General features: G+C 41.1%; 1 protein-coding gene across 1 annotated transcript; it reads left to right on the top strand.

Annotated features, from left to right (window-relative positions):
- Nucleotides 1–1,057: 1,057 nt before the first annotated feature.
- Nucleotides 1,058–78,998, top strand: LRCH2 (leucine rich repeats and calponin homology domain containing 2). Its single transcript, XM_065410790.1, has 22 exons — nucleotides 1,058–1,289; nucleotides 33,241–33,385; nucleotides 35,618–35,744; nucleotides 41,371–41,476; nucleotides 41,564–41,700; nucleotides 43,336–43,469; nucleotides 44,812–44,899; nucleotides 45,830–45,941; nucleotides 46,267–46,364; nucleotides 46,453–46,520; nucleotides 46,729–46,833; nucleotides 49,626–49,703; nucleotides 53,248–53,316; nucleotides 59,605–59,653; nucleotides 60,986–61,102; nucleotides 68,915–68,959; nucleotides 71,900–71,950; nucleotides 73,417–73,474; nucleotides 75,358–75,470; nucleotides 76,963–77,100; nucleotides 77,417–77,494; nucleotides 78,879–78,998. Exons 1-22 carry the CDS (start codon nucleotides 1,058–1,060, stop codon nucleotides 78,996–78,998), a joined length of 2,268 nt encoding a protein of 755 aa, XP_065266862.1.
- Nucleotides 78,999–113,272: the final 34,274 nt, after the last annotated feature.

Here is a 113,272-nt window from a genome sequence, read left to right as displayed (position 1 = left end):
TAAAAAAGCAGTTCTCCAATCAGATGGTTTCCCACTTCATATCACATCATCATGATTTCCAAGACTTCTCATACTGTGCCCTCTAAGGGCATTAGGATGTCTGTCTGCTACACCGAGCAGCTGAACCCAGACTTATTGCTTGCCTGAGTTCCCATCAATTTGTGTATTAAATGATAGATTTATCTTCAGTCGATTCTTTATCACTTTCCAGGTGTTCATCTTTTGACTCTGGCTTTTTTACATTGTGAAATTCTTATACTACAATGTTGATATTGCTCATTCAGTCTCATAAACTTGCCTCCTCACTCACAAGTGGCAAGTCACATTCTCACACACCGATCATAGCCACCGTGGAGCTGCTGGCTTGGGGTGTTTTCACCTTGATCTTTATTCTTCTTGCAGTTCGCACCTCTGCAGAGACTGACAATGGGCAGTAGCCAATACACAGCCTGCGACCACCACGGCCGAGAGGGCGATCCGAGCCTGGCCGGAGTTACCCCAGGACAAGGTAGTTCCTCCAGGGCTCTCCGCGCTTTACAAACCAGCCTCCCGCGGGGACGAGCCCGGGGCCAGGGGCGTGCGGCCGGCAGGCAGACAGACAAGGGCAGCGCTGACCAGCCCCTCGCGAGCCCAGCCCGGCCTTGTCTCACAGGCAGGACTTGGCCCGAGCGAGTCTCACTGCGGGGCCGGCCGGCCGGTGGGTCCGCGCGGTGTGAGGAGCGGCCGCTGGCTAAGAATTGTTACGTGGCCAGAGTGAGGACAAGGTGCCCCCCCCCCCTGCCCGCTGGGGGGGGTCCTGCTCGCCCCCCCGTCTCCACACAGCGCCCGGCCCCGACCCCGCTGGCAGGGGGCGCTGAGGAGACACGCGGGGCGCGCCCCCGCCCCAGCCCCGCGCCCGCTGCGCCCCAGCCCCGCGCTCGCTGCCCCGCGCCGGGCGCGCCCCCGACCCAGCCCCGCGCTCGCTGCCCCGCGCCAGGCGCGCCCCCTCCCCCTGGCCGGCGGCGCCTGCGCGCCGCGCCGCTGTTTGTTGTGGGGCCGGCCTGTCTCCGGCACTAACATGGCGGCCGGGCAGGGAGGCGGCGGCGGGCTCGGGCTCCCCGCTCACCTCACCCTGTCCTACCCCACCGGGCCCTACTGGGGCGCGGCCCCGCTGCCCCAGCCCCACACGGGGCGCAGCCTGGACCGGGCCCTGGAGGAGGCGGCCAGCTCGGGCATCCTCTGCCTCAGCGGCAGGAAGCTCCGCGACTTCCCCGGCGGCGGCTACGACCTGAGCGACACCACGCAAGCAGGTGCGGGGCCCGGCCCGGGGCGGGGCGCGGCGCCCTGGGGAGATGCCCGGTCGGTGGGGGGCTGGGGGCTGAGCGTGTGTAGGGGGGAGATGGGCTGGGGGAGATGTGAAGGGTGTGTCCATGGGGAGGGGGTTGGACTGGGGGTGAGTGGGTGTAGGGGGGGAGATATGAACGGTGTGTCCCTGGGGGAGGTTGGGGGCTCGGGGGTTGTGTGTGTAGGGGGAGATGGGTGGGGTGGGGGTTGGGGCACATAAGAAGGGTATGTCCAAGGGGGGGGGTTGGACTTTGGGGGGGGGGTTGTGTGTGTGTAGGGGGGAGATGGGCTCGGGGGAGATATGAAGGGTATGTCCATGGGGGAGGTTGGGTGCTGGGGGGTTGTGTGTGTACGGGGGAGATGGGCGGGGGTGGGGGACAGAGGAAGGGTATGTTCCTGGGGGTGGGGCAGGGGGTTGAATGTGTGTAGTGGGGAGATGGGCGGGGGTGGGAGGAGATGGGGTGGGGGTTGGGGCACATAAGGGTATGTCCAAGGGGGGGGGTTGGACTTTGGGGGGGGTTGTGTGTGTGTGTAGGGGGGAGATGGGCTTGGGGGAGATATGAAGGGTATGTCCATGGGGGAGGTTGGGTGCTGGGGGGTTGTGTGTGTACGGGGGAGATGGGCGGGGGTGGGAGGAGATGGGGTGGGGGTTGGGGCACATAAGGGTATGTCCAAGGGGGGGGTTGGACTTTGGGGGGGGGTTGTGTGTGTGTGTAGGGGGGAGATGGGCTTGGGGGAGATATGAAGGGTATGTCCATGGGGGAGGTTGGGTGCTGGGGGGTTGTGTGTGTACGGGGGAGATGGGCGGGGGTGGGGGACAGAGGAAGGGTATGTCCCTGGGGGTGGGGCAGGGGGTTGAATGTGTGTAGTGGGGAGATGGGCGGGGGTGGGTGCTGGGGGGAGATGTGTGTGTAGGGGAGAGATGGGGTGGGGGCTGGGGGACAGAGTAAGGGTATGTCCTTGGGGGAGATGGGGTGGGATTGCGCTTTGGGTAGGACACAGGCAGTCGCTTATTTTGCTATCTCAATAATCAGCGCTGAGTGTTGTGGCTCATTTGTCCCGTTTTGGGGGCTCTGGCCCCATCAGGGTGTCACGTCTCTCGTGATGCAGCATTGTTGCTTGGGATTTTCCAAAACGCCTCTTTCCCATTACGAGTAAGGGGCATGGTGTGCACACATCGCAGCCTGTCTGTAACTACAAACAGTGTGCAGATCAGGACTGAATGTATGCACCATGTTACTAAATACAGATGTGGGAAACTAGACCACTGAATTTATCTAGACTCTCTTAAAATGTGAGGTGAATTGGAGGTATTTGCTTCTGTATAGTCTCTAGACAACCTGGTTTCTATTTATAAGTGATGGGGGAGGGGGGAGGGTTTATTGTGTATTTTTACACTCTTAATTTTGAATTTATTTGCTACTGGACTGGTCACTGAACATGAGTTAATTAGGGTAGAATGGTAAAATGAAATATATTAACTGAGGTCTGATGTATTTTGTTCAAAAGTAGTAAGGGTTTTTTACATATATTAGTAGGAAAGGGAAAGTGATATTTGTTTCTTTTCTTCATGGGGTTGTGGGTAATTGGCTTATCATTTTGAAAGAGAGTCTGCCCATTGTAGTGCTTTCATCCATCTGTGACAATTCTGTGCTCCTATGGTTCATCAAATACTTATTCTTTGTTAGTCTTTGTTGTGAACTGCATTTTGTGTGTTGGGTTATCGGCAATCGTGTTCAATAAGATCACAATATCTTTTTTTTTTTTTAAATGATTTGTGAAGGCCTGCTAAGAAACTGGATATTTGGAGTATCCAGCAGTAGGTCTGTTAATGGTTTTATTCTCTGGCACATGTGGTATATTTGCATGTGCTATGCAGAATGTGGACAGGCAAGAGTGCTTTAATTGTCTTACAATGGATGCACAAGATTAATTTAAAAATGGGTTATGGAGTGATAGCTCTACATTTTTCTATTAAAAAAAAAAAGGAGGGGAGGTATAAAATGTGCTCGTCAACACACTAAGCATTTCTATGTGTAAATACTCAACAATGAAAATATAAATGAGGAAATGGATATAGTGAATCTTAATAAAAGATTTCTTCTGTCTTGCATTCTGTTCATCATGGGTCCATACATTTAATGGGTATACATTGATCATAAGATACCACTGAAACTGTTTTGAATGTATACAGTAATTAAAATACAAAGTCAACACAATTTTGTGTAAATTAATAACTATCTGACTCTTTTGTCAGAATGCCAACATGACCTGAGTGATTTATATTACTGTAGTGCCTACAGTCCCTAATGGTAATTGAAGCTTCATCATGTAAGATATTGTGCAAACACATACAAAGAGGTCCCTTCCACAAAGAGATGTATGTGCTTTTATGGCATCAAGAAATTTGTTCAAATAATTAGTAATATTGGCAAATGGCACCTTGAGTCTTCTGCTATTTGTATATAGTGGAACTGGTTTAATGCAGGACCTACTAAAGAATTAATCCTCAAACCATATAGGTTGTAGTTCAACTCCTATACAGATCTTTCTAAAAGTTGTTTATAAACAAGAACTTTGTAGTTTTGTTGTGTTGATTTGGTTTTTGGAGTTATCTAATCTGGTTCTTTTGACTGGTGAGTGAATTTTTAGTATTCTGTGAGTGCATCAAAAGTTGTTACTTACAGATTTTCTCTAAAGAAGCATTAGATTCTTGGATCAGATTTGCATTATTGTTACACTATTTGTATTTATTTACAGGCACTTCTATGGCACTTAACACTATTAATAAATTAGCTTCACATCACAACATGCCTGTGAAGCAGGGAAGCATTAATCCCCATCTTGTACATATGTAATTTGAGGCACAGTGGTTCTGGTTAAGATTGCTCACTGTTTTGTTGCCTCAGTTCTTAGTTATTCATCTTGAGACATTCTTCCAGCAGTGCTGAGCACCCACAGGTCCTGTAAAAGTCAGTGGTAGTTGCCTGTGCTCAACATGTTGAAAATCAGACCCAAAGTGTTTCAAGATGGGCATGCAAAATAAATGCTGTTTTTGAAAATTTGGCTGTAAGTGACCGACATGCACCAGGTTTGTGGTGGAGCTGAAAACAGGACCCTAGAACTACTACTATAGCTTCAGGGTTATGTGCCTTAACCACAACAACATCCTTCCTCCCTAGAGACCAATGTCTGTTTACTGAGTTGGAAGTACTTCTGGTTCACATTTCATAAAACGTCTATTGAATTAAGTGTAAATCAATTGTGACACACAGTTGCTCATTTAAACTTGAACTGAATTGTCCTATCCAGAAAGGGGATGTGGGTGAGAGGATGGGTGTGGGAGTGTTTCCCAGTTTGAACACTTCCCTTCCTCCAGTTTATTTGTGTGGTCTCCTGCGTATGCTGAAGTTTTAAATGCCTTACTAAACCATGAGTTGCAAGTGTTGTAGCAAAGGCCTGTGGCATCTTATCGCATCTCATTATATTATGTGGCAAAACTTATTTCCGGCAATAATCTTGCAGCAACAGTAATCTGGCCCTTTAACTCTGATTATGCATCTGTCAAATCCTTTAAACTGGAGAATCTATGTAAATTGGAGAATATCCAATAGGAAATGCTCTGAGACCAAACTAACTACAGTCTTGAGGCCCACATCCTCTCATTGTGTGGGCACTGTTAAGTCTGATGGGAATTAAGCATACAGGTCTATTACATCACTGATGTCTTGATTTGGCCAAGAAATGAGGTTTTTTTTCTTTTTTTTTCTTTTTTTTAAATCTATCATCAGATTGACACACAGGCAGTGTGTCTTACGTTTTTGTTTTTTAACTTTTGTGATCTTAGTCATTTAAAAAAATCATGTGAATTTGATGCTTGTGAAAGGTGCCATGTTGACAGCCCTTGAAACTAACGTTCTCTATACACAGAACAGGGACCACATAGGAAGCAGATTTGCAAGCATCCTGACATTGCCCCACCAAACTTCAGCCCTAATTTATTTTTTCTTCAGATATTAAAAATATGCCTATAAGCACCTATCCAGTGCTATGGATGCTCATCCTGTAGACAGAGGACTAACCACAAGTTTATTCACCTCAACTGCTACCCTCCTCCACAGCCTTAACGAAGAGACAGGTAAATGATGGGCTTTGTAGTGTGCCTTCCTCAAAAGTGTCTCTGATATGGAGAGGTTGTCGTACGATGTAACAGGGAGGGTGAAACATCCTATCTTCTGATTCCTTGATGTCTCTGCTGAGACTCTCAACAAGCATACCTAATTTTGAAGGGTGTATCATTGTCTGATGCTCCTGACATTATTTGACCCAGTTTATTTCATGTTTATCTGGCCCCTTTTAGATGGATCAATTGACGTTCTCTCACATAATGCAGATAAGTTTACACCCAAAGAGAGTTGTTGTGGGGATGTTAGTTTGATGATTTACATCATAGTCATCTAACCAAATTGTACCTTCTTGAATGAAATAGAAGTGTGGTTTGTTTTTTTTTGATGGTACTGACATTGATAAGAATGGTGGCAGGTAACTGACTGGCTGCCAGATACTAAGAACTCAAAGAATCTGTTATTTTAGAACCAGAAACTGTTCCGTAATTTGTTGAGTCTAGATTTTATTGTAGAAATTGAGTGAGGTGCATCTGAAGTAGAGAATATGTGATTGCAAACTGAAGAACATCCGTGTCTTCAGTAAGAATCTGCAGATCATAATACATGTAAATTAACCTTACAAAGCTGAAGCATATTATGTTGGTGCATTTCTTGCTCGTGAAAGGTGCAGGACTAAAAGTTCTGAAAAAAGTAGAATAGTTACAGCATAAACAAGAATGGAAGCTTCTCTACAATGCCTGCCTGCCAGTGTCTCTCCTACCCCTATTTTGGGGACTACTCTGAGGTAATTACTCATTCATTCTATCCAGTCAATCCTGGGCTTATCTAAAAGATGGCCACTGAGGTTGCCAACTGCAATGCTTCTTGGAGTGATATGGACCTCCGTCCTTTAGGAATTGGACTGAAACCTTCAACTAGGCTTCTCTTAGATGTAGTCTGTGTTTATACCAGTGACCTAGAGCAGTGTTTTTCAACCTTTTTTTGGGCAAAGGCACACTTGTTTCATGAAAAAAATCATGAGGCACACCACCATTAGAAAATGTTAAAAAATTTAACTCTGTGCCTATATTGACTATATATAAAGTAATTCTCTTGAATAGGAATCAAATAAACACAAAGAAAGTATTTTATAATTACTTTATTATGAAATAGTAAGTAAACAGAAATATGAAAAATTATAAAATACTTTATTCAGTGCGCAACCTGGGCCTGTTTGGCTGAACACAAAGCTGATATTCTGGCTGGAATCGAAGAAAGACACACACGTAGCTCTTCGTCAACAGCTCTCAGTCTCTCTCTGTATTTAGTTTTTATAGCAATCATGCTTGAAAAGCTCATCTCACACAGATATGTAGTGGAAAATGGGAGCAATGTCAAAATAGCTTTGTTTGCCAGAAGGGGGAACTCCTTGGCAGTATCCAACCAAAAACTGTCCAAAGGTAGATCAGCAAATCTTAGCTTGAAAGATTTCCCACGGCACACCAGGCAACATCTCGCGGCACACTAGTGTGCCGCGGAACAGTGGTTGAAAAACACTGACCTAGAGACAAAAGATTTAGTTCTGATCTATTCCTTTTACCTAACTTAAAATTTATATTTCCTTGACTTGCCCTACCAAATGGACTATCAGTTTTTTAGAGCAGCATTCCAAGATGGTATTTTATTAGTACGCTTTAAAAAGCTCATTTTATAAAATTCCCCAAATTTCCTCAGTTAAATATTATAAGTGTACCCTATTGGAAACATGAAACAAATTCCAGTGTTTTGTCCATATTCATTTCCTATTATCCTAGAACAGAATCTCTTTACCTCATGTTTTCAGAGTTAATGCATGTGTAGATAACTTAAAATATATACTAAAAACTTCTTTAGCAGTAACTTGCAGATAGGAATAAAGGTATTGCTATCCTGGATCAGACTCTAGAGATAGTCCAGTATGCTGTCTGTCAGTGGCCAGCAACAGCTGCTTCACAGGAAGGTGTAGAACCCTGCAAATGTGGGTTAATCTGGCACCCATATTAGATATTGCCTTGCTTTCTAATAGTTAGAAATTGTCTTAAGTCCTAAAGAATAAGGTTTAATATCCCTTCCAAAATTTTTGTTATAATTATGACAACTCTGGATATTCTTCTTGTCCATGTACATTTCTAGTCCCTCTTTGAATCTTGCTAAGTTCATGGCTTCAATGACTTCATCTGGCAGTGAGTTCCACAGTTTTATTGCACATGTGAAAAAGTATTGCCTTTCCTTGGTTTTGAATTTTCCACACTTTTAATTTGATTGAAAGTGCGCCCCTTGTTCTTGTGTTGCTAGATGGAAAGAAGAGATGTCTATTTTCTGTAGCTTTGATTTTTATTTTATATACTTTTATCATGTCCTTTATGTATTTTTTTCTAATGTAAACAACCTTTCTTCATAGAAGAATTTGTCCATGTCTTTGATCATTCGTGTTATCTTTCTGCAATATCCGTCTTGAGATGGGCTGACCAGTACTGCTCAGAGTATTCCAAATTAGGCTGCAACCCTGATTTATAGAAAAGCATAATAATATTTTCTGTATTATTCAGCTTTCTGTTGCTTATGCAGCCTACCATCTTGCTAGCTGTTTTAACTGCAGCTGCATAATGAGCAGTGGTCTTCATTGAGCTGTCCACAGTGATGCCTAGGTCTCTTTACTGAATGGATACAACCAATGTAGAACCCAGGATGGTGTAGAAGTACTTTAAATTTTTGCCTACAGTGTGCATTACTTTACATTTGTCAACACTGAATTTAATTTGCCATCATGTTGCCCATACACCTAGCTTGTTTAGGTCTCTCCAAATTCTTTGCAATCCTTTCTGGTTCTGACTAAGCTAAAGAATGCTGTCAAATGCAAATTTTGCTACCTCATTACTCACTCCTATTTCAGATAGTTAATATATATAAAACATCATAAGACCCAGGTGAGAACCTTGAGGCCCCTGCTGCTAACCTTACGTCTTGATGAAAACTGACCATTCTGTTGTCTTTACTTTGTCTCTTTGATCCATGAGGACTTAGCTGCTTGTGAAGAATTTTGTCAAATGCCTTCTGAAAGCCTGAGTAAATTGTCAACCAGTTCTTTTTATCCATAAATTTATTGACACGTTCAAAGAATTCCAAGAGATTAGTGAGATACTATTTCCCTTGGCAGAAGCTGTGCTGGTTAGACCATGATCTTCCAGGTGTTTTAAGTTTATTTTTTCAGTTGTTCCATATATAGATGTAAGGCTTACTGGTCTGTAATTCCATGATTCACCTCTATCCTTTTTAAAAATATAGGTACATCATCTGCTACTTTCCAGTCCTTTGGAACAGTAGCTGCTCTCGGTTAGAGGTTACATATTTTTCTTAGCCATTCAGTCACTTCATACTTTTGGATTCATGCTGGGCCTGGTGACTTGTTGCTTTTTAAATGATCAGATTGCTTCAGTACATCATCTTCTGGCACTGCAGTCTTTGATAGTACCTCACCTCTATTACAAGAAAATTACAGGTCTGGGGTAGGTATCTCCTCAACATCCTTTGAAGACTGATGCGAAGAAGTCGTGTAGCTTCTCAGCAATGTCCTTACTTTCCTTACTTGCTCCCTTTAACCCTGGGTGATCCAGCTGACCACCCAGTATGATACTGATAATTCCAAATCTCTAATTTTTTTTCTCTGTTTGATGTAGAAAACTTGTTTGTTTTGGACAGTGCCTGCCATGTTGGAGTTTGTAATGGGACTTTGGGAGGAGAGGTCCACACTAGCAGATCCCAATTAAGAATCAGATCTTTATTCGAACAAAGTCAGTGTTGATATCTCATCACCTGCCCAGTGCAGTTGCTTAAAATGAAGTTGCATATTGAAATAGCTGGAACCCAACACTCCACACACCTTTATTTAAATATCTTAGTGCACATTGATTTTTAGAAGGAGGAAAGCCCATGTTCTGCTGCGTATGTTTCACTCTCATTGAAGGCACATGTCAGAGAAACAGGTGTAAGTGACTGAAGAGAATTGGAGGATTAAACATGTGAATAACTGGTTCAGAAATACTGATGTGTGTGTGGGGGGGAAATAATGGCAGTGGACATTGGAAGAAAAATAATTTTGATTATTATAACACCTAAATACTTCTGCTACAAAGCCTGTCCTAATGCATTAGCACATTTAAACAAAAGTTTAGAGAAAAATGTAATAGGACCAATATTAGGTGGAGGTTCAAAGCAGGAAGAAATTTCAGTGAACACTATAATAAAATATTGTTAAGTGACGTGTTCTTGTCAGCGTTCTAATATTTAGCACAACAGTGTGTGCAGGCCTCCAAATCTGACTGTGGCAGTTTTACAATATGACTGGATTATCCCCTTGTACCCAGACCGGTTCAGGGGAGATTTTCTCCCCAGCGCTTTGGGGAAAGTAGAACCTAAGAGGTGCCTCCGGCCTTGGTGGGGGGGGGGGGGGGGAAACTGCAGAAGGAACCAGGCTGAGACTTCAGCTTGTGGAAGCAGCTGAAGTAGCAGCCAAAGCCAGGGACCTTTGGATATTCAGAGAAATTAGACACCCAACTTCCACTGACCATCATTAGGCGTTGGGAACTTACTGCTCATCTGTGCCTTTGAAAGTCTCATACTTAGTTCTTGACTATGTTAAGTGTTGTTTAACTTATGTGCCTACCTGAAAAGTCTTATATAAATTTGGTTAGTGCTGTGTTAACTGTGTGAGGCAAAGTCTCAACTTTATTTGTCATAACGCTAAAATAGGTTAAATTTTAATTGTTTTCTTAACTCGGGCAAAACTTAGGAAGGATGTAGAGCTCTCTTCTTTCTTGGCACCCATCCCCAATATTATTTAACTATTGTGTTTATTTAGTTTTAACCTTAAAATGATACTGTCAGAGCTCAAAACCTAACAAAAGCAATGTTAGATACTATATTGCCTCACTCCCCCTCTGCCCCCCTCCCCCATCTCCAAGTTCTGTTTTCTAATTTGTTTTGGAGGTTTCCTTTGTCTTTCTCTCCTGCTGCTTTGTTACCAGCACATATGACAGGGAAACACGCATGCCTCTCAGAGGCTACTGGTGAATATATGCAGGAGCAGAGTGTGTCTCTGTTGTGCATGTCACCACGGCCTGACTGAAGATAAACTTAGGAATTCCCCCTTTCTCCAATTCATCTTAGTTTTTTCTTTCCAGTTCCCTCACTGCAGGCAGGCGTTCTGCAGGGGAGTACCTAACTGTCCATTTTCTCTGCTCTTCCTCTGGGTCCATGCAGAAGTTGTGTAGTGGGGGAGGGAAGAGACCTATCCTCCTAGTCACCCTTCTTTCTTCCTTGCTCATTTGCAGGCATTTGGGAGAGACATGCATCAGTTTTCTCTGATTCTTGTAGGGCATACAGAATCTCCATGACAATCTTATTTTAAATGTAGAGATTTGTGAATTAAAGATTTCCCTCCCTTCCTCCCCCCCCCAAATAAAGTTACACATCCAGATAAATGCTGTAATTTCAGCAGCTTCACTTCTGCCGAAATACTAGTTAAACACACGCTTACAGGGCCCGGGGGAAGTATGTGCAAGTGAACTTCCCCATAGAGGAAGCTTAGGAGTAATATCGATATGATGGTTGAGACAAGGAACTGAAACTGATCAGTAACACAAGTGAAAATTGCTCTACATGAACTGCTGTCATATGTGCAAACTGAATAGAAAAACTATTTTTCTTTGATAAGCTTTAAATTTTATTAATCAGGAATGTTACTCTTATATTAGTACATGGAATGAAGAAAAAGTTAAGATAATGTAATTTTGGTTGACTGGCTGGACTTCTACTCCTTTGTTGCTTAGGCACTTGTAAAACTGTCTCCTGTGTTCTTTTTAATTGGACGGATCAAACTGATTTACTACGGTGTCATGAAAAATTTTTCTGTAAGTTTGAAAGTTTTTCTTTGTTTGGGAACTATTCTGTGTAGGCTAACAAGCAGAAATACTAAGTGTAACTACAGTAGATTGCATTGCAATGACAAATTTGGAATTTAATGTGCTTTAGGTTCATTCTAATTACCCCTTTATATTCATATCTGAATCAGTGCTGACGGACTGACCTTTCTTTTAAAAACAAAGCAAAAACCCTTTATGTGAAGTGCTTATGCACAGCCCTACAACAACCATCTACTTTATGAAAACAAAGTGTTCTCATTATACAACTTCTTCCTATTTGTGGACAGTAGCATGAAATTTCTCAGTCCAGCTGTCCTACCTACTGTTACAGAGAATGAATATAATTATTTTTTCTTCCCAAAGCATGTTTGTTTCTGTTCCAGGTAATTTTATTCCATTTTAAAAGCAATATTGAACTAACATAAACTGAATACTAAAAGAGGGTAGAGAAAGCAAACTGTACTTCTGTTACATTCAATTCCATTTCGTAAAAGTTATGTGTACCCTTAGATAAAAAGCATTTCAAATACTCTCAGATAGAACACTTAACAGAAAACAAATCACAGTATTATTGGTTCTGAACTCTGATCCCGAAGGCTGTGTACTGGCAAATGAAGCTCCCCTTTCAGCAGACTTGTGCCTGCACTGAGTGGCCAATAGGTGTTGCCTTACATCAGTTTTTTCTCATAGAACATCAAAACTGAGACCAAAGAATCTCAGACTTTTCCAAAGTGCCCATCACTATAGTATCTAAGCAGTGGGATACAGAAAAACACATCCAAGCACAATGGAAAACAGCTTTGCAGTGACTATATTCTGTGTATTTGGGCTCAGACAAAAGGATCAATGCAGTGTCATTCTCAATAATATGTTACTGTGTGAAAAAATATTTATATAGTTGTTTGGAGGCAGAGGATAATGGAAAAACAAGTTTTAAAATCTTGAAGGGATCCTTCCCTCCCCACCATCCCTTTGGGAGTCTATCTGGTATGCTAGTATGAATTTCTGAGTTAAGGGAAAACTTATTCTGAAATTTCAGTCTGCTCGGGTGTTCTCTGAAGAAATGTCATAATACTCTACTTTTTGAGCTTTCTGTGGTTTACTTGTCTTTTTGTATTTTAATTCAGCCAACTTTCATAGCTGGCTCTCAATTTGGGCAGATACTGCACTTTATAAAATACACCCAAGGATGATTTAACAGATGTACTAGCCTTTTTCCTAACTAGTAGTTCAGAACACCCATTGTCCTGGATGCTGTACGAACATGTACAAAGATTTGATTCCTTCCCCCATGATTTTACAGTCTGGCCTGACTATTGAAGATCTGCCGAATGTAAGCACTATGGATTTCAGAAAGATACCTTTTCATTTCAGTTATTTTATGAAAGCAGTGAGCATCTCCGAGTCCAGCATAACACTTGCTCATCAGTGATCATAAGATCACTGAAGCCTTCTGATCAAACAAAGGTTTTTCAGGTTACGCACCACAAAAAGATAGTTGAAAATTTTGGATTTTCATTTATACTCTGCTACCAAATCTTCTTAAAGCATGCGCAGTCCCAGATGACTGTGTGATTCTGATTGTGCTTAAAATCATATTAGCATAATTCATGTTAATATAAAATAATAAATTTACAGAAATAAAACTAGGTCTTTTGAAATACAACAGACAAATTAGTCTGTTTTCTGAAGCTCACCATTCCAAGCAGCATCAGGAACAGCCTGCTAGTACAAAATTTGAAGTCTGGAAAAATGAGAGAGTAAATTTTTAATTTTTTAATGCAATGTTGAATTAAGTCAAAACAAAGATGAACTAAATTAAATTTATGAAAGATTGAAACGTGAAAGTAAGATGATTATTATGAACCTGTTTTGATAAATTCTTGACTTAAACATTTATCAGAAAACACACATCCTTGGCTATAGTAACTGGGGTATTGTAGAAACTTAAACTGAATAAAAGATGGGCCTAATGTCTGAAAAATCAGATGTACCCAGTACCCCTCATTAAAATTGGGCAAAAGAAAATCTGAAAAGAGCTCTTGCCTCCCAAACAGATAACTAAAAGTGGAAGGGAAGCTACTTCTGAACGCTACTAGAAAAGTTGGATGTTTTTTCTCTGTATATTACCAATGCATTGAATCAGAGCTTGAAAAATCCACTTGCTACCAGTGACTAGGCAGCTTGCAGTGGCAAATATGAGGACCTACAACAAATTCTGTCAAGTGTAAGCTCTTTCCTTACCAAAGTATTCTTTGTCCTTAAAGTTGTGGAAGAAACCTTCCAAATATGAACAAATGCAGAAGTATCTCCCGCAGCTTCTAAATAGCTCCACGGTCTCTGCAGGTTTTTGTTTTTGTTTTAAGCAGCAATAGAATGAAATTTAACAACTTTGTCCAGTTTTTCCATTACTGTTCAGAACTGTGACCATTAATGAAATTGACCAGTGTCATGCTAGTGTTTTCTGCTGCTGTTTGGGACAAAGATGAGTGGAGTAATTCCAACACTTGCCCCAAGACAGCTAGAGGGAGATAGAACAGCATAGGCCATCACCTCACTTACAGCAGCCCTGAGACTCTGGGGTTGGTGAGAGAAAGTGGTCAGTCTTCCCTTCTAGCAGCCAAATGACGTGTTTGAGGAAAAAGGGGTTCAAATTTGAGACCTTAGCAGATGCTTTTCCAAAAGATAGCACCTACTCTTCCTGGCATCTGGGGCTCGGTCTTTGTCTAAAAGCATTGCCCAATGAGATCGCAGTTGAAGTCACTTATCTGTGCAAAATGAGTGATTGGTAAAATTTTAAAGCCTCCTCATATTAAATGTACTTTGACTAACATTAATATGTTTTAATATCAACTGAACTTATAATAGGTTGTTTTTATTTAAGAAATAATTGAAGAAGGCACCATTAACAAACTCAAAAGCATTTAGTTCCAGTAGAAAGTCTAACCTAAGTTGACATCTCATGTAAATTATCTCACGTAGTTGTGCAATATTATTGTAGCTGTGAGACCTTCCTTCCTATAATCCTGTCTCTTCATTAGTAAAGTTAAAATTTCACCAGTGAAATCTTTTATTCTCCGGAATTTGTAAAATTTAATGTGGGCAGAGCATTAGACATTTGTCTCAGTAGTAAAGTTTCTATGAATTGGCAGTTGAACAGTTCTTATTTTCTTTCTTTCCCTGTTTTATGATTGAAGATAGACATTTCCTGAAAAAAGCCAGTTTGGTTGGATAAAGGTGAAAATGCAATGTCAGTCTTTCATTAACGGTCTTCTGTAGAAGACTAGAAATAAAATGTGTTCTTCAAATCTTCCTTTATTACAATGCCTGATAAATAACTCAACATGAACAGATTGGGCACGGTATAAATTGTAGAAGTGTTTGAATAGCCTCCAGATTGCACAGGTAAGAGTAAAAGTTGCTTCTTCTCACCTGCTAGTTGCATTGATTCCTTAGGATTTTGCTTCAGTGGCCTATTCCAACAAATCTCAATTCAATATTCAAGCCTTATTAAAAATTTTTTTTCAAATACTTGAGATTATCAGGGCAAGTCAAAGTGATATCACTGCATCATTTTTTAAAAAATACTATCAAAGCCCCACCAGCTGATGCTTTTCAAATGCTGTTTTACATGTATTAGTGTAGTAATCATACCCTGTATATTTTAATTCAGCACAAATGTGCCAGTTAGTAATTTACATACCACAAGGTATTTTATGAACTGACAGTATCTTTTGTTCTTTTAGAACAAATGATTTATTTAGGGAGCCTGTAAACAATGAATTTTAAAGGCCTTTCACATATAACTAGTTTTTCCAGACGGTACCTGTCAAATTACCTTTTTATTATTTTTTTTCAATTTAAATTTGGATAGTGTTCTGTTTAAATGTATTCATCTAAAGAGCGGCAAAGCTGTTTTTTGGAGACACTAAGAATGAAGTCCTGTTCACATTAGTTACATGGTTTCCAGTTTCAAAATGAGCACTTACGTTTAAATTTTTGAAAACAGTCGATGAAGGTAGCGGAAATAATTTAGCATCCCTAAATATCAAACTGAAAGGAAAATTTACTGTGAGATGAAGTTATTTGACAGCCTGGCTTCAGAGAAGTTAGCGCTCTGTAGGCATTGTGCATTTGAGCAAGTCTTTAAGGCTTCCTGGCCTCTTGGAAGCAGCCTACCAGAAAACAAGGGTTTACAGCCTTTAGTTGAAAAGGCTTATGCTGTAGGCCCATGTGGAACGTTTTGCCTGCCGTACACATTGCTTAACTGCTTTCATCTCACTTAGATTAACTCCATCTGGGGCCATATGGCAGGTATTTCTAGTTGTTATGAATGAATAGAAGGTTGACCAATGTGTCTGGTTTATTCAGGACCTGACACTGTGAATTTAGGAAGCTCCCCATGTTGAGGAATATCAGTGTGGTCTTGACAAAGAAAATGGTGGCTCATCTTAGCCACTCAGTACCTCTGACATCAAATTCCTTATGTGGAAGAATATTTTCCTTGACGGTGTGACTTAATTTCATAGAGTAACTGAAATTCAGGCACTAATATCTGATCAACTTTATACCACATGCTGTAAGGATAAAGTGGTGCAGTGTACTCATCTGAGTTCTGCCTTAATAAGAGTATTGCATTGGCAACAGTTTTCCCCATAACTGCATACCCATCTTGAGAAGGCCTTTTCCCATATACTTGATGTCAAAAGGCCCTCACAGGTCTCCTTGGAGAGGACTAACTCTTAAATTCCACTTGGCTTTGTATCATTTAACTGCAGTTCCTCAGGCAGTGCAGTCACTAGGTGACTGCATTTTGCATTGTGATGACCTTAAAAGCTGTGTCACGGCTCATTCAATCTGAGGTAGAGTTATTGTTTCTATTGCAGTCCTACGTAAAACAGCTGCATAGTTATGTGGTATGTTTGTAGAGCACTATTGCTTGGATTTGGCCCCTGGTTTTTCAGTCCTGTCGAACCTGTTTCTGAAGTGGAGGGGTGGGGGCACAATTTGAACTTGCAGTTCAGTTGTTTTGGCATGGTGAAATATTTGAAAATTTTGGATCGTTAGAATGCACTGTACAGGCTGTTGTACTTTAAATAGTTTTGCACTCGCTTTAAAATTATTTTTACATAATGTAGTGTTAATGGAACAATGTCAGTTTAGTCAGGGATTATGAGTATATATATTAAGCGACAAAGAGTCCTGTGGCACCTTATAGACTAACAGAAGTATTGGAGCATAAGTTTTCGTGGGTGAATACCCACTTCGTCAGATGCACGTGAGTATATATTTTATATAATAGCTCTTGTATAGTGCTTTTCATGAGTATCTCAAAGGAGAGCAGTATCATTATCCTCAATTTACAGATGGATAAACGGAGGCATAGAGAGGCGAAGTGACTTAGCCACTGGCCTGCTAGGCAACCTTGGGTAAGCCAGCAATAGAACCCTGGTCTCCTGGGTCTCAGTCCAGTGGCCTTTCCACTAGACCACACTGCCTTCTCAAATCTTGAAATAAAGGGATAGATCAGGGGTCGGCAACCTTTCAGAAGTGGTGTGCCGAGTCTTCATTTATTCATTCTAATCTAAGGTTTCATGTGCCAGTAATACAGTTTAACGTTTTTGGTGGTCTCTTTCTATAAGTCTATCATATATAACTAAACTATTGTATGTAAAGTAAATAAGGTTTTAAAAATGTTTAAGATGCTTCATTTAAAATTAAATTAAAATGCAGAGTCCCTGAGACCTGTGGCCAGGACCCGGGCAGTGTTGAGTGCCACTGAAAATCAGCTTGTGTACCGCCTTTGGCACGCGTGCCGCAGGTTGCCTACCCCTGGAATAGATGAAAATTTAAGCATCCTATCCAGTAAAACCTGATTATCTTAGTTTGTGATAACCTCTGTATATCTGGTTGTTGTGTGGGGTTGAATGGATGAGAAAGGAAGAATGCAGCTGCAAATACAGTAGTTGATGTTTGGGCTATCTGCTGTGCATTTAGTGATTAAATAAGCTATGATGTTGATGGCTCTACAGTAGGTATAAATAGAGAAGCACTGAGTAACTAAAACATCCTTACCTACCTTTAAATATTCATTGTACTTATTTCACATTTAATGGAAAAAACAGCTTCTGAAATACCTGTGCACCTTCAAGAAATAAGTGTCATTAGCTAGCTCATGTCTTGCCGTTGGTTATGAGGATTAATTGTATTCTGTGAAATCATGTTATTCCTTAGATGGGTTTTTTGTACCTGCCGATCAGCCAGACTCATATTGGTGGGGCTGATGACATTAATTTAAAGCTAATAATCTTAATTGAACCTGGAGCAAATGTTCAGTTTTTAAAAGTGTATTACTAAGAACTAAATTGGCAAGTCTGTTGATATAATCATCTGATTATTCTAGAATTGTTGGTTGTTGCTGCTATTTTATCATGTTATGGTGGTGGTTGGGGTCGAATGGGATTCATTGTGCTAGGCACTGTACAAACACAAGCGTAAGACAGTTCCTGCCCCAAAGATCTTCCAATCCAAATAGACAAGACAGACAAAGGAGAGGAGAAAAGAATAGAACATGCATTGTTCACTACCCTTGTAAGAGCAGTAAATGTCATGTTAGTTAGTTCTGACTTACTAACATGACATTAGTCTGTAGTCTTTACATCTACCTAAAGCCACTAGGAAAAACAAAGGAAGGGAAGCGGCAAGAGCAAACACTTTCACAGTGGAATCTGTTAGCCTAAATACAGGAGTCTTTGCCAGCTCCCCTTAGAATACAGTTTTAAAGTAGCAACATATTATGTGTTGTCTTTTGTTATTTTAAAACCTTCTTTCACTTACTAGCTTCTCTCTACTCTATACTTCTTTCTTGTAATAGATCCTGATGCAGCTGTAAAGTACTTTTTTAAAAAAGTGTGTAATGGGATGGGGTTTATTTCCATTTTGGTAAGCTGATGACAGACTAATCTGTGAACTCCTTTTAGCTAAAGTCATTGAGCTGTTTTCTACCATTAATCTGTGAACTACTTTTAGCTAAAGTCATTGAACTGTTTTTTACCACTAATCTTCTGTATTGGTTTTATAAATACTTGTTTGATTAATGCTACAATATAAATTCATAAAGACCTCTAATGATTCTTCTTAAGGCAGATGTACCCATGGACATGTCTTGCTATTCTAAATGCATACTTATAGATATATCTATATCTGTATATGACTTATGGACTGATTCAGTTTAAGGACAATAGATTGAGTCTTGTCTTTAAATGTCTGCTGACCTCTCATCAACCACATTTTTTCCCTTGGAGAATGGTGGTATTATTCACAATTTACTTATCATTCCTTTAAAAAAAAAAAAAGACAATTGCATAAAAACAGGGCCTCTATTCCTCAGTGACAAGAAAAGATCTACTTCCTCTTTCCAAATTGAAATCATATCCTCTGACACTGAAGTTGGTTACTGTGGAAATGATTGACGTCACAAAAAGATGATTACGGCTTCAGTTTGGGAATGAGCAGCAGAAATGGATCTCTTCTGCAGAAACAACTATCCTGGTTTGGAGTAGACTGTGTTTGTTATTTCCCTGGTTTACTATTACAGAGTATTACACAGTCAGTTTCTAAAGAAATGTTGTTCAGAGGCCTAAAAGATGTGTTAATAGCACTTTAAATTCTTCAGAAACTTGGCACTTTTCTGAGTGGTATGGGCACGGCTCTTTTTCTATTATTATTACTAATCATACTAAAGAATGATGTTAGATACAAACTACATGTTGCTATTGATGCAGGTGTTTTTCCCCCCCCCTCCTCCCCCGTTGCTCTAGCTGACCAGCACTTCTGAGATTTATCCTCCTTTCTTTTTACAGGGCATAATAATAGGGGGGAAATAACTGACAGTGGGAGTCTCTGGATATCTGGCAAGGGTTATATAGGTATTTGTACCTCTTTTACAACAGCCGAAATAATGGAATAAAAGCTTAGAAAAAGTCCTGGATAACCCTGCCGAGGAACCTTTAGTCTGCAATGATTGGATGCTGAGCTATGAGAGAGAGGATTCTCATTTTTATTTTAATTCTTCATCCCTCTACTTAGAAGAATCACAGCTTCTTACAGAGCTTGATCTTGCACGGTGTGATGCTATCTAGCATGGAAGACATGTGGACTACTCACGTGGTTAAAGCTATGCATGTGCTTAAGTGCTTTGCTGGATCATGCTAGTATGCTAAGCACCTTGCAGAATTGAGCCCATAGAGACAGTTGTCTTAAAAACTGAGCTTTCATTGGACATTCCCCTTTCCTTATAGATTGTGGAATTCTCGGCAGGGCTTTGATCTGGAACATGATTGTGTGTGTGTGTGTCTTTTTCTGTTTCAGATGCACATCTTTGTTTTTTCTTTTTAAATAAGAATCTGGGGATTGATATATCAAATATTTTAAATCATTTTCCATTGATTGTCACAAGTGTCTTTCTCTTACTCCTGTACTCTATGCTAAATGAAATATCGTGAAATTTTTGTATACAGTGAAAGCTTCATTGCAAATCATTAGGCGGTTGTAAGTCTGAAGACAGTTTGTCTGTATGTCGAGTAGAAGGAGTAGGTTTTAACTGATCGACTATTTTTTTAAGTTGTTCCCAACATTAAATTTAAATGGTACTGATCAAGCAGCTGCAATAAGTTGCAGAGAAACTTATTTTCTAATTATTGTTGAAAAGATTCTCTTGCTTTTTAATATTTTTTAGACTTTGATATAGTGCCATCTATCCAAAAATATCAAAGCTGTTTACACACACTAATAAATTAAGCTTCACATCCCAGTGAAGTAGAGAACTATCTCCACTGGTACAACAATTGCTTAGTAAATTTAAATTTCATTTTAACTTTGTCTTTGGCCACTGATGTGGTCATAGGAATCCAAGGATCTTTACCCTGATATAAAAAGTGCCTGTTTTATATTGGAATGACTAAAATTTAGTATTAATAGATGTTTAAATGGCATCAAATTTTTTCCGTATCCAAGCTTAAATTAGTGCACACTCCAGTGGTGGTAGATATCGGAGCCTTGGGGCTTTTTTTCCCCCCTGTGCCTTCTGTGGCTTACCGTTCATCTTGAGACAGAGTCAAGGATCATAATTTCCCCTGCTCTGACAAGAAGTCTTAGTGCTGAGGTTTACTTTTCTCAAAAACAAACAAACAAAAAACTATTTTAGTTTGTGATTTCATTCTTCCACTTTCCCCTTCTATCTGGGAAAGGGGCTATGTTTGTGTTGGATAAACTTATGAAAAACTGTTCTAAGATTAAATTTAAATACAGTTGTCCAGTCCATTGAGTATCAAAATTGGGAGCAAAAAGGAGCAGGTGCTAGATAGGAAATCTGAGTGGTAACGTTTCCTTCCTTCTCTGGCTAATGGCTAACTTAATTTGATCATTAATGATTCAATTTAAATATATTCAGATGTGTAACTCAGATACTGGTGTATGACTTGTAAAACAAGGCATCCGTTGTGGGTCCCATATTTTCTAGTCCTGCACAGATTAATCATCGCCATGTAAACCTGTTCATGAGGAAAGGATCCTGCTATCTCTAAATGGTAAATTTGGCTTGTTTTTATGATGCATCAGTAATAGGCTAGGGAAAATATTTAATTATCCATCCAATGGAATGATCTGGAGAAAACTAGAATGAACTCTTCTGGTCTTGTCTGCACAGAGGCTTTCTTTGAAATACCCCTGCCTCTTTTTACTTTAGCATGGTTGAACTGGCTTTCAGTGGTATATTGCATGGTCCTGCCTTGTGCTGACTGAGGGTTAGCCAACTGTAATAAAAACTCCAACAGCTGGTTTACACTAGTGCTCCCACAATTACTAGTTCTGGTCGAGTGTCACCGGTGCTAGAAGAATGGTGGGAGAAGTTCACAAAAAACAACAGTGTAGGTGAAATCATAGAGCTAGCTGCTTAGTCCCAGTGTGGGCTTACCACATAGGCGACCATATGCCTCATGGTTTGGCTCTATTCACACTTGTCAGGGAAAAACAAAGATCTTCAAATGTGGTTCCCAACCCTAAATGGGTGGAGCCCAAACTACGGGCAATCCCACCTCCTAAATTAATTGTTCAAACCCCTTGCCACCACCCATAGAACTGTAGTAACATTTCATTCAAATAAAATATGGCGCTTTAAACTGTGATTAGTTTACATTAATCTTTATAAAACAATGTTAATATTAAAACAATTTTGTAAGCCATAATTCTACCCTGGGTTTACTGGAAAGATGGCAGTGGGAAACTGAAATTGACACAACAGGAATTTAGGGTTAAAATACGGTATATTTTCGCAGCATTGTATACTTTAAGTATCCAAGATAAGTAGAATTTTTTCTTCACCCTCAACCTCCCCTATTGGTGACTCTGTCCTCATCAAAGCTGACAGACAGGTGTCATCAGGAGTGACACAAACATTGGGCGCCATTGTGAAACTGGAAGACTAATAATTGAATCCAGATGCTTGCCAAGAATTTCCATTTACTTCAGGTTGGTTTCAAGTGTGCCAGCACTTATGAGGGAGAAGATGACTTTTAAGAGGATGACTCTTCATTTTGATGTCAGCAAAACATAAATAACACTATGAAGCGTGTTCCCCCTGAATATTTGCAAGTTGCTTGAAAGCCTTAACTCCCATGTGAGTTTGATAAATATTATTATACCACTTAGTGCCTCTGTTTCCCTGCCTGTGAAGTGACTTGCTCAAGTGAGTCAGTGGCAGAGGTGGAGATAAAGCCTAGCTTTCCAGACCTACAACTTGCTGTACTGGAGCAGACAAGTTGTCCATCTAGAATTGCATCCAATTTCTGACACCAACATATGCTTCAGAGTACAGTGCAAGAATCCCTATATTGGGAAGCTATTTAATAACCTGCTCTTAAGAAGAAATATTTCATGTATGAAATCCCACTCTGTTTTCTGCTTATACATTTATTAAAATTTGATGAATTCCAGGAACAGTGGGATTGATCATATTATTAGATGATTTTTTGAATGACTGATTACTGGGGTCCAGCAGAAAAGACCTATGGTGGGGATCTGATGTGCAAGTTAACTGTAGCCTGCATAGTAGGGGCCCGTCTCAAGTACAGGACCAGACCATTGTTCCCATGTTTACCTCAAGGCAAGATATGCTGTTTCCGTAAAATGGGAAGATGAAACTGTGGTTGAGGTGTGGTGCTTCTGGAGTGAGAGTGGGATGTCTGTAAAATGGGAATAATACATGTTTCATGGTGTTGATCCTTGGTTGGAAAATTAATCAACAATGTGTAACTAGCACACTTTGAGATGGTGTTTAAGTAGCACCTCACTTAGTCATATGACTTGTTCCAGATGATTGTGTATATTAAAGTACACAACAAATCTGAAAGGAATTCTTTCCAGTTAAAGTAATATAATTAAAGAAACTTAAACTGAGATTCTTCGTAAGGAAATCCAGTAATTTTTTTTATTATTATTAATTTTTTACAAAAGTGTGTTTGGACTTAAATCCACCTATTGCAATCTTGATTTCCTTCAACCCCTACATATTCCGCTTTCATTTACATGGTTTTCAAAAACTATCCCTTGTGATTTGTAGGTTGGGAACCAAGAAGGGAACCATGAAAAGCTTGAATTCTCCTGCTTGGATTGAGAATTCTCAAGAGCTTAAGAAGTAGGAGAGCTTCTGTGAGATAAGCACTCCTATTTTGCATATGTCAGGAGACCAAAAATCTCTTTAAACTATAACGGCTCATCTCACTGACATGCTGTAATTATTCCACCATTTTAGCTATAGAACATTGTACTATAGGACTACGCTTGCTAATAAAATCAAAGCCTTAAATACACTCACTTGCCACACTGCACAAAAAACAAAATTCAAACACTTTACCCACAAGAATTGTACAGTAACAAATTGGTGATGGTCGCAGCAATCTTGTGTCTGTGTTCACTTCTGCATTCGTGGATGGGGGGGCAATGCTGCAGCCCTTCCATGAATGGGAATCCCTTTGGGTATGTCTACACTACAGGATTAATCCGAATTTATATAATTCGAATTTAGGAAACCGATTTTATAAATTCGAATGTATTCGGCCACACTAGGCACCATTAATTCGGTGGTGTGCGTCCAAGCTACCGTAGTAGCATCGATTTCCAGAGCGTTGCATTGTGGGTAGCCAATAACATTGAATTGCCAATAACTTCGAATTGCGGCCACACTAACCTTAATTCGGATTAACAATACCGATTTTGACGCTACTCCTCTCGTCGAGGAGGAGTACAGAAATCGAATTAAAGGGCTCTTTAATTCGAATTAAATGGCTTCGTTGTGTGGACGGGTCAAGCGTTAATTCGAATTAAAGCAGCTAAATCCGAATTAAAGTCGTAGTGTAGACCAGCCCTTTGAATTTAGTGGGTGTTGACACACACGCAGAGCAGCTGCTGCATCAGTCCATATAACAGAAAGATAATAGTGGAACAGTCTTTATTTATTTATTTTATTTTTTTTGCATTAGCATATGGCCTATAGGTGACCCTGACACTTAATAGCAGTAGAGGTTTTTCAAGTTACTGGGTCCACATTAGCATCCTCTGAATACGAGGCCTTCATGCTTAAGCTTTGTCTGTTATTTTTGAGGATGCTCTCTGACAAAAGAAGCTCTCTTGTTGATGGCTCAAATGCACTTGGTTTCCAACAATATGTTGTCTGGTTAAATGTCTATCATGGTGATAGCAGGTGTTGCAGTGTTTCAGCCTTTGTGGCTCCTGAGGGAAGTGTGTGTGTAGATGTATATATGGGGAGGAATGTTGCTCTGAAACACTAGACATTTTTCTGTGCTGTGCACATACATGCTGTGCAGTCTCCCGTGCTTTGTCTACACAGGCTAGAGTGGGACACATCCACTGTTGGCTGTAAAGGTGAAAGCTGCAGTGTAGCTCAGGCATGGTTATCTGTAGGGCTAAATGACACAGCTGTCAAAGTGCCTGAGCCATGTCTACATTATGGATTCCACCATTGCTTCCGCTATTGCAGCTCTGTCAAGGAAGATGCAGAGCTTGAGTTTATTAAGGTCTTTCGCGCCCCCCCCCACCCCCTTTGTGATTTTTCCTCATGACACTTGCCCTAGTGTTTGAAAAGAGGAAAAGGGAGTGACTGGATATTTGCCTTTATATGAGACAGGAATAATAGGTTGAGCATGTAATTACATTTATGTATTTGGAGTGTTATATTTAATGAGCCTAACATTTGCCTGCATGTAGTTGATTCAACACCATTGCTCTGTCTAGTGATTGCATATGCACTGTGTGAAGGGTAATTAGATTGTGATATCTTATTATTCCACGTATAAGGTGTCCCTCTCAGTACTTGGAGAAAATTACCTGTACACTGAGATGGCCGTATGCATTGTGTGGTCAGACCTGAACTGCAAGTGGAAGGTTTTGGAATCGCTCTGTAGTGTCTCTCCAAAGTTTGAGATCTTATGTGTATTAATGATGATATTCTTCCAGAACCTTATAGAAGTATTATTTAGTTTGGAAGGGGAGGAAACAGAAGTGCTTTGCTATGTATTCAGAGTGAAATGTGTAGCATATTTGGTAGAATATAAATATAAATTGAAGAGATGCCAGATTACTACTTATCTATTTACATTAAAAGTTCTATTTTACTCTCATTCTTTTTCTATTGACATAACTAGTAGTAGTCCAAGGATTAATAATAAACTAATCTAATCTAACACATTACCATGCCAGAGACTTTTGATTGTATCACATAATGCAGGTTTGCAAAACTACCTGAAAGTTTACCAGGAACAGCACAAAATATAATCTCTCACCCTTTAGCATGATGACAAGGATATATGCTATGGAAAAATATATTAGTTTTCTCACTCCTCAAAAAAGTGACTGACCTGGGTGATTAGAATTTTGCAAGTCTGGAATGACGCCTGCCCAGGTAGGGAAACATTGTACTGTGTAAGCACCAGTTGTAAAGTCAGCTGAGGGAGCACAAAATTAATGTTTCTATGTCACATATAATTTTCCTTTGCTAATGGAGTCGTTTTTTTCTTTTATACAATGTGTACCATAGAACTTTTCCCATTGATTATAATTATCTTTATGCATTACAATTCAGTGTCTGTCCTTAACAGCTGGCTAGGTACCAAAAGAATTAAACATACTTAGAAAAAAATCACTGCCTTTAAAGTATTAAACTATATAGATTGCACTGAAAATGCCCTTTCTCAAAGGGCCTGTGTATATGGTAATTTATAGTGGAATATATGTGGGGATTTTAGTGCCTTTATTTCCCTTTTGCATGATATGACTTCACCAAAACACATTTTCTCTGCTGATTGTCAATGAGGCAGATAACATTTGTGTTTATATGGAGAGATACCTATCTCGTAGAGCTGGAAGGGACCCCGAAAGGTCATCGAGTCCAGCCCCCTGCCTTCACTAGCAGGACCAAGTACTGATTTTTGCCCCAGATCCCTAAGTGGCCCCCTCAAGGATTGAACTCACAACCCTGTGTTTAGCAGGCCAATGCTCAAACCACTCAGCTCTTGCACTGCCCAGGTTTTGGACAGCTACAGATTTTCTAGTGAAGTAATAATAAATGGTATATTTCAAACAGGGAAGGAAACGTGGGTTTGGACAGTATTAACCAGTGTTAATCTGCTTTTGTTTGAAACCATCCTTAGTGTTAAATCATGTTTGAGCATATAAATCTGTTTTCAGATTCTTTATTTGAGACATGAAATTTCTTAAACTACAAGATACAATATATATGGCAATAAAGGTCTACAAAGTGTATGAAAAGCATTCTGAGAACTGCACATAGTTGAGCTTATTTCCACATGCAATACTGCATTTTGGCACATAACCTCCTTTTGACAATTATCACAAGTGTACCTGTCTGAACATCAGTGGTGGCAAAATGTATTTATATGCCTGCATGCCTGTAACAGTTGCACTGTAATTTTATACTGCAGTTTTCTGCATTTAATTCATTTAATATGCCTCGGATTAGTCAGTAGCTGTGGTGTAAAAGTGTCTGGATTAAACCTTAACCTTGTTTTAAACAATATTTTATTTCCCTTGATTTGTCTGCAACAGTTCATGGGGATGGGTACGGGGCATGGAAAAGCGGGAGGAGATGTTCCAGAAGCTGGAATTAAAGAAGGGGAAAGAAGCCTTAAAAATCTAGAAACTGGGGAGGATGGAAGGCAGATGAATGGGGGTGAAAGAGGAGGACAAATGAGACAGAAGGGATTTGGAAGGAAGTTCAGTGTGTGGAGGGGGAAATTGGTTTGGAAGGTAATGATCTTCTGGAGGGCAGGGGGATGTGACAGGATCAGGAAACAGAGAATGTAAATAATCCATCTCACTTTTATTATTATTATTTATATATTCTCACTCTCACTTTTTCTTCTGAATGGCCCTACCGACTTCTGTTTTCTAGCACTTCCTCTCTCTCTCAATAACATAGGGGTGCTCAGAAGATCCTCATGTACTGGGGCTTTGAAGGGCCACAACACTTTTCCCTTCCAACCTAGGGAAACTCCCATGAACCATCCTATGCTAGATGCCTGTGTGGGGATGAGTTGCCACAGTTCTCAGCATTCCATTTTCCTCATATCTCTCCATGGGCTTGATGCTGAAAGATATTAAACTTTTGTAAACCCCTCACCGACTTCAATGGGAATTGAGTGCCCAACACCTCTTGGGATCAGCCCTAGAAGAAGGAAAAGTTCTTCCTTTGTAGGCTCTCCAAAACATAGGCTCTCAGTCACAAAAGGATGGGGGTTTCAGGCAGTAATGAACACTTTCTGAAGAAGATTTACTCTGGATTCTGATCAGGATTCCTGGGCCCTGTCCACTCCTGCATTATTTTCCGACCCAGATACTAAAGATAATTCAAGGTTGAAGTTTATTTCATAAGTATATAGTAGAGCCTCAGAGTTATGAACACCCCTTGGGAATAGATGTTTGTAACTCTGAACAAAACGTTATGGTTGTTCATTCAAAAGTTTACAACTAAACATTGACAAAATACAGCTTTGAAACTTTACTATGCAGAAGACAAATACTGCTTATAGCCATCTTAATTTAAATGACAGAAACAATTTCCTTATCTTGTCAAATATTTTTTTAAAACTTTTCCTACTTTTTTTTAGTAATTTACGTTTAACACAGTACTGTACTGTTTAGCTTTTTTTTTTGGTCTCTGCAGCTGCCTGATTGCGTACTTCCAGTTCCAAATGAGGTGTGTGGTTGACTGGTCAATTTGTAACTCTGGTGTTCGTAACTCTGAGGTTCTCCTGCATGTAAAAAAGCTAAGGAAGAATCCAATTTGAAGCACAATATGCAGCATATACAGGGATTATAGTTGGCTGGGGAATAAAATTTTTGTAATCCAGTGACTGGGTCACTGTCTTCTATATTTGAATAGACCAGTGATTTTCTTTCTACTAGACTTTCAATAGCTTTGCTACAGAAACCCAGTTTCAAGTAGGGAGAATCTTCCATTTTCTGCTGGTTTTTAAAAATCAAAGCATCTTGGAAGCAGAAAATTTTGTTAATTAGGGTTATGGTGACAAGATGCATTCTTTCTTAATTATATAGATTTAGTTTTAATTCCATTAAATTACAATAATAAACCACTTTAAATTGCAATTCTTTTATCTAAAAGATTTTGCTTGCAAAAGCAAGTCTTTATCGAGGGTAAGTTCGAAATGCAGTTTTAACTGTTCTCTTTGAGACCTTTCTACACTTATTTTGAATAAAGGAACAAATCTGGGTCTCTAATACATGCACATAAAATTTCCCTTGAAGTCACTAGAAGCTAAGTGTTTCTGAAAGGAGAACATGCCCAAAATATTCAAATTAATCTACAAAAACTGTCATGAATATAAGACATAATACATAATAAGCTGTGGGTGCACATTATCGCAAGATAGATTTACAGCATATCAACAGCATTTAATTATTAGAATTATTCGTGCAAGTGATTGAACTACCTATCATGCAGCCACATAGTGGTACCTAGCAAAAAATCACAGCAATTCACTGTGAGGCAGAAAAATAAGTGTTCCTCTTATCCCTCTGAAATACGGTCTTAGGCTTTGTCTATGACTGGCAAGTGAACGACACAACTTTTGTCATTCAGAAATGTTTAAAAAAAAAAAAAACCCACATACACCCCAAGACAAAAGTTTTGTCAAGGAAAAGCGCCAGTGTAAACAGTGCTTTGTTGGCAGGAGAGCTTTCTCTTGCTGACAAACAGCGGCTACACTGCGCGCCTTTTAGCAGCATGGCTGTAGCGGCACGGCTGTGTCATTAAAAGCTGTGTAGTATTGATGTAGCTTTAGGCCTTGTCTACACTAAAAAGTTTTGTTGGCAAAAGGCAGCTTCTTCCGACAAAACGGGGAAGGTATACACACTACAAACCTACTTTTGGTGGCAAAACTGCTGTTTTGGTGACAAAATAAAACCACCTCAGTGAGAGGCATAAAACCTTTTGCGGCAAAGTTTAAAGCGACAGAGCGTCAGTGTAGACACTGCTGTTTGTTTTGTTGACAGAACTGGCTTCCGCCAGCATCCCACAATGCCTGCTCTGACTGCTCTGCTCACTGTTTTGATCTCTGCTGCTCTGCAAGCATGCGCCCTTCCCCTTTCAAAGCCCCTGGAGGTATCTGACAGCTGAGAGTGCTGCTGTGTTTGGGGAACAAAGAGCAAATCATTGGAATGCTCCTGTTCAGCCCTGCACTAGGAACCCAGCGGCAGGCAGGCAGACTGCTGCTGCAAGGGGGGGGGGGGGGGGGGCGGGGGGGGAGGGAAGGCTGTGCTGCGCTGCTTTGACATTCCTCAGCGCAGAGAGCTACAGAACCATAAGCAGACAGGCAGAGCGGGCAGCTTGGGGCGAGACTGCTGTGCCGAGCAGAGCCAGGGGTTAAGTGTGTGGGGGGGTGTCCCTCTCCCCATGCCTCAGGATAGGTCAGTCAGCCTGCTGTCTTCCCCACCCCAGACACACCATCTCCTCTCCCTCCCCACCACACGCTTCAGTTGAAAAAGCAGTGGACAACCTACTAGGTGCCCTGGAACAATGGGATTGAGAAACCTGCATCATGTGACGCTGTACCTGCCCCATGAGGCATTGCAAACTGTAACCCTTCCCAAAGCACCTTGTGGCCAGTTGCACAGTGGGATAGCTACCACAGTGCACTGCTCTGTCGATGCAAGAGCTGTTAGAGTGGATGCACTCTGCCGACACAAGAAACTAGTGTGGACATGCAATAGCGGTTTTAATTAAAGTGGCATAACTTTTGCCAACAAAACTTTGTAGAGTAAGCAAGGCCTTAAGGCCTGCTCCTATTTAGGTGCATAAATACTTGTAACTTTACTTACCTGAATTTCCCCATTGATTTCAATAGTACTAATGGTGTAAGTTAAGTTGCTCACACGCATAAGTGTTGTAGCCTCAGAACCTTCTAAAGTATTACCACAAAGACTGAAAAAAGTAAATGCTTACCTGTTAGCACATTGATTTTCCTTGTAGTTTAGTTCAGAATTCTATGTAGAAATTAATTTAGATATAATCTCAAATGTACATATTTTTATGGAAACTATGTAACTTCAAAATATTAGAATTTAGATTCTCAGATTTTTCTCAAAATTTTATATTTGCAGTACATAACACCCAAATGATAGTATTGAACGGTACTGGTTAACATTTGCATCTCTAAAAAAACAACGAGGAGTCCGGTGGCACCTTAAAGACTAACCGATTTATTTGGGCATAAGCTTTCATGGGTTTTTTACCCACGAAAGCTTATGCCCGAAGTGGGTTTTTTACCCACGAAAGCTTATGCCCAAATAAATCTGTTAGTCTTTAAGGTGCCACCGGACTCCTCGTTGTTTTTGTGGATACAGACTAACACAGCTACCCCCTGATATTTGCATCTCTGTAGTCTATCTAGATTGTGTGCCCTTAATCTCTATTTTATTCAATATAAGTAGCCTTGGCAGAACTAGATTTTATTTTATTTTATTTTATAATTTTGACTATCTGTTTGTTTTTAAGGATTTTTGTGTGTGTTTTATCCACATGATGAAAGGGGTGCATAACCAATGGAAAATCTTTCATTGACCTGTTCAACAGCAAGAGGAAAAATCTAACTTATGTGATGATAACGCTGAAGAATGATAGTGCTGTAATACTACTTATAATTATTTAATGGTCATAGATCTAGAGATTTAAAAAGTTAAAACACAAATTGTCAACATCATATGTCAAAATATAAAAATAAATATCCTTAAATTAAACTCAATGTTCTCAAGCAGCATTTTTCTTACTTTTGCCTTACTTTATCATCAGTGGAAATATTTTTTTTGTCTGTTGTGTGGGTGAAATGATCTTTACCAGTTTAAAAATCTAATTCTTCCAAGCCTAAATATAATTAACAAATGAATTAATCCCATAAGTAAATTTACTGTTCATTGTAACGGATTATTTTGGGAGAAGAAGCTGTTAACCTCATCTTGTCAGCTTAGGTAAAGAACAGTCTTCAACCACTCCCTGAAGAAAAAGCCTTACACAAATGTATAAAGAAATACATAAACCTGACTCTTCCCCAGTCTTCCCGTTTTCTTAAAGAAAAAAATTATTCATGAATGAAAAATCTGTACTGGAAAAGATAGGTACAGTAGTTACTTTTTTAACACTTAAAATTTTATGCAAAGGTTGTCACCGCTCGTTTAAACCCTAATGTTCGGGGATCTATTTTGTTCTAAAAATGTGGGCTGAGATCTTGGCCATTGAAGTCAGTGGGGCCAGGATTTTACTTTGATCTTTACTGAAAATTGGCATTAAAAGCCAAATGTTCTTAGGGCTTGTCTATACTTACCGCGCTGGTTCAGCGGCAGTCAATCGAACTTCTGGGTTCGATTTATCACGTCTTGTCTGGACGCGATAAATCGAACCCAGAAGTGCTCGCCGTCGACTCCGGTAATCCTGCTCGGCGCGAGGAGTACGTGGAGTCGACGGGGGAGCCTGCCTGCCGCGTCTGGACCGCGGTAAGTTCGAACTAAGGTACGTCGACTTCAGCTACGTTATTCACGTAGCTGAAGTTGTGTACCTTAGTTCGAATTGGGGGGTTAGTGTAGACCAGGCCTTAGAGAGTGGCAAGGTCCTTACGTTGATGTCTACTTCTAATGTGATGTTACTGCTGCTTGGTACACAAATCATGCATTTATGCATGCAGTTAAGTTTGTTTAGTCTGGGAAAGAGAAGACTGGAATGTGATAGTTTTTATGTATGTAAAAGATTGTTATAAAGAAGTGTTAAATGGTTCTCCTCATCCACTGAGAACAGCGCAAGAAGTAATGGTCTTAAATTGCAGCAAAGGAGATTTAGGTTAGACATTAGGAAAAACTTTGTAATTGAAAGTGTAGCTAAGCACTGAAACAAATTTCCTAGGGAGGTTGTGGAATCTCTGTTGTTGGAGGTTATGAAGAACAGGTTAGACAAATACCTGTCAGGGATAGCCTAGAATAATATTTAGACTTGACTCAGTGCCAGGGACTGGATTAAGCGACCTATTGAGGTCCGTTCCAGTCTCCCATTTCTGTGCTTCTGTGTGGATATTTGCCCACCCACTCACTGTCCTGTCATGACTTAATTAGCTGAATGGGTTTTGCTCAGATATTAAATCACTCAGTTGGTAGTGAGACTGGACTCAAAGGGGGTTACTGATCTATCCAAATGAAGTCACTTGTCTTTATTATATATACTATTGTGCTATGGATCTTGACATCTTTTTTAAAAACTTTTGGTGGTTAACTGATCAGTAAGGCTAAGATTTTTGTCACGGATATTTTTAGTAACAGTCACCGACAGGTCACGAGCAATAATAAAAAATTCATGGAAGCTGTGACCTGTCCCTGACTTTTACTAAAAATATCCATAACAAAATGGGGAGCCTGGGCATCTGCCGTGGGTTGGGAACTCCAGGGGCCCCCTCCGCTGGTGGCTGCAGGCAGCAGGGCCCCCCCTTGCTGCCCGGGATGGCCGGGAGCGGCAGGGGTCCTTCCCCCCCCTTCCCACCTGGGAGCGGCGGGTACCCCGCAGTTCTATGCCTCCACAGGTGACAGGGGACCCTGCAGCTCCCAGCCGGCGCTGGAATCCGTGACTTCCCTGCCCTCCATGACTAAATGGCAGCCTTATTGATACCTCTGGAATTCAGGGTTCATATCACACTTTTAAATTGATGTGTATTAAAACTACCCAGTGTACTCACCTGTCAAAGATGACGACATGAACTGATTCTGTCACTTGATTTGAGAACCTAGACTTGATGAAGTCATTGTTGCAACTTTTTATTGGTATGGGAGCTTTTTTCGTATAGTCTGTAGTATTCAAATTTGTTCCAACCACTTAGTTCCAAATGATGGCTTGCATTTTGAAACCTATCACCATTGCGACTTGAATGTGGTGGAAACTACACCCCTCTTCTGCCCACCAAAATAATCCTAGCATTAGTTTGTCTGGATTTTATTCTGTTTTGAACTGTTTGATTAGTACTTCTTAAATGGAAGACATGACAGTTGTGTTTTCTTGAGATGAAAGGCATGATAAATCTGCTAAAATAATGCTGTTTAACAGGGTGAATGGATAAGTTGTTTCTCAGCAACATCTAGTAAAACCAAAATACTTATAAACATCAAACACCTAATCTTGCAGCAACATGGCAAGGACAGCAGTTATCTTGTGCATCTCTTCAATTTTGGTTAAATTTTTGACTTTTTAGAAAACCATCTTTTCCTTTCAGATCTTTCAAAGAACAGATTTACTGAAATTCCTCCAGATGTCTGGCTGTTTGCACCACTTGAGACTTTAAATTTGTATCACAACTGCATCAAATCCATTCCTGAAACCATCAAAAATCTGCAGATGTTAACATATCTTAATATTAGGTGAGTAACTCTTTTTTCCTGTTGATGTCTAGGGATTATATATAGACCATCAGGAAACATGGCATTCATCCTCCTCAGGACCTTGATTAGTTTAGTTCCCTGCTTTTTCTCAGCTTGTTAAACGTTGTTCTATAGTTTGTCTTTGGTTGTAGGTCAAGTAGCTCCTTCTTCCTTCATGGGAAGGAGTTGACTGTATTACCATATTCCAAACAGTAATTTGCAGAAGCTAACTATGTGGGAAGCTAATGGAAGTTTCCTCTCTTTCTGGTGCTATACAGGTAAGTGTCTATGAAGGTTGGAAATAGGCTATAGAACCTGGATTATTCAGTTCAGAAGGCTCTATTGACTTAGCACACACATGAGTAGTGAGAGAGGTGACTGCATTACTGAAAACAAATAGTAGGATCTTGTGAGACAAAGGAAAAGAAATAAACACCAGCTTTACAGGAAGACTTATTTATAAAGTGTTATCGGTATACATAAATATTGTATGGGGCATTATGGAAAACTGTAACCTTCCCATGCGCAGCTGAGACTTGTTTTCTACAATATGCCCAAATTTTGGTCCCTGATCACCTAAAATCTTCTGGAATAATCTCTTCCACTATACATTTTGCATATGGGATTTGTGACCATTGGTCATTTTGTTCTTGCCAAGTTTGAGGTGACTTGACTGAAGAGAGGAAGGATTCAGGAACAATAATTGTTAATCATGTCTTGAAAGCTCCAATGCTTCACTTCCTCCCCCCCCCCCCAATGTCCTGTCTCTTTTTTTTTTTTTTTTTTTTAACTCATAATTTCAAGTGAAGTTTAGTCAGAAGCTTATGGAGATGTAGTATACAGGACCAAATTTGAAACAGGAAGGAATATTTAGGAAGTTATGCACTGGCAAATTTGCAGAGTAAGAATGGTCTGCTTTGTGGAGGATTTAAAGAGCACTAGTGACATCTGAGAGACCTATGCTGTTTTTCTTTTCCTGTGCAAAGGGCTGCAAAGCACAATCCTTTTCTGCTTCTCGGGATAAAAGATGCAGGAAAAAACCTCCTTAAACAAGACTAGAACAAATGCACATTTAAGTAGGGGGTTTTATTTCTGCATTGAAGCAGGTTCTTGGGGTATTTGGGTGGCCTGTTCCATGATGTGCTTTACTTCTCTGGGGGAGTATCCTTGCTTGGTGAAGAGAAGGAAGGACTCACCTGCTTTCAGACACTCCTGCAGGCTCTGTCTCTGTCTGTGGTTACCCAAAACAGCTCCCTCAACTCTCCCTCTGTGTTGCTAGTCAAAATCACTGTATAGCTTGAGTGTTTCACAGTGTGGTGGATCATTCTCTTGAGCTAGGCTAGCTGGAGTGGAGTAACTAGACTCTACTGTTGGAATGAAGACAAGCCCTAACACTAGCAAATTAGATCAATCCAGCTACGTTGCTCAGGGGTGAGAAAAATTCACCCCCCCAGAGCGACATAATTTAAGCCAATCTAAATTCACTTGTAAACAGTCTTCCATCAATCTTGGTACTGCCTCTTGGGGAGAGGAGTTACCTACACTGACAGGAGAACCTCTGCCATCAGCCTAGGTCAGTGGGTCTCAAACTTTTTTACTGGCGACCCCTTTCACAGAGCAAGCCTCTGAGTGTGACCCCCCAATAAATTAAACACACTTTTTAATATATTTAACACCATTGTAAATGCTGGAGGCAAGCAGCATTTAGGATGGAGGTTGACAACTCGCGACTCCCCCATGTAATAACCTCGCGAGCACCCGCAGTTTGAGAACCCCTGGCCTAGATAATATCTACTCTAAAGTGCAGCTGTTCTGCTGTAGCTTTTCAAGTGTAGACAAGCCCAGAGATTCAATTTACAAGTCAATGGGTTTGCTTATTTTGTCTTGTTTATCTTTAGTCCATTTCACTTGACATTACTTGTACAGGCTGGTCTGCCAAGACGTTGAAATGTTTTTATAATTGCATCTTGTTCCCTAGATTTACATCATATTATTGGAAGACTAAATTATTACACTAGAGCGCTATTGTATTCAAATTGAATGGGGACATGGAATTTATTTGGCTAAGGCAGGCTTTTTTCATGTAAGTGATTCACACTGGGGGACAGCTAAACTTTGAATGAGGGGTATTGCTGTGTACTTTAATACCTGTTGGAACAGAGAGAATGTTTTCTTGGAATTCACACAAGCTTCAAGAGACTATCTCAGTGTAATCTTTTTTTCCCTTTTTAGTCGAAATCTTTTAGCAACATTGCCAAAATACCTGTTTGACCTGCCACTTAAAGTTTTGGTTGTCAGTAATAATAAGCTGGTATCCCTTCCAGAAGAAATTGGAAAGTTAAGAGACCTGATGGAGTTGGTGAGTATAATTGTGTACACCAGTGTTCAGTGTATTTACAGTATAGATACTTTTTTACCGCACTAATCAGTTATCATTTGATATTACTACCACTACTAGTAGTTTATGATGGTAGTGCAAAGGGCTGACTAAGAGTGGGGCCCCGTAGTGCTAAGCACTGTACAGAGTAGAAGGCAGTCCCTGCTGTAAAGAGCTTACAGCATAAAGACACCCATCTGGTCAGGGAAGGGGATATAAGACAAAAGCAGAGTGAACAATATGACGGCAGCAAACGTCATGTTGTTGCCTGTATTTTTTTGGTGGGGGTGGAGGGAGGGAATTACGTAGGAGATAAGCTAACAGGGAAGGGGGAAGTGAGGGGGATGGAGAGGATTGGCGCTAACAGCTGATTGGCACAGGGCAAAGAAAGACAAGTCAAAACTGTGCGAAGTTCTCTGACGGTATGTTTACACAGTGCTTTGAAGCCAGGGGAGCAAGTCTCCCAGCCCAGGTTGACAGACTTGAGCTAGCAGGGCTAGTGCTAGCATTCTAAAAACAGCTGTGTATACCGCTCTTTGAAGTTGTGGCTTGGGTTGGAGCTTGGGGCCTGAAGCCTCGGGGAGGGGGTGATCTGTTTACTTGGGCTGGGAGGCTTGGTCTTGTGGGTTTCCAAAACTCTGTGTAGATCTACCCGAAATGTCCAGAGCTCCCTACTTTGGCTCCTTGTGCTCCTACTGGCTGGAGTCCGACTGGTTCCCCACTGTAGTTTTTCCCAAAGGCCATGTGGCAGGGACAAGCTAAGGAACCTCCTGGATCCTAATCCCTCCAGGTTATGGGGAGTCTCTCCTATACAGTTCTGGGTCCACATTGATGCAGAATGCCAACTTAATTATTGCATGGTCAGTGTCTGATAGCATGTTACAAAAGTACAGTATATTGCAGAACTCAAAGTACATTTACCGAGTTATTAACAATTTAGAATAACTAAACATTGAAATATGTAAGTAATCAAACTTTCTCTTAATACATTGACATGAAAGACAGATCTGGGAAACCTCTATTTATTGAATATGGTTTCTCAGTTTAATATGTAGTAACAAGTAAATTATGAAGGAATGTAGCCTCACTTACTATAAAATGAAATTGGGTCTTTTAACTTAATTTTCGCTGTAGTTCACCTGTAACAGATATGCTTAGTTTTGTGATAAGTCTAGAACATTGCACTCACACCTGTAATGAAACATGAGCATATTCCAGGTCCCAGTTTTTTCATTTGAAAAGTCAGAAATAAAGATTTAACTCAGTTTCCTTTGTGAAATATGTTAGTGAAATGAATGCCCATTATTTATCCTGTTCCTTTCTCTTGTGGGTCTGTACTATACCTTCTGTGTGGGTAAAGAAACATTTTTTGGGGGTGGGGAGGGGAGGAGAGAAGAATACTAAATTTTGATCAGCTAGTCAATGTATTTGAAAGTACCTTATCAAGGTATCTTTCATATGTTTAAAATGTGTTTACTCACTGTTTAAAGCCCCTTGAATCTGACATCTTTACCATTTGAAAATGGGATAAATGTTTTTACTATTGGGTATTTTACAGGGGTTTCATAAAGTTCATCTTCAAAAGCCAAGTAAGAATTAATTGCCAAGTAATAATTAATGTGAGGAGGCAATCTGGTATTAAGCAAGGATTAGTTTTTTGCAGTCTGTCTACAATTGCACCCAGAATGGAGTCTGAGTGTACTAATGGCTGTATAATAACTTGATAGAACAATGAGGACCTAGGCTAGATCTGGTGACTTGTCAGTGTTGAGGTGCACTATTATCTCACTGCACATTGTAAACACCTGCCCCCCATTTCTGTAGAAATTCAGACTCAGTGCCTTTGGTAATATAATTGTGTATGCTCTTCTTGTCACTTCTGCAACATTTAAAATGTTCTTTCTTATACTGTATATATGTAGAACTTGAACATTCTGGCTTTTTAAAATTACAGATCCATGGGATCACTCACTGACAGAAATCTAGACCTGCAGTGCTCTGTATATGTGCATGTAAAATATTGCCAGAAATAAAAAATCCACCACAAGGTGTAAAATGAGATCTTGAATATTAAATATAGCTCCTGTATGTAGGTTTGTGCTCTGCTGCCTTTACTGTAGTGGTTTTCAAGCACACTGCCAGCTGTACACAACATGAAGGTGTTTTTAATCCTGGTGCTTAAATACCCTTTCATGTCCATTTCCACTATTGTTTGATATCTGCATTAGAGATAACATCTCTAGCCCGTCAAGTAGGCATGCTGTCTTTATTCTAAAGACTCAAAGCAACAGTTGCCAACCAAGAATATTGAGATGAGTATTTTTAAAAATATTAACCATTCCAGCTCTATTTTTGTCCCTTAAAAAAAATATTTTCACTTTAATTAATTAATAAATAAATTAAAAAATAAATAAATGTGTACGTCACCACTCTGCATTATAATTATCAAGAAAATTCAACAGATTAAAAAGCATTTGTTGCCACAAATAAAACTGAAGTGTAAATTTTTAATGTTTTTATCACCCTTCCTTATTTACTTCATGGACTTGGAATAGAAAACTCTGTTAAACTATTATTTAAGTGTACTGAAAACTGGTTAACAATCCACGTTGAACATTTAAGACTGGTAGGCAACCCAGGTAGTCAAATGGACTCTGGAGAGAGATGTTGGGAAGGAATTCTGTCCTAAAGTAGGAAGGCGGAAGAGAGAGAATGGGCACACGTACGCAGGAGTGGAGTCACTTGTCCCACCGCCTGAGCAGGGGAGCTGCACAGGAGAAAAGCTGGATTTATGTCTCGGGACCTACCCTTTAAAATGAACATCCAGTTTTCATCTGCAGAATTGGGTAGTTAGACATGTAAGTGTTATCATTGCACACATGAATCACACCTGGAAAACTGGAGCTAGAGGTCTCTCTTGTTGAACCAGTGTTCAGCCAGGTTAGAAATAAGTTTTTAGGTCTTCTCCATATTTTATTAAAGCTTATGCTAAAATTATCTAAAACACTGGTTAATAAAGAAGTTTCTATTCATCAGAGTATAATGTTAAATTGTCCAAAAGTAGCAAGTTTGATTTAAAAAGTCATAAAATGAATATAATACATAATCTGCAATATCTCAAATTAGGGTTAATAAATTTAGCAGTACATTTTAAATATCAGTATCCAAATACTCAGATACATCACTCATGGAAAGTTATACTAAGAGTAGCTTGTGGAAAATATAATGAGTGTAGATTGTCCCTCAATAATTGAAAATGTAAAGTAGGTTGTCCATGAATAAATACGGTCCACCAGAGAAGAATTTCAGCTACTCTCCTGTCTTTGCTTCTCATTGGCACTGTAGCTCATTTCTCCTGGTATTACCAATGTCTGGTGATATGTTCTAGTCTAAATAAATGTCTCTTGATCACCTGATGGTGTCTGATGCTGTGAGTTACTGCTTTAGCCGGGCACTGAGCTGACTGATTCCACATTCTAGTAGCACTCGCTTGTTTACAGGATCCCGGGTGCCCCAGGCTCCCACAATCAGTCCATGTGTTTGAACCTTGTAACCCCTGGCCCTCAAAGCATCAGCCGGGGGGTGTATTTCTCCAGCTTTCGAGCTCTGGCACCACAGAAGGTCAGGGTTCTGTTCTCAAAAGGAACTGTCATCCACCATGACGACCACCTTCTGTTCCTCATTAGTAATGACTATGTCCAGTCGCAGTTGATTCTCTGTTCCAAGGACGGTGGAGTTCACAGCAACCTTTGCCACGGTTGGTAGAATGGCCTTGATTAGGTGGTCTTGGATAGTGGTGTGGCGCAGCTGGCAGGCTTTGAAGTTGGGTTTGCAGCTGCACAAGATGTGGGGTAATGTCTCGTTAGCACAGTCAAACTTTCTGCATTGATTGTCCCAATGACTCCGTTCAGCAGGATGCAATTGAGCCAAGCCCTGTTGATGAATTTCCAGTCGGCAAATCAGGTGAAGCTGTCCCTGGGGAGGAAGTGGTTGCTGGCATCCCACTTGCTTGTCACCTCAAAAGCCTTGACCTGGTCCAACTTCCATCTCAGGTTTTCCACTTACTGTCAACGGATGGCATCGTTCAGTGTCCTCTTGAGTATGGTCCTTGCTGTCGGAGTAATGACTGTGTGCTCGATGTTCTTGACCTGTGGCCCCAAGACTCCCAGCTCCTGATGTTCCTCATACCATGTCCAGAGGCAGCCAATAAGCTGCTGCAGCCATCGTGTAGCATTGTGGGTATAAGTCCAAAGTGAAGCAGTGTCTCCCCAGTCTGTTCCAAATTCGCCTTCCAGGGAGCCACTCAAGTACGTGGCGACGTCTTGGCTGGAAGGGGCCCTAGCTATTCGCTTCCTGCTGACATCACGCACAGCACTGGCTGCAGTGCTCCTCACCATAGTGTCCTGGTATGTCAAAAGACAGAATGTGCAAGTGATCACCACAGTGTTGCCTAGATCACCATTCAAAGGATGTTGACACTACCCTGCCTATGCAAGATGTCCACCAGTTCATTATTGGCCCTCTGGGGAAGGTACATCCACTTCTTCACCACCTGCCTTATGGTGTTGTCCGCCTTGTTGAGAGTTACCTTCCCACGCTTACATGAATGCCTAAACAAACATTAATTTAGTCTTGCAACACCTGTGAGAAGTAGGTGTAAACTCTGCTTATTCACTGTGACTGAACCACAGAGGTTTAATGAGTCTGCAGCAGCCTTTGTGAGACCAGAATGATATTTTTTTTCTGAGGCAGTAGAGCAGCAGGTTCCCAAACTTTTTGCTAGCACAACCCTATCTTAATGAAGTATTTCCTGCTGGGACCACAGACAGCATGGAGGATGCCATTTTATAGAGCAAAATGGCATCTTCTGCACAGCGTGACCTCGCACGCTCCGTATGTGTGAAGTCATGCCGCATGGAGGATGCTCTACAAAATGGCACCCTCTGCAAAGTGTGACCTTGTATGTCTGGTGCGTGTGAGGTCACACTATGCAGAGGATGCCATTTTGTAGAGTGAAATGGTGTACTCCATGCATCGTGACCTTGCACTCGCTGTACATGCAAGGTTATGCTGTGTGGCACAAAATGGCATTTTCCACACACTAGGGATTGCCGTCATCCCCTCTGCTGATGGTGTGACCCCATTTGGTGTTGCAACCCACAGTTTCGGAACCGCTACAGTAGAGGCTCATCATTTTAGATCCAGTGGTCTCAGGTGATTGTGTAACATAGGGAAGAAGAAAAATTATTATCCCCATTTTGCAGAGGTACAGAATGTAAGTGAGCTGTCTGCAGTTACACAAAAGACAGATGGGAATCAAATCCAGATCTCCTGATTGGGTCCAGTGCAAATCTCAAGGTGGCCTTTCCTTGTCCATTGGATTAGACTCCTTGATTGGACTCCCACACTACCAAATGTTGCTGCAGATTGGGAAAGACTCTCCTGAGAGCTGGGTTATAGCAGCTCTCAATTTGGTAAGAAAAGGGGGAAAAAGAAATGAGGATATCGTTCTTTAAAACGTGTTTTTGTAATAGCTTTCACTGAAATTTTTCCTTTGTTTAATTTCAATCGAGCTATTCAGCTCATTGACTCATTATCTTTTACTTAGGATATCAGCTGCAATGAGATTCAGGTCCTTCCCCAGCAAATAGGAAAACTCCAGTCACTTAGAGAATTAAACATTAGAAGAAATAATCTCCAGGTGTTGCCAGATGGTAAGCTGCTCACCATCCTCGTGTTGAAATAGGTCAATTACACAAAACATTAGGGTGTCTGATTTTGTTTTCTTTCCCCCTTAACAGAATTGGGAGACCTTCCCTTGGTAAAGCTGGATTTTTCTTGTAATAAAATTACAGAGATCCCAATTTGTTACAGGAAATTACGTCATTTACAAGTAATAATTTTAGATAACAATCCAATGCAGATACCACCGGCACAGGTTAGTATAAAAAACTTCCATTTTCTCAACTTTTCCAGGATTTTAAGAAAGAGTGAGATGTGTTAGGTTAATTACCAACCAACTGGCAGTGGCACAAGGAAATATCATAAGGGCATTTCTTGACCCATAATCCTTTGCTCAAAACATTATTTTGTAGTTTAGTCATTCATCCCACCTTTTACATTAGTTAATCTGGAGGCCAGACTAGATAATTGTAATAGTCCATTCTATCCTTTAATTAAAAAATAAATAAAACAACCTATGAATAAACCTCTGAAAATCAGGCTAATGCTGATTATATTATGGGGTAGTCTGATAAATTGTCATGAACATCCAAAGATTTAACCCAGGAGAAAAATTGTAGGTGTGAATGTTAGGGTCAGTCGTCTTTCTCCCACACACAGCCATCTTCCTTTCTCTGCATCCATGTTTCTGCTTGTTCTTTCCACCTGCTTTCTGTTACTGATCTTTTCCTCAACCCAGCTCTATAGAGACATAATGAGCAAGGTCCACCCCCAAAATGTCTTAAAAATCAGTTTAATCTAATCTGAAACTACAAACAATATCCTGCACTAGTCATAATTGCATGGTAATTGTATTAGTTATTGAATAACGTCATTACAGGGTGGATTAAAGGCACCCAAACAGCGGTATCTTTGCATTTCCATACCTTAACATCTTTGGATTTCTTTCAAGTTTAATTCTAATATTCCTGGGCTTGTGATGCTTGTTTTGGAGATAATTGCTACATCCCTGTAACTTTTTTTTTTACCGTTAAATTACTGATACGTACACAACCTTGACTCCAGGTCAGCTTAGTTTTTATCTGGGTATTACATAGTACTTGTTTTTTCCCTTACTGACATTTGAAAATAATCATAAAATTTACTTTAATACAGTTGTATGAGTTGTACTTATTAGAAACATCTTTGACATAAGAAAATTAATGTTGGAGTTTAATTTTGTTTGTTTATAACCCGTATACTGGCTTAGTTTGATATGTATTATGAGTTTCATACAGCATGTATCAGAAATGTCCAAACTCAGCTCCTTTCCTCCCTGATCCCTGAGATGTCTTATTTACCTTTGTTGCGGCTTCAGCCACCCTGATACCTTTCCCTCTGATTGGTATTCAGATGCTTCTGTGTCTGATGTATGCAGTGTTGTTGTAGCCATGTTGCTCCCAGAATATTAGTGACAAGGTGGTTGAGGTAATACCTCTTACTGGACCAGCTTCTGTTGGTGAGAGAGACAAGCTTTCGAGCTTACACAGCTCAAAAGTTTGTCTCTCACCAAGAGAAGTTGGTCCAATAAGACATATCACGTCACCCACCTTGTCTCTGTGCCTGATGTCATTCAGACCACGGGCAGCCTTCTCTGCTGACCTTACTCTGCAGGCAGGCAGCCAGCCCTGGCACTTTTATGTACCCAAAGAGCAGGTCTGCTTGTCTTGGGCTTCTGGACAATTAGATTTTTTTTCCACCCCGACTGCTAAACTACTAAAGCTCCATTTTTTTTTTCATTTGAATAGTAGAAAGTAAATGAAAATAACTCTTAAATGTAGAAAGTGTCTGATGTATGATCTTATAAATATGCCATGCATCTAAATTAATTTTTTCATGTGTTTCTTAACAGATATGTTTAAAGGGCAAAGTTCACATATTTAAATTCCTCAGTATTCAAGAATGCCTCAGAATAGATAAAAAACCAGATTCCTTAGATCTTCCATCACTGGGTAAAAGAATCCCATCCCAGCCACTCACAGACAGGTATTACCTTTCTTCTTTAGAACTACTTAATGTTTGCTATGAAATAAATGTTTAGGATAATGGAGAACTACTCTCACAATAAGGTCATATAATTTTAATAGTTATATTTACTTTTAAGGCATCATTATTACAAGTTAATTGATTAACTGATTTAAAGAAGAATTATATCAATTACATTATCTCTCTTCATTCTTTTCATCTTTTGCTACAAAGCAAATAGTAATTGTACTTTTTCAAATTTTCAGTAGTAGAGTACATCAGAAATTAGAATAAAGATGGATTTTGAATGTGTGTTTTGAAATGGGCAGCTTTTCTTTTTCATACTACTACAGTACAGTCTAGTATTGAAGTTGTATTCCGCTGAGCTTGCTCAAAATAGAACTGTATTGCTAGATGGAAAGCCTGCCTTCCAATGCTGATCCAGCTGTATAAATTTATAAGGAATTATAAAATGAGCAATACCTTACAAAGTTTCAGAAAAACAAGAGAAATCAAACTGAAAAGTTCAAATGAAGTAAAAAGTGCAATGTATTTTGCTGGACTTTCTCAATTAAGATACTTCTATTAACTGCTTCAGAACTATCTGATATCAACAGTCTTTAACCAGTCTTGTTTTAGGAAACTGTATTACCTACAGAACAAGACTTTACCCTTGCCAATATACTTAAAATTTCATCCACACCCTGTGCCAGTATTTGTTGACTTGGTGCTGAATAAAAGAGAAAAGCTGTTTGCTGTGACAGGGATCTCTGGAACATTCAACCTCTGCGAGAGAAGAACGAGTTAGTTATCCAAGGGGCTTAACAAAGCATAATGGGATGAAAATGTACAAATGTGAATGTAGGCTGTATACCAGACACAATACCACACCTAAGGGCTTGTCTACACTGGGAAATAGCTGTTTTAAACTAGCTCCCAATGTGGACACTCTTATTCTGCACTGAGAGTGGATTAGCTAAACTGCGAGAAGGAACTCTTAGTGCAGAATGAGTGTCCCTGTGGGGGGGTTAGTGCAGAATATTGCACTTGAAATTCACACAGCGCCTGAATGTACTTCGGGAAACAATCCTGAATTTTTTGGGAAGTTGGACGAGATAACCCAATTGATCTTCTCAACCTTAAATTTCTATCCGATATCCTTCTTTAAAATAGCCTCTCAGCACACTAACATTTCTATAGTGGGTCTTGTGTCACAGATAGGTGTAAAAGAAAGCAATAAACCCTTTGTCCCAGCAACCATACAGATATGGGGGGAAACAGCTTGAAAATGGTGGCTTCCTTTCACTTACCATTTAGAAAAGCGATATCTTGTCTTACCTGCAATGCCTTCTCTTTGTTATAGTATGGAAGACTTTTATCCCAATAAAAATCATGGTCCTGACTCTGGCATTGGCAGTGATAATGGGGATAAAAGATTGTCTACAACTGAAGTGAGTGGTTTTTTTACTATTCACTGTATATTTTTATTTTTCTGTGTTGATAGAAGAGGGTTGAAAGGACAGTACTTTTCTTCATTTACAGAGGCAGTTTATTGTTTAGCTTGTGCATAATTTTGCTGCACTAAATTGCTTATTTCTTTGTCATTCAGATGTGCTTTGTAGAACTTGAGAAAGCTTAAATGTAATGCATATTGCAGTTAAATGAACTCAGTAAAATGTGCGACAAACTTACTGTAAACAGTGTAGTTGTAGCTGTGTTGGTCCCAGAATATTAGACAGACAGGGTGGGTGAGGTAATATCTTTTATTGGACCAATTTCTGATGGTGAAACTTGCTGTCAAGCATAGAATGATGATACTAAATATTAAAATTATTTATATGTCCCTCTGAATATTTAGCCCTAATTAGTTGCATGGTGCTCTGTCACCCTACTCCAAGTTTTTTTAAAATTGAACTCTGAACCAAATCAGTGGTGGCTTGTTTGGTCATTTTCAGATAGAAAATGCAAGATCATTTTTTAAAACAGGGAACAATTAATTTGAGAGTTGCTTTTGTTTTTCTAATCATTTCTGTTTTAATATAAGTTGAGGTATAATGTATTTTTCTTTGCATTGGCTGTTGTTTATTAATGGGGACTATTGATTGACATATTAGCCATATTATCAACAACATTTAAAAACTATAAGGGAATTGGGGTTTTTATCCTATTTTTCCAATAGCTTGCTTATGTAGCTGTATGAATCTTTGTGTAATCAACTACAGTTTGAGTAACAGCAGTACTAAAATTGAATATGGTAAAATTATAAAACTGGGACTAAGGGAAGATTTAAGTCTAGGCTAAAAAATGTACTTGCAAATTCATCTGAAGCATAATTAGATTGTTCGTAGGAAACATGTTTTAATTCTGATTATTCTTTGCAGCCATCTGATGATGACACAATCAGCCTTCACTCTCAGGTATCAGAATCGACGAGGGAACAGATGTTAAGGAATGACAATCATTTAATAGGAAGTAAATTTGACTCACATAAAGGTAATGCCTAATCTTTTTAGTACACAGAAACACTCTATTGTTTAAGGTGCAGATAATTTTCGTTAAGCACTGCACAAGATTATGTGATGGTGTATTAGATCTGTGCATTTACACTCAAGCAACATGGTAATAAAATTATAAATATAAGATCAACAAACATACAACAAAGAAAAAGCCATCTCTTGAAAATCTGGTCTAGATATATAGCAAGAGCTCACTGTATTAGTTATATTTGACTTTGTCACAAGTACCTCTTAGGAATAACGTTAGGTTGAGAGAACTGTTTAACATTTTCTTTTTTTCAAACTCGATCAATCATCCCTAGACCAGGAGGTGTATGATTACATTGACCCTAACACAGAAGATGCAGCTATTCCTGAACAAGGAGATGTACAAATGGGACCGTTTGTCTCTTATGTTAAGGTAACGTAACTTAATAAGTGGAAAACATTAGATGACACATCTTGATCATTAATGTCTAAACTCTTAATTTTTTTTCATTCTGTATAAGGAACGAGGAAAACCCCCTGAGAAATCGCAGCAAATAGAAGGGAATGATGAGTGGGGAGATGAAAAAAGGTAGGCCTTATAAACATCTCTTGAGAAGTCAATATTTCCAAAGCAGAGTTCTGCGATAGTGGGTACAAGCACCTGCGGTTGGGCAGAAGATCAACTTTTAGGAAGAGTTTTTTGCTGTCAAGTAACACGATCATTTGCTTAAAAAAACAAGTCCCCAAACATGCCTGCCTTTCCCTAACCTGCTGAACAGAAAACGTTCATCTTTCAGGCTTCAGAGAGAGCCGCTCGTGGCAGAGGAAGATGATGAATTGAAAGAAGTGACTGACTTGAGAAGAATAGCAGCTCAGCTACTGCAACAAGAGCAGAAAAACAGGTCAGACGAAATCCCAATACAGTAAATGTGGCTCCCAACTTGTCTGACCGGTTTGGTTTCCATTTCAGTTGTCGGGTTAAAACTCTTGTTTGTTTGTTTGATAGCTTTGAGGATAGACTTGTGCAACTAAAGACATTAAACAGCCAAACAAATTCATACCAAATGTTTAGGGGGGGGTGTCTCATGCCTGTTTTCATAAAATTGCTAGACAGAGAAGCAACAGTGTCCAGCTGTAACCTGTATATTGTGATAGATAGCAATTCATGATGATTTTTTTCATTGCTCATCTAGTGGAACGGAGAGCAGGAAATCCATTTGATGTGAACATTTTATGTTTCATAATGTTAAGCTAGTCATTGATTATCTGATCAGGTGTTTAACACTGGCACTTTTCAAAGTGAGACACTCATGTAAAAATGATGGAAATTAGTAATGACAAATTCTTGGCATTATTGCTGATGTGCTAAAATGCTCTAAGCGTAGATTATAAATGACCATTTAGCACCATGTACTGCTTCTGTGTGGTTGGTTATTTTTACAGAATATGAAGTTTTCAGTGAATGCAGGATACCAGATTTTAGAGGGTAACCCCTCCATTCAGACTACCAAGATATAACATTTTGCTAAAGGATGAGGAGAGAGGACCCTTGCTCAAGCATGTGTCTTTCAAATGATAAAATACACAAACAAGTTGAATAGCAGTAGTCCATCCTGGCCATCTAGCTAGCTGGCAGTTTCCAATGGGCATTGCAGAGGAAGGGGCTCTTGAGGAGGGATTTGGAGTGGGAAAGGAGAGTGGCTTTATGGACTAGTTTGGGCAGGGTATTCTATCTATATGTGTAACAAGGAAGAAAATAAAAAGGTGCTCGTGGAAGTGGAAAAACGGGTGATGGAGTGAGAAGGGGAAAGAAGGCAATATGAGAAGATACAAGAGAGGATAAGTAGGGAAGGGCTAAGTTGTTGTTGATAAGGACCAGAAGCTTGTATTTGATGTTGGGGAGAATGGAATAGAACCAGTGCAATCCTGAATGGAAGGGCTCGGAGAGGATTACTTGGGAGAGTCAATGGCACATTGGCAGATGGATTTCTGGATGTGGCATTCAGTGATGGTGAAGAAGTGGTGTTCTATAAGGAACATGGCAGAACTAAGAGGGGTTAAAGAGTATTTGTAGTAGGGGAATCTGCATGGTCCTAGGATTTCCCGCCAATGTGCTCAGCTGTGCAGGAGCAAGACTGAAGGGAAGCAGAGAGAGTGTGGCAGCAATCTAGCAAGATGACACATTCCATAATCAAATGAAGACAGTTTTCATTAGTGTCTTAGGCCTGGTCTACACTTACCCCCCAAGTCGAAGTAAGGTACGCAAATTCAGCTACGTGAATAACGTAGCTGAATTCGACATACCTTACTTCGAATTTACCGCGGTCCACACGCGGCAGGCAGGCTCCCCCGTCGACTTCGCGGTACTCCTCTCGCCGAGCTGGAGTACCGCAGTCGACGGGGATCACTTCCTGGTTCGATTTATCGCGTCCACACCAGACGCGATAAATCGAACTCGGAACTTCGATCCGCAGCCGTCGAACTACCGGGTAAGTGTAGACTAGCCCTTAAATTTCAGCATAGCAATGAGATGCTGGGGATGCTACGCATCTGTTTGTCTTAAAACATTGTGAAAGATATTAAACCCTAAAATATCCTGATATTGCAGCTGCATAGTGTCAAGCTTTAGAAATTGGCCAGACTTTATCCCCATTGAGTACTTCTTATATCACAACTAATGAATTGGTGTTAGCTGAGTTTAATATTAACTGTGTGAAAAGATAATATGAATGTTTCTATAGCTTTAATTACTTGTAATTCTATTTAAAGTATTTAGGAATGTGGACGTGTCCATAGGGAAGGGAAATATAATTAAGAAAGAGAGATAAGTAGGAAACAGTAATGTTTAGTCCTGGTTAGCTGGCAACTGGCAAAAAAAAATTAGAAAAGAAAATATTTTGAATTCTTTCTGTACTATAAAATATAAACAATATTTAAAAATTATAGTAAACATTGTTTCAATACAGTCATGTTAGTGTTTTTTTAAATGGTGATAATTATATTGGAAAAACATGTTGTAAATCTCCTTATGTCATAATTTGTTACACCAAACGTTTCCTCTGTGACCAGACTTCTAACCTAGTGCTGCTTTAAATTACTTTTGTTAAGCATAGCCGTTACTGTGCTGTATTTAGTAATTGAGTTCAGAACTCTACATTCTGCTTTGGTTGGCATTGCAATGGTTATACTTGCATGAACCTATTGATTTGCTAAGCTTTACTGCTATATCTGTGACACTTGTATTTAATATTTGTGTACATTTTTTAAAATGTGGAGACAAATTCAGCACTGATTTAAACTATACGCAGTCAGCAAAATATAGCAAGATGTAAGTTGGCCCTGATTTTTGCTCATAATTTTTTGTGACTGTATAATTCCTTGTAGTGACAGCAATAAGAATTGGAATTAGAGATTAACAGTTGAAATATTTCTGGTTTTGAATCTACAACTTTGTAAACATTTAGATCGTGCAATTTTGACCTGATCACATAGACTCCTCTAAAATTTGTGCAATCTAATAATTTCTTATTAACCTTAACTCTGATCATTTAGCATGTTTTCTTTTACTCCTGTGAAATCTATCCTCTTTTTCTTTTCTGCTTGCTATACTAATGACTTCCCTGTCCTCTCCCATCAACTTCTCCTGCTTCCTTCTTCCATCTCTGGGTTTGGTGTACATGAAATGTGAATACAGACGGAGACCATTAACCTATAGAACTTCATTCAGTGAAAAACTCTTCCAGAGGACGAGGGCTGCAGGACGTGCATCCAGGTATCTAGTGTTTGTGGAGCTTAAAACTCTGAAGATCGCATGTTAGACAAAAGCAATATTATCAAGACTTGGCTTATGCAAAATAGAACAAAGTAACTGAGTGAATTAGTATAGGATATTTAATGGCCAAAAAACTGATCACAAACTAAATTGTTATGAACACATTCAATATTGTCCAAGAGGAAGTGTGTTTGTATTTCAGAACATTAGGTAGTTTAACATTAGCTATTCAGAGGTAACTTCCAATTGTAAGCTTGACTTTTTTTTTTTCAGTCCCCACCACTGACTTCACCAGACATAAGCAACCAGCCTGAAATTTCAAATATTATATCTTGCCCTAGATAACAATTTTCTGCAAAGTTCAAGATGGAGGGAGTGGGCAACCAGTAAAAGCCACATGGGGTACAAAAAGTTCAGTATTGGGATATGAAAGGAAGAGCCATATGTAAAGATGGGATACTGCCTTGAAAGGGTCCTTCTGCCTATTGATTTTAGACTCCATCTGAATTCCTTACCCCACTTGCAAGACTCATCAAGGTCCTGTACACCTGGCATATTCTGCAGGGACTCCTGTCACTGAGCAATTGTTGATTATTTTAATCTAAGGGGACTTCCAGGTAAAAATCTTTTAACGTCCAGTTAAGGTGTCATGACACAATTTTTCACTTGACTTGGAAAATTCTTGAGAACAATGTAGTGTATTCAGGAAACACAAACATTAGAGCCTACTAATGCCAAGTGAAGATTCCACATTATTTAAAAACAAAACAACCTATTAAACTTTGGAAATTAAGCACAGGTAAGGTCAGCCCCCCATCATCTCTTCTAATCTGAAGTTTGGAGAAAATGCTGTACTTGTAATGTCTGTCAATGGAAGACTGAAAATCTGAGTGATTTTCATTTACCATGCAAAAATTAAACTTCATGACGTTGGTCAGGTGGAGATTGTATACACTAGTTTGGTGTACAACAAAATTTGTATAATTGTCAGGACATGGAATCTTTTTAAACAGGAGAAAAACGACGGTACTCATGCTATATGTCTTGCAAAGAAATACGGAAGTACTCTTCTAGTGATAAATAAGGCCAGACTCCCTTCAACTACTGATTGTCATGTACTATAAAGAGTGAGGGTTGAGTGTGAAGAGATGTGATGTGGATGGAAATGGTAGAATCTGTCCTGGTAGCATCACTCTGAGAATAACTTGAGTTAAGAATTTGTGAGCGACTTGACACATTCATTTTGCATTAGACCCTTCAGTTTGTTGACTTTTTTTTATAAAATGGAATCTTAGTTTTGGAGTTACAAAGCTTTCTAATGTCTGGTGGTTGGTTTGTTTTTTGAGAAAAGTATAATGTTCTCAGGGGGTGGGGCAATGTTTGGAATGAACGAATGAGTCTTTTTCCAGTTCAGAGAATTTTACCTTGAACTGTTGGGCTTGGAAACTTAGTAAATACAGATTAATTAACTTCCATGCAGTTTTATAAACAGGTTGTAGACAACATTTTCCTAACGAACCTGCAAAAATCCATTTAGCTCTGTCATTCAGTCTCACAGGAAATTCGAAAAGCCCTGACTAGTCAAACATCCAACCACTAACCTGACAGATACTGAATTTGCTGTTACTTACTAGTGCATTTACTCTAAGAGTTAATTTTTGAGTATACCATTCCAGACTGTTTTCAATACTGGAAAAAAAGATCTGAATTTATTTTTACGAAGTACAGTATTTAAAATATATTTGAACACCCATATAAATGCCTTGGTTTTTAATGATTGGAAGCATCAATGACTTGTATCATTAATGAAAATAGCTTCAACCAGCAAAAATGCACACATCATTAGTATTTAATGTGTCAAACGGCTTATTTCTAAAACTGCATGTCTGTCTTACATGAAATCATTTTATCTACACTGACAGTTTCAGTTGTGACATCAAAGTTAAGTGATTCAAATTATTCCATTTTTTAATCTTCAATTTTATTCCAAGGGTCTTATTTTGCCATCAGTATCCTCTAAATTGTCCACTGACTTCAGTGGAAATATTTCCTGAAAACTAATGATCCTAAAATGGTTTCATTATATTACAGTATTTGCTATATCACAAAGCACAAACATTGTAGTCTTATGTAAGTATTTGTTCTGGATAATTAGAATTTTTTTTCCTATGTCAAAACACCCCGAAATATTCAGTCCTTAAAGACTGAATATAGGAAATGTGGACTGAAGGGAGTATATTTTCCAGTTTCAGAGTTTAATCTGCATGATTTTATTGCGTTAAATGAGATTTGTACAGTCACAACACCATACAACACTTACCCTGTCATTGAAAAGTGTTTATAGTACCATTAAGCTGAGCCACCTATGATGAGGTTGAATGAAAGCCTGTGATACAAGTCCGCAGTTAAAATTAATTCACTGCTACTAAAGACAGTTGTAAGAGAGTGATTAATCTGTGACTTAAAATGTAGGTGTCTATTTCACTTTCCCAATTTTACTTTTTATCCTTCTAGTACATATTTGTTTTTATTATCATTATAATCATCATCAATCATCATTATTATTACTGAATTCTAGGTTTTTGTGTAATTTAAGAGTACACTTTGATTTCACAGTGAGCAGGACTGAGAACAATGGAGTATTACAGTGCAACATTTTCTGTCCTAAGAATTCAAAAATCCTGAGTCCAACCCCAAAATAGCATGAGACTTGCTTGAAAATGTTCAGTTAAAAAAATTGCTCTGTTTATTGGTTTGCCTTCTGTCTTTTTAATCCTTTAAGGGGGCAGCCCCATCTCTTTCTACACTGTGTGTGATTGTTTCAGGGTAATAATCCACCCCTAAATGCACACACAAGCATAGGCCACCAGCTGTTTTGAGGGTGACTTCAGTTGCCCATTCCAGGGTCGAGGAGGGTAATTGCCATTTTATTCAGCACCATTCTCCCCATCATTGTTCTGACTCCCTCCCAATTCTCTCAGCCTTTCCCGCAGTCTCCTGCTCAAAACCCCACTGCCAGTCTCCTGTTTATTTTACATTTCTCCTGCTCCCTATGCTGTGCCCCACTAGCCACCTGTACATTCTTCCTGACTGCTCTCACTCTGCATTCCCATGTCCCACTGTCTCCTGTCTTTGTGTAAATACTGACTGGGCCTCTAAGCTGAAGGCTGGTTGGCTTTAAACCCAATGAGAACAGTTGATGTGGTGGCCTCTTGTGTAAAAAATGAGGAAGGAGACCTAGCTTTTTCTGAGATTGTAACGAGTTGTGTTTTGGTTTGGTTTGGTTTTTTTAAAGAAATACCTACTATTGCAAGACTTGAGAAAGCATAAAAGTTGGAAACTCTGCTATTGACTTCAGTGGAAGCAGGACTGGGCTCTGTTGGGTTTTCTTTATATAAGCACATTCAGATTCTATGTAAAATATATGCCACTTAAATATTCAGAGTGTTTATTTTGTAGGAAGCATTTAATGGAGAAGGTGCTGTATACTTTACAGAGATTGCTAACTAGAGAGCTGTCAGATAAATGTGTGTTTTCTTTGTAGGCTTCTTAATCATTCGACCTCAGTAAGCACAAGAAACAGGCCAAAGCAGACCGTGGAATCTGAAAAAAGGTATTAAGAAATTTTTAGCGCTTTCTTTCATAGTACTGAAATAAGATTTTTTTTGTGGTGAACATTTTATACAGAATAGAGAAGGAACACTGAACAATGAGGACTGAATTCTTCCCTTGAATGTTCGTGAATAACTCTTATTGACTTTTGTGGGCGCCTCACACTCCTTCCAGTGACAAAATTTGGATGTGAAATACAGCTGTTGGAATAATAATACCAGAGCACTTTTTAGCTGTTCTGGGGTTGTGGTGGTGGTCTCCTTCAAGAAATTATTTTTTGTTTAATTCTGGTATAATATGATCATTAAGACATTTTACAGCAATGTATTTTTCTGTAGATCAGTTTTTTTCACACCATGAAACATGATATCAGAAAGTTCTTATTCTTTCAGCCATGAGTTCATAAAATGATTAGTATTCCAGACCGCTACGTACCCTTTACTGTATTGCTACTCTGCTGGGTGACCTTATCTGCCTTTTGTGATGAGAGACCCAAACTTTACTTATACCAGTCTTGATAAAGGGGTATGGTTTTTTTAGGAAACAAAGGCCAGAGTTGCTTGGTGTCTGCTAACACCACCCTCTGACTCACGGTCCCCAGCAGCAGAAAACCAATCTGAGGGAGGTGAGGGATTCAGCAGAGTAAGGTTCTTACAGCTGTGAGTCTGGTTGAGGAGATGATTCAATGGAAAACTTGGGGGTTCAGCAGCTAGCAGGGAGGCCAGCTCTTCCCAGGCTCGATTTTTCTTTCCACTTGGTCCCTGGTGGGCACAGTGAGGTGCAGTTTGCACTTCCCTGCACCACTGGGGCTGAATTGATTTCTAGTATCTTACCTAAGTATCTAACATTCGTGTGGTTTGGGTTGCTCAGATTCCATGGCTGAAGTTCAGTTATAAATTGAAGAATTTTGTTCTATAACACTAAAAGCTTACACCAGTTCCTCTGATAATGCATGTTTGAAATACTTGGGAATGAATTGCATAGTTCCCTTTCACTTATTTCTTTCTGTGAATGATATGTGCCTACTATATGTTGTAGTAACATCCAAGATTATTCTGACAGAAGGCAGTGAAAATATTTTTATTTTTCATTTTGTTTACTTGGCGCATTTGGCAGGTTGTGTGTAGAATCAGTTTCACTGTTTGCCCTCTTTAGTCAGTTTGTCTGTTTCTTTCTAGTTGAAAAGAACAGATAAAAGGTAAAAATTTTATAACGCATTTTAAGGAAAAAACTCAGAATGCTCTCTTTAAAACAAATTCTTTTGACAGGGCACCCTTTCAGTTTGCCAATTTTAAAAGAAATGCAAGTTGATCGTGTCCCTTAAATGTCAGTTTTGTTTAATTTTGGCATGTCCCTAATGTGAAAAGCTCTCTCGGCCATTGAGTTTAATTTACCAGTTTTATTCTTTGAAATATAGTCAGGTTAGTTTCTTATCTATATTAGGAATAACTTGGGGGTAGGTGTGGAATTTCTCACTTTGAACATTTAAGTAGAACTTGAAAAAATTAGTTTTGGTGTTTAACTTAAACTGTTAGTAATTTGAAAAACACTTCTATATGGTGTAAACAGTGCATTTCCAAGTTATTTAGGCATTAAAATTGAGCAGTAAACTGAAAGCAAACTTTTTTTAATCCTAAATTTTGGTTTTTTTCTAGGGATACTGTTGGTTTGCTAGAGTTCTTTAATGGAGGTTTTTGCTGTTTGCGGCTGCTAATAAACATTTCCCAACTGTAAATAGTCAGAAGCATCAGGAGTGGAAAAGCTACTCTGCAAATCATATCAGTGAATAATGCCAAATCCTAAACCCAGCTAGGGGAGAGCACAATTACAATTACTTGGTATATTCAGGAGCGATCATGAGGGGGAAGGCCCTCTTCATAAGTAGATTTTAACTAGCATCTTTTTGTTTGTGTTTGAACCAGTCCTAGGTAGAGGACCAATAGATATAGATATTTTATTTCTAAGAAACAAATTTGTCAGATACAAACTTCCCTTTTAATGTCAGAGGGAACCGTTTTGAACAGTAAAATTAGAGCCCCCGAGTCCTAATCCTTTGTCTGTGACAACATAATCCTCTCCTCAGCAGCCTAGTCTGTAACTAACAGGATTTACTTCAAGTAAGGAATAATCAACGCAAGTAGATGGAACTTAAAAACAGGATCTTTGTTTCCTATTAAATACTTGCAGTAATAAATGGAAAGGCAGAAAGGAAATAGATATACAAATAACATTGTCTCTAAATATAATTGTTTTTCAATGCTTTCTATTCAGATTGGATTTCCTTGGTGAATAGGTCTATAAATGATAAATAATTTTTAAATCACTTAAATATGTGTGTATGATGTCTCTCACACAGGACTGGTTCCAAGCATCTTAACGTATATTGTACCTTTTTCAAAAGGCACATTATCCATGTCTAAACCAAAAATGAGTTCTTACAGGGTTCACTCACTGCTGGCAGCGCCACCTGCTTGCATCCTGGGGATTAGGTCCGGCCAGGCCTTGTGCCCTCCCCTGGTGGTGTCTCTTCCTTTGTCCTCTCGCCCTGCGGACCCCTCTCACTCCAGGAACCCCAGCCTCCTCTTCATGACTCGGCCCCTCTGGCCAGGTCACCATACTTGTTTCCTGCCCGCCCCTCCCCTCCCCCCCCAGGTTATCAAAGTCCTTCTTGAAAAATGGGTTCAGGCAGTTTTCTTACTCACTGCCCCACTGGTGCCATTTCATCAGTGGCTGGTAGGGGGACCTGGATATGCCCTCTACTCTGGGTCCCGGCTCAGGGGCCCTGTCATCGGCAGCCAAGGTTTGACCTATCCCATACCTCGCTGCTTTCCCCCTGAGCCTTGTCCTACTTTCCTAGCTTCCCCCCTCTCGGGTTTGCCAGCCTCCCAATTCCCTCTTCCCAGGGAGTGACTTTGGACTATCCTCTATAGCAGTGATTCTCAAACTAGGGCCGCCGCTTGTTCAGGGAAAGCCCCTGGCGGGCCAGGCCAGTTTGTTTACCTGCCACATCCGCAGGTTCGGCCGATCGCGGCTCCTACTGGCCGCGGTTTGCTGCTTCAGGCCAATGGGGGCTGCGGGAAGGGCGGCCAGTACGTCCCTCGGCCCGCGCCGCTTCCTGCAGCCCCCATTGGCCTGGAGCGGCGAACCGCAGCCAGTGGGAGCTGCAATAGGCCGAACCTGCAGATGCGGCAGGTAAACAAACTGGCCCGGCCCGCCAGGGGCTTTCCCTGAACAAGCGGCGGCCCTAGTTTGAGAACCACTGCCTATAGTCCGAACCACACCTCCCTTCACCCAGACTACTTCTGACTACAGACTACTTCCATGCAGTCCCCTCTGTTGCCAGCTTCCTGGATTATATAGGCCCCACCTGTTCCTGCCCATCTGAGCTCCCTGTCTCCTCCAGGTGCAGCCTGGGCAGTTAATTGGCTCACTTAGCCATCTTAACCCTTCCAGGCCTTTCATTGGGTGAACGCTCCATCCCAGGATCGCTTCTGGTTCATTGGTTATGTGCATTGCTGTTTTTCCTCCTCAGATTTTCTAATGCAATTAAAATTAGGAGTTTAACCAAACCTATAATGGCCCTCAGTAGAAATTTTGCAGCCTGTTTCCCAAACTGCAGCTTGTGACATTTATAGTTTTGCTCCCCAGAACAGTATTGTAGAAAGATCATATATCTCATGCCTATTTTTAAATCTACCTGCTAAAAGTCTTGGCAGAGTATTAAGCGACTTTGTAGCTGCTGCAGTTACCTTAGAAATAGCACCTTGTCATCAGAAATGATTTGCTGCTTTTTTATCCTTCACTTTCTATTGTGTTGTATGCAGTGATGTCATATTGCATGATGCAACATCATAATCCAGTTGCCCACTTCTGAGCCACACTACGGCCCCTGAGAATTTATGTACCAGCCTGTTTCAGGCCTAAGGCCTTGTGTGGCTGTGCTGAACATCTTACAGGCCTGAGTCACTACATAAATTAATACTTATATTTAGGGTATAGAGGGGAATTATACTTGATATCTTTTATTCTTGGTTACATCTGTAAGGCAACAACTTTGAGTAATCTACTGACCTTTGTCAAACACTGTGTCTTGTGTAAGATGCCAGGTTCAGGAGGGCAGTACTAGAATAGCTGTTTAACTTGTGCAGCTGAAATCCTTCTTCCCGCAATCCTGAGGGAGTGCTGCTTACCAGTCACCACAGAGGAATCCGCATACTCAGGGAACAGTTACATACTCTACAACAACTGGTTCTTATCAATGTGTATCCCACAACGCATACTCCGTTCCCGTTTTCCAGAGTCCCCAGCTTCCACAGGCTTTGAATTGCAAGGGAAATGAGAGAAGGCTGCAGCCGCTCTGCCCTTTATGTCACCGCTCAGGAGCCCAAGGTGGCAAAGGGTGCATGCGTTGCCCCAACAGATGCTGCTATCTAACCCAATCTTGCGTTCATGAGGCACATGCACATCTGCTATGGGATCCACACTGACTGCAACTCCTTGAAGAACCTGTTAACTTAGGGCAGGTAACAGATTATTGTTGTTTATTTGTATTGCAGTAACATCTAGGAGCCCCAGCCATAAACCAGGAACCTATTGTGCTAGGCGTGGTAAAAACACAGAACAAAAAGACTGTCCCTGCCCTGAAGACTTTACTGTGCTGTAGCCATGTGGGTTCCTGGATACTAGAGAGACAAGGTGGGTGAGGTGATATCTCTTCTTGGACCAGCTTCTGTTGGTGAAAACGAGAGGCTTTCGAGTTTACCAGGAGGTCTTTTTCTGGTCTGTGTAAGCTCAAAAGCTTCTCTCTTTCACGAACAGAAGTTGGTCCAATAAAAGGTATCCCCTCACCTGCCTTGTGTTTCTGAAGAATTTAAGCAGGCAAAACCTTCATTGTGGTCAGATCTGACTATGTAAGAGCTGCAGGATTGATTACTTACATTGTAGTAGCATCTAGAGGGCTCAGCCAAATTGGTCCCCAATGTAACATGTTCCATTCAAACATAGAGAAAATAGTCCCTAACCCCCCAAATGCTTACAGTCTAAAAAATAAGGCCTGTCAGGAAAATGAGAGAAATAAGGAGAGTGAGCTTGAGGAAGACAGAAACAAAATAACAGGATATGCACAGTTCTTACACAGTAGGAGCAGAAATCACAAGTTGCTACCTGTCTAACTGTTACCAGGCTGTAGATGACTCTAAATGTAACCCACTGTTTGGTGAGTGCTATGTATCCCTCCCTGTGCAAAGTCCTCAGAAGGGAGGATCTCTTGCAGCCCACAGCTACTGCATCTGGTTCTTCAGCTCATGATGGGACTCATGCTTTCAGCTTTGGAGGTCCCTGGTTCGGTCCCCAGTGTCAGCCAAGATGGTTGCTGGTAAGCATTACTGAAGCAGTGAGTTTTAAGTAGGAACTTTGAAGAAGGATTTTGTTCAAAGAACTTAAACTTTTTAAGCTCATTTTTTGAATTGAATAATACAAGTAGTTTCAAGTACTATATCTACCCGTTAGTCCCCCTGTGAACTTTTGAGGTTCTACAATTTAATTTTCCTCTCTTCTAAAACATTTCTCTGCCCTATTGCTGTGTGAAGGACCCCCACACACAAAAACTGACCGTACAGGGCAAACAGTGAAACTGACTATATACGGGGCTGTTGCAGTCACAAAGTAAAAACTCTGGAAATGATAGAGAAATTGTTACGCTGAACTTCCAGTTGTAGTAATCTTATATGTTCTTAATATTCAGTTTAAAAAAAAAAAAAAAAAAAAGCGTGTCCGCTTAAACTGAAAGTACCCTTTTAAAATTGCATTAGAACAGACTTTAGTTTTACTGTTAAATTTGAATAAAGTGTGTTTCTGGTTCTTGAAGAAAGGAAGTAACTGAATTCCACAAGTAATAATTTAAAGATTAATGTTATCCAGTTGTAGTATGTATTGACAATAAGCTTGGAAAATGGTAAGCATAGTATGCTAAAACTATAAAGGAGCTTGAAATGGATCTGGATGCAAAAATCTCAAATTTCATTACATTTTAATCAAATGCTCATAAAATTACTTTTGACAGTATTGGTTATAAAATTGTTGGGCAACACACAAGACATCAAAACAGAGTTCATAACAATATGTATTTTTAACACTGATTCAGACCTCAAAAAATCTGCTTAAAATATCAGATTTCTATATTAGGCTAAAATATTTTGGAAGTCTTGCTATTAGTGTGTAAAAAGTAACAACATAGTTAATAAAACCAAGAAAATACATATTCAAATAGTTTTTCTGTTTTTTTTTAAAGTGTCTCAACAGATGAAACAAATTCTCCAGTGTCTCCTTACAGATGGCAGGTAAATATGTGCATGTAAAACTATATCACCTTTATTAGCCCTTGATAATCATTTCATCCATGGATGTGCTACTGGTGTAGCATAACTTGCATAGTGTTTGTGTTCACAGATGTATTTGTTCGCAGGTACCAATAAATGTATGTACATAATTGTGGTTGCAAATGTAAAGGTAATCTAAAAATGTCCCTCTTCATTTTGTATTGCATCTTTAATACAGGCTTCATTTTTTTTTCTTTCAAATAATGCTTATATGAATTTAAGATCTATGTACTACTTCTAAAGCATTATGGGTCTTAATTTCGCCCTACTTTATTCTTGTATAATTTCTTTGTCTTGTGCGTAACAGATTTTTCTGTGTTCTCAGTTTTTAAATAGTCCTTATATTGTAGATCTCTTGTTTTGCTTTTTATTCCTGGGTAGGAAACACATCAAAGTGCTGTGAAATGTTTGTGATCAAACTCAAAATGTTTGGTTGTAGATTTCAATTCAGTGTTTGTTTTATGTTCATTTTATGGTGCCCTTAGGTGGTAATACAAAGACAGCTTTAGAAATGTAGATTGATTTATATGCATTGTCCTTGTAGGTAAATATTTCCTTTTGAATCATCTTTCTTTATATTTAGTGGATATGAGAACATTTAATTATTTAAATTCACTGATCTTTTATGAATAAGCCTTTTATTGTCTCCTTCAAATTATTATATTAATTTACATGTTGTAAAGATGGATATTTAGATAGTGCCATCTATTGCATACATTTCATTGTAGGTGGGAGTCACAAGAAAATGCTTTTTAAAAAAAGAATATCAGTGGATAACTGACCTGATGTGTAAAATTATGCACACCTCAATTTGCATGCACAGTGACTTGCTGCGTGCTCAAATAGGGTAATTACACATGAATAGCTGGTCACAAATCTACCTTTCCATTTGCATGCCTATTAGTGGTAAGTGTATACAATTTCAGTACATGCTAATTTGTGAAAATCAGGCCCAGCATGGATAATGAAGAAAGCTGTGGTTTAAAAAAAAAATTAACAATTTAAGGCCATCATTAAACTTATACTCTCCCCCATATATAACTTATTTTAGAGTCTTGAAATGTAAGAAGTGCTGTCTGTAGAAGTGACCTGTATCAGAGATTGGTGGAATTACAATGCTGCAAAACTGAAGCGTAACAGAGGCAAATAAGGCCCAAGATAAATAGTATTTCTAGTTAAACCAACTTTTCTGTTCAAATTTACCTCTGTAATATAATTTCAGTGTCCTCATAATCCATGCTAATGTTTAATGTTTAAATACTTGCTGTCTAAAAACGTTGTTGAACTTTGCAGCCACTAGAAAACCAAAAGGATCTGACAGATGAGCAGCACTGGCCAGAAACACAGCCTGTTATCTGGCAGAATGAAGAGAGGAGGAGGAGCAAACAAGTTAGAAAGGAATATTTCAAGGTATTGTATACTTATTTTTTCATTTGCTGCCTCTTTTCCCTCTTTGAAGAACTAATGTTTCTAGTTACAACTTGAGCACCTTTTCTGTATCCTAAAGGAAGACAATGTATTTAGCTTAATTATCACCAGACTAGTATGATACAAACTGATACATTTATCTTCTGGTTCACTCTCTGCTGCAATTTGTAGAAGTAAGTGGGTGTATATCATCTAATCAAATACATATTAACAAACAATATTTTGAAATACTGTGTTTTAGGCATGAATCATTAAAATACTATGGGCTTTATTTCTCTTTTGTAAGATACACAGGTGGGTTTTCTTGGGTAACTAAATGAAGGGGCCTGATGGGATAGCATTCTCTTCTAACTTGCACGTGAGTTATATTCTGCGTTGGTTCAATCCGGTTAGATTAATACATATGCTTCCAGGGCAATTTGAGAGTGCAGGAAAACTGGAAACATTTAGCTGAGTGAGGAAATGCTTCTTATTTCTCTTATCTTCAATAGCAAATGTAAACTTAAAGCTGTGTTCTGAAGGCAGAGAATAAAACCTAACCTAGAAACCTTCCAAACATCCATCATTTCTTCTCTTCTTCCCCCCACCTCAGGATTAAAACCACAAAAAAAAATGCAAAACTATTTTAAACGAATATTGATGCTCAATTTGGTATTTTTGCAGTCTAAGAAAGATATACAGTACATCTTAAATCAGTTGCCATATCCTAGTACAGTATGCTAATATCACCCTTACATGTTTGATTTAGTAACTATCTTACTGCATTAACTTGAGGGTGAGAGAGAGGAAATACTCTGAAATTATTTCCGTTTGTTTGCAATGTGTGCTAATGGTCACAAGATGTCAGTGTCCGCATGATGCAAAATAGGCACAAGATCACAGGCAACAGAGCAGAAGTCAATTTTTTTTCCAACTTCTGTAGATAATTGTGGTGTTTTGTGACAAGCTTCAGATTAGGCCTTCTATCTATAAAGATATGACAGCTTTAACAGTGTTACAGAAGATCTAAATAAACTGAATCCAATAGCAAATTTCTTTGAGTGCAGGTGCCTCTGTATATTCAACTGAATACATATTTGCTCCATCCTCCTGAAACTGGAAAATTATTGCAAATAGTGTCAGTTAGTCCACACCTGTGCCCCTATTCTCCTCATGCTCCACACTGAGGAGATAAGGGGTGGGGCTGACCGACCGCCTCTTCAGCTCTTTCTTAGCACCGCATGGCCTGAGTCAGAATCCTCCAATGTCCAGAGCTGATACTTTGATATAATTTTTTCATTTTATTTATTGTTATTTGGTGTTCACTAGTTAGTGTTGGATTCCCCAACGTGAGATTCTTTCCAGTCTCCCAGCATGGGACTTAGATTATGCCTAGGATACCAGGTTTCAAAAACCACGTCTCCTCCCGTTGCTCCTTTTGGGCCAGTGACGATAACCATACTGCCTTGGAGAAGCTCATATCTCCATTAAATGCAATATCTGCTGTGCTTTTCTGCGAGAACTTTGGCTTCGGAAGCACCTTATGGAATGCAGCAAGGCTCCAGTCAGGCCCAGGCTGGGGAGACCTCCCTGTACATCATCCAGAACTGGCAAGGAGTGTGTCCCCTAGTACTATATGTGACTCTGGAGCAAAGAGGGGGAAAGGGAAGGACTCTTTACATAAACTATCCGGTTTGGCCAATATACATGGCAGAGGGGCATTGCTGGCACATGATGGCATATATCACATTAGTAGATGTGCAGGTGAATGAGTCCCTGATGGTGTGGCTCATGCCCAACAAGGAAAATAACAGAACACCACTGGCCATTACGTACAGCCCCCAGCTAAAACCTCTCCAGTACATCAACGATTTACAACCTATCCTGGAAAACGATCCCTCACTCTCACAGACCTTGGGAGACAGGCCAGTCCTCGCTTACAGACAGCCCCCCAACCTGAAGCAAATACTCACCAGCAACTACACACCACACCACAGAAACACTAACCCAGGAACCAATTCCTGTAACAAACCTCATTGCCTACTCTGTCCCCATATCTACTCTAGCGACACCATCAGAGGACCCAACCACATGAGCCACACCATTGGCCAAAACAGTCTCTATGTAAAAGAATAAATGGACACAAATTGGACATCAGGAATGGTAACATACAAAAGCTAGTAGGAGAACACTTCAGTCTCCCTTGACATTCTACTACAGATTTAAAAGTAGCCATACTTCAACAAAAAAACTTCAAAAACAAACTTCAGAGAGAAACTGTTACCTGAGTAGAGCCTCGTAGTGCTTCGGTTTACATCAGTGAATATGTGAATGTGCTTTCCGTCATATGTCTCATATGAGATCTCATGTTGGCGTTACTGTCAAGTGAAAAGGGCTTTTCTCTTTCTCCCTGCAACACATCCTGGCTATTAATTACATTTCTGTATTTCATAACTAACAATCACATTGTCATTCTGGATATAATTCTTTGCATGGTTAAATCAGTGGCCTCTTCAGAAAAGATTACTTGCTCAACCGCTATGGTGTCATCTGTAAAGTGACTGTGAAAACTTCTATGCCTGTAGTATTATATGGCTACTGAACACCATTTCTGAGAAGATGGTGTTGTGGAGATGACATAGCTCATTGATCTTACTCATCTTCTTTCTGTGTGGTCCACTACCTATGTGAATGGAGTCTGGCTTTCTCAAAGCACTAGTTGCACAGAGTACTTCCTAGTTTGGTGGTATGCAATTTAGGATTATATCTTCTTAATGTGCTCTTTTTTGCTTTCCATTCACATTTGCTTTATGGCCAGTGTAACTGTTTGTATGGCCCTTAGCTGAAATGACCATCAAAATTGCAAAAATTGTACTGAGAAAAACTTTTAATAGACTAAAACATACAGTGAATGGGTAGTCAATATTTCTTTTTGTTTTGTGCATTCATTGTGGCCCCAGATCTCATTTAATGTACACCATTCAAACCAGGTCTAAATACAAAATTATTAATTTTCTCATCGGTGTTTCCTGTGATGCTATCATCATAGTATCTGAGTGTTTCTCAAACTTTAATGAATTCAGCTTCACAATATGCCTGTGAGATTAGGTGATGTTGTTATTCCAATTTTACAGTTGGGGGATTTAAGCATAGAGAGATCAAAGCTAAAATTGTCTCCTCTAATTTTGGATGCCCAACTTAAAACACCTAGGTTCTGATTTTTCAGTATACTTGGTATTTTGATAGGACTGTGTATGCTCAAAGTACAGTTCACGTTGACTTCAGTTGCAGCTGTGTGTGCAGAGCACTTCTGCACATTAGAACCATTTATAGCTGAAATTAATATAGTATATATCAGACTGAGATAGACGCCTAACATGGGAAAACTTCAGCTCAAATTGATATACCTCTTGGGTGGGGCTGGAAGCACTACCTATTATTAAGGTTGCTCTATCATTGCTATTATAAGATCCTGTTTTCAGTAGCTTAGAACTTGGGCCAAATTTTTAAGTCAGGTTGTAATTTTCCATGCCAGGTGTCTTCCGTAAGCTGATTTTTTTTTTAAAAAAAAAATTGTAGCTAAAATGTTTGTCATTTCAAAGAATGTTGCTTTGCCCATGTTATAAAATTCTGGTGACCCTTTCTGTAAAAAATCTCTAGGGCTGCTGCTTTGGAATAGGTACTTGAAATTTTACAGGATGGTGGCCTTTGTGTCCAGGATGTGCCTTTTGCTGTCCCCATGAAAATCTGCCCAAATTTGGGCAAATTATAAGCCTTTGAAAAATTGCAGTTCACACTTGCTCAGTAGAGACATCTTCAGTTTTAGCAGCTAGAAGCTCCAAAGGTGATCTCTGCACTGAGCATGCTCCAGCCCAGAGCTGAGCAGGTCTGAGGTCTGAGTGCCTGAACTAAGAACAGGGATGCTGTCTTCTGTTTCCTCATAGAACCCATTCCTCATTCAGTGCATAGGATGGACCCTGTGGGGATGAACCAGGGTTGTCTAGTAAAGGAAGCGATTGTCTGTAGGTCCCAGGCTTCATTTGTTCCAGAAGTTTAGAGGTGTGTAGTGAATGAGGCAGAAGATTGCAGAAAGAATGGTCTCATAATTAAGGCAGTTGAATTCTGCCATTAAGAATTTAATGGTTTTCGGCCTTTGACCTACAGGACGCCTTGTTTCATATAGTGATACATCCCATACACAGGAAATACCTGCACTCTGGTATCATGGGCCAGGATCATTTTCAATATCTAGTACTTCCCTTTGACCTCCCTTCAGCCCCAAAGGGGTTCTTAAAGCTTGTGGTGGTGGTGTCAGATGTTGGCTGCGTGAGTCTGTTCTTACAGTGCTGTCCTAGCTCTGCGCAGATGGCAGACACAGCAGACCTAGATAGAACTGCCCAATAAGACCACAAGACTTGGTTTAGTAGCGAAGGCACCCGGCCAGGTTTAGTGCCGACGAAGCATGGTCCTAGCTCCCCGGATCAGTGTCTACAGTTACACTAGCACATGTATGCCCATGACAATGGACCAGCTCAATCAGTGGTGGGACGTTCCGCTGACCCCTAGGCCAGACAAAGACACTCTCTCTAAGATCCATCTTTATACACCAGTACAAACAAGTTGCGTGTTGCCCCTCAGACGTAGTTAGTTACTGCTCAATGACGTGGTTTGTTACCACCCATTACCTTGTATATGTTGATTCAATCAAAACATCTCTGTCCATCACACTGTCATCCTGACCTTATCTCTAAGAGGGGGTCAGTGTATCCTTGTATCATCTTCGGGGAGTGTGTTCATACTATACTTGGTGTCGGGATGTTCTAGTACCACCCTTCTGGAATGTGCTTGCGTGAGTGTCCTGTACCTAGCACTTGGGAGTGTGCATGTTTCTGCAATACCAGCCCTGTTCTTGCCAGGTTCTGTGAGCCTGCACACAGGCAGAGCCTGACTTTTGCTAACTTTGCTTTATATTAGCAAGGCTTGACCACTACTTTGTTCAAGTCTTAGGCCTCATAATGGGCTTCTGATACAAGGCCTCTTGTCTCAGGCTCTCTTTCTACTACAAGTGGGGCTGGCTGCTTATCTTCAGCAAGAAGCAATTTTAGTCTTCCTGTATCTGAAAAGTCAAGGCCCAGTCTTACAAAGCAGTGCTGATTTCCACCCAGACAGCTCTCTCCCTCTTCCAGAATTGGGTCTCCAGCTAAATGTAAAGAACTCCAAATTATCCCACTTCAGTTCTGACACCTTATCAAGGGTAAATCAATCCGAATCACTTACAGATAATGTGGCTCGCATGTTCTATATCAGTAAACAGGAAGGCGCAAGATCCCCTTCCCTGTACACCGAAGCTATACAATTATGGAACTGCTGTATAGTCCATCAGCTTCAGATATTAGCTGGTTTCCTGGAGTCCAAAATGTCAAAGCTTGTTGCTCAGCAGGCGCTCCTCCCAGGACTACGAATGGGAGTTGAACTCTCACATCCTTCATGGAATATTCCAGAGGTGGGGACTTCCACAGATGGACCTATTCACCACATCCCACAACAGGAAGTTCCTCTTATTCTACTGAAGAGGAGGTCTAAGTCGCCTCTCTTTGGGAGACACCTCTCTGCTTCCTTGGACAGAGGACCTGCTCTACACATTCACTCCAACACTACTAATGCTAAGAATGATGAACAAGATCAGGCAAAACAAGACCAGGGTTATCCTTGTAGTGCTGACCTGGCCGACACAAGCTTGATATCTTTACCTGCTTCACCTGTGTATCCAACTGTCGCTCAAGCTTCCAACGGTCCCTCATCTCCTCTCTCAGGATGCAGGTCATGTGCTTCACCCCCAACCTAGAAGTCCTCCATCTCTAGGCATGGCTCCTAGATGGCTCATGGGATTAAAATCCACCTGCTCGACAGGATTACAAATATTACTAAACAGTAAAAGGGAGTTAACTCTAATTATTTACCTTCAGAAACTGAAGAGGTTCAACCGCTGGTATCACCATCACCGCCTTGTGCCCGAATCATCTCCTCCATCAGCCATATTCAGTTATCTGCTGGATTTAAAAAATCAGGTGTATCTATTCGCTCTATTAAAGTTCATTTCACTGCAATATCAGCTTTTAATTCCTCTCTAGAGGGGTTTTCTATTTTTGTGCACTTAATGTCATCGAGATTTATTAAGGTCTGGGTAATCTTCATCCACATGTTAAGGATCCTGCTCAGACTTGAAATCTCAACTGGGTACTTGGATACCTTATGGGACCTCTGTTTTAATCGATAGCGACCTGCTCCTTGCTTCACTTATCTATGAAGATGGCCTTTCTAGTAGCTGCTATGTCAGCCCTCAGGGTTGGAGAAATTGGAGACTTGATGGTAGACCCCCACACGATATTTTTCAAGGACAAGGTCTCTCTGTGACTGCACCCAAAGTTCTTACCTGAGGTGCTGTCCAATTTCCATTTAAACCATCTTAACCAGTGTTTTTTCCTAAACCACATAAATCTCAGCAGGAGATTTCCCTTCAGACATTAGTTGTATGATGGGCATTGGTCTTTTATATGGATAAGACTAAATAATTTCAGAAATCACCTAGACTCTCTGTCTCCATTGCTGAAAGGTCAAAGAAGCGCATGATCTCTTCACGGAGACTGTAGAGATGGATCTCTGGCTGTATTAGTGCTTGGTATGATGCAGCTGGTGCTTTGCCTCCCCAAAGGACTGTAGCACACACTACAAGAGCACAAGCAACTTCCACAGCATTACTCAAAAATATTCCAGCATCTGAGATATGCAGAGGTGCTACATGGGCTTCAGTGCATACCTTTCTCAACCCTATGCATTAGTTCACGCCATCAGATCTGATGCAGCACTTGGTTCTGCTGTACTGTCTTCGATCTTGGACTTGATTCCGAAGCTCACTCCCTCCCAGTGAGTACACTGCTCAGGAGTCACCTGAAGTGGAGCACCCATAAGGACACTACTCAAAGTAGTAGTTACACAGTAACTTTGGTTCTTCGAGATGTGCGTCCCTATGGGTGCTTCACTACTGCCCTCCTTCCCCTCTGCTTCAGACTGTTCTTGTTGGGCATTCAGATACAGAAGAATTGAGGGCAGTTTGCCCGTGTAGCCCTATATGCCCTCAGAGTGTGGCATGAGGTTGTATAGAGCAGTGGTCTCCAAAGTGGGGTGCACAAGAGGATCCTTGGGGGTGCGCAGCAGGAGGAGCGTTCCCCCCCCCTCTTCGTCAGGCGGGAGTCCAAGCGGCTCTTTTATTTTTATTATTTTTTTGCTTTGGCAAAAATGGTAGAGTCGGCGCGGCAGGGGGTGCACGCTCAAAAATTTTTTACTGATAGGGTGCGCGATCAAAAAAGTTTGGAGACCACTGGTATAGAGGGCATGAGCAGGCCAAATGGACACTGCTAATGGAAAATCTCTGATCAAGGGCTTGAGAGGTGCATGCGCACCTTATGTGGAGCACCCATAGTGGTTCTTTGAGATGCGTGTCCCTGTTACTGCACAAGGTGAGTAACCTTTTGTTTTTACTTCTGCAGCACTGCTAGCTTGTCAGCAGCCCTGTGACATAGGTAAGTAATGTGGATGGACAAATGTAAGTAACGTGACCTGCTCGGGATCATGTTAGGAGTTAGTGGCAGTCAGGACTAGAAACTGCTAACTCTCAGCCCCAAGTTCTTCACCATTTAAAAACGTTTACTGAATGATGCCCATCTGTCTCGCAATTTGACTGACAGAGATTCCATTTGGTACAAATGAAACCCATGTTTCCTGTTTAAAAAAACAAAACTTGTTTCTGTTTTGCAGTACAAGACTTCCAGAAAGAGTTCAAGTGGAAATGAAAATGATGAGGTGAGCATGATAGTGGTAAAAAATACTTCAGAAAATTCATTATTTATTTGTATTAGTGTAGCACCTAGTCGTGGACCAGGATCATGCTGGGCTAGGTGCTGTACAGACATCACACAAAGACTGTCCATGGCCCAGAGATCTTACAATCGAAGTATAAAACAAGAGACAACAGTTGCATACAGACAGATGGGAACACAAGGAAACAATGAGACAATGAAGCATGTGGGGATTTTTACACTTTAGTACCAGTATAGTACCGAACTAGTAATAGTTCAGATATTCATCTGAACAAAGGCAATGTATACACTGCTATATAAATACTATACACAATATTAGGTATTTCGGATGAAGTGACTCTTCCACAAAAAGCCTGTTAATATTTCCTTATGCTTTTTGCACCATATTATTTCCATAGCAGCCATCAGCATGAAATACTAATACTAGGACTGGCAAGAGATTAAAAAAATTAATCGTGATAGATTGCACGATTAATTGCATGGTTAAACAATAATAGAATGCCATTTATTTAAATATTTTTGGATGTTTTCTACATTTTCAAATATATTGATTTCAATTAAAACACGGAATACAAAATGTACAGTGCTCACTTTATAATTTTTACAAATATTTGCACTGTAAAAAACAAGAAATAATATTTTTCAATTCACCTACTACAAGACTGTAGGGCAATCTCTTTATCATGAAAGTTGAACTTACTTATGTAGAATTATGTACCAAAAAAACTGCATTCAAAAATAAAACAATTGAAAATTTTAGAGCCTACAAGTCCACTCAGTCCTACTTCTTGTTCAGCCAATCGCTCAGACAAGTTTATTTATCTTTGCAGATAATGCTGCCTGCTTCTTGTTTACAATGTCACCTGAAAGTGAGAACAGGCGTACGCATGGCACTGTTGTAGCCTGCGTTGCAAGATATTTACGTGCCAGATGCACTAAAGATTCAGATGTCCCTTCATGCTTCAACCACCCTTCCAGAGGACATGCATCCATGCTGATGACAGGTTCTGCTCAATAATGATCCAAAGCAGTGCAGACCAATTCATGTCCATTTTAATTATCTGAGTCAGATGCCACCAGCAGAAGGTTGATTTTCTTTTTTGGTGGTTCGGGTTCTGTAGTTTCTGCATCAGAGTGTTGCTCTTTTAAGACTTCTGAAAGTATACTTCACATCTCGTCCCTCTCAGATTTTGGAAGGCACTTCAGATTCTTAAACCTTGGGTCGAGTGCTGTAGCTATCTTTAGAAATCTCACATCGGTACCTTCTTTGCGTTTTGTCAAATCTGCTGTGAAAGTGTTCTTAAAACAAACAACGTGCTGGGTCATCATCCAAGACTGCTATAACATGAAATATATGGCAGAATGCAGGTAAAACAGAGCAGGAGATGTACAATTCTCCCTCAAGGAGTCCAGTCACAAATTGAATGAATGCATTATTTTTTTTAACGAGCATCAGCAGCATGGAAGCATGTTCTCTGGAATGGTGGCTGAAGCATGAAGGGGGGTATGAATGTTTAGCATATCTGGCACATAGATACCTTGCAGTGTCAGCTACAAAAGCGCCATGCAAACACCTGTTCTCACTTCCAGGTGACATTGTAAATAAGAAGCGGGCAGCATTATCTCCTGTAAATTTTAAAAAAATTGTTTGTCTTAGCAATTGGCTGAACAAGAAGAAGGACTGAGTGAACTTGTGGGCTCTAAAGTTTTACATTGTTTTGTTTTTGAGTGCAGTTATGTAACAAAAAAAATCTACATTTGTAAATTGTACTTTCACAATAAAGAGACTGCACTACAGTACTTGTATGAGGTGAATTGAAAAATACTGTTTTGTTTATCATTTTTACAGTGCAAATATTTGTAATAATATGAAGTGAGCACTGTATACCTTGTATTCTGTGTTGTAATAGAAATCAATATATTGGAATATGTAGAAAAATATCCAAAAATATTTAATACATTGGTATTCTATTGTTTAACAGTGTGATTAAAACTGCGATTAATCACCATTACTTTTTTTTAACTTAATCGCGTGAGTTAACTGCCATTTAATTGACAGCCCTAGCTAATATCAAATGCACTCAGGCCTCGCATTTGAAAGTCTGGAGTATAGTAAGTAAAGAGTTAGTGTTACTTTTGAAATTCATTTTTTTGCCCTCCTTTTTCATCTTGTCTTTCATTTCTTGTTGGAAATATTTAAAGCGAAACCACTGGCAAACCATAATGTTGTCAGTTACCTTTCCAATTGCAAGGTCAGGGTTGCTGAAATATTCTTCCTTTACCTTTTTTGTCTTTTAACAATATGGAAACACACAAAGCAATCCTTTGGATTATTATAGCAGTTACCAGTTCAACTGCTATAGTTACTCAAGTGTGAATTAATAGATGCATCTAAAGTTAAAATCTGGGGGAAAATTGTTCTGTAGTGTAGAAAAAGCTGGATCTCAAAGAAAGATCCAGTGACAACTTACATTCTATTTTTGTGACCATCTTTAAAGGAAAACCGCAGTAACTAGTTCCGATCTTTTCCAAAATAATATTTATAGATAAAGGTGTGCTCTGTGACTTAAACATTTTACAACTAAATGAAAGGACTATATTTTAAAATAACATTAGCTTCAAAATGAAATATATCAAATTGAAATGTATTTACTGAATAATAGACTTACGCATTTTCCCATGTATTGAGGTGTTCAAGTTAAAGATGTTTTACAACAGGAAAAACCCTTTGTCAAATTATGGCTGTTGTACGTGTGTGTTTAGTTGATTTGCAATTTTTTTAATTTAGTCACTACCACTTTGCCCAACACTTGAGGAAAAAATGTTGCATGTGTCTTTTGTATGCATTTTCATAATTTCATATTATACCTATTCAAAACCATAATTTTCATTTTATAATTTCATCTCTTTGATTTCTTTTTAGCAAGACAGTGATAATACTAATGTGTCCCCACAGTCTCCTGTATCATCTGAGGTACAAGTTTGTGGTTTTTTTTTTTTTTTTTTTTTCTTTCTTTCAGTGAACATTTTCTGTGTGCGCTAATTTGTTTTCATTGTGGTTCACTGTGCAAAAACATGTAACTCTTGGACAGGTCAGAAAATGTTAATAGGCTTTGCTTTGAAAGAGGAATTGAATTGAAATATTATGCACTTGTGCAATAATTTAAAAGCAGAAATAAGTAGGAATCAAGGACAGATTCCTTGTTAACTTCCTTAACTTGTCCTGCCTCCACTAGCATCAAATCTCTCGCTCCCTCTGATTGTTTTTAAAGGTTGGTGTATTAGAAAGCAGCATTTGTTTTCTGCCTCTTACTCTAGCTGATGAAAATAGCTACCGAGAAGGGAGAAATCATAGCTGCCATATTGAACAGAGACAGAGTGCAGGCTACCTACATGTGTAGCATTTTAGAGAGTTTTAAAAACAAGTTATGGTTTGGACCTCAGCGAGTCCATAGAGGAGCCAGAATTGCAAAAGGCCCCCCTCTAATTTAAGGGGATTCATCCCCACAGTCGTGACTGCCTTATGCATCTTTTACCCGGGCAGTGTGGTTCTCTGGTTGTTTGAGGGTTAGGAAGGAAAATGCTTTGTGGCCTGACCATGATGTTTCCCTGGCAGTCAGCTGCATTCCAGTACTGACCCAGGAAGAAAAGACACCCAATGAAGCTGAAGGTTTCCACCCATTGCCAGATAGGGATCATGAGGTAGGAGGCTGCGAGAAGATTCCAAGCACATCAGGGGACTGAAGAGTTGGAATTTCCCTTGCCACCTTTTGGGATGGGAGAGGCCACTGTCCCAGCTGTTGAAAGTAATTTCTTCTTGAAAACAGATAATCCCTCCTGGGTCTGTTTTCCCTCCATTTGAGCTGCAAAAGGGTGTCCACACCAGATCTTGATCTGTATTGTCACAGCAGGGGAGAGACAGACTTGGATTAGTGGCTGTCTACCTGCAAGCTGCTCATTCCACGATTACCTACCCATGCTGTCATTTCCCATTGTTCTGTAAGTGGTTCTGGCCTTGCTTGCACATGCAAGTGGCACCAAGTTAACTAGCATTGGCTTTTATATAGATTTAGTTAAATTGATCCCATCTTGTGTGTGGATTCCCTTAGTGTTCACAGCTAGCTTATAAATGTGTCCACGCAGAGACTTGCACTAGTTTAAATTGATTTAAAAACAGATTTGAGTTAAACTTGTGCCACTTTTGTGCCTAGAAGAGGCTTATGTCTTTCTCTCATCTGTGGATGGTGAGTCTTCATTCGCTGCTTTCTTATTAAAATGTCTTCCCCCTCATTATAGCTTTTCAACTAAGTTAAAGCAGGTTCTCTTGTTGTCGTCATGGAAACAAAAGTTTAGGGTGTGAAAACTATTTTTTTTTTTTAATTTTTCATCAAAAATTGGAGAAAATTGCAGAAAACTTGATATATCATCTCTCTTTAACAGGATTATGAAAGGACAGACAGTAACTCTCATGGTCCATTTGGTCTCAAACCTAGGTCAGGTAAGGTGGTGCTATCTAATACAGTATGCCACAGCAAATCTTGCTTCCCACATTGGAGCTGAAGATAAGGGCAGCAGAAATGTGAGACTGGGACTTTTTGGAACCAATAGCAGGGGAGAGGCCACTGCACAGTACAGTGCCCACGGGTCACTTATGGCAAGTGTACAGTTGGAAGAGACATGACTAGCTGCTCTGACAAGCTCATATCTGCACTGTCTCTAAATTGCAGTTATTTGCTACATTGATTTCTAGAGCCCTGCGCGGATACAAAATGTGTATCTGCATCGGATCTGCAAAAATGGTCCGAATATCCACAGATGCAGATATCCGTGGATATAAAGCAAATATTTGCAGGGCTCTGTTGATTTCTTTTGTGTCTTTCGCCGTCCTCTGTAGGGGGGAAAACAATGCAGAACTGCCTTTGGCAATCAATGGCTGGCAGGCTATTGTCCACTGAAATAATATGTGGGGTTTCAGAGTTTGCCAAAAATCATTAGGCTCAGCACATTTAGGCTGCCATGCCCTTGCCATTTCCAGACAGCTGCTAACTCCTCTTATTTAAAGCAGATCTTAATTTTCTGAAGACTAGGAAGCAAGGCTACAAATATTTTTAGTTAGTGCTATCTTCTGACATTTGCATCAGTCATATGCATGTTATATATTAACCATTTAAAGTATAGTTGAGAAATGCCGCCTTGGCCAAACAGTGAAGAATTTCACATGAACATCTGGGAGTTTCTGAGCTCATTAGGAAAAGCTTGCCTTACTTCTTTACAATATGCATTCAGGTCAATCTTTTGCTGTCTTAACAAATTTGTTCTTTGTTAATACTAGCTGGTAAGCACTCAGTATCAAAATGCATTCTGCAGTTGGTCATTTATTGTCTCTGTGGACAGTTCACTCTCTAATGTACAGTGTATTATAAAAAAGAGTTCCACCTTTTAAGAAGTTTATGCTTTGGGTATTTCCATAGACTCGGTGGTTAAGATGAGAATACACATCTTTTATGTGTAGCATGCGTGTCATAAAATGTACAGGACCAGTGTTGGCATTAGGAACAAGTTACATAAAATGCTCATTATTGGGGATGTCTAGATTCTTTCCTGCTAAGATAACCCCCCCCAAAAAAAAATTAGAACCTCTTTCAATGCGTTTTCACAAGAATTAAATTTAAAAGTGTAATAAGTTACAATATTTCTAAATATTATGGAAATTCTTCCAAGTTTAATACTGCAAAGATATTGGTATTTGCAAGTATGAGGATAATCAAATAATAAAATAGTCACCTGCAAGGTTTTTTTTTGATAGTGGAGAGTGATCAATCAAATGCAAACTAGAATGCTTAACCTTGTCCTTTCCATTGCAGCCGTGCAGCATTCTGAAGCTTTGGTCAATAAGAAAATTCATACTCGTAACTTGTGGTTTCATAAACTTTCTCCTGTGACCTAGTTTTAAATATTTATTTTAATTATTATTGGTTATAAATAAATACAGGGAGTTCCTTCCACAACAGTTTTATGCTGGGCTACAGTAAAAAGCTGTAAGAATAGATATTTTCAAAAACCAGTATGGTCTACCCTGTCAAAAATGAAAGCATAGTTATGTACCCAGACAGATTTGCTACCTACCTAATTTCCAGGCACAAATGCAGACATTGGAAGGGAGAGCCTATGTGCTTCCCCTTGAAAATTTAACATCTAAAGACTACATGTAGCTGCTAGCCCATTGAGCCTGAAGTTATTGTAGTCACTGTATAGCATTGGACCATACTTGTTGCGCTTAACATTTCAATAACTGTGATTTTTCTCTCTTACTTTACTGGTGGATTTTTTTTTCCATAGCGGGGGTGTTCCAAATATTGACAACTGTCTGTTTTATAACAGCTTTCAGCCGTTCCTCTCGCCAGGACTCTGGAGTTGTGGACCCTGGATTTACAATGAGGAGGAAAATGGAGCATTTAAGGGAAGAAAGGGAACAAATAAGACATCTTCGCAATGTACGTTCCCATGACTTGCTGTTTAGGCTCAAGCTGGGGGGGCCACACCCTTGCGTGCAGTGCGCTTACTTTTCTTTGCACCACCAGCATGTACTTGCTGTAAAACCTGTCTACATGGCCCAGGCAGTGCAAGGGTGATAACTGCAGTATTGTAACTCCATCTTTGGAGTTTGTATGCAACACATCTCTCCTACCAGGTTAGGAAAGGGAGTGCAGTTGGGATGCCCCTACACCATGTCAATCTGGGCCATACGTTTGGCCCTTGAGAGCCAAATGCTGCTGTAACATGGCACAAGGAGAATGGTGCCCACCTCTTGACTGTGCATTCTGGCATGTACCTGAAGAGTTGGTCCCGGATTTCGAATCATCATCCCTGAATCATCAGACATGCTTTGGTGGGAAGGACCTTAGCTGAAAAGAGTGTGAATAATGCCATGTTGGATCTAAATTTCAGTGTTTTGAATAAATGTTTTCCTATATGGCTCTATTCTGAAAATCATTTTGTAAGTTACATTCTTAATTATTAAAAAAAGTGTAACTCTTTTTTTATGCAGCTACTAAATAATGGTTAGATAAAACAGAAACTTAGAACAGTCATTTCTTCTTGATGTTGTGTTAGTTATATTTTTAATTCATCCTCAGATTCCCAGCTGCATGTCATCAGAGGCTGCACACGTCTAAAGGGCACATAATGTACAGAGATTTCAGTTAAACACGGAATCTATATTCTAGATAATACCATGATAGCAGCTCCAGCTCCTGCTGTAGCAGCAATTTGCTCAAGTCCAGTTAAGCTGTTTAGGAGAAGCACTGCTCCTAAGGTGATTGATCGAGTGTGCTTCCTGCCCCTTTCTCCATGAAGGCTTGTAATTTGTGTGGTGAAAAGCACTTCCTCCTTCCCCCAACTCTCTTGCTACACAAGTGTAGGTACTTCCACCCCTCACCACTCAATTATCACTTGTCGGGCGGGTGACACCCCAACCCCCAAAATATGCTTCCACTCCAACTATCTGTGTGTCTCTCTCTCTCTGTGGGTGTGACCCCAGAGTAGAAGAAAAAAGAAGTTGCCTCCCATGAATAGCATGTATCAAACCCATAAGCCTCCATATCTTCACCAGCAGCTGATGCTGCTTTTGAGCCTGACATTTCAACTACAGATCCTTCACCTTCAGAGAATGAATGTGCAAGCTGTCGGTTATATGGGCTTTGATAGGAGCAGTAGGTTTGTTTTCATAGCCGATGTGCACAGAGCACCATGGTAGCAGCTGCATGAGCTGCTACCTCGATATACCTGTGAACGTAGTCACATCATTAAAAACTGAGCTGAGGAAAAGCAGATTAATTATACAGAGAATATTTGTACCCAGTAGCATAACAGTTTAGGCTTAGTGTTGCCATTTTTAAATTTATGGGATTACTGGATTTTAAATTAAACCAAAATTTCCTTGACAGTGATACTGTCGTGACTCTGGACGCCTCTTCTATTTTACAGAATCTTGAATCGAGGTTAAAAGTCATTTTGCCAGATGACATTGGAGCAGCATTGATGGATGGGGTTGTTCTTTGCCATTTAGCCAATCACATAAGGCCACGTTCTGTTGCAAGTATTCATGTACCATCACCAGCAGTGGTGAGTCATCTGCATCATTTTTATTCTATCTGAAGTGAAAGCAAACTGTTGGAATTCAGCACTAGAAAATTGTGAATTATCTTCACTGTTTTAAATGGTTATATTATCAATTTTCATTTTATTTCAGGATGCAATAAGCAAGTATTTGGTATTACATTAAGGCTCAAGGGTTTAGCAGTCTGTTATGTACTAAGTCCTTAAAAAATTAGTTTTGTAACTTCGCTTGTTTTCTAATACAACTGTTATTGAATTTGCATCATAATTATAAAGTCCTTTTATAAATGCGTAACAAAGATCTAACATCCTATCTTTACAGCCTAAACTCAGTATGGCAAAGTGCAGAAGAAATGTTGAAAACTTTCTTGATGCTTGTAAAAAATTGGGCGTGCCACAGGTATACTAATCACTTTATTGATTAATATACTTATTAATAATCACAGACAAGATGTGTCAGCATTTACTCTTCTGGGTTATCTAGAAAGCCTAGTAGTTAGAGCAGTGAAATGGGAGTTGGGAGACCTGTGATCCATTCCTGGCTCTGCCACTGGCTTGCTGGGTGATCTTGGCCAAGTCACTTCCCTGTGCCTCAGTTTCAGGGGATAATGATAGTGACCTTCTGTATAAAGTGCTTTGAGATCTACTGGTGAAAAGTGCTATAGACGAGCTGGGTGTGTGTGTTTATCAGAAACCCTTTGTTTATTGGCACATTGTGGCATGAATGGGAATATCTGCCTAGGAAAGATCTTGGACTAGAATGAAAGGGATTTTGCAGATCACAAGGTGCATTGACAGAGCTACATAGAAGAAGCTTGCATGGCTCTTAACTGTACTAGCTCATCTCTAGTTCTTGTTACTATTCCCTCACTTTCATTTTACCCATGCTCATTCTTCCACCTCCTCCATGAAGGGAAAAATTAAGGGCCAAATTTTCTTCTGTGCATTAGGGGACAGGAAACTCCATGAGTTTGTATTTGCAGTAGCCACATGACTGTTCTGACAGTGGCTGTTGAACTCCACCTCAGTAGGACAGGAAGGTGGCTTAACCCCGAAAACCATAGTTCCTAAGCTATAGCCCTGTGCTTCTGCTCCTGCCCTCCATATCCGCACAACTCCTGCACAAGTCATGTTTCCAATGACTCCCTTACTGGCTGCTACCAATGACTCCACTTTGATAGAGAAAAGGGGTTCATGTTGAATGTAATGCTTATAAGAGAATTCCTATGGGTTTGGGTGGGAGATGATTCATTCTTGAGTTCCAGCAAATTGTAGTCCTCCCTACAGACAACTTGTAGTGGAGCTTCTGCAAGGACAAGGAAGGAAGAAGTCTGCCACTGACCAGCACTACCCCACCCTCACTCCATTTTGCTCCCTCTGTTTATGAAAACAGATGGGGGAGTCTGGCCCTAAATCTTCAATAAACTATCAGAGGCTTTTAAGAAATAGTGTTTATTTCTTCTTAGTTTAACATTTTAATGAAACACTCTTTAGTTTTTGTTTTGCTCTAAGTTACTAATTTATATTTGTGTGTGTAATTTTTTCACACTGCAATTATCAGATCTTATGTGAGATATAATTAACTTCTGAGCACCTTGTCACACTTAAAATTTTGCTGTAGAGATAGATGCATATGCAAACTTATTGACCAGAGAAGATTTCTACATGGATCTCTAATTAGTCATAGTGAGGTATCTGAGTGTTGAAGTCTTCTAAAAGTACACTTTTTACCCAAGCTGTGCAGAATGATTGAAACATGATGCATGTACCATTTTATTTTTCAGGAAAGGCTTTGCCTGCCTCATCACATTTTGGAGGAAAGGGGTCTAGTGAAAGTTGGTCTTACAGTTCAGGCTCTGCTTGAACTACCTTCATCTAAAGCATCCCAGCTTTCCTCTGTGTAACGTGACTTTTGGAAACCAGACAACTTATCATGGATCTATTGATTTAGATTGCTGCCAAGCAATTCAGCTTCCTCAATGGGAACATCCAAGCCATCAGAAGTAGTTTCTGCCCAGACACTTTAGACAGAGCCTTATTTTGGAGGGACATGTAAAACTTTGATTTCAAACTGACTGTTACCTGAATATACAGTTATACTGATGTTTTAAAACTTGGATGCACAAGAGATTTTAACAACATCAGATTCTCTGTCCAGGTAATACAAGTTCCAAGTTTCCCATTAATGTTTCATGATATTATTTTTAAAAGCTGGATTTTTTTACTACATTGAAAATGTTGTTGTTTAGTTTTGTTTTATAAAGGATAACACACACACACACCAAACAAAGCCCTACTATAAAAAGTTTGTCAATCATTTGGATTAAATGTAAAGATAAAACAAAAACCAGCTACAGTATGATAGTGAAAATCTGAGTGACAGATCATATTTAATCCATTTTTGTTTCATATAGCTCTATATTTGAGTTTTTTATTTCTTGCACTTCTGACTGTAATTTATATACTTCTAACATCTCCAGTATTTAGTTGGATGTATGGTAATTACACAAAACATTATATAGGAAAAAGGTGTTTTTTTTCCAATCTTCTAAGTTTGTGCCAAACTATTTTTTCAGTTGTACGGTAGATTGTTTACATGTGAAGTGCCTGTGTAATTGATGACTCTTAATAGTCTTAAACGTTTTTGCAATTTCTTTGTCTGAAATAGATACAATGGGAATTTTAAAATATTTTAATAGTTTTTCGTAAGGTCAGTAATATGTGAAGATTTAAATAATGCTTCACATTTTTGGTGTTAGGTGTTTTAAGTTGCACAATTTAATTGATTATGTTGTCTAATGATTGGAAAAATAATGTAAATACATTTTATTTATGCTATTTAATTTGATAATACCCAATCACTTCTGTTTTAATGTATTGTTAACAAAAATTGTCACTTTGAGTTATTTTCCTTGTTTGAGACAAACCATGATGTCCATAGTTAAATAAGAAATATATGGACTAGTGACGCATACATAATAATCATTAAGGATGTTTTGATAAAGCTGCCAAAATCTCAGGTTTATGCTGTGACTTTCAGTATTTTACATCATGTTGTCCCTGATTTTGCATTAGTTTTTTTTACAATAACATCACCACAAGTTAGATTAAAAAAAATTCAAGCTAGGAATCTTTATATTTTTCAGTGTTTACACGTTTGTTGAGAGGGACTTATTTTGGAAATAACCACCTGCATGACATACCGCATCATCACTTTGCACCAATGCTTCTCATTTGCACCAGTATCACCAATTATCAACAGTTAAGTCTGTGCTGAGAATATCAAAGTCTCGGGGACAAATGTAAAAAAAAAATTAAATCCCCGCAACAGAAGCTTTGTCGAACTTCTGGGTTTAAGTACTTGTTCGATTCTACAACTTTTCTGACTGATATTTTTCCCACAGTGTTCTGAGAACTTTCAGAATGATGCACAGTTGACTCCCTTTCTTTCTGTCTCTCTTTCCCTACCTCCCAAACAAAAAAGTTTACCTTCTTAGTAAATATGTGACTTAATCAAAAATGTTGGGCTCTGGGTATGTCTCAGATGTATTTTTAGACTTACTTTAGACCAAGGGTAAAACCTTGTGTGCCAGATGATGTAAAAAAATTAAGTTGTACTCTTTTGCCAATTGACCTAAAGCTGTTTCATTTCATTTGGCAAAGGAATGGGGAAGAAAATATTTTTATTTCTTCCTTACTCTCTTTAATTGAAGCATTAAAGCCAGTTGAGAAGAAAATTAAAATCCTGATGGCTAAAAGATTTAGAAGATAAAATTATTTTAATGTTCTTTAACTAAAATCCATTGAAATAAAAGTAATTCATGGGCTCTTGTTAGCATACTCTATTGTTTTTAGAGTGCATTCTCAAATACAGCTCATTTAAAAAAAAAAAAAAAAAGCAAAGCCCTCCTTTACAAAATCATATACATAAAAATATAATTTAAACAGGTACTCATGCAGAAACTGTAATTGGCTCAATATAATCGGCCATTAAAATAAGTAGTTTCATTTATCTTTCCTCTGAATTATCCTTTTTTATTGTTTATCTTAATTCATATTCATAGGAGAGGTCCATTCTAAAAAAAGAATGGGTAAATGTATTCTCATTTCACATAAATGCAATATCAGGGGGGGAAAATAAATTTAGTTGAGATTACAATGAACAAGCACATTTAGTTCAGTAAGCAGATTTTTGGTGGTTACTTTTGCTGTATTTTAATAGCTGAAGAATTACCTGATCATTCAAAAAGAGGAAAAATGTTCCATATTAAGAACTGTACTGTCTTGCAGTTTTTTATACATACCCTCTTGACCTCAAAAATAGCAATTCCTGTTCCAGTAGTGTTAACCATAGACTTGCTGGTGGCAAAGACATTAACTTTTAGATTTTTGTAACCATAGTCTAAGTTGGATAATGCAAGTGTTCGTTGGACTGTTTAAATACGTTCACCAATCCTGAACAACGCTTCAGTTTTCCTGATGGAATTAAGTTTCCTCTGTAAAGTTAGTTGAATACAGTGCAATCCTCACTTAAGACCACTTCTAGTCACTTAGTTTTTGTTTATCCCTTGTGGTGTATTGCAATATGTCAAGAGAAGATTACATTCTGACTTAAAATTTTAACACTAAGAAGTCTAGCTGTCAGTGTAGTACACTAGTTTCACTTAAAAATAAATAAATAAAAGTTAGCACAGTTTTCCCTAAATAGCTTTAAAATAGTTTGACAGATTTATTTGGGCATAAGCTTTCATGGGTAAAAAAAATCCACTTCTTCAGATGCATGACTCCATGCATCTGAAGAAGTGGTTTTTTTACCCACGAAAGCTCCTCCTTCTGCGCAGGGATCCAGAGCTGAAAACAGCCTGAGGCCGGGTCCCAGGCTTGTATGGAGTTTGCTGTATGCCATCTTCTTCCTTTAGGGCATGCTGGGAACCACAGCTGCCCAGAACCCTCGTTCTCCCCCCAGCAGTGTATTTGCAAGCTGGAGAGCTGGACTTTGCTGGCCCCTAGTGGCAGCCAGCAGCTTTGCAGTGCCAATTCTGCAGGGAAAAAAGAAATTCTGCCCAGAACATGAATTCTGCACAAATTCTGCATTGCGCAATGGTGTAGAATTCCCCCAGGAGTAGTAGCAGCTGCAGAAGAGCCTGAAAAAGGAGTTAATATGGCTCCATGTTTTAAGGGATGAAGAAACAATACCTCCAATCTGAAAATGGGGGAGGCATTGCTGTCTACAACACATTTTTCCCCCACCTCAGAATTCAAAATAAACCCCACAACTGCAGCTTTGGAGGGTAAGGGAAGGGCAAGGTTCCTTAGGTCAATATTGAATTAATATTAGATTTCCATGCAGAAATCAGGGTTCAGAGCAGGATGCAGTGTGGCAGGGCCTGACCATTCCCTTGTGTTAGGCCAGCCCACTCAGTGGAAGTAAGAGTCTCTCCCTCCTTCCACGTACAGACAAGGGGAGAGCAGCCCATAGAAGGATGCTCTTAGCTGGTGCAATTAACTAATATTGCATGTTTAGAGTGTTGTTTCTAAATGTCTTTAATCATAAGAAGCCATCATCAATCCTTCTATTTATTAACTATTTCTATTGCTAACCGCATCTGCTTACAGACCCACTAACTTCACCCTCTCATGCTCCCAGGAGCCTGTCTTCCCTCTTACTTTTCCATGTGGGAAACTGCCTCACAGCTCTGCACTGGGGCATCAAATGGAGTGAAGAGATCCCAACATCCTGCACATTTGAAACACTGTGTTTCCATTTTGTGTAGGACCTTCTTTGGCTACTCAGATTGGGCCCTTTTTGGTAGGGGCTTCAGAGAAACTCAGCATTGGCTTGACTTGAATAGGAATAGACTTATGCCAACAGTAAGAGCTTTAGGAAATCTCACTCATTGCCTTTTGATGATTTAACTATCATCGGAGTTATTCACGTGCTGATTATTGAGCATTCAAAGCAGAGTTACCTCAAGATAATATAAAACTATAAGATGCATTTTTAATTATTATGTGTCTGAACATATCAATATGTTTTCTTTGGCCCCATATGTTTCTTCTCTTCCCCCAAGGATTGGCAGGATATTTGGATGGCTCCAATGTCTCATGTAAGAATGTTTTGTCCTTTAAGGAATAAGGTATTTCACCTAAGGCATTTCTAGGTGATTCATGCCACTACTTAAAACATGCTATAAAGTGCTTAGTTCAAGGTGGCTGAATGACTTCAAACTGTCTCAGAAATACGCGTACTAAAGTGTCTCAGTTTTTTACATATAAATAATTAAAGGCTGGACTGATTAGATCTGTGACTTTGATTGGCATGGCACACAGGAGTGCAAGTCATTGACAGACAATCAAAAAGCCTCAGTTGTGTCCAGATTTCTAAAGCCCTTCCATAACATAAGCAGGGCCCTAAATAATGTACTATATAAAGGAGCAAATTAAGGAAGGAAATAGTAATAATTTTTTAACTGAGACATGAATTGTAAGGATTCTGAGTAAAATCCTGGCTCCATTGAAGTCATTGGGAGTTTTGCTAGTGACTTCAATGGGACCAAGATTTCACCATCTGATCTTATGGAAACCAAAAGCCTACAGTATTTTGAAAAGAATTCCTCAGGAGCACAACTTTTATACCACAAGAAGCTAAATAGTTCCCACCTCCCCAATTGAGGCTATCAGCAGTTGTTTCACGATAGTGAAAACTGCATTTTTTTTTTTAAATGTTTGGTGACTTGGAGGCAATTCTCTTCCAAAATAAAAAACATTGGCATTAAAATCCATGGCCAGATTCAAACCATGCTAAGATGTGATGCATTCCATAAATATTTTCAATTTTGATCATTTTTTGACAAGATGGTGATTGTCTTCACTAAACCTCAGAAGTTCCATGTTTCTCCCCAGTATTTCAGGAAATGATAGTTTTAAAATATATTTTCAAAACTACTGGTGTTCACAGGCAGAGCGTGTGAAAATGAAGTAAAGGATCACGTAAGCTCTGACGTTTCCTTTTGATATTTTCTTAAATCCCAAAACATAATATAGGGCTGCATTTTAATCTGGCTTTTTCAAAATAAGTCTGCATTCCAACACCGAGACAATGATAAAACATTTATTTGGTAAGCAAAGTCTTGAAAAGAAATATCTTTACCAAATTCCAACTTCCCCAACATGTTTTTCATAATTTGGAAAATGACAAAATGTCAAGCCTTCACTTGCATTAAAAAGCCTACTTTTACCATGATACAATCTAATTAACTTTTGTCTCAGTGTAGTAGGTTCTAGTTTATATTTTCACTGGTAATTCTTACAAGATTTTTAGCACTTCTTCCTGTTAAAAATAATTCTGCACCGGTTAGGCATTCTGCTTCTTCGAGTGATGGTCCATGTGTGCACCATGCCTCTGAGTCTGGAGATTTTTAGTAAGCAGTGTCTGTTGATCCACATACACAGTTACTCTTCTCAAGCTCTGAACCAAGGACATATGAGGCAGTGTGGACCGATGCCTCTCCAATTCCTTCCACATTGCCTGAGGGTGGAATCTTCTGCATCCACAGCTTCTTCGATGGTTTTCTTCAATCAATCAATCAATCTGTGTGTGTGTGTGTGTGTGTGTATAGATAGTGCAAATACTAAAAACTATACTTTTGAGTTGTAGTATTTGTATAGTGTAGTTTAGTTAGTTTTTTTTCCCCACGTTGGAGAAATTCTCCTCCAAGGGTGAGGACTATTCCCACAGTCCCAGGGTTTAAGAACTGTTTCCTGCCCCCCACTCCTCCTCAGTGAGTGACTAACACCAATGCTGACTTTACTGTCTTGGCAAGGCTCACATCCCTGCTACGTGCAGCATCCGCCACTCTTTCCCCAAATTCATGAGGGTTGAGCACTCAGACTGAGAGAGAACCTCATGGGGAAAAAAATCATGAGACCCCAGTTGCATCCAGACTGGGGAGACCCCCTCTGTACACAAGTCGCAATCAACAGGCAGCATCCCTCTGAGCACAAACTCCGGAGCTGAGGCTACAACCTGCAAGGCTAAAGAATCAAAGGGTTCTCATGAGAGTATGGGGCACTCTCACAAGCGCAGGGGCAAAGATCCTCTTCAAAATCTTACCTGAAGAGATCCCTCCCCAACTCCATCCAAGTCGGGTGAGTCCTTGCACACAGATCCTAAGGACTTAGGCCCAGGTAAACCACCTCTGCAGGAGAATGTGGCATGCAGGAGTATAGATCTGTTGATACCAATCTTGGTGCCGACATAGAAACCAAAAGACAGGCATCCACTACCTTCAGCATCCAGATCAGACTCTGCACCAACAAAGTCTCAGAAAAATCAGATGTCCACTGTAACCAGGGAAGTGTTGGATCCAGTGGCCCTGACCACCAAAACACCCTATACTATGTGGTGGTCTGAGACCTATGTCTCCCTGGGGGATATTTTCACTCTTGTGTCCTCAGTCCCCTCCCCTCTCGGGTCCAACCTTATTTAGAGAGATCGTCATACCAGAGGAAGAAACCATCTTGAGGGCACAGAGTTAACCTCTCTCATACACGAACCTGAGTACCCGTCCATCGGTATCAACGCTTCCAATGGTTGATCAGGAACCAAACTTCACATCAGATTAGTGAGAGGCTACATATGAACCTCTGCATCTACAAAGGGAGGCAAGTATGGACAGAATTTCCAGGAAAACAGGGTTCAGTCCTCTGTCAAAGTATGACTTTCCAAGGGACCGATGGTTCCTAATGCCATGGGTCCACCCCCCAACCAGTTGACCTCTCGCAATGGCATTACTGGGGCCCTAGGAGACTTACTCTTGGCACCCTGATCCATGCATGAACCTTATCTACTCTCTCCTACCCAACACCAAACAGCTCCATTGGAGTGTGAGGGGGAGGAAGTTGAGCCAGATCTGACCGTTCTAGTGGTTCCGGTGGCCATCTCGCATCATCCTACCTAGATTAAGCAGTCACCCCATCTGCTGATGATCATAGGCAATATCAGGAACTCTCACAAAAAGTGGTGTCTTAGTGCCAGATGCATCTCAAGCAGGTTCAGGAGTCTCAGCACAGCTATTGGATATCTTGCAACCCTCAGGTCCAAGTCAAGAGGCCCTCCCAGTCAACAGTCATTATGGATCCAGCCAGGGTAGTGTAGCACATTCCTGCCTTATGCACTCCCACTCCCCCCAAAAAAGGCTGAGAAGCACTACTTCATTCCACTTAAAGGAGCAGGTTTTGTTCTCACATTCAGCACCCAACTTCAGCAGCCACACCCCAAGAGGACACCTTTGGACAAGGGTGCCAAATGCCTCAATCTCCTAGGGGGAGAAGTTTTCTCTTCAAGCTTTCAATTGCAAATTGCTGACTACCTGGCCCTCTTAGCAAAATATAATTTCACCAATTAAGGGAAATTTTTTGACTTCAAGGACAAACTCCCTCAGCAGGATAGAGCCCAATTCCAGAACCTAATTGATGAGGGTAAACTTTGGCCAAAACATTTCTTCAGGCTGCAGTAGATGCTGCTGATATTGATTCCAGAAAGATGGCTACTTCAGTTGTTGTGAGGAGAGAATCCTGGTTACAGTCCTCAGGTTTTTCTTGGGAGGTGCAAAGTACCATTGAAGATCTGCCCTTTGATGAAGTTCTTATTTAATGAAAAGACTGATGAGTCTCTTCACTCTGTTGAGGACTTGAGAACAACACTTGGCTCTCTGGACATCTATACCCTTGTCCCACAGGAAGCACCGCAAACAAGTGTACAAGCCAAGACGGCCCCCTCACAAACCACCACACGAGGGACAGAGGGAACAGAGACCAAGGTACACAGCTTGCTCAAGATCTAACACAGCTGATTCCAACCTCCTGCCCAAGAGTTTCTTTTGACAAGACATGCAAGGTCCGCATTGCTGTGTTGATGCCTCATTATTCTGACCCTGTCCTCAAGTATTTGGTGGCCACTTTATTCATTGCATCCCCAATTGGAGGGCAATAACAGACAAGTGGGTGCTGGAAACTGTTCACTCAGGCTATACGATTGAGTTTGTTACCTCCTACCCACAAACCCACTTCTCAGCCCCTTTTCAGGGACCGAGTTCATGAGACAATCCTATATCAGGAGGTGGACTATCTTCTCCAGCAAGGAGCCGTAGAACGAGTGCCAACTCAACATCAAGGGAAGGGATTCTACTGCCCAGTTTTCTTAGTTCCCCAAAAGAACAGAGAATAGAGACTAATTCTTGACCTACCCCAACTAAATGTCTTCATCTGAAAGTTAAAATTCAGCATGGTCACATTGGCATCAATAATCCCCTCTCAGGAAGAGGGCAACATACTTCACAGATCTTGACATGAAATATGCTTGCTTTCACTTAGGCATTCACACGTACCACATAAAATTTCTCAGGTTCTTCCTTGGGCAAGATTTTTATCACTTCAGAGTCCTCCTGTTCACAATAGATACAGAGTAATGGTGGCCCAGATGAGAAGGAATGGCTTTACAGTCTTTCCATGTCTCGAAAACTGGCTGCTGATGGGCAGATCTGGCAGGGAAGTCCAGTCAGCGACCTTATTCCTACTCCACCTCTTCTCTTACCTGGGAGTCTGCATCAACAAACAAAAATTCACTTTGATTCCCACAAGGACCATAAATTTCATAACAGCAACTCTGGACTCAGCAAGAACCTACCTTCTGATAGAGAGATTCTACACCATGAGTAATTTGATAAAACAGGTCACCCTCAGACTACAGACAGGGTCTGCCTTTCCTGTCTAAGCAACATGGCCTCAGGCACCCACATAACACTGTTTACCGGGCTCCACCTCCGCTGCCTATAAAGCTGGTTTCAGTCCATCTGCTCACCAGACAAAGACAACATCAATGCTGAATAACAGTCCTGGCCAAGATCCCGGCTTCTGTTGCCTGGTGGGGGAACCCAGAAAAAGTTGGTGTGGGAGTTCCTTTTCTCACGCTCGAGGGTTGGGGAGCCCATGTGGACAATCACACTGCACTAGGCACCTGGACCCCTTGAGAGGTCATCCTCATCACACCCAACTGGCCGGAGACAGTTCTGGATCTTGGATTTCCTGAAGATCTCAGCCCATCCTCCCAGCACTAGTTATCTCCAGAATCCTTTGGCATTCCTGTCATTTTAGACTATTCTAGTCACCTTTTAGACCAGTGGTTCTCAAACTATTGTACTGGTGACCCCTTTCACATAGCAAGCCTCTGAGTGCGACCCTCCCCTTATAAATTAAAAACAGTTGTTTATATATTTAACACCATTATAAATGCTGGAGGCAAAGCAGGGTTTGGGGTGGAGGCTGACAGCTCGTGCCCCCCTCCCATGTAATAACCTTGCTACCCCCTGAGGGGTCCCGACCCCCAGTTTGAGAACCCCTGTTTTAGACATCAGGTCCATCTTGTAGCAATCAGTGCCTTTCATCCTCCAGTCCTCCAATCGAGTACCATACTATCTTCAGTCATCCAGCAACTCATCCTGAAAGGGACTCGTTAGAACCTTCTCACCAGTGGTGAAATTAACACCAGAATGGGATCTCAATCTTGTCCTGTCAGTACTTAACAGACCTCCTTTTGGACCAATAGCCACCTGTTCCGTGTCCCACCTGGCGATGAAAGTTGTCTTCCTAGGCGCCATCCCATCAATCAGAAGTGTGGGCGAGCTGGGGGAGCTCAAGGCTAACCACAACTAGCAAACAGCAGCAAATGAAAGTTTTGCAAGGGTGTTCTGAGATGAGAGGCAAGACTGTGTGATCCTTGGGGTGAGTTTGTCTGTTGTGTGCTTGCTTGACTGAAGATTATAGTGTGGTCGATTTGGGGGGCTGTGTGCTGAGCCAAGCAGCCAGCTAGGCTGGGCTGGGAGCTTACTAACGAGGCTCAAGCCTGCTATCCTTTAATGCTAACCCCCTTTGGACTCCGTTGACAAGGGAGCAGGACTAGGGGAGAATAGGTTTAAAACTCTAGCTCCTAAGCAACCAGAGGAGCTAGCGAGTGGGAGCAGTAAACAGAGTTTTGAGGGAGTATGAGGCAGATATACCAAACAAACCTACTCTAAACTTAGACCAATAACCATCACCTCTCCCATCCCCACCTCCCAAGAAGGCCATTCAAGAGTCAAAAGTCCAGCAGCAGAGTGGGGCTGTCCAGTTTATTGCTCTGAAGGTGCTATGTGTGCATACTGTGCAAGCAGCTCGTGGCCCTCAGACCCGGTGCAGGCTCTTGACACGAGAGTGGCTGAACTGGAGGAGCTAAAGGAGGCAGGTATACAGACAAGACTTTCAGGGACACAGCAGAACGGTCCCATCCCCAGTCTGACAGCCTCTGTGCCGTTAAGGAGGATGAAAGTCTCGTGGAAGGAGAACATCCCAAATCCCATATTTGGGACCCTCCTTCCAGATGATGTCTCTTGCACTGAGGATACCCAACTGGGGGAGGCAACTCCAGTTATTGGGACAAACCAGATAATAATGTGGGATCAGATTATTAGAAATATAGGTAGTTAAGATTGTGGGGACCAGGAGAATATTATGGTAAATTGCCTGCCAGGTGTGAAGACTGTGGATTTCACAAGACATCTAGACAGTGTGTTTTATGTTGCTGTGCTGGGGAGGAGTCAGTGGTTGTGGTACATGTAGGTGTCAGTGACATAGGGAAAGGTAGGAGAAAGGTCCTGAGGGCCAATTTTGGCTGTTAAGTCAGAGATTAATGTTGAGGATCTCCATTGTAACATTCTTTGAAATGCTTCAAGTTCCACACACATTGCCAGGAAGACAGAAAGAACTGCAGGGTCTCAGTGTGTGGACAAGAAGAGTGTAGGGAGCAGAGGTTTTAGGTTTATTAGGAGCTGGGGAACGTTTGGGGAAAGGAAGGATGGGCTCCACCCAAAATGGAACCAGATTGCTGGCATGTAAAATTCAAAAAGTTGTAGAATTTTTTTTTTTAAACTAAGGGCTGGGGGAAAGCCAACAGGTGCAGAGGAGCACGTGGTTTGGACCGAGACGTCCCATAGGGTTGAATTTATTAAGGGGGATATTCTATATCCTAATAGGATAGGAAAAAGTTAGTAAAGTACAGATTGGAGCTAGTGAGGAACAGTAAAACATAAGAATCCCATTTAAATAGAACACATGAAAGCAAGCAACTGAATGTTGACACATGTGGTAAGTGCTTATATAAAAATGCTAAGAGTCTAAATACCAACGTGGGTGAACTAAATTGCCTGGTGTTAAATGAGGATATTGATGTAGCAGGCGCCTTGGAAACTTGGTGAGATGAAGATAATTAATGGGACACAAAAATACCAGAATACAAAATGATTAAGTGTAAATTAGCTGTTACCGCTCAAGAAAGACATCTTGGAGTACTCGTTGATAGATCTCTGAAAACATCTGCTCAATGTGCAGTGGCAGCCAAAAAGCTAACAAAGTTAGAAACCATTAGGAAAGGGATACATAAGACAGAAAATATCATAATGTTACTCTATAAATCCATTATATGCCTCCACCTGGAATACTGATGCCATTCTGGTCACTCCATCTAAAAAAAAGATACATTAGCACTGGAAAAGGTGCAGAGAAGGACAACAAAAATAATTAGGGGTGTGGAACAGCTTCCATAGGAGGAGAGATGTAAAAAGACTGGGACTGATCAGCTTAAAAAAGAGATGACTAAATGGGGGTGTGATGGAGGTCTATAAAATCATGACTGGTGTGGAGAAAGTGAATAGGGAAGTGTTCTTTACCCCTTCACATAACACAAGAACCAGGGTCACACTATGAAATTAATAGGCAGCAGATTTAAAACAAAAGTAAGTACTTCACACAATGCACAGTAAACCTGTGGAACTTGTTGCCAGAGAATGTTGTGAAGGCCAAAAGTATCTAGTTCTTTTTTGAGCCTAGATATAAATTCATGGAGGATAGGGCCATCAATGGCTATTAGCCAGGATGATCGGAGCAGCCCCATGCTCTGGGTGTCCCTAAAGCTCCAGCTGCCAGAAGGTGGATGGGATGGATCACTCAAAATTGCCCTGTTCTGTTCATTTTCTCTGAAGCATCTGGCACTGGCCACTGTCAGACAGCATATTGGGCTAGATGGCCCGTATGGCCACTCTTATGTTCAAGGCAAATCCTCATTATACCACTTTTCATAAAGAGACCTCTCTGCTTATACCTGGAATTCATCCCTAAAATAATTTGAGTTTCACATAAAACAAACCATCCAGTTATTGGCATCTTTCCCCCCAAAACCTCAACGCTTCTGATGCGGAGAGTAGGCTTCGCTCTCTAGATGTCCGACGGGCATTGGTGTTCTATGTGGAGAGAATGAAAGCAAATCGGAAACCACTGAGACCATTTAGCACCTTAGCAGAGCAATCAATGACTCAAGCATTCTCTGTGCACAGACTCTCTAAAAGGATCTCGAGCTGAATCTTTGCTACCAACTAGCATGTCTCTCACATCCTGAAGGGATGAGAGCCTGCTCCACTAGAGCCAAAACAACCTCTCTAGCATCTCTGAGATGTACTCTGCTAGATACAAGCAGGGCGGCTACCTGGAGCTCTAGCAGTACCTTCAGACGTTGGTCCGTACCTGTGCTGCAAATATAACTGTGGGAACAGCCATACTACAGACATGCATACCATTTTCATCCTTGCTCCCACCTCCTGTTTGACTACTGCTTACTAATTTTCCATGTGTGGAATAGACCTGGGAACCATCACTCAAAGAAGAAATGGAGGTAGGTTACCTGTTACTGGAGGTTCTTTGAGATGTATGGTCCCTAGCTGTATTTACTACCCACTCTCCATCCCCTCTGTGGTGGCTGATGACTGGATTCATGGTAAGAGAACAAACTGAAGAGACATCAGTCTGCACTGCTCCTCATACCCTCAGTTCAGAGCATGAGGAGAGCAACTGCGCACATGTGGACCAACGGACATTGCTTACTAAAAATCTCTGGACTCGTGCGTGGTGCATATGCTTACCCAAGTGTGGAACACAGAAAGGGACCACACATCTCGAAGAACCTCTAGTTACAGGTAAGCAACCTCTTTTACCATTTTCTGCACCAGGTTATACCAAGGGGTGCATCCTTTTTTTGAAATGAGCATTTTGAAACACTCGTTTGTCATTTCCAACAACTTCCAGCTGAAAATGAAATGCCTGACGTTTAAAAAAAGTCACATGTAAATAAAGGAACACCACTCTGATCTGAAATTGTAAAGGCAAATTCTAATGGTCCATATACAAGAGAATATGTGCAATTTTTGTGTGGCATAGAATTTCCAGTGGGGCGTATGCTGGGTGCATCCCAGACCAGATTATTCAGAAGACAGGTTAGCCTGGTGAAGCGAATTGGGGGAAGAAAGCAGATGGTTTGGAATTGCAGTATAGTTTTAGGGTTGAAAGGTTCAGCTCCTAGTTCTGGATCCACATCTCTCTGTACAGGCTATAGTAGGTATAGAATTGGTTTTCTCAGTTTCCAATAATTTTCACTCAAAAAAATACTGGCATATTGGACTCATGGAAGGAATGCTTGTTAGGGGAGTGTTGCAGTGCTGCAAACGAAGAAATTTCCCTGGAGTTAAGATTGCTTCTTGACTCCAGTTTGTGAGCTACTATATAGTAGTTGTAATCGTATGAAAAGAAATAATATTAACACTCTTGGCTATTACATGTGCAACACACAGTTAAGCATAATATACATACAATGCATTTATAGAGGTCTCTACACACCTGTGGGGAAAATATGTATATAAAATGCACAGATTTTTTTTTAAAAAAGCACAATACGTTTTATGTACAGTTATTTTGATGATCTAAATGTGAAAAGAAAACATTACACTTTTATTTCTAATGTGGACATTGTTTTCTCTACATTGTCCCTGTGATTAAACTGAGAAGGGAGCTTCTCTATTTTAATTCCAGACAATGGTTTTAATTTTTATTTCATAGAATAGAGCTTTGTATTGATTGATTTTTTAAAAGATACTGTCTATAGGGCATTTCTGTTAAGTCTTAAATTGTAGTTTTACACTACACTATGTTTCGCTGTCATTTTCTATATTTCTTATCATTTTTTTTAAAACGTGCTTTAGTTTATAAAGCCACCTAAAGGTCATTTTTAAGCCTGGCAGGAGAAAACAGTGACAACCATGATGGCATCAGTCACTCTGAATGAAGTCGAATTGCTTTTAAAGTAAATGAAAATTAATCTTTTTTTAAACAAGGGTTCTTTAAGTAAACTTCCTTCTGTTCCACGCATCAGAATGCCAGTCCTTGATAAGCTTTACAAAACTTCTCCCTCACTTTTCTAACAAGTCTTAAAATAGAGGAATTGATTAAACCGAATACAAATTAATTCCCGATGGGTGAGATTCTAGCCCCATTGAAATCAATGAGAAAACTCTCCTTGACTTCAGGGAAACTAGGCTTTCCCCTGTGTTTATAACTGAGCTACATAGCAACCCATTTAAAACAATCTGTTGGCACTTAAGACAAAGTTAAGTCTTCCCCCCCCCCAGTGGAAGTGTAGTACTTTCATAAAGCCAGACAGATCAAATATGTGGAGGTAACCACAAAAGTGTGGGGTTTTTTTTTTTTCTTTTTCTTTTAAATCAGTAAAGTCTGCCCAGAATGGCAGTTCTTATTTTGGGCCTGACCATGTTGCTCCCCACGTGGAATTAACATTGAACATTGGGAGTTCTGTTGGTAGAGCACATGCAGGAGCAAGCCTTTATTTGTAAGTATTAGTACAGTTTTGTTTGCTGAACCCATGTACTGTAGTAAGCATTGATAGGGCATTACCACAACAGTGGGAATTTCCAAGTTGCCGCTGTTCTGTGTTGCATCTACAGTATATGCATATGTTAGTCCTGTTTGTGTAGTGCGCACACAAACATTGTAAAGGGATTGTTTGGTGAATAGTGTGGGATTAATGTGAATTAACTTTTAACTATTGTGTAATCTGTAGAACCAAGAAAATGTGATTGCTTAAAAACCATGTTAAATTATCACTTGGTCCGTGTTCAGATATTTTGTTTTGTACCTTTTTTGGTGATTACAAAACTCAGAAAACACAATGTAACCAAATCAGCAACATGTAAATGTATGCAAAATTTACAAAGTAATTCTGAGACAGATATCTGGAAAGTGATCATATACGTAGCAGCAAATGCTTAAATTGTGTAAATAGTTATAATACAACTATTTGATATTGCATTTTAATTCGTTCTGCATTTCATGTTTTGTAAACCCTTTCTCTCATTTTTAAGTTCACCTATGTGTACAATACTGTATCTTACGTCTCTTTTTTCAGGAATTCCATTATTGCTAGAGCTTCCAACATGTACATGTTTCTTTGAAAAACAATCCTACTGTTATTTTTTGTAAATAGTTTTGTATTGAATTTGCATGGATAAAACCCACATGGCCAATACCAGTGTACATATTCTATGTATAAAATACAAACTGTTTCATAACTTCTATGTAGTCAAGTTATTCATTTTAATCTTTTATAGCGTATGGTATATAACTTATCGAATTCTGATTTACCTATTGTTTAGTCATAGCTTCTTTTAAAGGCCAGTACTCATGTTTAAGAGGCAACAATGAAGACTTTTTGCATCACAGCTTTTGTTCTCTTAACAATAATATACCTTTTTCTGCCCCAATACTTTGTGTATTGAAAGACCTTCTTATGGGTAGGGGAGATTGTGATGACATGTTTGACCAACAGTTCATAACCTGTGAAGAAAGTGAGGACTTTCTGATGTGGAATCATTCCTAATTTATATTACGTAAGACCAACAAACATCCTGTCGGTTGTATATTTGAGGGCCAACTCATCTGTGTGTTTACTGAATCCTTCTAATGTTTAGTTGTCATGATACAAAATCATAATCTAAGATACAAGACTTCAGTGCTGATGGCACTCTCTTCTCTGCCTGTTTTTAGGTTTTAGTTTATTTTTTTTAAACTGAGATTTTCTTGGCTGTAGCATTTCTGAATACTAAAAGCGTGAAAGTTTCCCTTTGCATAGGGTTTTTTTGGCATTTTTTTTGTAGCAAAAATTCAAGGTTTTAAGGTTTAAACATAGAATGTTCTTTGGTTAAGTCTGATACTCAGTTTCCACACAGTCATGGAGACAGGTCTGTACTGCATAAAGAAGATTTAATAATCTAACAATCTGCAATCTCCATGTGGAGGTGTTTCTAGAGAAACTGAGCATCCAGGGGGCTCTTGAGAGAGGTGTGGGGAGAGGGTTAACTTATTAGGCCAAGGGGACCCAAGAAAAATGGTCCCTATTATTCCTGCTTTTAGGATGCCACCTGCTGGCTACGTAGTTCAGACAAGGGCAGTACTTACTGTTTTCTCTATTTACCACCTCTGTTAATGGCAATGCAAAAGGCAGACACTCTTGCCAATACTATTGATGACGAGAAGGGAAGAGGATTTTATAGCACTGAGTACCTTTTCTAGGGAATCTTTATTGCAATACCTTTTTCCTCTTAGCTGGTAATTCAACCATCATTTATGAACTTATGCAACTTTCTGTTCACATCTCACTAGCTTGGGCAGTGACACAGGAATCTTTGTTTTCATGTGGTTCTTGTGCAATACCTCAGTCTGTTTTTCTTCCATGTGAACTATGACACTCCATGTACAATTCCTTTGTCACACCTGGTTGATTGTTGCAAGGGAAAGCTTCTCTCTCCATTTGTGTTTTGAAGTCGCCAGTGCTTCTCAAGGTGGACTTTTAACTAGTCATGCAATACACGTTCTCATTCACCTACAAGTCTGGTTTTTAAAATCTTTCTTCAGTGGCCACATGACAAGCAGCTGAAGTCTCCCAATTTCCAACCGTCATTCTGTGATTTTTTTTTTTTTGATTGAGATTCATTATTCTGACCTTAGCATTTGAAAATTTCCCCCCTCTAAATGTGTGTAGGAGCAAGAGTTTGTGGAAGCTGCAGAAAGAGGATTTTTGTGCACTCGGTTGAGAATATTATTCATACAACAATCCCTATTTAAACTGCAACATTCCAGTACATTTTGCTTGTGGAATCACCATAAAATATTTAAAAAAAAAAAAAAAAAAAAAAAAAAACCTTCAAAATATATTTGTGGGACTATATTAAATTGAAATAGCGATCAAGGTATTATAATTACAAATGTAGCATTTCAGATGCGATTAAAAAGTTTGAAGTGATTTCTGTAAATCGTAAGAGTTCTTTTTTTAAAAGGTTGCATGTTATTTCAGCATGTCAAAGTTATTCCCAAAACACACACGTAATAATTTGTTTGCTTTGTTTCCAAACGAGGGCTCTGTCAGGATGGAAATCTCATAGTAATAAATGTTCTGATCAGACAGCTTTATATCCTAATTTAAAAAGTCATTTCAACTCATTTGCCTTTGTAACTGAATGACAAACATCTCTGTAGGGGAACACAACAATAACTTGCAGGTAATAACGGACAGTGTAAAAAGAATTAGAAAATGTTAATTACCTGTGAACTTCAGAAATATGTTAAAGATTTAAATGTGTATCATTATAAACTCATTTGTATTTTAATAGGAAAATGTTACAGTTACCAGCCTGTATGTAGTAATTCCTTAAACTTTTTAACTAATATTTTAAAATGTGATGAATTTATAAAATGATTTGAATATTTGTATTTTTCAGCTGCTTTCAACCTGAATTGGTCCTTCTCTGGCAACAAGAAGGGCTGGAAATGAGCAGAAGCCATTTCTGGGTGAAGCTGTGGCGGGGAGGAAGGATTTCCTCTGTCTTAATCCAAGAAACCCAGCCTGGACAGTGGCCAATCTGTGACTACAGGACTGTTGTTCTCGGCCAGTGTTTCTCAAACTGGAGTATAGGGAAAGCCCCTGGCGGGCCGGGCCGGTTTGTTTACCTGCCGCATCCGCAGGTCCGCAGGTCCGGCCGATTGCGGCTCCCACTGGCCGCGGTTCACCACTGCAGGCCAATGGGAGCTGCTGGAAGCGGTGACCAGTAAGTCCCTCGGCCTGCACCACTTCCCGCAGCCCCCATTGGCCTGGAGCAGCAAACCGCGGCCAGTGGGAGCCATGATCGGCTGGACCTGCGGACGGGGCAGGTAAACAAACCGGCCCGGCCCACCAGGGGCTTTCCCTACACAAGCGGTGACCCCAGTTTGAGAAACACTGTTCTAGGCTATGGAATGTAAAGCCCAGGTGACTATCTTGAGTTAAATATTAGTTGATTGCTGTAAAATTAAGGCAGCTCACTTCACGAGACACTCCACTGACTCAGGCAAACCTGTGGTAACAGGTTCTGGAAGTGGGAAACCTACTAAGATTTCTGACACACGAGCAGGCCTGGGCTGAAACCTTTCGGCTGTTCCTGGAGGAGCAAAGGAGAGGCCTAGTGGGCGGCAGGCTGTATCTTTTGAGCTGGTTCAACAGCGGCAACACCACCAACAGCAAGAGTGTCCGTTTCAAGAGGTGGCACTCCAGTGGATTGTCACTTCATCTGTCTGTGGAGCACAAGGTTCTGGTCTGGCCCTTTCCAAGATGGAGCCAGCTGATGACCCAGAGGCATATCTGCTGAGGTTTGGGTGGGTAGCTGTACAGCACAGTTGGCTAAGGAAACCCAGACCGCACAGCTTGTACCTTTCCTGTCCAAGGAAGCCCAGGCAATTTACAGGGCCTTACACAATGAGGCGGCCAAAGCCTATGACAGTCTAAAGACTGCTATCCTTGAGGTGGCAGAGGTATGTCAAGAGGCCCATCGCAACCAATTCTGGATGGAGCCTTTTGCTCCCAGGTCACACCACAGGCTGTTGCCCAATGTCTGAAGAATTCTGTCCTGCAATGTGAATGACATTCTATTCTATGGTATTAGAACAGTAGCTGGGCATACTTTAGCTGGTATTCAGATTGGGTTCAACAACCTAACTTGACAAAGTTAGGTTGACAAAGCCCTTTTGACAAAGCACTGGCTGGGATGATTTAGTTGGGAATTGGTCCTGCTTTGAGCAGGGGGTTGGACTAGATGACCTCCTGAGGTCCCTTCCAACCCGGATATTCTATGATTCTATGATTCTAACCCCAGCTCCCTGGTGGCTGCGATCCAAACAAGCGGTCAGAGAACTCTGTTGCCTCTGATCCCAGAGCTGACAGCTGTTACCAGGCATACATAGCTCAGTAAAACTCAGGGGAAAACATTGTAGGAGTTCGTGGATTCTGGGTGTTTTCACACGCTAGCCGTGGCAAGCCTACTGGACCCCATAGTCCTTCACTGTGATGATCCAGTGCATGTTACTGGCATCCATGGGGATGTCCACCCCTGTCCTACCTCCCGGGTACTGCTGAGTAGGGGAGGACCCAGATTAGCAGGCGTGAAGAGTTTGCTTACCCTGGAAAGTGATAACTGAGATGGACTGGCAACATTTCCCCTCTCTACTGCCTCCTCGCTCAGGCCTTCTGTGTAGCCCTGAGTCCGTACCCAACCAATTGGGCGACCTCTTTCCAATTGCAAACTTTGCTTCTGGCTTTTCTAGGTCAAGAGCCCTTCCCAAGAGTACAATGATGGGAACCCAGGAAGGTTGGTTACATGGAGGTCTTGCAGAAAAGATTGAATCTGAGGAACGCTCTCACACCCCAGATGAGTTTCCCCCAACACCCTGGCCAAGATAACCCACCATTCAACCTGGACAGCCATAGACAGAGGGAGGGAGACACCCTGGGAAAGCCCTGTGCCCAGGTGGTGGTAATCAATGGTACCATCACCCACAGGCCTCCCAGTTTCCCCACTTTGAGATACAAAATGGCTTGCTGCATGGAGTCAAACAGGACTGACAAACAGGGGAGGTGCACCTCCAGCTCTTGGTCCCATGAGGAGCTAAAAGAGAAGTCCTACGACTGGCTCACTCACAGGGCCGGCTCGAGGGTTTTGGCCGCCCCAAGCAGCCAAAAAAAAAAAAAAAAAAAAAGCCGCGATCGTGATCTGCGGCAGCAATTCGGCGGGAGGTCCTTCACTCCGAGCGGGAGTGAGGGACCGTCCGCCGAATTGCCGCCGAATAGCTGGACCGAACGCCCCTCTCTTGAGCGTCCGCCCCAAGCACCTGCTTGGCAAGCTGGTGCCTGGAGCCGGCCCTGCTCACTCAGTACCCTCCTCCAGCCACCTGGAAAAGGACAAAACCCTAAGATTGCTGGACAGGTATCCATAAAGAGACAGATAACTGTTGTGCTTCCTGCCCCAAATGCAAGCAAGTAGTACCCAAAGAGGCCGCCCAGGCCCCTCTGGTACCCTGGGAAAAAAGTTCAAGGGAAAACTAGTATGTCCTAGTTGTGATAGACTGTGCCACCCGCTACCCAGAGACTATTTCTTTATGCCCCAGGACAGCCCAAATGATTGCAAAGAAACTAGTACAGGCCTTTTCCCGGGTAGATTTGCCCACCGAGGTCTTCAGTGACCAAGGAAACAAATTCATTGCCTATTTACTACAGGAGATCTGGCAACTCCTTGAGAGTCAAATCTCAGTCTATTGCCCCCAGACAGATGGGTTTGTGGAAAGATTTAACCAGACCCTAAAGAACACATTAACCTTTTTTGTAAATCAGACCCCAAAGCTTGGGACCAGCTTCTATCATTAATTCTCTCTGCAGTCCAGGAGGTGCCACAAGCATTGACAAAGGTCCCACCCTTTGAATAATTGTATAGCTGACCATGCCAGAGAATCCTTGATCTCTTTAAGGAGGCCTGGGAAGAACAACAGTCCTGCTCCCAAAATGTACTACCCTACGTCCCGCAGATGTGGGAACTTGTGGGACAATTTGTCTGAGAAAATGTTCTACAAGCCCAGCAGACCAAGGCCTGATGCTTTGTACCTCAGGGGAATACCCTGCACCCCTATGTTCATCCTTATAATATGATTGTGGGGTATCCAATGCAAAGTTTGCCATGTCGGGTGTCTTCGAAAGGCTCATGATGCACTGAGCATTGTTGTTATAGTGATGTTATAGGTTGTACTTTCATGTATATACTTAGGAGGCTGAAAATGTGTCCTCATGGCTTAAAACCAGCCCAGGCAAAAACTCTCCAGGAGCAGAGGGGCAGTTCACACCTCATCAGGGCATGTATGGGACAAACCCAGCCCAGCCTCACAGGAACAAAGGACGGTGGCCTAGGCAGCAACAAAGGATCTGTTGGACTCTCGAGTGAGTCACTCCCCTTCCTTGGCTCAGTTTGGGACTGCGATGAGGTAATGCTCACCTGACCCGGGGGGAGAGAGGGGCAAAGCCAAGAGGGAAGAAAGAACATGATAAAAGGGAGAGACGTTTGCTATGCTCTTCCTCTCTCTCCCACCTCCATCTACAGACATCACCACCAAGCGACTGAAGCGCTGATCAAAGGGGAGAGCCGGCTGAAGGGCAACCAGCCAGCCTGAGGTGAGAAGTATCTACATTTGTAAGGGTATTGAAAGTGTTAAAATCAGCTTAGAATGCGTTTTGCTTTTATTTCATTTGACCAAATCCGACTTCTTGTGCTTTGACTTATAATCACTTAAAATCTATCTTTGTAGTAAATAAATCTGTTGGTTTGTTCTACCTGAAGCAGTGCGTTTGGTCTGAAGCGTGTCAGAGGCTCTCCTTGGGATAACAAGCCGGTTACATATCAATTTCTTTGTTAAATTGACGAACTCTTACAAGCTTGCAGCGTCCAGCGGGCATAACTGGGCGCTGCAAGACGGAGGTTCCTAGGGTTGTGTCTGGGATCGGAAATATTGGCTAGGGTCATTTGGTTGCACAATCGAAGCAGCGGCTGGCCAAAAGTGCTCACTCGCATAGCTGGGAGCAGTTTACATGCAAGAGGCTGTGCGTGAACAGCCCGGGAGTGGGGGTTCTCACAGCGCAGCAGGGTAAGGCTGGCTCCCCGAGTCAGATTGGAGTGACCTAGCAGATCACCAGTCCAGATAACATCAGAAGGGAACGTCACAGCTACCACAAAGGGGTTAGGAAGACAGCATATCAGCCCGGGATTGTGGACTGCTACTGATCCCTGGCACACAAAGCAAACTCTGGGCCAAATGACAGGGCCCAGATGAAGTCATCTGGTGAGCTGGGCAGATGGATTATGAGATCCTCTATTCAGGAAAGAGAAAAGGGCAGGTACCTCATGGAAATCCATTTTAGAGCAGTGGTGAGTCCAGACTGGTGGTCACATTATGTCCATGTGGCTTCCGTCCTACAATTGCTGGGGGAGGCAGGGCTCACAGTAAACCCCCAGAAATGCAAGTTTGGCATGCAAGAAACAAGATATCTCGGGCGTCTCTTGGGAAACAGCTAAATCCAGCCCCTTCAGGACAAGACAGAGGCCCTTAAAAAAGCTCTGATCCCCAAGGCCAAAGAGGAAGTGTGGGCGTTGCTTGGGTTAGCAAATTATTACTCTTGCTTCATAGCTTCCTTTGCAACCTTGGGGGCATCTTTGACAGACATCTCAAAGGCATCAGCACCGAACATGGTCTGGGAGTGTGAGGAAGCCTTTGATAAGATAAAGAACATTCTGTGTCAGTAAACAGGGCTCTGGTGCCCAGACTTTTTGCTACTCTTTGTTGTGCATCAGAATTTGGCCTGGGGCCTGTGACAGAACTGAAACAGCAAATTAACTTTGTGCTTTCCCCACAGGCAAAATATTTGTCCAGTGATGCAATAGAAGTGACACTGCCAATAACTGCTCGGTCTATGACTTTGGGTCACGTAATCTAAACACTTAATTTCCAAGGAATATCCCTTGAATCGTGGTTATTGCATTTATGGTCATATAATCCATGACTGTGTATTTTTCTATAATATCCAGGTGTTGATTCCATCCAACTCAGTTAATAATATTCTGCTGACCTGTATTCTCTCTACAGTTTCATTTAGATGGACATACAAGAATTTTGATGATAATGCAGACCAGTTGTCCATGTAGTCGAGTATCCTTTTTCTTTCAAACAGTGGATAGTGTTTGCCTTAACTTCTTAAAAGGGTTTATACCGTATCCTTAACAAATAATAATCCTATCTAATGTAACTATAAATATTCCTATTAAGAACATTTGCTTTTTTGTTGTATATGTCTAAGTTTTTGGCCTCAATTATACCATGTGACAATGAATGCCACAGGTTAATTAGACATTGTGCAAAACTGAATTGTATCAGTTTTTTTTAATCAGTTTTTGTCTACACCATGGTGAATGAAGTGGTTCACCTGATAGTTGTCATATATGTTTCTCTGTACAGCAGAGAAGGATCTTTTCGAATGAAAGACGGTGTATAAAAATGCAAGATGTTACTTTTTAAGCATTCGTTTTACAGTTTTATAGCTGCATTTCAGGTTATAACCAACCCAAAATACGGAATTTTAGACTAAGTATTTTGGAAAAGTTGAATGTACTGTTTTGCTGTCTTCTGGAAAGCAAGCCGACATCACACATAAACAAGGGGTGGCTAGGCCCTTCCTCAAAAAATCTCTGGAAGCCAACAAACTCACCAGTTCTCCTCCTGTCTGAAAGCTCCCTGTCTATTGAAGGCAACTGGAAAGGTGGAAAACAATATCCAGCTAATCTGGAATTTTACACTTTATTGGTCAGGTTCAGACCTGGGTCTGCACTGATACCTTTGGTGGTTGACATAGCAGTGGACACAGGTAAGGTGCCCATCGCGTTTCATTTCACCTCTCAGCAGCTTTTGGTGCCATTACCTATCTGGTATTGGTAGTTCACCCACTGGATCTTGTAGGAATGGACAAAGTGGGGCCCTTCGGTGGCTTTGCTGCTACATTCCTATATCAGAGGCTGTTGGTGGGAGATTATGTGTCTCCCTCCTTTGTGGGACCCTGCAGGTTTCCATCCTGTCGCAGCTCCTACTCAGTGTTAATGGGCAGCGTGTGAGACTGAGCCCAGAACCATTCTGCAGCTCCTGCTCGGTTCCTCAAAGCCAGGTCCTGCAGCCCCATTCTTCTTTCAGTGTCTGACACAGCTGGATTAACCTTTTGTGGGCCCGGCGCCTAACAATATTTGTGGGCCCCCATGGGGGCAATGGAGCATGGTGCGGTGTGTGTGGGGGGGTGTTGGTCCCCAGAGCGAGGGGCCGGCCAGGGGCATGACATGGTCCGCCCAGCCCAGTGTGAGGGCACTAGTTACAAACTGGCAGTTGCCAGATACACAATGGGCCATGCCACACCACACATCCCCCGCCCAACACTGGAACACCCCCCCAATTCCCTATGGTCAGACCCCCCCGAACCCGCTATCCCCAGTGCCCCCCCCAACCCTCCCACAAATGCACAGCGCCCTGCACAACACTACCCATGCCCAGCATCCCCCTGCCCACAGCTCCACCACAACTGCCCAGCACCCCACACCGAACCCCCACTCCCTAGTGCCCCAACACACAGAGATCTTCCCCACTCCCTCGCAGCCTAGCACCCCCCCAACACCCCACAGACCCACTCCCCCATTCCCTGCCTCCCGGCCGCACTCACCTGCCCTGCTGGGAGGTGACTGTGTCTGCCAGGCTGAGCTGCCAGGGCTGGTCCCAGGACGGGGAATCGCTCCAGCCCCTCGGGAGTGGTGCGATCAGCCAGGCCAGGGCCTGCCCCGGCCAGGCTCCCTCAGGACCTACTTGCCTGGAGGGGCCCAGCCAAGCCCCCTCCCTCTGTTTCTCCCCCCCCCCCCCAAACTGGCTGAGACTGGCCAGGCTTCTGCAGCAGTCCCAGGCGGCTCAGTTCGGGGGAGAGACAGGCGGCGACTGCCCGGAGCCGGAGGTGCACTGGGGTCTGGCCAGGGGGCAGAGAGAAGCCGGCGGGTGGGGCTGGGGCGCGGAGAGGAGCCGGCAGCTGGCTGAAAGGAGCAAGTGGTGGGCAGGGCGGGAGCCGGCAGAGTGGTGGGATCTCAGGGCACAGTGCAAACAGAGCAGGCTGGGGCCCCTTCTGAGCCTGGGCCCGGCTCCATGGTGCCATTGTAAACCCGGCACTGGTGTCTGACCGGTCAGGAGCCACCTGGATGAGACCAAACTGGTCGAGATTCATCCTGGGACAGACTGAAATGATGCTTGTGGCCTGGGGAAGCAGTTAGAAAAATGGGCAGAGGTGCCGTCTCCATCCCTAAATGGTTTGCAACCTATTACGGTTCCTGGATTCCACAGTAGCAGTGCCTGCTACGTTATGGTCTACACGTGGCCAGGAGCTTACAGACACTTGCGTCTAATGTGAACTTTACAAGGGTGAATCACGCCACTGTCTCCTCCATGCTTGATTTAACTACAACAGATCTGACTGTGGCCGGCTCCAGTAAGTGCGGAACGCAGCTGCTAGTCTCTTCAGTGGCTTCCCCTTCACTCTGAGGTGCAATTGAAGATATTTAAGGGCCTGACGGGTCTAGGAGCTGGGTGTGTGATCAGGAAAGAGGCAGTTTCTGACGGCAGTGAGGACCACGTGGAAGGTGCCTGCTGGCACCTTCTGAGGATGAACATTCCATGGGAGAGGCAGGATTTTCTCAGCTGAGATTTGGCATTAGGGGTCCCTCTGCCTGGAAGAGCTGGAGCGTAGCAGTATGGGGCAGCAAGCACAGGATAGTCTGGTTTGTTTGGGGTTTGATTGAATGTCCCTGCTCTGCGTGTTTCATTTTGGCCACCGAAGCACCCAGCCGCCATCAGCTGCCAAGAAAACCAGTAAAATAAATCCATTAACTGGATACGTTAGATGCACAGTTTTGAGTTGCAATTCTTGGATTTCAGAGCGATGAGGGCTTGTTACCAGCTGGGGCCATCTCGCAGCCAGGAGTGGCTGAAAGGAACTGAGGGTCAGTTGGTCATTCCACCCTTTTGATACCCTTCAAGGGGGCAGGTGCAAGCAGCAGACCCTGCTAGCTAAAGTGCCCATCTCCAGTGATGGGGTAAGTGCACACCCCAGGTGGAGCCCATGTAAATAATGCATCTCCAAGAACTCTGCTTACAATGGGACGTAACCTTCCTTTACCTTCCCACAGGCACTTGGTCCTTTGCATCATCAGTTCCTCAGCATCACTACTGATGGGTGGGAATTTCCACTGTGAAATACCTTGGACAATGGTTCTAGACTCCTGTCACATATATAGAAGGAAAAATATTTGTTTATCTTTCTTGTAGCCTTTGCCCTGGGGCTGACTTGTGTTCTCTGATAGTGTTCCTGGAAGCAAGCTCTAGGCAGCCAAGTTTCATGAGCCCTGAAAAAAACTTCCAGTGTAAACTTGGTTGCTCTTCATGAATTTAAACTTTTTATAATACTTCATTTCTCTGAATCTTTTGGGACTAGCTAAGGCAGTATCCTGCAACAGGAAGCTAATAGTAAGCAGAACTTCTATGTGTTTGGTGTGCGTGCGTCTAATTCTTAATGGCCTGGTTTTGAAATCCCATGACTCATATTAAAATCTAAGTTAGTTTACCCCTAATGAAGCATGTTGCAACATAGATGTAGGCTGTGTCTGTACACTGTAGGTTTCCATCTTGAGGAATTTAGTGGGAATTAGCCTAATTCAGAAAGTGCTTTAGTGTGTACATGTGTGTACATGTGTGTACATGTGTGTACATTCTGCACATACACACAGGCTTGCTAGGAAATAGTTTGTGACGGACGGAGGCATTTCTGAAGGAGGAGGCGGCATTCACATGTATTACACTACTTTTAATATAAACTTAACATTACAGACACCTTCCAACCAGGGCATAAGGAACAACCAAACATCCATCACACTCTTAGTATGTTATAAATCGCATGTTTGCAGGAATTTGGGTTACTGCATCTTTAACTTTACAGAGGGGGATTTGCAAAAAGAGGCAGTCTCTCAAGTTTAAAAAAGCAGGTTTTTTTCTTCCCCCAAATTAAGGCAAGATAATTGTGACACTCCGGACCTCAGAGTGGCACCCCAGCACCCTCTTATTCACCACGGTCATGTAATTATGTTTTGTACAAAGTCTGCCTTGTGAGGTATCATTTTAAAAGTCTTGATCTGTTGAACATTGTATGTGCTATCATTGTATGGGAAGTTATGAAGTTTTGCTGTGTGTGTTACTGAAATATGTTGTGAGGTTGGGAACACCCACAACCAGCCTTTCAGATACAACAATGGAGGAGCCAGACGTGCTGATGACCCATTAAAGGGAATATACTTTCCCAATAGCCATCCCAGAGACTTCTCAGAGAGAGGGTGTATAAAATGGGGACTACCTGACCAATGGGGACTGCCTGATCCCCACATCAGAAGATCTTTCCAGCAGGCTGGAAGAAACTATAAAAGAGGGGAAGTGACATAATCACTTGGCTTCAACCTCCCCCTCCCCACACACACAACTCAAAACCTGGAAACATATCTAGACAACCAAGACTTTGAACTGGGGAGGGTGGTCCCAGGCTGGAGGAGAATTCCAGCCTATGTACGGAAGATCTGTGACCTATTTATACCATCTATCAGGGTGGGACACGGCTTGATTTAAATCCTGTTTAGTTTGTAGAACTCAGATTGTGAATTTATTTCTATTTCTTAAGTAACCAACTTTGATCTCTATGCCTGCTACTTATAATCACATACAATCTATCTTTCTGTTGTTAATAAATCTGTTTTATATTTTACCTAAAACAGTGGGAAATCTTGGGAAATCTCAGCTCAGGTGACAAAGGCTAGTGTGTGTCCTCTCCACATTGAGGGAGGGGCAGACTGGGTAATGCGTTTACACTGGCCAGGCTTCTGACCAGTGTGAGATGGTTCAGTTCTGAGGTACAAGGTTGGGGCGCTGGGGGCAATTGGCTGGAGCCTCCCTATTGATGGTTCATGAGTGGCTGGGAGATCATTCCTGTGTCCCTGACTGGGGATGTCTATGCCAGAGGTTTGTGGCTTGATATCGACATCACAGTGTGAGAGGCAACCCAGGTTGGAGGGACAGAGGGCTCAGAGGTTCTACACTCCAGGTTGCTCCCCAGGGACACTGTCGCAATAACCCAAACCAGCTGTGAGCTATAAAAATCTCTCCAGCCACGGACAGCTAATTACCACAGTGACAAATTACAAGTTGTTTATTTTATGATTAAAAGCAAGTTGAAATCCTTGCCTTGCATTACTTCACTCAGACTATATGTAAGTGCTGCGGCTTGAATACAGCACTTACCAGACCAGATGTCAGACACAAACCACCCAGGATCTCAAATCTCCCGGTAATATAACACAGATATTAGAGGAAAGAGCTTCTTTCGGAGCCCATGTGTCTAATAGTTTACTATTGACGCTGAGTGAGTGTCTTCTAATTGTTACCGATTTTGAAATTTTGACAGAAGTGAAAAAACGTAAACTAAATTGGGATTTTTTTCTGTTCCTTTTTTCAGATGGGTTTACAGAACATTATCCCCCAGAGCTAGTTAATTATAAAGGCAATTCTTTCCACTGGAGAGTGTGCTTATTTATTTACATGCCCTGTCAGATAAAGCTTGGGCCACATGCTGAGCATGTACTGACACGGTGATGTAATGTCTAATCATTGCAACACACCGCAACAGGCTGGTGCCCAGACTTTGTCCCGAAGGGCACAATGTAGAATGAAAGCAAACTAGCCGGGTCTGGAGAGCAGGTGAACCCCAGCCAAAGCCCTGGATGCAAACCCTGAACTTCAGTGTGTTGCAAAAAAGAGTCAGACCAAGTGTGACTTGGTCTCTAGTTCAGTTTGGGACACTTGAGCGTACCTGGGTTTGGCATATATCCAAGTGCTCCATTTCCCCAGTTCTCAACCAGAGTGAGAAATACAGGGGGAGGCATTTAAGGGAGAGTCCCCTGAACAGACTGCTTCAGGACAGCCTGCGTCACCTGCAGAGTCCCAGCCTCAGAAATACAAGGCTGATTTCTTCACCCTCTGATCTGAAAAGTCAAGCCCAAGGAGAGGGTTCTCGAGCAGGGCCAGTCCCAGATGTTCAGGGGCGTTTGAGTGGGGATGAGTGTGTTTCTTTGGCTAGCAGACCTTCACAGTAGTGCCGCGGAAAAGAACCAAAGAAATGAATTATTACGTTGCTCTCAGATGGAATCTAAGTTTATCCTCCCATTCAGTTGGCAACTAGGCCTCATTCATGACAGTGGCATTCGGCTCTGGGGCACTTCCTTTTTCCTTTAAATTCATTCTCATTTCATCTGCAGCAAATTGTTTTAGGCAAAGGGGTTTTTACTTTATTTGACCCTTTGGCTCCAAGGCGGGCATCCTACAGAGGATGGCTGTGCAGGGCCCACGTCTGCTGTTCTGTCGAGGGATCGCTTGTGCTGCCTTAGCGGGTTCCCGAAAGCACCACCCTCCCTGTGCGCCCATTGAAATCAATGGGAAACGGACACCAGTGGGAGCAGGCAGGCCGAGGCCGAGTGCCGTGACAAGCCCCACCGTGGTTTTGCAGGGCTTTGTCTATAAGGACGCCATCCCCACTCATCACTTGAGCCCGCTGCTGTTGTCGGCTGAAAATTCCTGAGTTATCGCAAGGCTAGTGGAAGAATGCTGAGCAGAAATACCACTGGGCTAGGGTGGGGAAGGTACTAAGCACTTCTAGAGCACTCTGCAAACTGTTGATAATTAATCAGGCAAAACTTTTGTTTCCCAACATCCATGGAGCAGCCCGAGCCAAAGTCGGTCATTTTCACTCTACGTTTTTGATGTAGCAAAAGATAGTTTTAAAGATAGGAAAACTGCCTTTCTGCCAAGCCCAAAGGGAGGTGAAACTAATGGTCTAAGGCCTCCAGTACGGAGGGGGAATTTTCTTGTGCCTTCGGCTGACATCCTGGTGAGGGAGTGGAATAGCCAGTGTCCTTTGCACGAGTGGTTTGCCTAGAACAGAGCAGCAGTACAACTCCCCAGTCCCACCTTCCGGCTTCAGTGACCTCCCGGTGAACAATGACAGTAAAGTCATAGCACTGTATGGGATAAGGGCTACAGCATGTCCTTGAAAACAAAGGATTGGACAGCTTTTCCTCAGACACACCTCTCTGCCCTGGCACTGACCTGTGCAAACATGTCAACATGATTGTGGTTTCATGGATTGAACTAAATCGGTTTCTAAACCAGTGCAGTGCTTGTCTACGTGAACATTTAGTTGCCAGCAAGCTGGGGTGTGAACATACCCTCCATTAGCAGGCTGTAAATCAACTGTCCACATGGACACAGCTGATGTGCACGAATAGGGTGTTAGGACACTTGAACCTACTCCCCTTTCAAAGTAGGGTAGATCAAAGCACATCAAAACATTCTTCGTGCACATCAGCAGCTCCACATGGACAGTTAGTCTGAGGCAAGCTAGTCTAGGACAGATTCACACCCCAGCTTGGCACACACAAGTGTGTGTAGACAAACCCTTCGTTCCTCTTCGAGTACATGCCGGGCCCCCATGAAAACATCAGGTTGCCCCAGCCTCTAATTCTGCAAGGGAATGCTGTTCTCTCTTCGGTCCTATGGGTTCATTCAAACATTCTGTAGAAAGGAGAGAACTTTGCGCTCAGTTCTCTGGGTGCTTGGAATAGCTTCTGTAGCATCCTACTTAATTTCTTTGCAATCTTATTGGTGTCCTGTCCATTAAATTCCATGGGCCTTTCAGGGTAAGCTTGCTGCAGTCTCTTTGAGCCACTGTTTAATATTGAACAAATCTTGAAAAACCTGGGAAACTCCAAAGGCTTGGGAGGAGTGACCGTGTAGTTCCAGTGTTTAGAAAAGATAAAAGTGATGACTCCTGGAACTATAGATTGCTTAGCCTGAGGTTGGTCTTAGGGAAAATAATGGAACTGTCAATTTGAGACTCTATCAACAAAGAATTAGAGGCTAAAAGTACATTAATGTGAGATAGCACAGTTACATGGAAAGTGGGCCTTGTCAAACCTGTCTTTTGATAAGATGACAGATCTGGTTGATAATGGCAACTGTGTTGATATAGTATACTTAGATTTCTCCAACGTATTTCTCTTAGTACTACGTGACATAAACAAACCTTGCATTACGTGGAACAAGCAGGTCACACGTTAGATGGATTAACAGCTGGCTTATTGGCAGATCTCAAACGGTATTTATTAATGGGGAAATATCAAAGACCAGGGGTGTATTGAGTTGAGTCCCCCAAGAATTGGTATTCTTGGTTCAATGCGATTTAATATTTTTACCAACGATTTAGATGATATAAAATCTTTGTGGGTAATGTTTGCAGATGGCACAAAGATTGATGAAGTAATAGATGAGTTGTTGAGTGATCTGAATCACTTGGTTAAATAGTCACAATACACCAAAGTGTCTTTTAATACAGCCAAGTGCAAGGTAACACACCTGGGAACCAGGAATGCGGGCTATATCTACAGGATGGGAGACTGTGTCTCAGGAAGCATTGACTCAGGGTATGTCTTCACTACCGGCTGGATCGGCAGGTAGCGATCGACCCAGCGGGGATCGATTTATCGCGTCTAGTCTAGACGCGATAAATCGATCCCAGAGCGCTCTCCTGTCATCTCCTGTACTCCAGTTCGGCAAGAGGCGCAGGCGGAGTCGACGGGGGAGCGGCAGCATTTGACTCACCGCTGTGAAGACACCGCGGTGAGTAGGTCTAAGTATGTCGACTTCAGCTACGTTATTCATGTAGCTGAAGTTGCGTAACTTAGATCGATTCCCCCCCCTCGGTGTAGACCAGGGCTCAGAGAAGGGCTGTCGAAAAGGGCTCCTGCCATTCTTGGATGTCTCAAAAGGGGAACATCAAGCAGAAGCAGGGAAGGCATCTTGGCTCTGTACTCCGCACTGTAAAACCACTCCTAGAACACGGTGTCCAATTCTGGTGCCCTTGCTTCACGCAGGACGTGGAAATAATGGCGAGAGTTCAAAGGAGGGTCACAAAACAATCCAGGGGCTGGAAAACAAGCTTTATGATCATAGACTCATAGGACTGGAAGGGATCTCGATAGGTCATCTAGTCCAGTCCCCTGCACTCACGGCAGGACTAAGTATTATCTAGACCATCCCTGACAGGTGTTTGTCTAACCTGCTCTTAAAAATCTCCAATGATAGAGATTCCACAACCTCCCTAGGCAATTTATTCCAGTGCTTAATCACCCTGACAGTTAGGAAGTTTTCCTAATGTCCAACCTAAACCTCCCTTGCTGCAATTTAAGCCCATTGCTTCTTGTTCTATCCACAGAGGCTAAGGAGAATAATTTTTCTCCCTCCTCCTTGTAACAACCTTTTATGTACTTGAAAACTATCATCCTGTCCCCTCTGTCTTCTCTTTTTCCAGACTAAACAACCCCAATTTTTTCAATCTTCCTTCATAGGTCATGTTTTCAGGACCTTTAATCATTTGTGTTGCTCTTCTCTGGACTTTCTCCAATTCGTTCACATCTTTCCTGAAATGTGGCGCCCAGAACTGGACACAATACTCCAGTTGAGGCCTAATCAGTGCGGAGTAGAGTGGAAGAATTACTTCTCGTGTCTTGCTTACAACACTCCTGCTAATACATCCCAGAATGATGTTTGCTTTTTTTGCAACAGCATTACACTATTGATTCATATTTAGCTTGTGGTCCACTCTGACCCCCATATCCCTTTCCGCAGTACTCCTTCCTAGGCCGTCATTTCCCATTTTGTATGTGTGCAACTGATTGTTCCTTCTTAAGTGGAGTACTTTGCATTTGTCCTTATTGAATTTCATCCTATTTACTTCAGACCATTTCTCCAGTTTGTTCCAGATCATTTTGAATTTTAATCCTGTCCTCCAAAGCACTTGCAAGCCCTCCCAGCTTGGTATCGTCAACAAACTTTATAAGTGTACTCTCTATACCATTATCTAAATCAATGATGACAATATTGAACAGAACCAGACCCAGAACTGATTCCTGCGGGACCCCACTTGTTATGCCCTTCCAGCATGACTGTGAACCACTGATAACTACTCTCTGTGAACGGTTTTCCAACCAGTTTTGCACCCACCGTATAGTAGCTCCATCTAGGTTGCATTTCCCTAGTTTGTTTATGCGAAGGTCATGCGAGACAGTATCAAAAGCTTTACTAAAGTCAAGATATACCAGGTCTACAGCTTCCCTCCTATCCACAAGATTTTTACCCTGTCAAAGAAAGCTATCAGGTTGGTTTGACATGATTTGTTCTTGACAAATCCATGCTGACGGTTACTTATCACCTTATTATCTTCTAGGTGTTTGCAAATTGACTGCTTTATTATTTGCTCCATTATCTTTCTGGGTACAGAAGTTAAGCTGACTGGTCTGTAATTCCCCAGGTTGTCCTTATTTCCCTTTTTATAGATGGGCACTATATTTGCCCATTTCCAGTCCTCTGGAATCTCTCCCGTCTTCCATGACTTTTCAAAGGTCACTGCCCGGCATTTTCTCTCCATGGACATACGGATACGTCAGAATCAAGACGCCTCTCCATTTTCTTTTTTGATAAACTGAACAGATGGATCTTCTGAAGTCTCTCCCGGTCAGACATTTTTTCCAGCCCTTACATCATTTTTACTTGCATCTGAAGAAGTGAGGTTCTTACCCACGAAAGCTTATGCTCCCAATACTTCTGTTAGTCTTAAAGGTGCCACAGGACCCTCTGTTGCTTTTTACATCATTTTTGTGCCTCTTTTCTGCACCTTCTCCAGCATTTCAACATCCTTTTAAAGATGTGGCCAGCAGAACTGGACGCACTCTTTCAGGATTGGTCTCACTGATGCAGTATCCAGAGGTGAAATTAACTCCCGACCCCCGCTCACTACTACCCGGTCTCTACATCTAAGGAGCAGATGAGTCCTTTTGTCTTTGTGTCGCAACGGGAGCACCTGTTGAGTTGCTTCTCTAGTATGACCCCTAAATACTTTTCAGAGCCACTGCTTTCCAGGATCTAGCCCCCTATTCTGTAGGTCTGGCCTACATTCTTTGTTCCTAGAGGCATAACCTTGCATCCAGCTCACGCCGTACGGCTGCCCTGGACTTATCATTATTTAGCACTCCACCCATAGCTGTGTCAGCCACAGTTTTGTTTTGTGACGTGATTTTGTATTTACTTTCAGATCATCGATGAAAATGTTGAATCGCGTCAGCCCTGAGAGCTAGAAAAACCCCACTCAGCCTTGATGAATCCCCGTTGACAACTTGGAGATCTG

Source organism: Emys orbicularis, chromosome 9 (genome assembly GCF_028017835.1).
Source record: "Emys orbicularis isolate rEmyOrb1 chromosome 9, rEmyOrb1.hap1, whole genome shotgun sequence".
Lineage (NCBI taxonomy): Eukaryota > Metazoa > Chordata > Testudines > Emydidae > Emys > Emys orbicularis.
The sequence above is the reverse complement of the archived record's forward strand: the minus strand, read 5'-3'. Positions and strand labels throughout refer to the sequence as shown.

What these genes read in the sequence shown, in the direction of transcription:
- LRCH2 (XM_065410790.1), top strand. Translation starts at nt 1,058, where the DNA reads ATGGCGGCCGGGCAGGGAGGCGGCGGCGGGCTCGGGCTCCCCGCTCAC. An exon ending in TAAATTTGACTCACATAAAG is followed by an intron (nt 45,942 to 46,266) that starts GTAATGCCTAAT and finishes AATCATCCCTAG; the next exon opens with ACCAGGAGGTGTATGATTAC. An exon ending in TGTCTCCTTACAGATGGCAG is followed by an intron (nt 59,654 to 60,985) that starts GTAAATATGTGC and finishes TGAACTTTGCAG; the next exon opens with CCACTAGAAAACCAAAAGGA.